At 35.5% G+C, this 121896-nt stretch overlaps 1 protein-coding gene across 1 annotated transcript; it reads left to right on the forward strand.

Moving 5' to 3' along the window:
- The first annotated feature begins 49824 nt into the window (after positions 1-49824).
- On the forward strand, positions 49825-121530 carry LOC148838042 (5-hydroxytryptamine receptor 4). Its single transcript, XM_088911592.1, has 6 exons — positions 49825-49853; positions 50350-50490; positions 59015-59215; positions 62068-62221; positions 70731-71293; positions 121434-121530. The coding sequence occupies exons 1-6, from the start codon at positions 49825-49827 to the stop codon at positions 121528-121530; spliced, it is 1185 nt and encodes a 394-aa protein (XP_088767718.1).
- The last annotated feature ends 366 nt before the right edge of the window (positions 121531-121896 follow it).

The following is a 121896-nucleotide window of genomic DNA, read 5'->3' on the forward strand; positions in this document are numbered from 1 at the left end:
TTTTTTTATTTTAAAAAAGTATCACAGTACAGTAAGCAAAATGGAAATGCGACCTTTCTGTGACCAAGTATTTTCCTGGCAAGGCAAAATGTAGTAACCCTCTAGGCAGGCATTTTAAATAATAAAAAAACAAGATTAAATTCAAAAATGAAATGAAGGGCTCACGCTTTTCACAATGCACTTCAATATAATTCTAAAATCATTAAGGATATCAATATTTGGAATCACAGCCTCCAATGGACTAATGTATAAAAGCAGAAATTATAAGACTCAGCAGAAATCTTTAATTTAGATAATCTTTTTCATTCATTGCAATACACACACTAAACTAGCACTCAGCTAGCACTCAATACACACACTAAACCTCAGCACTGACATGACATAGAACTAACAATAAAATAGGTTTTTAAAAAGGCTTCAAAGGTCTTATGTTCCCCAATTAGCAACATAGACCCCATCTTGGCTAAATAAGGACACTACTGTATGCCCTACAAATGCTGACTTTCCACCTATTAAGCTTAAATTATTTGCATTTCCTTTTTTTTAGAAATGTACCAGTGGTGTAATTTAAACAATATGTTTCTCACTTTATTAGTAATTAGAGCTTAATTCCACAACTCCACCACAGTAACGCGTGTTTTGCTTTTGCTTAAACCTCCAATGTGGAATTAACCCCTGCTCCTTCCTTTGCACCTTGTGCCCTGGTGCAGGGGCAAGCTCTAACCTCACGAGGGCATAATGATTGTTATTTTCCACGAATGCAAACTGTCCACTTCATGGCAAAATGAATTAAAATTCACATTTCACCCAGTCTGTAGATAGAATGATTGCTGTTCGTACCGATCCGTAATAAACTGCAATCACACAATGTCAGGAAACAGCATAGCTTTGTTTGTAAAATATTAAATTGCTGTTTTGATCATATTTTGTCAATAATCTACTGACAATCAAACAATCGAGTTGGATTTTTTAGCCACTGGGTAAAAATGCAGATAGAGCCCAATGGTAAGACTTCACTGTTTCTAAATTCAGTCATGGCAAAACAGTGACTGCTGCAACTTTGTAATGGAGGCAATAAAAGATGTGCTAATCCTAAGGCACTGTGGAGGTCACGGTGCACCAAAAAATGAATGTCTTTAACAGGTGGGAGTGCCTAAGGAGCCAGCCTGCCTATTCTCACCTTGCACATGCAGTACACAAGTTACAGAGTACAGAAGGTGTGAGTCTTAAAACATTGGCTGTTCCAGATTGGGTGGGTATATTAATAAAAAATAATTGTCGTTTCCAGAAATCACAAGATTTTCCTACTAAACTGAAGAAGTAAAATTGTATGCTTATGCACCTCATAGAGAGGTACACTGTATTGCTTTGTATAGCGGCCTACCGGAAGAACCAAGGGCAGAATCTGAAACACAGCCATGGATGAAAAACGTCAAAAGGAACTCTAGTCAAACATGATCATAACCGTCTTGCCAAGGCCAAAATGAAAAATGTGGAAATAATTGTTTTTTCCTAAATAATCAGGGGAGTGAGGAACCTTTCATATAGCCAACCAGAAGCAGGATGAAACTTTTCTGTATAAGACCATAGGAACATCTTCAATGGTAAATGGTGATACTGAATAAAAAGATTGTTAACAACAAAAATAAAAGGGCTACAAAGGTACAGTACTTGAGACTTGAGTCTAGGTCTGTTAAAAGTTGCTCTTGTTTCATTTGGGTGACCTCTTGCTGCTTCATGCCCAATAGGAGTTTTACTAATGACCAATACAAACTTTTGAAATATTTTTTTTTCAGATTTGACGAGGCTCTTCGATAAACTGTACAGTGCTATAACACCCCCACTCCAGCCCCACTCGATGCCACAGAGCTGGATAATACCTATCATGACAACAGACAGTGTGAACTGAGATCACTTGCATACATTATTTATCTGTTTAGGAAGTGCACAGCTGCACCTACCAGGCGATAAACAGAAAGGTCAGTGACACTGTGGCAAACTGCCTGATTTTGTGAAGACTAATTGATCCCATTAGATGGCACAGAGCTTATTTAGGCAGTGCTAATGGGTGTGCCTGTGTACAAGCAGAATTTGTGTGCGACATGCTGCTCTTTTCTATCTGCTTTAATTCACAAGTATGAGGATCTGGTTGCCACCACATTTAAAAGACAGAATCTGTCCATGTTAGTTTACCCTGGCTAAAATGAAAGGATGAATGTATGCATGAATGCAAGATTACCAAATGGTTTTATACTAAAGTTATGCTGATCTCAGAAGCACACTCAAAGAAAGCTCAGTAATAAATTCCTCACTCCTACTTTCATTTATGTAAAATCATTAATGGACTCACACACAGCATTAACAGTAGTTTCCTGGAAAGGCCAGATAAAGTGAGTGAAATACTGAAAAAATCATTTTCACTGAGATTACTGAAGAATTTGCTCAAAGGAAGAAAGGATCAAATGAAACAGGGATACCCTTTGATCATTCTTAATTTTGATAGGCTGTTGTGTAAATTTATTAGAACACTTCAGGGTTCTGGTATTTATTAAGCTTTGAACATGCACAGTTTTAAAAATTTGAAAACAGCAAACAAGCAAGACGAAAATAGCTCAGCGCTTCTTGTAAAAGTGTTTTGGAGTGATGGGGATCTTCTTGTGATATGGGAATTCTGCCCAGTTATATTTTCACAGATGGAATACTGTTCCATCTGAGAAAGATTAATTAAAATATTGTAGTTCTCCTTCAGGTCCCAGAGCTGCAAACCTTTGCCTTTTTGTGAAGAAGTCCAAACAGGGAATAATTCTCAGAACTGTGATTCAATCTCCTACAGTATATACAACTATGCAATTTTTTGTAATTACTATTTTACAGCATATTGCCATCAGTGTATGTTTAGTCCATCCTAGTTATCATAATAACTTCCATATGATAATGTATTGGATTTTCAGTTAAGGTAGTGTTCTAATAAATTTGTATATTAAAATAAACATACAGAGTGCTCTCTCCTTAAAATGATTTGCCTGACAAAATATTTGTGAAGCATAAGAAGAGCCCCAAATCAGAGAACCTAGTGCATCTTAGAGGATCTCTTGTAGCACTTTTGTTTTGAAGGGTTGTTGTATTGAAAGCTCCGTAGCACTGATTGACTTCACACAGACTAGTGTATTTATTCTGAAATCACATGAACCACTGTTATTACACACAGACAGAGGCTGTTCAACTAATTATGTGACTTGTCAAAGTAGTTTAGTGTGCCTGTACTCATTTACTGTAGGTTTGCCATAGCAAAGGAGATGAATACTTATGCAATCAGTATATTTTATGTTGACATCTTACTTCTTTCATTCATAAAAAAGTGTTTGATTTGAGTATTCTAGTTCTACTAAAACACTCCCTTTAAATAATGTGTACTAAATGTGTGTATACATAACTTGTAATTCAACAAAATTGTGTGTTATTGGAAAGGAGTGAATACTTTTGCAAGGCACTACAGTTCTTTTTTTCCGAAAAGAGCCCAAATCAACATAATTGATCTTTAGTCTGCAGAATAGCTGCGACATGAGGAGTACAGCATTCTATGTACTCAAGCACCTATTCTTACATATTATACTGTATACTGTATGTAAGTCCAGAACCAGCCCGCATTAATGGAAGTCCTTCATAAAGTGCCAAGGCAGGCAGCATTACATTGATGCTGCAGAACATGTTATTGGAAATGAATAATGAATTATATTCAAAAGAGGAATAACTGATAATAGCCTATTGGCATTGTATTTTTTTCATTGCTAATTTACTTGAACATCACCAGTAAAAGCTAATTTTCTTTGATTCAATCCTTGAATTAAAAACATAATAATGGAAAAAAAATGTTTTGGGGGGGGAGGTGTGCATTATATTTAAATGTTCAGAAGTGCTGTGTGTCCACAAAAAATTCCCTGATCTGTATTATGTAACTATACCTATAGTCCAACATAATCTATTTCTCCTAAAGCTTGATAAGACTTCATTGATTTCACTCTCTTAATACATTATTCCATTTATATAAAGTGTACAAATGGGATTTGCAACACCTAATCTAGTTAGTGTTACTAGTCCATAGGTCAGTAACCACTGTTGCTGATTTATGTGTATACAGGCACAAACAACATTATATAAGACATGGAAAATCAAGAAAAAATATAATTTATCTTTATATATAATATGCTTTTACAGTGACCAAGAAACTGCAGCAAAGCACTGTTTTAAAAATGGAGGATATGTGAGATTTTCATTTTTTTTCTGGCGTGTGGCAGTACATGCAGATGAACAAAGACTCATCATCTCTTTGTTGCTCTCTCTGTTAAGCACTTCCTGAATAATGAAGGAGAGAGAGGGGAACCAGGTGCTTGAAAATCTCTGAATGCAGAACACCAAAAAAGTCCCGCTGAGCCCTAGGAATCCGTCCTATTGTTCTGTTTAATGAGCATTTAGAAAGTATTGTGAGCAAAACCCTTGCTAAGTACCGACTAATACCAACATTTGTTAAAGGAAAGACAAACTGTTAGAAAAAAATAAGCTGGTACAATCAGAAACAGAATGCAGAAGCAGACTTGCTGGTAAGCATAGATTAATATATATTTGAATATTTTATTACAGATTAAATAAAAATTCAAAAGAGAAGTATTGCCCATTATCACTGTGACAAGGACCGTTTTGTCTTCTACTGCCTTGACATCTGAAACAATCCAATACATAATAAATCTTTAAATACCTTCAAAATCAAGCATATTGTTCCTTATACACTTACATCTCAGTTTCTTAGGAATGTAATTCCTATTTGATGGATGCTATGGATGACCTAATAACTTTCACAGCAGAATCATTCTGCTTCTCAGCTTTGTTTTTTGCCCATCTACTTTGGCAAGCGATAATGGCAAATTGGCCTAACTGATTTCTGAAAGACCGCAGCAGCCACACACTGCTCATTAAGCTGTTTGGTTGCTGCCAGTCTGTTGTTATTTCTCTCTGTCAGTGTGTCTGTGTGTCTCATGGAGAGCAAGTTGGAGTATGCGAAAAGACAAATTCCTTATACAAGAAATTGTATGTGGCCAAAAAAGTGACCTTAAATCTTAAACTCTTCAATCTTAAATGTGCCAAGCAACGAGCTTAAAGGAACAGCAAGGGAATGTGTAATTTTGCTCCTTTATAGATGCAGAGCATTGCATAGCTGCAGAAAAATTTGCAAAAGGCTAGTCAGACAGTGAGAGTTTCACTTCCATTTTAAAAACACAGCAGGGTAAAAGTCTTTTTTATTCTAAGCTGCAGAAATGTTTAGAGGATGGTAGGTTAACCATGCTCCAACAAATAGTCTTCATGTGCAACATGATACTGTTGTGCCTAGTGGCACCTGTAGCCTGAAAGCCTTGTGTGAAAGGAGCAGAGTTTCAGTGGTTTATTTATTTTGCATTGGTTGATATGATCTGGCTGGATGAACTGATCCAGAGCGTCAGCCAAGTAAATGCTGTTCTATCAGTACATGCCATGTTTACGTCACTGGCAGCTTGCCGGTGACCGGAGATGGGTTGATCACAAGGCACGGTTTATAAATAATGTGATACCATTTGATATGGATCGCATCACAGCTAAATGGCATCACATGTTGATTGCAGATTTCCTCCTGGTCAAATAAAGAGCTGTAAACAAAAGCCCAACTTTTTCCACTCGCAAAGGGTAACTCAAACTGACTTTACACACAACGTGTTCTTCAGTAACAACAGCTTCCTGTTTACTGGAAGCAGCTTTCAAAAATGGGTCAGTAGTTAGGTGGGAGCAGTGATACACACACCAAATTCTCAGTTTCATGTTGAGGCAAAAGAAATGTCAGTATGTTAGAGAGACAACTTTAGGAAAATAAACAAATGGGATGTAATTAGAACATATCACTGTATACAGTATGTTTGCCATTTTACGGTCCACTTGCAGAACAATTTTCAAAGCCTCAGGCTTCGATATAGACTTGTTCCACTTAACCTAGTGGCAGTTAAACTACAGCTATAATCTGTGTTTAAATTTTCGAATAAATATTTTTTTCCAATTTCACTCAAACTTAGAAACTTTCAAAATAGAACTTCTGTAGAAACATATGTTCCTGGCCAGGAAGCTTTAAAAATCGCCCTTGGTGTGCAACTCAAGTGCACACCAAGATCATCGTCATCATGAAACACATAGAGAGCAAAGGTAAGTTCAAAAACCCGTACGTGGTCGCACAAAAGAGGTTCTCAAAAAGGGGCGAGGTAGGAGCTTTCTAGGAGAGAAATCAATACTGAGGAGAGAGTAGCAAGTTTTGAGAGTTTAAATAGAGTTGAGTGCTGCGGCGGCGCTTGTTGTGAATAGTCCGCTGCTGGGACTGGTTAGCTCGTTTGTGGGTCGATCTTTGATGACTGGCGGTCATGACAAAATCACTCTATGAAATGTAGTTTTCCCTTATTTCATTTCTCTTGTAGTAAATAATTATGTGCTGTCCGATATTTTGTTGCTAAAATAAAAAAAGAGCAATTCTAATATACAAAAAAACTTATTTGAAAATATTTTAATGTCTCATACCAGTATGTTATGGGCATATAAACAACCACCCCTCTGAAAATAAAATAATATAAAAAAGTTTTAAAAATAACAATAATGGATATATAAATGATAATATATAACTACCTAGTACATAATATACTAAAGGGGAGTTGTCCTTGTATATTGTTTGTGTGACGATGTTCCAGTTTGTATGTTGGTTTATCAGAAAGAAAACAAAGCTGTGGAGTGCTTCAGCCTTTAAAACTATTCCATCTGGAATGCAGATTGAGCCCTAAGGTCCAAACATTGGCAGGGCTATGTCATTAGCAGACCATGACCTGGGCTTCTCCCAGTGGCACTGCACAATCTGCTGATGGCTGCCAGGTTTGGTTGGGCATGATTAAGCCAGTGTGTATTTGTCTCTCCTTGCAACTGCAAATCCTGTGACTTGACTGGTCCCAGTATTATCAGTGAAGATTGCATCATTCCTCCAGCTGATGTAAACTATTGAATTATAGTGTGAAAAAGAGCACTTGGGTCTAACAGGGCACAGTTCAGTGGAAAATAGGAAAGGGCCTTCATCCTTAATGTGCTGATAGAAGGGTCTGAAGTAGTAAAATAAGCTGGTTAACATTATCAATTCCAAAGTGAAGGGTACAGAGTATTTAAAATACTGAGTAATTCCACATGCACAACTACGGTATAAAAAACAGAGCACAGGCATGTTGCACAGGGATAGACTAAGACACAAAGAAATATTTTTGGCACTGGGAAAAAATTTCTAAGAATCTTGCACAAAATCTTTATTTTCTGCATAGAAACAAATAGGAGAATAAAGTATGTGCATCTATATTTAAAATGCCTTTTATTCAACCTGCAATACACCTATATAAGAGAAACAGTAATATTTATATAACAGGGTGTAAATCACAAACCCCATTTAATCCAACAGGGAGTGAAGATATCTACTTCATTATTCCATAAAGTATGGTTTTTAATATATTATGATTGTATATTAATTAGCAATTTCGAAGAAATCCTGAAAAAGCAACCAAAACTACTTTATCCAAACCAGGCTGCTACCAGACTGGTTAAAAGTCATTCCAAGCTCCTTTTTATTTATCCACTGTCTAAATACTTTTCCAGCTGCTATGGTGTCTTGTTCTCTGAAAGCATTTTTGTCAAATCTTAGAGCACAGCTGAAATCCTTGTAGAATTCTACATCAGACTTAAACCTTATTTCGTGTGACAGCAATATCCTCTAATGCCTTGAAAACCCAAAAGTTTAGATTTTGTATATAACCCCCAATAGGTTCAAGATGGAATATTGCACTATGCACTATGCAAATAGAAAAATACCAGACAGATTTAGTACATTAGAGAAACATACTTTATATATATTTTCCAAAAAAAACAATAAAACTAAGAAAGTAAAAAAATGTGTTTATATCAAAACTGCAGAACATCAGACCCGATTTATCCCTTTCCTCTTCAACAATAAATATTTATATTTTACAATCCATAGATTAGTTTCCTTTAAAACAGATAGGCCGCCCACCCCCCCAGCTACATGCTGACAAATCAAGGTCACATCTGTGAATTTAGTATACAATATATATATATATTGCGTACAAAGGATGTACAGTTCCTAGATATGGGTTTGTACATTAAAAAAGTAAAAATTAAATAAATTAAGAAACATTTTGATGTTACATTCCATGAATTTTGGGTGACAAAATTCTTCCGGATATGATTTGACTGAACCTCTGTTTTTTTAAAGGTCTAGCTTTAAATGTTGTCATGGATGGAAAAAAAACAACTTTTATTGCCACTCTTCAGAGATTCTTGATTCTTCTTCACAGCCATGCACAATCTAATCACTTCACCAAATTCTTGCCTTCTCCACAGCCAAGGAGAAATCAATGGGATAAATTTGGGCCCTGCCAGTGCAAAGTGGGCCAGTTTTTCCCAGGGTTGCTACAGAGCAGTGATAACTGCTACTTGCTGGGAGCATGAGATGAGATGTGTTATCAGTGAGAACCGCACAACTTCCTCATTTTTAACTCTTTCATTTTTGCTGTACACTCAGTGTGAAAGAAAAGTAAATAGTGGCAGTATGCATTTTGAAGAATGAGCAAACCTTGTCTAAATTTCACCCAGGCTGGAAGAAAATGTTACTGGGGTACTGTAAATGAATAACAAAATTAGTGATCATTAACAAAACACTGTCTCTTCTTAACAAGAATCTGAGAAACTCGGAATACCTTTGCCTGCTCTTGGCCTTTGTGGTATCATGATTTTCCTTTTTTCGATCTGTTTAGCATTGTGGCAGTGCCCTTGTCTGTAGGAAAAGGAGGAGGTGAGTTTATATCAAAATCTGTTTAACATTCTATTCCCAGAAATACATAAGATGATATGTCAAACAACAAACTAATGAGGGTTTTTTTTCTGCAGGAGAAATGAAGCATATATCAAAATACATCCAGTCATCCATCAATTTTTAATAGCCATATAGTACAATACCTTTTCTACACCCCCTTCATCACCGTACCAATCTAAAACAACTATGTTTTTGCACATTGTGTGGTATGGAAAAATTAACTTACTAGAACTCTAACTGAGCCACTTCCAGCAAAGCAGAACATAATATATCCATAGTTAAAAGAAAATGTAATAATTTATAATATAATATATAGTTCAGGTGGGTAGCTGCGTCAGGTGTGTAGGCTGCAAAGGAACAAGTAATAGGTTTATTCCATGCTGAAAAAAAAGAAGAAAGAAAACACAATGTTTCGGCCGAGGGGCCTTCTTCAGGTGTGGCCCCACGGCCGAAACGTTGTGTTTTCTTTCTTCTTTTTTTCAGCATGGAATAAACCTATTACTTGTTCCTTTGCAATATAATATATATATAATTTAATTTATAAAGAAGGCTGTTTACACAAAGTTCAGGGCTACCTATCTTTATATCAGCACTGTGATGCAGTTACCATTAGCACCCCTATAGATATTACAGCATAAACGTGAAAAAGGTCTATTGACAGATATCAAACAGTGAAATGAAATCTTTCAGATTCTGGTACTGTCAAACACATGAGCCTCAATCTATTTTCTATTGCATGTGATGTTATTTTAGTACAAACTATGATCACATGTGCAAAACAAATCGACAACACGGCAAACTCAGGAGACCTAAAACAAGCACACATGATGAAGACTAGAGGAACTTCATTAACACTGGCGGGCAGTAATTTATCTGTAACCCTTCAGAAGTTCCGTACACAGTGCTTTGTCACTTTGACATCTCTTTCTCCTGGATCTATTAATATTCATATGTGATTAATATTAAATATGCATATATTATCACCTCTCACTGCCTGATTAATTCTTCTAACTTTAATAGCTGAGACACAAACCTCTTAAAAAGAAAACACAGATACAATAATTGCTATTCCCATTTCTACCTGGATATATCCTTTTCACTATGAAGAGTTGAGGATTATATATGAAATATTTTACTACTTACTTTCTCCATTACTTATTCAATATCTGTATGTCCCTGAATAGTTTACTGTATTCTCTTTAAAGCATTTCCTTTAAAATAAATACACTTGAGAAAATGAGGTTCACCATGCCATTGCTATCCTAGAAGATTATGCTAACAGCAAAAGGCATGTGTTTTTCATAAAGTCAGTTTTGCAGTGGTATGTGGTAATGTAACACACTCCACACTTCTATTCTTTCCTCTTACACATTGTTACAGTAAAGAAAAAGAGGGAAAACACACACGGATAAAACCAGAAATTAGCCCCTGACTAAAAGCAGATGTTATTTTTATGTATAAAATATATTTTGTGCTGTGTTGTTTTTTTACCCCATCTTCTGCACTTAATGATTTTCATCAGTTTGTAATCAGAGCAATCAGTCACCTGACAATCAGAGGAACAAATCATTAATCACAATTATTAGAGAGCTCTAGTTGCAGAGTCAGTAGCACAGCAAAATTGTAACAATCCTACTGTGTTGGGGAAACACTGTAAAAATCCTTCAGTTGAACACTGATGCAGAAGAATGTGTTTTCAGAAAGAAAGGAAATGTAGTACTGATATTGAAGATACCTGAGAGGTGTATGTAAATATCCTTAATATTGCATAATTTTATTTTACTTTACTGTGTTCAATTAATTTTCTAATGGATGCTCACATGTGCACTAAAGGCAAGTGACAGTCGCTGTCATGATAAATAAACTCATGCACAATGAAATTGCAGCAGCCCAAGTTTTACATCAATAGCTCTTTGGGTAGAGACATACCTGTAATTGTATTTACATTTTAAAGAGTGAGCAGGCAGGTTTGTTGATTGAGTAGTATTGTTACTTAGGATAACAAAAGTCATGTGATTACAGAAAAAGCCAGGTGCTCCGTGTTTAGCATTGGAACTGAGTTAAAAAACAAAGCAAAAAAAAACTGAGAGATAGACCACAACTAATGAAGATTACTTAGTTGCTATCGTTTTGGATAAAGGAGGCCCGTGTGTAAGACATATTGCTCTGTGAGTGTGGTTAGGGATGTTCTGCATTAACAATTACCAGAGTTCTCAAAAGAAAACAAAAAAAAACACCACTATGAGAGACAGGCAAAGTCCAGGAAGGCAGAAGCTAATTATTTTCAGATTGCAGTGACCACAGCACAAGAAGTTCCAGGAAGAAACAACCTGCACCATCAGCAGAATGACTATAGCTGCCCAGTGCATGAAAATAATCTGTGTGCTTAGAAGCCATTCGGGGGTAGTTCTGACAACAGAGAGATGAAATCACTGTTTCCGTGGGTCTAATAACACCTGAGGTGGTAGCAGACAGGGTGCTGAAGTGTTGCAGTCACCAGTGAATGCTGTTTTGCCCTTGACCTGACATTAGACCATGTGTGGAGTCATCGTGGTGAGCACTCTGCTGACTGGTGCATTGTTCAAGCCAACCAGGTGGGTGGTGGAAGAGTGATGATGTGGGGAGCAACATTGGTACAGACTGAGGGCATCTTTACTATTGAGGCAAGGACAAAGTCCCTGAGTCCACTGTGGAGCAGTCCAGAGGTGTTCATTTTCCAGAAGAAGGCTACACAACATTATGATAATATCTTCAGGAAAACGATCTTAAGGTCTTGTTGTGCCCAGTTTTATTCCTGATCCCAATCCAGCGGAACATCTGTGTGACTCCAAGGCTCCAAAACTATTAACAGAAGATGAGTGTGACCAGACCACATTCTCCAGTTGAAAATTGTTCAAATTGTTCAGAAAATTGTTCAAATTGTGATTGTGTTTTAATACCTATATTTAAACAATTTGATTGAATGCATCAGACCCGAGTGTTGAGTTTTATTTGTGCATGAATACAGTTTTTCAAATACATTTTTTCCCTACTCCTAAGTCCAAAACACGTAAATAAAAGAAGTTAAGGATACAATGAATTTTTATAATGTTTATACAGATGATGGCCTCTTCAAATAATATGAACAATGAGATCTTGTGTACTGTACATAGACAAAGTGCTTTCCTAAGACATAAAATCTTGTGGAGACTGTAGAAGTGCCCTCTGGAGTTGAGAGATAAATATGCAAATCCTTCTTTTGACCTTTCCTTTCAGTAACCTGTTGGTCAGGTGACACCAGTGGTGAAAATTATGGTTAGAAATGTCTGTAATCTCTTTCAAAGTTATTACACACTGTCTCTAATTACTCTAACTCTGTCAATACACAGTTTATTAGCATTACTGCCTTGCTTCTCTGAAGCCCTGGGTTCAATACTGGATCTAGGGTGTTATTTGCTTTGAGTTTGTACTGTATGTTCTCCCAATCATTGCACGGGTTTCCTCTGGGTGCTCCAGTTCCCTGCCACAGTTCAAAGATATACTGGTAGATTAATTGGCTTCGGTGAAAACTGGCCCAGCTGTGAGTGTCTGCCCGTCGGTATCTGTGTATGCACTGTGATTGACTAGTGTTCCATGCAGGCTATAACACATCTTGTGCCTGTTGGTCGCCAGGATAGGAAACAACCCTGAATTAGATGAAGCTGTTAGAAAATGGAAGGATGAGTATTTAAACCACCACTCCCAGAGACAAAATGTCATGTCATGTCATTTGCCAAACAGCTTTATACCATACAGTGTTGCAGGAAACCAGAGCCTACCTGGCAAGCAACGAGTGCAAGGCAGGGTACACCCTGAACGGGGCACCAGTCCATCACAGGGCAAGTACAAGCCAATCATACATGAGGACAACTTGGAGGCCATAGTAAAGGCTGAGGGGGAAAATTTGGCCCGGACACCAGGATAACGCTCTACTTTTATTGAGAAATGCCGAGATCGTTAATGACCACTGAGACTCAGGACCACGGTTTAACATCTCATCCAAAAGATGGTACCCACTACAGTATAGTGTCCCGGCCACTATACTGAGGCATTAGGACCCACACAGACCACAGGGTGGGCACCCCCCACTGGTCCCACTAACACCACTTCCAGCAGCAACCACAGGTTTTTCCAGGAGGTCTCCCAATCAGGTACTGACTAGGCTCAGCCCTGCTTAATTTCAGTGGGTAGCCAGTTGAGAGCTGCAGGGTGATATAACTGCTGGCCGGAGACAAATTGTTTAACTAAAATCACAAGATGTTCAACAAGTTGTTTGACAGACAAATCAGTTTGCATAACAGTGTTATGGATGCCTGCATAGTGCCAAGGCAATTTGAAGCTGGCAATCCGAGATGATTGGCATGGAGGGTATCTCATAGAAAAAGGAATATTTGGGGTTTGGTAGAGTGCTACTGTACATTTAAGTAAAGTAAAACTGAAAAAAACCCAACCATGTTAAATGAGAAAAACAACGATTTAAATGCACACCACAGTGGGAACATATGATAGATCCCATTTCATTTCATATTCATAACACAAATTATGTTACTATAAAAGGGAAAATCTGCAAAATAAACCTAAAAGAATGTGAGATATTTTTCCTCATATAGTTTTGCTTATTGTTGGAGTGACAGTGCTGTTCCTTCTCTCTATGGAATACATTTCAAATGTTTATATTTCTTCTGTAACATCCTGTTTATTAATAACTAGTCAAAAACTTTTTGAATTTGTTAAAAGTGTTGGTTTTTTTATTTATTTTTTTAAACCTGTAGTTTTACTTGAAGAGAAAAGGCTCAACAATTCCTGTATTACATGAATCCTTTGTTTTACAGTTTATTATTATGCAGTTTCTTTTAGCTTATTCAGTGTCTGGACCTATGTTAATATTAAAATTTAAGCACACAGAAAAACATCATGAATTTAACAGGGTATTTTCAGAGGCATGAATATGGAAAACAAATTGTGAGTTATCCATTCATAAAGGCCTGTCTGATGAAACTGCCAATATCTATGACTCCATGGAGGTTCTAAGGAACAAAACAAAAAAGTACTGGGCAATGAGCAGTTGGCTTTTGTTGTGTAAAGTCATCTGGTAAACAATCTCATAGGGAATGCAGGCAAATATGAATGCAGATGACCTACAGGGAAACTGGCTGTCAATATTCTGTCTTTCCTCTGCTGCTCTGAGCTGACTCTTTTATGATAGATACTACTGACACTATAATTTCCCCAGCATGTTCTTGAGATCATAGTCTTCATATAACTTTCTGAAAATCATCTGTTGTGCCCAACTTTCCATTTCAGCAGACACTAAAATTCATAGTTTTCCCCTGTACAGCCAAATTTAACATGAAGGTGCTTTATCAGTTGTAATACCATGTTGCCATGACCCACTGAATTCTAGAACTATACTGTACATGTCAAAATTCTCACTGAAAACAGTTTTGGCTTGAATTAATTTGAGCTACAGTGAAAACACATCTCCCAGACAAAAATTAAGTAGGTCAGAATCTTTCATATCAAATCAAGAAAAGTGACTTGAAACGAAAACAAGAACTCTTTGAAAGATTACGCAGCCATGAATAAGTGAGGTGAACCAAACACCAGCATTGCGTCAGTGAAAGGCATGGCCTATAATGTGTAAGCAGTCTAATCCCAGTCAAGTGCAGTTTGGCCCTCACCCTGTCCTTCTGTTGGCACACTCTTCATTCTCCGCTCGCTGCTGCTTTGTTATAATGGAAATGCCTTTTCTCTTACTGTGTCCTCTCCAGTTGCCACAGAGACTTGTTATATTGCACATGGCAACAACTTATTGCATCCCAGCATTGACCGTCAAAATAGTAGTAAATGATAGTAAAGCATGCAGACATTTACGGCCTATGTAACTGTTTACGGTCAGGGACAGTAATCTGACCTATTTTGATCCCAGGAGAGGTGACTACTTGGAAAAGAAAACGGAAAGGAAATTGCCAATAACTGCTCAACATTTACTTATAAATCTATTCTCAATAAAACATTTTAAAACAGTTTTAAAAATATTCTGTTTCAAAACTAGGGAAAAGTATTTCAGACCTCTTCTAGAAACAGAATACTGTAGCAGGTTTTCCTGTGCTTTCCTGATTAAAGAGTGCTCAAGAAAACAGGTTGATCTATTGTATTGACTCTCCACATTTTCCTGCTCAGCTGAAATGAAAGTGTTCCTGAACATTTAGTTCCACACACCTACAACCAGTTAAAGGAAACAACTTGTGCCTCTAACCTCTATTGCTCCCACACACTTGTACGCACCTTGATCCTCAGCTAACTCATGGAAAAACGCCTCCAGCATAAAGTTCCACATACAGTATATGATGTCAGACAAAAGATCAAGCTTGGTCTTTCCAGCTTCTCTGTGCACACAATGCCTCAACCAGACCTTGAATGTATCTAATTATTAGCCAAAACCAGGCAGAGGTGTGGGGCAGAGGTCCACTATGTTCTGGAATCTGATTTGGTTTTCTTGAATAAGGTACTTCACTTGAATTGTTCCAGCAAATACTGCTGTATAAAAGGTTGCACATATATACAGTAAGCTGTTTTGACAGCAACATTTGAATAAATTAGTAATAAGTAGAAGATTAATTAGATAGGATCAGATGCTACAACCATGAAGATTTCAAGTTAATTTTTTAATGTTGAGATCTGTGAAATTATTAAATGATAAAGGTTCACAATAAAGAGAGCTACAGTAAGATGCAAAAACGGGTATCTCAAGTGGTCGAGAAGCCTGGGTAAGGACATTTTGAGCTAGAGCAAGTGATATAGTGGATGCATGTTGCTTAAAAAAATACACGTTTTTACAAACTTATCAGCTGAGCCTTCTCCATATCAGAAAGAAAAGCACGCCTCATTATGATTACAAGTAATCAATGCAGACTAAGTTAATCTTGCCGCCATTATTAACCGCCATTCTAATGCAGTCCTCTGAAGTCTAGTGCACAGACGTGGCTCACAAAACCTTGTTTGTTATTCCTGTCATCAGTCGAGTTTAAATGTCACACTACACAACAAGCTTTTCTGTCTATTGTCTATTTTTTCTATGAAGGATGGCAAAAACAGATGCACCATTCATTTTCTAAACAAGCATTTTGTGGTTACTTTTCTTCGCTCTCATCTTAAATTGCTAAAGTCATATGGATGTATTTGCAGTTTTTTAACTTCTTTGTTTGGGATGTGCTTTGGCAATTAATTAATTTTCTTAGAGCAGACAATTTCAATGGTAACACTACTTAATCAGCATTTGTCTGACACTTACCTGGCTCTGGCTTGAGCATATGTGTATTTTACACCTTTTTCTTAAGGCACACCTCCAGAAATTCTGTAGCAACGCTTGACAAGAACACATGCCTCTATTTCCTAGGATGGCCAATTGGACAACTTGGTCACAGACCATGACAATTAAAGCTATGCATGTGGACATTACACCACCTAGTGTTCAAACAATCAGAACAAAAAAAAAGTGTTACTGCATGTTACTGCATCAAAGCACGCATTATTACAGCAGTTACTTTTAATGAAGTAAAAAAAAAACTACCAGTTCTTTTTTCATGATGTTACAACAAGAGCAATAATTGTGCTTCAGCAGTAGTTTTCTTACATAAACTGGTATTGGTTATAACTATCTCTTTTTCCTTTGGAATAAAATTGTGCTTTTCTTTTCAAATGAGGCTGAACTTGTCTGTGCAATCTACCTTTCAAAAAATAAAAATATGCACATACAGTACACATGTATGAGTAAGGCTCTGAAATAGTTTGCTTAGTCAATTTCTGTTAAATAAAGTACTAAAGACCTTAAGTGTGAATCTTTGACAAATTTTACTTTAACATTACATTTTCAAATAAATTGATATCTTTAATATCTGATATTGGGATCAAACTGTGGATACAATTCAATTAGAAAAAGGCAATATAAAAAGGCAAAGAAACCACACCATATTGTGTAGTCATTTATTCTCTCATGTGTCTTAGAGATGTATAATATAACTGACATCATAAAGAAGATGAATACATTAAATCTAAAAATGGTATTAGCTTCAATTTAAGACCTGAACCAGGCTCCTGCTACGTTCTGCTGCAGAGATATAACAAAATGTTTAAGGGGAGGAAATTCCAGGCAGACATTGGCTAAAAGTCTTCACCACTAACAGGTTAAGTATACAGTATTATGAATAAAATATTTGAAAATATAGTTAAGATTCATGGGAACCCAAATAATTAAGTATTCCAAAGCTACTGCAGTAATAATACTGTAAATACAGGAAAGGAAAAAATCAATTTAATCTCCCTACCTTACAAAAAGCACTGCACTGACGTCACACGGTGCACTTTGTCAGGTCTCAAATTTGCCAACACAGCTTTTTAGCTAAAATAGTCGGTGCTTGTTAGGTACAATTTGCATCTAGTATCATAACACTATCAGTTCAGCAGAAAGTAGTACTTATCAGAAAACATATCTGACAGAAAAGCCTTGCAGAATTTCTGTATATAAATACTACTGAAATAAAATAACACAACTAGTCATGAAGCTAAAGTCCTGTACATTTACTGTATTTCTGTAGTGGAACTCAGAACACAGCATTTAAATGTCTTGTTTTCTTTTTATCTTACATTTCTAATTTGACAAGTTACTGGTCTGCTGATATGCTGCGCATTTATGGCAGGTTTGACTTTTTAAGGGATCTACAAATTTTAAGCTTTTAAAATTCACTATATGGATTGAATTAAACGAATCACAATTTTTTTGCAGCCTCATCAGACTTATGAGAGATACTGTATTTGGCTTTTTGTTCAGCATGTTTAGTGGAATGGAAACTGTTGAAAAATGTCTTATAACATTTGGAAAAAGATAAAGTCTGAGCAAAGAGGAAACTTAAGATGATGTAATATATCTGCATGATAAGCAAAACTGCAATAAAATATGTCAGCACTACAATAAACTACAGTGTAAGCATGTATTTAGAGACAATACAAAAAGAACAACAAAGTTTTGTTACTTGTTTTGAATATGTCATTTTAAGAAATTTGCTTTCCCTCCTGCCCTCACATTTTAACCCCATGTGGGTTTGATGTAATAAATAGAACAAAAACGTAGTAATTAGAATTTGAAAAGCATTAGGCAGGATTTGGCAGTCCCTTACAATTGGAATGACCTGCACAAGCAGAGCCAATTACAAGATTAAAAATCAAGTGGTGGAAAAAGTAGTAGAATCACAGCCATGCAACGGTGTGGAGCTGAAGTGTCAATGTTGCCTAGTGCTGCCATAAGGCATTACCGACACATGGGTGTAAAATATCTCCAAAATTCTGACAAAAAAAGAACTTAAACACATTTTAAATGACAGGAAAGGGGCTGCACCTCTATTTTGCAGCAGGCTTATAGAAGACAATCCTAGCCTCCCCACTGCACTCTTCTAATTCTTTGTCAGATGGTGTTGCATTTAAGGTCATTCGGAGTCTTTCAAATTGTATAGCCATGCTGTGCGTTTCTGTTGAATGTTTCTAAATTAACAACAGACTTGCAGAGTGACTGACAGTATACAGTATACTGACCCCTGTTGATAGAGTACTGTATATTCACATACCATAGTTTTAAAATATCAGTGTCAAGACTGCTCATTGCCACACATCCCTCTGCACGACCATCTCTAACAATCTCAGGTGAGATAGGAATGACCGTGCCACAGCAAAAGAAGAACGACAACGATTGTTTTTCCTTTAGCTTAAAAAAGTTTGGTCTGAGATCTGTTTGGTTTGATATTGTCATTGTAAAGAAAGAAGGCATTGAGTTTACAGCACAGCAAAAGTTCTGGAGGGAAGACAGCAGACAAGTTCAATGAACCTCAGCTGTCCTAAATCATAATAATTCCTGACATCATTTCCTCAAGGTAAACATTACCCTCTCTTCCAAACAATCCAATCTCTTCCAAACAATCGTGTTTTGCATCCCTCCTCCACCACATCTTCACCTGTGCAGTAACCACTTGGTCACTCCACACTCTGCAGGGGTGTCTCAGGCTCCTTGTGCTGTGGCCACCAGATTGGCCCTCAGCCAAGTGGGTTAAATCAAATGTACTATTACTAAAGCTCTCAATAAACATCTATGAATAAACATTTAATACAGCACACTTAATGCTTGGATGACTTTATTCCTGGTGAGTGAAATATAATTTAGAATCTAATTTGTGTTATCAGCTATTCACACACTGGTGAACTCATGAGAGGATACATTTTAAATGCTGTGACTGTATCACTGGAAACAGGCATATGTAGCACATTTAAAATACTATGAAAAAAATGCCCAAACTGCAGAAAAAAACCTTCCTGTCTAAGGAGTAAGGTCTAAGCATACATGCATTGTAACGCTTTATACTGAAATAAAACACTGATGAACTGTAACATGTACATTTTAACTGTCATTTTTGTTGTCAAAGCTAAAATGGTTCAAAAATGAGCTTTCACATCTTTCAGTCCAAGAACTAAATCTTTTCTTGAAGTGCACCACTGTTTTAACACATAACAAATACATACGTATTTGTGACACGTTTGATTATTTTTCTTACATCACATTGAGCAGACTATTACTGAATACTTCCAAAATATTTATTGCAAAAAACAACTTTGGTAAGTGATCTAAAGCTTTAATTACAAACGTTATTTCTGATATTTTTGTTCTTGTTATATGCTGTGACTAATATTAACCTCTGTTAATTGTTTTTCTTGACAACCTATTACATGTTACGTAATGTATTGTTTCACCAAGCACTGTGTGTTCAGCTGTTACAGTGTTTAATTTCTTTAACCACAGACAATACATTTTTTATTCCATCTTTTTCAGCCATGCTTTTTTAAAATTTGTATAAAAGTAATATCAGTAAACCTAAAACAATCCTCTCTTAAAATGTTCTGCAGGCAGGTCACCGATGCTGTGATGTGCCTGAGTGAAAGCGACTAATAGGCTTTTTTTTCTTTACTTGTGTGCTCATTCTGCAGGGTTCAGCAGTAACTAGTGATTTTCTGCCAGCAAATGTGAATTCTGCATTGATTTCTGTGATTGTGGAATTGCGAAAACCTGCAGGGTACGGATAATGCAATCTGCTGCACAATCCGTGCATGAAGGAGTTTGTCAGAGCATGGAATACCATTCTCCAATGTTAGACAGAGACTCTGATTTGTTTAACGAAACACAGATGCAACATGGTTGGTGCTAAAAGGGTAGGACATACCTGATACTGGAACTCTGAGCTCCCTGTGTAGGCACTTCTAAAAGAACTTTGAATTAAATTACTTGTAAACGTGCAGTATGTCAGAACATTACAATATTACTCAAAATCCAGGAAAATAGAATACATCAATGTCATGTGTGCTGGAGGATAGTATGTTCATTTCTTTTTGTTGAGTTCCATTCATTTCCAGTAGGCACTAGTGCACCACTTTAGGAATGGGATCTCATAAAGAAAATACTGGTAGGAGGTTCAGAGTTTTTTGGAGTTGTCTATACATAAACAGCTTAAATACAGTTACCAAAACAGATAAGTGTAAAGTTGTACAACATTGTTTAAAATCAAATCTCACATGCAATGCCTTTTTAAATCTGGGTATGAAACATTCAAGGAATCCAATTTCCAGGTAAAAACGAGTAAAATTCTTTTTGTATGGCAGACAAAGGACCTTTAATTGACATCTCCTTCAGTGTAATTTTTCAAATATTCAAATAAACCTTCTTATATTGATGAACCTACACCCTGGCATTGCATCTGATCACACACTACGGCTGAAATAGGTCTTCCTGCTTCCTTCCATTTTGCTTTCGAATGTGATGTGACTTTTGTGCTGAAGGAGCATTTTTCCTGGCCCCCACACCCCATTTCCGATGACACAGAACTGCACAGTCTGTCATCCAGCTCTGTAGTCAGCTCATCTAATTTTATATTTTAAAACAAATTATTTTTCTTCTGTGAAAGAAAAGCTGCCTCAAACAATTCTGCCTACCACTGTTTGTGCTGTCTGGCTGGGTTTTGCAGCTGTACCTAAAAACTAAAAAACTACTGAGTACAGTACATCACATTCTGAACAATATTGACAGCTTTTCAGCTCTCTATAAGAATCAATAGTGTTAGATGAGGATGAAGAAAAGCAATTATAACTCATCAGGGAGAGCAGCTGACGTGGGCTGCTACATACTGTTGTGTCTTTGTGTTTGCAAGGGCTCGGGGACAATTCCTTCCTATGCAAGCAAAACAGAATTGAGTCATTTCTGGAGGGGGTGTGGACTTCATTACACAATTAGGTTGATAATTTTCATTCTGATTCCATACTGTGGGTCAGTCTGAGAGATAATTGCATATTGCTCTACCAAAGTATTAAAGTGTTCTATCAGAGTATTGAACAGTGTTCTGTAAGAGTATTACTCAATATTCTATTGAATATAGCTTTAATCTACCTGATTTGCTACCCAGTTTAGTGGGTGAACTACCCACCATTTCCACAAAGTAAAGGAATACTAAATTAACTAGACAAGCAATTTATTTATAGTGTACCCACAGGGACAGCACACAAGAGTCTGTCAAATCTCACCTCAGAGTTAGCAGACAGAGCCATGCCAAAGTCAAAGAAAACCATCTTTCTTGATTCCGTTTGCTTGTAGATGCTGATATCTACATACTGTATGCATCTTCAGTCAGAAGTTCTTCTTTAAAGAATTAATGAATGGCATTAGAACAAGGCTGTAGTTTGATTTATTTAAATAAAAAAAACATATATTCAGGCTGTCAAAAGAAGAAAGTATGAGAGTACATGCTTTTCAGACCTTTCTGTACATCTGTTCTTGTTGGGCTAGAACTATTTGGATCTTTCGGCAGTGAAATTTTTAAAATGGTTTTCAAAGGTATTTTAAAAAAGGTAATCACTGTGAAGGATTTTAACATGAATACAATAAGTTCATTATTTTTTATGTAGATATACAGCTACCAGTGAGAAATGAAAGAGGTGGTCGTCTAAAAAGTTGTGTGTAAGTAATACATATGACATAAATACACTGTTCCTGTATGTGTGTTGAAATGCTGCAAAAAACATTATGCACCACAGAGATATTTGATATGGAAATCTGCCCATATAATTCTTTCTGGGTATACTCTTGAGCCCCGGTCATTTGAGAACTTACAAAGTAGCCCTATGTTTGAGAGAAATGCTGCTCACGCAAAACCAGTACATTACAAAGAGAAAATTAGTCCTCTCAGAGCGATAAGAGCACTCTTGTGTATAGTTCTTTTATTATGTTCATGACAGCACTTATTTCTGAGTGCCCGTTAATCATATTTGAAAACCAAGTTCCAGATTTTAAAAAACCGTGGCAGTCTCCTTGATGACGTGAACATGCCCAGGAAGGGGTGCAGGCGTGAGTGACATTTTATTATAGGTCACTGGCCTTTCCAAAAGACCGTTAGACTGAGTTCACAGAACCCGCAAGAAAAAAAAAAGATTAAAATGTCCCAGCATTAAAGAAAACGCACAAGAAAATAGTAGAACAGAAATCTTGCGGATGCATGGTACTGTAGAAACCCTGCCTTTTACTACTGTCACTTTAAACCTGATGTGTAAACTATTTTACTTCTTGGCACGCATTTCACCGTCCTTGTTTTTATATATATTTTCGATCTAGCTATTGTTCATCGAAGACAGCTGTGGGACTAACGTCATTTGCAGTACTACTAAACATAAATGCCTATTGCGAAAAAAAAAAGTTCTCAAAATGCATTATTGCGGCTTAACAGCCCCTTCGTCTGGGCAGTTTTTTATGCTTTCATTCTATTTGCTTGCTTGCATTTGTTTTCGGACATCTTACTCATCAATGATGCACTTGTGCTTCAGACGTAACTTTCCACCTTTCCATGCTGAAAACGTTCAGGCATGAACATTAACAACAACGGTTCACAACAAGTAACAGAGGCATCACAGAGACACCAAGTGAACGGCTTTCTTTACTGTAATCTGCAATAATATCGTTTTCTGTGTCAGACTGACATCTAGTGTCATACAGGCAGAAAAACAACACTTTTAAACAACATTAAACACTTTTTAGCTCCTTTAATTTATCAATTGGTAAAATAATATATTGAAATAGATTGATAAATCATTTTACTATTGATGTAATATAACCTTTATTTTTAAAAATGGAAACACAACACCAAGGGGCATTCCAGGCAGACTGGTGGCTCTGTGGCTGAGGATCTATGCTTATGGCTAGAAGGCTACTGGTTCAAATCCTGTGGCAAGCTGGGGTATATGAAAAGACAAGTTCCTAATGCAAGAAATTGTATGTGTCTAATAAAGTGATCTTATCTTATCTCTCTTGGATTCACCTGATCAACCTTAATAATGGTTTAATGAACAACCTTAAGGTTTTCTAAATAGTGAAAAAGTCCTGTGAAATTATTCTAATGTGTAATGTTGTTTTGCAGAATTTGTTTTATTGTGAAAAATTTATTATTATTTTGGTGCTGTTACAAATTGTGCCTATTGTGGAGACAGTATAGAGTACTGTTTAGGGCTCAGGAGTCTTAACTAAAAGGTTATAGGCTCAAGTCCTTACTACAGACACTGTTGGGCTACAGAAAAAAAATATCACTTGCTCAAATTTATCCAGCTGTACAAATGGGTGCCAGCTTTATTGAACTAGTGTGTCTCAATCCACTTAAAACAACAGAAAATGGCAGGCATTTTAATCTGATGGGCCTTGATGCTTGAGTATAAACTGTACCTTATTATACAGTAGATATACAGTATTCATAGAAGTCGTCAATTTAAGATTAATAATAACAGTACTGTATATGTCTTACTCACCATTTGTATTTTATTTTTTAGTTTACATTGTGACATTTACAGTGAAGGTAAAAGTTACCAATAATACGAAAGAAGCTGTAATTTGAAAAGGAAGCTATAACCTTCTTAAGTGAGAATTTTTATGCCCTCCACATTGTCAGTAAATAACACCTTTATAAACAACTCAGCAAATATATATATATATATCACTTTATAGACAAATCCAATCATTAAAACAGAAATGAAATCTGCAAACACAGATGGTCTACAACAGTATAATTCCTTCCATGCTGAAAGTCCTTGCTACACTACTTACTTGTAATTGGTGTGTTAGGAATTTTAATGGTATGTTTATTTTATTTGGATACATTCTCAGATTGATTCCATTTAAAATCATATATTTTTCAGATAAATGTAAATGTTAAGGTATTCAGCCATTGTGGTGTGACAAAATAAAAAAAAAAGTTAGAAATAAATTCCAATCAGGGAAAATGTAACTTTCTTTTTTACTATACAGGCATTTGGCATGGCTTAATGTTCAATTAATACTCTCATGAGATAAGATGAGAAGTGATCTGGCCAAAACTATTTCAATTAATGAGGACATTTACAGCAAACAGTATACTTTCTAATCATTGTCAGTTTACCAGAGATTGAAATATTATTTTAGCCTATAAATAACAATAAATATGTAAAGCAGTCAGGATATTAATCTCTACATGAACACAAGTCCCCTTTTTTCCATTATGGGCTTCTATGCTAAAATATAGGTGCTTTGTATGACAATCCTATTAGGAGTTAAAGAGAAAAAAATGCAAATTGGTTTTAAACCTATTGAACCTATGCTTTCGAACTGAAATTATACAAATAAAAATTACTTATCATGAGAAACAGTTATCAGATCAGATGTATGCAGCAGCATTTAAATTATAAGCTTTATTTTCTATAGTACAATTCTTTCATGATGCCTCATCTCAAGGTAACAAAACAACGAAAGGGAAAGGTATATACAAATACAGCAAATTCATGAAAAGAATGAAAAGCAAGAGTCTAACACCAAATATTAAGACAGGCTTTTATACCATCATTTTCAAGGCCTTCTTTTATTGAACTGCTTGAAATGAATTGTCTATGCTTAACAACTGTCTTAACAACTGTCTATCAAACTGTCTATCAAAAACAGCTTTTATAAAAGATGACAGCAAGAAGAAGGGTTACTTTCAAGTGAACACTTCAAATATGCATTTGTAAAGTTTCATTTCATTCATTGTTTATGATCTCCAAAACATTTTTTTCATGCCTTCACTTATTTGTTTTTATTTTGTATATTTTCATCGTTGGCAAATGACAAAATTGTGTGGAATTTGGCAATTCTGACAACTGTCAATTTTCTTTTTATATCATCTTGTTTTGCCATCAGAGAAAGACAGGAACAACTTTTTTAAAAATAACAAAAGATTACAATGCTTTTTATAAACTTACAAGTCCACTGTATGGATAAAAGAGAAAAACAGAAACAGCTTATATAAGAACTACAAAAGATTACGCTTTTTATATGAATAAATCAGAAGAACACTACTTTCTTTTGCTTCAAATCTTGATCAACCTGTATTTGTACAAACACAAACACAAAAGCTTATACAATGCAATGACTCAATACATGATCCAGTTACAGTTCTATTCATTTAATCTCCTACATAATATGACTTATTTAATTTTATTTTTGTTCTCTCTTCCATCTGTGGTTCAATTTAAATTTTTTAGGAGCCATAAATGGTTTCGTCAGTTCCTCATTCATAATGTTCTAAGACTTGTGTAACTACACACAGGTAAAGGGGCTCAGATTGAATTTAGCACACTGCATATACTGTACTTTCTTTGCTGCAGCCTGTTTATATAATTATGTTAAAGTGTTATAACACTAAAAGCCTACTACTCTGAATTCTGCTGACAGGCAATGTTTGAATCAATGCGTGGCAAGCTACTTTCCAGCTAGTCCAAAAGCAGGCACAAGAAATCTCAGTCACATGGGTCTGAACGTCTTTGCAAGAAATAAATCAGAAAAAAATGAAGATAGATTACTAAAAATGAAGATTTTAATAACTGTAATGATTTTGGAATGGCCAGATTTTTTAAATTTGCCATTTGGGAATGGGCAATTGCTAATTACATTGATGTGACACCCCCTGATTCTTGCTCTCACTACAAGGCACAGGTGTCCTGTCTCCACAGGAGAGTGTGATAAGAGATGAGTGTCGATAAGAGAACTTGCTGACTCTGCCCAGTAAGCATAACCAGGAAACCATGGTTGACTTAAGCTCAACCATCCCATATATCACCCAGCTCATTGTGCAATAACTGCTTGAGAAATTGAGCAGTCTCAATTTGCTGAAAACTGCTAATTTTTTGGTAGAGTCTTCTTCCTAACATAGAGCTGGAAAAATGCTACATTTTAGGGGAAGTATGGAACGAGATGGGCAGCAATGTGGTGAGATGGTTAGCAGCCTCAAAGTTCTTGGATCCTGAGTGTGATTCCAGCCTGGGGCACTTACTGTGTTCACGTTTGTTTTTGCCAGGTGCTCCAGTTTCCACCTACCTCCAGAAGATGTGCTGGCCATGGCTATTCTAAATTGGCCCTTTCTCCGTGGCTGTGCGACAGACTGGCAACTCATCCAGGAGGACAGCAGTAATGTGCTCTCAGTCCTGTCTTACTAAGTGATAAACTCTGGGGAGCAGCTTTCCATTAAAGGATGGATGAACATTAAGTAAAATGTAAATAGGAAAAAAATACATAAAACAAGAAAGGTTCTGACAGGCTATAAATTATTTGGTACTACTATTTTTTTTTTTTAATGACTAATGTTTATCTAGATCTGATGGCTCAATCCATTGATGGCCTAGTATCTTCTGGTTTTTGGTTCAACCTGAATAGTCAAGTGGAGCAATCAATTCTACTGTATAGTGTATGCAGTACATAGGATTTTTCTTAATTTCTTTTACAGTGGACTACTCTAAGTATTTAATTAAAGGTACTGTTATCTACAAACAGCTCAAAGCACCTATGTAACTGAGAGTTTGGGAGGAACAAAAATCGGAAGACACCTCCCGTTGGAGACCCCTGATCTAGATAGACTGACAAGGCTATGAATTTCTCAACTGTAAGGTGACACCAGTTATAATGGAATGGATTTTTATGCTTTTTGGATCAGTTCTCTGCATTTGCTGCACAAAACTACAGAACTACAGAAAGATATTACAGTTAAAATGGAAGGCAAACTGCGGTTGGGCCCAAACTTTAACCCATGAGAAAATGATTCACACCAAGCCTGCCTTTGTGCACCCCTTTGTGCAGAATGCAGAAAAATACTTACCCTGTGATCCTTCATGGCCTCTTGATATAGTAACAAATCCATTGAGTTTGCATCTATGATTCCAAAAAAACTACTGTATTTGCTTTATGAATTTCCTTTTAAATTAAATGTACAGTATGTATGTAATGTATACATGCAGTGAAATAAAGTTTGAATATGGATTTTAGGATATTAATCATCATTATCAGCAAAGTTTAACATTCTTAGCTGGACATTCCATTCTTTCCTACTACAAAACTGATAAGAAAAGGCTTCTGTAAGATAAACAGAAAACTATTGCACTGAGACATTTGGCATACATTTAACCTTTTTATCTAAATTGCATTCAGTAAGTAAGCATTTAACGCTTGTGGGGGGTTTTTATGTACAAGGGTGGTTCCAGAATTCATAAAAAGAAAACAAAGCCGTTCTTGGACCAGCAGCGAGAGACTGATGAGAATAACATCATACAATGTATCTTCAATGCGTTCAAACCAATATGTAAAAAGTCCAAACAGAGAGTACTTCTTCCATCCACCTGGACCAAACAATGTGGACTTAAAAAGTCATGACTTTTTATTATTTATCTCCAAACACAAAACGTCTGGGTAGATATCTGCTTTTCAATTAAAAAAAACATTTTCAGTTAACTTTGTTACAGAAATAAAAGATACAGACAGTATTTCGAAACATGATTTCCTTGTTTGAGGATATGTTGTTAATAAAAAATGTTAACAAAAAAAAATTCTTCCCAGGGCTGCCAGTAATCACAAAGATGTTTAATTTGGGTTTCCTCCAACATTTCAAAATAATGATATAAAGTTTATAAATCATTTCCCAAGTGCATTACTTACACAGTTATATGGGGTCATATGACAGCATGGTGAGTGTCTTTCACACTGATACAGCCAAGCAACAAATTTCAGGTAGCTTTGCTTCTTGTTGTTATATTATTATGGAGTGTCTCTCATGCATGATGCCAGGTGCACAATGAGAAAGAAGACAGAGGGATATCAAGCAGAACAAAGAAAAGGTTTTATACAGATAATGCCATACAGATGTAATAACATACTAGATATTAAAACTGACTGAGCATTGCAGGATTTATTTCTGGATAGTGTAGAGTACACTATAGCTCAATAAACAAGGGGTATTTCAGCCTCCATACACAAAAACCTTGGGCTCTTGAGGGATACTTCTCGACATGAGTATTCTTCTGTCTGTCTCCTGTGCATTGGGATCATGTTTAAGCACCTGGTTGGAAGAGAAGCCTACCACACTAATCTGATGCCTGAGGCTAACCAAAAAGAGCTTTTTAATTTAAATCCCATTTTGGAGGTAGGATATGACAAAAATAATGGATTTAGTTATTCTCCCATAACAAAGAAACATAAAATTATTTGTATCTTCCAGTAATAGGATTTGAGTGATTTTTTTTTAAATAATAATTCCTTTGGTAAAAAAGAACAATTCCTTTGATAAAACAAACTTTTCTAACTTTTCAGTTAGACCCTAACAAGAATGATGATTTAAGAAGATTTTCCCTATCTGTCTACTTGAAGAGAAGCATAACTACATTCATGAGGAACTGGGACATCCCCTCACATTATTTAAAAACATGACATATTTATGATGTATTTTTATAATCTAAAGTGTTTCCACATCACTATGAGAATCTGGATGACATCATCACTTTTAAACACTTTCAATGTACTTTGTTTTAAATTTGCTTTAAGAAATTATTAATTTTAACAATTTAACCATATGGCAAATACTGTATATATAGTATGATTTGTGTATGAATGATATGACATCCTTGTCTCAAGTGTCTCTTATGAAGTGTGCACACAAAATAATAAGCCGTAATTTGTATGTTTATGGTTTACTGTATACAGCACACAAGTATAAAATATACTAAGGTTGTTGTCTTTGTCACCCCAATCTGTGTAAACAGGTTAGCATTTGATGAGGTGGTATCTTGTACTCTTTGTTTCTTTACACTTTTGTAAGAAACCATGATTAGTTCTCATTCTAAATCTCTGGTAGGTTGATGAAAGACTTTATAAAAACTTAGTCTTATCACAGGTTGTGGTAAGACCCTGCGTGAATTAAATAGTTAGACAACGACAGCATGTCCAAAGTAGTAATGTCTTCTCACACACAGTATGGGTTGTGAAGTTCTAGAAAGAAGCAGTCATTTTTACTTTTACAATATTAATCATGGTATTTCAAGTGGACTTCAAATATGTTTGAACCCCACCACTACCCTACCCTTGTTAGAAACAAAGGGGCGATCTGCTTTATGTCTTTGTCTAAAAATAGTAACATAAACAGCACAGAACCCCTCTCAACATCTTATCCTGCTGCTGTCAGATAGAATCAGAGAATGATGAACTGTATTTGTACTGTTTCCTGCTGCACATGAGTAAACCTAGAAAGAGGAGTGATGGTGAAGATTCCCATGTCCAAGGATTTATTTACTCTCTTTATGGGAGATGGTATCATATCTCTTCTATCTTTCTTTGATCAACTTGCAATACTACTGTATACAGTATGTTGATCTGATGATGCTGAGCTTTATCTTGTAATGCATCAATTGTACAACAGCTGTAATTCTCCTTATTATTCCTATACACTTTATAATCAGCCAGCAACAGATGTTTTGATCTTTGATCTATTCTTTGCATAAAATTCTTTAGATTTGTGGGGGTTATTAATTCATGATTTTCTGATTTTCTGAACTGAAGACCTTGCAAGGAAGGACTATAACCAAAAAGGGATACCAGTTTATCATGGGGGAGTTTACAATTTAGAGACCGAATTAAAGTTATGCTAAATAAGTGTCAAAGACATATATGTTTTTTGTCGACAAGTGATAATATGGTTTTGGAATTGCAAATTCAGTTATTCTGGCTAAGATTTTTTTAGCTCATTTGCTCTTTTATATTCAGTCTTATGATGGATCCTAACCTTTAGTAATTATCTACTTTATGAACTAATTGGCTTTATTAGTCTTTCATGCACAAGTGAGTGAAACATTTGCAATTTTCTTCTTTATTGGAATGTGTGACAAGGAAAAGGAGATAATAGCTAAGATATGCATACCATTTAAATGTCAGCCCTGTTAAGGTTAAAGAACACAAGGTAGTTTCGTTTGTAATCATTAGTGCTCCTATTTAACATGCTGCTAAGATGATGCAGGCCTGAATGTCTTTGTATGTTTCACAGTCATAACCCCATTTAATTTATCTTTTAGGAAAATTGAATTGATAATGAAATATTTAACAAGACAGATGCTGACAACTTACATCCAAAGAAACAAAACTGCATTGTAACCGAAGTGAAAAGAGTAGAATGTTTTACTGCTTTACCCAAACGATATGTTTTATGATATGTAAAAGAACTTAAATATATATATACAGTATACAGTGTAAAGAATTATTTACAGTATTTTTAAAATAGTAAATGTACTCCACATTTCAGTAACTTGGTGAATTAAGGTGCAAATGATCAATGATTGAAATAGTGAGCTTTATTAGGGTAACTCATCTGCTGTAGGAGAGCAACAACCCAACTCAATAACAACAGGGGGTGTTGTAATAACCCCCTCCCCACCTACACCGCTTTATTCAGGAATGAATCCAATAATTGCTCCAAGGCCAAAGATGGGGTTGAGGGAGAGAAAGAAGTGTGGTATTTATATGTTTTGTAGGTAGGAGGAAATGGGTGAGATTAGGGTTTAACCTCCTCTTGAAATGTTATTTTAAAATGTCGAATGCATTAAGGAACATGTATTTTTTTCATTAACATGATCTGGAAGTGCTTACAAATATATTTGAAAAGGTTCTAATAGATGGCTTTGTAGGTCCAATGCAACACGATATGTTGTTGATGAGATGATATTGATCAATGCTGTCCATTTCCTTAACATACTATGAAATATGATACAAAGTAAAGTGGTTGCATGTTATCTGCCTTGTTCTGGGGGTAAACTCTGAACTCAGGGTAAACATTTGTTGAAATTCGTGCACTTTTGTTTGAAATGTGTGCACTTCTTGTGTAAATGATAAGTAATAATATTTGATCTCCCTAATTATACAGTAACACATTAGTAGTGCATATCAGCCTGTAGTGTTGATTAAAAAAAGACAGCCATAGTCAGCAAAGAAGACAGTCTACTCAGTAGATAAAAGCAGAACCCCTGTTTTATAAGAAGTAGTATTTGGTCTGTAAAAACACTGCCCTTTTCAGACAGAATACTCTCATTTCCTAATAAGGAAGGCTGCTCCTCCACAGAATATTTATCTCAATGCAAGTCAACCAATCAAAACCTGACTTGTCAATTGGCTCCCCTTCTTTTCCTGAGGTTGAGTGGATGAGGCAACTCATTACTTTCTTTAATGACCAATGTCCCATAAGATTGACTCAGGAGCAACCAAAAAGGATACAAACCTCATTCCCGTCTTGGAATGTAAGAATAATTACCTAACACTCATAAAACCAATGATCCAGACTTGCATATACTGTTTTGCTTTCTGCCATTAAGAAAATGTTTTGCTCTTAAGTGCTGAATCTTCAAATCCATTTTAGAATTTAGAAAAAAGAAATATGCATGCTTCTTTAACAGGTTAAATATAGCAACTGCGCTGCTGATAATTATACATTCTTATTTCTGCCTTGCACATCTGACAAAAGGCAGAACACTAGGGATAAGGATGACCACCCAAAGTGAACTGCAGTGCTGACAGTCATTAGAGAACATCCTTCATCATGATTTAACTCACAGTGAACTATATATAGATAGAAAGCAAATTATTTTAGATTAGTTCAGCACAACAAACCAAGAATGGAAATAAGACTTGTATGGCATAGCACAAAGGGGTCCGATTCTAGTCCTGGTGTGTCACATACAAGCATGTTGTGTAGGGCACCCTGACCTTAATCATCAACACAATGTTATGAAGTTATATGACAATTCTTAATCTATTTACAGTAGCAAGACATTTAATGAAATGTGTTACAGTTGGGTAAGTCTTGTCTAAAAAGGAAATAGTAGTGTAATTGCTCCACTTTGAGAACGGGTGACTTATAAAACCTGCCTGACTGTGGATTCCAGATCCATGATTCATTATCCATAGGAAGCAATAGCACTTCCATTCATTCCATTTTCAGTGATACAGTATCAAGGATCTCAAATTGTACTAATGAAACAACCCCAGGGAAGTTAAATATTTAATACTATTCTGCCTCTAGATTTCTCAATGTGCTGTAGATTTACAGAAAATAAACTAACAAGCATTAGACATCCATTTTGATTAGCGAAAATGAAAGTGAGGAAAATCCTGCCAGGTTTGCATTGCAGTCATGCTTCTGTTATCCCTGATGCTCTTTGGGTTTCCCTGAAGTCAGTGCCAGATCAAACTTTGAATTTTGGGTTATAAACCCTATATAGGTTCATTGGAATGTTGCTGTTATTTTCACATAATTGTCCCATGGATACAATGTGATCTACAAATGAACCTTTCAGATTTCATTTTCACGTAATTCTTTACTTAACCAATTAAATAAGTAAATACATCGAGATCATGTCCGCATTTTCAATAGTGGAGTGAGAGTGAGAAAGTATTGCATAATGTTATAACAGTCTCCAGGGAGCTAACCACTACTCTTCATGCTGCTACTGAGTGTATTAAATTGTTTTTTTTTCAAATCTTTAATTAGAAACTATCACTGTAGTTTACTACAGTAGGTACTGTACATTACTATGATTTACTGCTACAGAAACTACTACAGTAGGTGCTGTACATATACTGTGCCTTCCATATTCAAATCAGCACCCCTAAAGGAAGTGGAAATGTTTAGTTTCCCCAAAATTCTTAACTCCCCATGATACAGCCTTCTGTCCAAGTGTCTGCATCAAACTTTGGTCATGCGCAAAGCTGAGGTAGCTGATATGTTTGTGTCTGCTCTTTGTTGTGCTTGGTGGTCTTTTGTATGAATAATTTCTGCGTGCCAAGCTTGCTCATTTATTATGCCCAGACTCTGTGCTGTTGAGACCACTAAAATGTGAAACACAACAGCCTTTGCCTTAGAAAATGCAGTTGTTTTATCTAATAACAAACCATGACATATTAAGGAGTTTTGGTCATTCTGCACCACGCATCAAAGAACGTTAGACTTTAATTCCTGAGACAAAAGTGATTAAAAAAATGATACATTTTTCTTGGTAAAAATAAACTAGCGATGCCATTTCCTGTTTTCAAGTCAGAAGTTTTAAGCATATCGAAAAACAGTACCTTGTCTTCTTCGACTCAATATATATTTCCTCTGAGGTGACGTATGTTAATGTTGATTTCATCTGACGAACAGTTTCGGTTTTGATCACTGGATGGTAAAGTCTTACAGTGCCTCTCTAAAATGTGATTCTCTGATATCGTCCAAATAAAACTATTAATATTTCAGAGCATTATAACAGCATTTTTGCATTCTAAATTCAATTTTGATATTTGCTTTTAGACAATATTAAACACTGGCTGTCAATTTCAGTTTGCTGGTGCTCAAATAATCTGACGTTCTGTGCATGGATCCACGAACATAATAGAAAATAACAACTCTTTTCAAAGATCGTTGAAATAAACGTACGGTAAAATCCAGCTAATAATCTAAAATTCATTTTAAGTAAAAACATTGTTTTATGAAACCAAGAGCAAGAGATTTATCTATGACCATTATTTTCCATGATTTTCTTTTGACACTTTTTAAACTATTAACTGACTATCAAAAATATAATGACAGCCCATTTTAATTCTATTCACAGAGTATTCATGGAGTCCATTTACTCTAAGATGCTAGTTTTGTCAGAGTAGAAGAGAAGAGAATTAACGACTGCATCACTTAACCATATCTGTACAAACCTCAATGTACAGACAGGTAGAATACAATGCTTAATTAAAAATAATTAGTATTTCAATAGTAAGAGCCACTGTGAGGCGCTGAAAAGCTGCGAGTTGCTGGAGTTCATACCCCCGTCTGTACTTCACAGCCTGTTTTTCATAATCTATAAAGCAAGTCACTTGGGTCTGACTTGCCTTGCAACCTGTCCTCTGATACTCGTCTTTCATCTTCACCATTGGCATTTTCGCTTGTGCATCTGGACGTTTTTGGTTTTTGAGAATGTTCTGAAGGAATATGCGTCTCCTTAGCAACAGAACACGGCTTCTGAACCTAAGCACCAAGGCTCAGAACCCACAGGTAAGAAAGTTAATTTCACGTCCCGGTAAATTGGAACCCGTACGCTATAATGTTCATACTGTGTGACTGATCTTTGGCACAGCACTGAATCCAAATCCGATTCAAATTGAATTTATATTAGAAAGTTTGTACTTTTTTGGTTTCGAAAAATGTCCATATATCAATATGCTTTAATTTACCTTTCAATTACCCGATAAGTTATACTGTACCCATATAAACTTATTCTGGTCAAATATGTTTTAAACCTCAGTACTATCACCCCACATTTATTCAAAATACATTAAAAAAACATTTTTGATCACAAAAGACAGTTTAGTAATTTCCCTGGGATTGATTTTTAATTGCAACATTAATTGCGTTATTTTATCTAGTTACTTGTATTCCTCCGCTATACTAACTGTATTTGGACAAACTGCTGTAGCTGGATATAACAATGGATTTTATTTTTAACTTGGTTGATTATGAGAGGTGTTGGTGCTAAATTTGACTGCTAAATTTACCTTGGATAGTGTTGCGTTTTGCAATAGATAACTAATCTAGATTTACACTTCTGGAGATACAATGCGCTCGGGTACCGCACATACTCTGTTATCTACCTTTTCTTCCGTCTTGGATTTCTGGTAAAATCCATTACCGCTATAATTACACAGTTTGTTCTACAAGTGTTACATTTGTTGCACGACGACTTTATTAGAAAATACCATAACCTCAATCAAAGAAGTGTGAAACAAAAAGAAAATTATATTTCTCGCATATGATTACAAAAACGTTTTAAATATATCATATGTTTCAAATTGTTTAAGATTTTATTTTTTTCTTCATTTTAATGGCCAAAACGGATCAGTTTCATTCAGCCTGTGTCATTACCGAAACGATCTTTGAAAAAACAATTGTTATTTACTCATTGTATGCAAATATGTTATCCCCTTTATTTTTTTAGGTCATTTTCAATTTCAATATGTAATGTAATACAAACTTCTAACTGTATATATAGTAAAAGGCCTTTTTTAGAGAGATCAATACATTGATAGGATGTCAACTGCTCCAGAGGATCAAGCCCAGTGAAAACTACAGTATGCTGTGTATAACTGGTATATTTATAACAAAATAACCATAGCTATGATTCAATACATTTAAACAAATCAAGACAATACATGTTAATCATTCAGTGGTATTTACCAACACTTAACGTCATACGTGGTAAGCTATGGTATTATGAAATATAAATATATTTTACAATACAGTAACCGTGAAAAACTCCTGTTGTAATTGATACAGTACATGACTACCACAGTTTACTCAAGGTCTTTCCTCAAGTTTTCTCAAAGGGCTTTTTTTGCCCTTGACCAGTCTTCTGCTCTATTACAATGACAATGCTTTTCTCTTTAAACAATTAAATCACTATTCTACAGCCAAACAATTAAAAAAATAAAATACTTAAACTGTTTAAAAGAATCTTCCAGAGTGAATGTACGGAAAATTGATTTTAAAAAGAACGTTTTACAGGTCATTTCTCAGACCAAACTGCAATTTTCATTTCCTTAAGACTTGTTAGCCACTGCTTCCAAAACACACCCAAATGCGTAATACGTAATGTGTATTTCAGTGTTTACTTTCGTGTAATGTTATTAATCAGAGTTCTCTGGGTTTGTTTCAATTTCTTTCATTTGGAGTAGGTTCTGAAAAAGTTCCATCTGAATATTTTTTTTCCATCTGAAAAAAAGAGTACTTTCTGGAGACTGTGAAAAGGATGATGGGTCCTTTATTACAGTACAGTATGTGTCAGAGGTTTAAAAAAACAAAATGAGTTCATAGATGCAGTTTGCATTGGGGTGATAAAAGAAGAGAGGTGCGATGGAGCCAGCTAATGGCTTTTTATTTTGCAGCTCAGCCCAGCATAGGAGGCAGAATTTGACTTTGGTTTGATAAAATGATATAATTGGCCTTGCAGTGGCTATCATTGACTTGTTTGGATGTCTCTTAGCTACAGGATTGCTTTTGATTACTGTAGAATTCTTCTGATTTGCAAATGCTTTGAGATGTTTATCTGTAAGTGAGCAGTTACAGCAAGTAGATTAAGGTTCACATTTTATCTCTTATACATTCATGAGTCATATTCAGCCATGCGTCTTTGCTATGCGTTGTAATTAACTGTTATTGGCTGTTGAAAGGGCGTATTATCGGTATGGTTAACAGTAGTTAAATAAAAGATTGTACCGAACTGAATTACTATATGTGGAGCAAAATGTGCCACTTAATTATGTACTATTTATTAATTATTAAATCAGATTTGGCTTCCTCATATTAGCAGGCTCAGATCATTGAGCCTGGTTCTGTGTACTTACAGCAGGTCTTGCTATGTGTTTTACAGAGGCACACATATTGTAATAGTAAGGTGCAAAATACTAAAATGAACATCTTGTCTCCAACATGTCCTTTCTTTGCTGAAGGGAAACAGATTTAAGTATACTCCCTGGGAGGTTCTAAAGAAATATATCTATATCTGTCCAAAATAATATTTGGATTTTAAATGATCAGCATTACACTCATCAGGCTCCCAGATTTTATATAGTTTGTTAAAGAAAAAAAAGCGACAGGGATCTTCACACTGAAGCAGTTTCTACTTATCTGCTGTAAATAAATAAAAAGAACAAAAAATGCTCCTATTATTTTTTGCAGCAACAACTATTTTGATCATGTAATTGTGGTGGAATCTTGCAATAATAAGTACCTTGTCAATTAATTAAATAATTTTAAATTAAGTTATTTGTGTGATGCAGCAAAATAATAAACAATATTGTCATTCAGAACAAAAACGTAAAAATTGTGACAAATTATCTGTATCATCTTTCCGTGTATTACAAAAGTTTCAAGACTCTTAAAAGGAAAGGAAACAATTCACTTTCAATATTCTTAAAGTAAAGAGTATGAGACATTTTAGAGTAATAACTATTAAAAGGTTATATATTATGTACTAGCCATATCAGATAGGAACAATACTGTGTATTTGCAATATGCTGCAAATGTCTACAATATTCATACACAGGTTGGATAGTAAAACTGAAACTATAGAGTAATTGGAAGTTACTAAGCAGATAAGAATGGATTATAATTGTTTGAATAGCAAGACAGATAACTCTGATAGGGTTGCTTTGTAAACAACAAAAATAGTCACATAGACCAAGCCAACATTATTGTGTTTACATACACTTTTGAAAGGGTATAAAAGATTTACAATGTAATTCACGCTGAAGGCCTTGAACTAAGCAAGAGGCTCTCTATTATTATTTATTTATTTATTTGATTGAAAACAAATTAAAATTAAATCCAATCTTAAACAAATTATGTCAGCTAGGCACCGTAAAATCCTTAGATGGTTTTGAGATTTATTTAAATATAGTATGACTGGGTTTTGGCTTGTAATGTAATAACCCTACTAAGCTAAAGTACAATCCTACCTACTGTGTACCTTATAAATCTATATCTGTTATATTGCAGAGCTGTGTAAGGTTTTGAAACTGATGTAATGTTTTAAAGTAGTACAAAAAGGTATGCAATTACTGTGTTCATTGCTTAAAAATGTTTTGCATTGCATAGATGCATAATAACAGTTCTGTGAAATCCATGCAGTTTTATTTTTGTCTTTCAAGCAGATACTATCATCATAAATTCTTCTGTCAAATCAATCCATTCTGTTTTCCTCTCTCTTCCTCATTCTTTTCTCCAGGCCTTTATATTATACTACCCACTACCTGATCAACAGAACCTTGTTATCCACAGTTTCTTTACCTGTCACCATCCTCTCGTACCACTGAACACCTAATCTACACAGTTTTCTAGTCCACAGTTCTCATAACTGTCCACAGTCACCATCCTCTCATACCACTGAACACCTAATCTACACAGCCTTCTTGTCAACAGTTCTCATAACTGTCCACAGTCACTATCATCTCATACCACTGAACACCTAATCTACACAGCCTTCTTGTCAACAGTTCTCATAACTGTCCACAGTCAGCATCATCCCATACTACTGAACATCTAATCTACACAGCCTTCTTGTCCACAGTTCTCTTGACTGTCTACTGCTGTCATCCACAGAAGCAACAGAAGCCAGTGCTTCACTATGCAAATACACATCCAGAAGCACACGTATACATGGCCATTTCAAGATCACCAAAATGGTATCGTGCTTGTCCTCTGCTATTTACATTGGTAAAAAAGAGAGAACATTGCACATTTCAAGGAATATGTCAGAGTAACAAGAATGAATGATCTCTCTAAGTTGATAGCCCTGATTTTACTCTGACCTTCTATCCGCATCCATTCTCAGGGATTCCTGCGCGAGAAAGACATCATGATTCATGATTCTCTCCATGGACTTGGTTCACACATATCCGCAGCACTCAATGATCAACGAAAATGTTTTTCATGCCTTCATTCATTTACAAATTGTTCCATTCCACATTTCTCATGGGAATTTGTCTTCCAGAACTCCATCTTTTTATCTCCATTTTTACCTACCCCTTACCCATTCTCACCTTTTCTTTCTTTAGGTTTTCCCACCACTCCTCTTTCCCTGGTATTGTATCTTTGCACTCTCCCCCTCTTCCACCTCAAGAACCTTTCACGGCTGCAATGTACTGTGTTTTATTCTTTTTTAACTTTTCAGCCTGTAAGCAACCCACAGTTACACAGTACCTCATTTCCACATCTCTTTAGCTAACAGACATCAAACACTATTGCATTTAAACACTTCAAGAAACACATTACGTTTGTCTGAAGGAAAATACTGTATGTGTTCAGAAACTCTGTGAATCACAATTTCTTGCTGATTTGTTTAGCAAAAGAGCAATAATGAGCAATCCTTTCAAATACGTGTCATGTGCCAATATTAGCTAATATACAGACATGCCACTGCCTGTACTTTACAATGTCACTTTCAGTTTGTCTTACGATGACTGCATTTATTATGCAAACTAATGAACAGTTTTGGAACACAGATTCTGAATACTTTGTTTGGATATACAGCAAACTCCCACTTTAACTTCAGATTTAACAAAACATGCATACCTTGCTTCATGGAGACCTGAAGTATAACTTACAGTATTATATATTATGGTATGCTTGTAGGCCACATACTGTAGTTTCTACTTTGTAGGGCAGTCAAGAAAAGTAGAGGTACTATATAATAGTCTCCCCCAAAGAATGGTAATGGTGGCATTACCTTCACACTGTTACCCCACAAACAGAATTTTGCTGTGCCAAACAACCAATTCATTAATCCAGTTACTAGGGGTGACATCACCTTCTGTATTAGGCTCAATGCCAAATGAGCCCTGTCACACATACACATACAGTATAAATTGATCCATGTGACACTAAAGACGGTTAAACATGGATTTAATATTTTCAAATATAGGTCATTAGTTTAAGTGTTTCCAAACTGGATAATAATTGTTACACAACATTTGTGACATGACACAAATTAACCCTTGCTTTTCACATACTTGACTTTGACTGGAGAGCACTTGGTTTTTTAATTAATAAACATGAATGCAATGGAAGAACAAGTCTGATAAATCCTGAGATGTCTCATATTAAAAAAAAATGAATCAGAAGTTGTTTGCATTCTGACTTACTGTGCTTTTGTCTGCAGTGAAAACTATAAATTCTGAAACCAAAGAATGAAAATTTTTATTTTAATCTGGCCCACATTCACATTGGATGCAACTGTACAAAATTTAAACGTGAGGTATGTTCTGGTCAGGGTGGAATTGTGGTTAGTACTGATAACTCAGTGTTCTTGAGGTCTGGGTTCGATTCTAGATTGGGTCAGCTTCTATGAAATGTTTGCTTTTTCTCACCATTTTTACTCTGTTTTTCTCCTGTCTTCTAAATAAACTTGCACTTCCAGCATAACTCAGAGTTGATGTGACCCTCACCAGACCAAAGTTGATAATTAATGTATTGATGTTCTTGTTGGATTTCCCCCTTTTAGGGTTAGCAGGAAAGTACTGTAGCAGTGCAGAGAGAACCAAGTGATTTTCAGACAATCTAGGTTTGTGTCAAAAGAGGATTGTTGCATATTGTAGTGCTAATATTATCGGGAGTGTACATACTGTACTTTATTAATACTTAATGTAAAGGATTACAGAATTAAAAAATAAATATAATCTAATTTCCCTAATGCTTTAGGGAATGCACATCACAACTAAAATATTCCCCCAAATAGTTTAGCTGTTTTTTAAGCATTTTCATGTATAAAATAAAACAACATCACTAAGTGTACACTGACATCAAGGATGGAGTTTTAAAAAATCTCAGTTTAGTATGAAAACTGTTTACCCATTGACAATTGGGTCATTGAAAACAAAGATGGACTGATCTAGAGGAAAAAGAGATAGTGTATGGTTTAACATGCCAAGCATCATGCAACGAAAATTACCTCTTGGGTAATCTCTGAGATGCCAAAACAAAGGGACAAAGGACTTTCTGGATCCATACACCAGTGTAAAAAAGATTCCCTTATATCACTCAGTCACCTTGCTTTTTGTCTTACTGTACAAGAGTACTGTTGGCAACAAGAAAGAATGGCAAAACACTGTGTGAGGTAAGAATAATAAGGATGATTAATTAGAATAATTGAAACTAATAAAATAATTATTGAAACATGAAGAGGAAACATTAGCCTACAAAAGAATTGTGAATATTTAATAATATCTGAATCTTTCATAAGGGATTCAGCAATTGATTGGTATCAAAGTAGCAATGACGAAAATGTCTAGAGTTATAAAATATACAGTGCAAAACTAACACAGTACAGGTTAAATGTCTTAATTTATTAACTCTTTTTTGTGCTCTTTTTTTAGTTACATTTGAAGTGCTATTCAGCAGCAGTTGACTTGTTCAGATATTTTTTGTTCTTTGCAAGCTGTTGCTATAGTGAAGGCGTAATGCATCAAGAGCTTATTTTGATTGCTTTATAAGAACAGGAGGAGGAAGTCATAAAATAGACAAACATACAGATAGAAAGGCTTTTCTGTGCAATACATCCAAAAGTATCCCTATCCTGGTTATGGAAGGTTCTGTAGAAATGTAGGATATAGTATCAGTTCTAAAGTACTGAGCTCTTTCTTTTAAAACCTTTGAAGTTATGAAGGTGAACACTTAATCAGTTTTAAACCTTACCTTGGAATTACCATGCTATGAAAGCATGAACTACTTTCAGCCAAGCATCATTACCGCACCCAGGACTAATGGTGTAAAAGCAGTAAAAGTGTCAAAGAAATGCACTGCAGATGACCATTGCTTCTTTTCACCATTTAACCACCAGGTCATAAAAAGAGGTGCTTCCACTGCTGGATGATTTTTTTGTCTAAGTGGAAACATTGCTAGATCAGAGCAACCCATCTGTGCCAGCGGTGGAAATCAGGTATTGTCTATCAAACTGAGGCTGAGCAAAACAATAGTGTATCCCAGCCCAAAACCTAACTGCTGTAGTTTTTTTTAGTGAGACAGCTTCAAATTTTAAGTCCAGCTTGTGATGTTCTGTTATACTGTATGTTTATGCTGGATGTGCTTTCCCCTACATTGAAGAGTTTGATTTTCAGGGATTTCTCCTTTGTAGTCTAGAAAAAAAAATTGAACAGATTTTGTTAGGGTCTTCGAGCTCTATAAATATATTGAGAAAATGTAAATAAGTGCTGGCTTCCAGTTCTGTACAGATGATAGGAAAGTGTCTTTGCACATAGTAGGATGAGCACAGAGCAAGGCGTTGGAACTCATTGCAGCTGTCAACACAGTGGCTGCTTCCAAGATCCAGATTTATGGATCTAGCAACATCTGTCACACTCATACTCACTCCAGGAGAGCCGCAGCATTGCATTTGTTATAGACATTGTTGGAAGGGTTGCACATTTTGCAGATTAGAGTGAGAACTGATTTGCAAAGAATTTGTAACCTTTTACACTACTCCACTTGAATTAGGCAGGTCACAAAATATATTTATCTCAAACAAAAATAAGGAACAAAATAAACATTCAAAGAATTTTAATGTAAAGTACTGAGATGAAGTGCTATTAAATACCACAAAATAGAGGTCTGAGTTAGGTTGTGCTTCTAATTTGATGTTTTCTTGAACAGGTTTAATTGGCTTATTTGTCCAGATTTCATCTTAGGCATTCAGCAAGAACACTGAATACACAATACTTTAAAAAGTCCATCCATCCTATTTAATAAATTCAATAACACTCTATGCTGTATGTTGTGAGCTGCAACTTATTAAAAAGATGGATTTTTTTAGTTTTGTATTCCCCTTATTTATCTTGTTTAAAAGATACATTTAGTTTTCTCTTGAAGTGTGTTTCTCATGCACTGTCTTGTACATGTAGTGGAGTTTTATTGGACGCTCATGCAGTCCATTGATCTAACAATGGAACAGGTTACAATGGGGAGCCGCGTCAGTGTAAGATCTCTAAAGGAACGCATAAAGGTTAATAACTGAAAAGGAAGCAGTAAGGAGAAAATTAAAGTATCTCAGCTGTGGAGCCTTCTACTCCTCACCTGAAGAAAGTTTCACACCTACAACTCTTTTTCTTTTAAGTGTGGACCTTCTCTCTTCTTGTTTCTAAAAGTTGAATAGTTCACATCTTATTTTGACATCGAAATAATCGGTCATGGCTGAGCTGCAGAACTCCAACTGCGAAGTCGTGTCACAGTGCTCAGCTGGAATTTGTGTGGATGAATGTCATTGATTTGGCCTGACATTTTCCAACACCAGTGGTTCTGTCTTAATATAGACACAAAATAAACATGTAAACAGCACACTTGCAAAGTTATGTTACTATTTAACACAGAAGTACAATATCTGCAAGTTGGCATTTAGTTACCAACAACTACTGGCCAATTTGGTGAAAGCTAACTGCCACAAAAAATAAATCAACTTCCTGCATGTGTTTTTAAAGTAGGTTATGATCAACAAGACTGTTACCGCAGTTTGTGGTTTCCTTTCAAAAAGGTAGGAACATGGGGTACTGAGAAACAGTATTGACCAGGTATTGAAATGGCATCGCAACTAACACTATAAAGTTGATAAGTTTATGATAAGTAGAAATAATTACACTGTGTTATTTTGGCTTTTATATTTTCTGTGCAACTTTTCTTTGCCTCTCTCAGTATCAACCAGTGATATTGATATACAGTGATGTTCCTGCCTTCCGTGATGGTTTAGGGTGTGTGGATAAGGCCAAGAAGGAAAACTTTGAAAGTGTATCATGACTGCTCACGGTTTTGCTGAATATAATATTTCTGTGTTGCTGTTGTGTAATAGAAACATACAGATAAAGGGCCAATTTGTGATTTGAATATGAAAAGCCTGAGTTTCTGCATACAATGCAATAAAATGATTCATCCATAGATAGGCAAATTCAATCTCCGAAAATCTTGCTCCACCAGTTCTCAATACATTTTCATTTCATATGTGTTATGTCTCCAAAACCATATATCTCTTCTCTTTGTATGAACAAGTTGTTTTGCATTATTTATTTTGTTGATGGAGATGTACACTGCTGTGCAATAGTGATACAGAAGGTCTCTTCTTTGGTCTCAAGTGTTATCTCATAAAAAACTTGAATATTTTGTAATTTATTTAAAGTTGGTCAATAGTTTAGCCCTAAATAGATATAATTGTAGACTTTACTTACATGCTGTCTGTTATACAGTAGCTGGGATACCATCATGTTACATTTAATTTTGAAGAGCTACTGTCCAAATTTTCAAACTGTGTTCTGAAATAAACACACTTATGGATTTCAATAAATGCTTTGAAAAAGAAATAATCCACAAGGAGGCACCTGTTTCTTCTATTTTGTGTCTAAACTCTGCATTTTCCACTTCAAAATCATCCTTGACATTTATTTTGTTCAACACCTTAATCTACATTAACAAACAAATACTTTATAGCCCACACATTTACAGCATTTACATTCTTTGGGTATTAAATCATTATTATTCAATCTTTGGTCTAGTGGAACATTTATCAGAATGTGATGTGAATGTCAATATTATGGGAGACATACTTACAGTATTAATCACAGGCATTTTCTGTTTTTATCAACCTTATGAACATTCAGGCCTGAGCATGAAAATGTTTTCTACTCCACTGAGAGTGCAATGGCGTGTAATTTGTTTACAGTTTTCTTTAAGAGATGTTTTATGTGAGTTTATGGGTTTTTTTGTCAGAAAACATTGTTATTCAAACATGATTTAATGGAATTTATAACAAAAGTTCGTGAGGGAGGACAACAACCAAGTTCAATCAGACTCAGCTATCAGAAATTAGCAATCGCTCCTGACATCCATTCTTCTCCCAAAATGCTATCAATATGTACGAGATCAACACAATCAATATTCCCATTTGCTGCTCCGATGCACAGTTGATCTCAGCCAGAAACCGCAGATTTTCTCATTCTCTGCGTACGAGCTAGCCATTGATCAGACTCTTCGTCGCTTTTCAACATCTGTCAGCTTCAACCCGTCCTTTTGAAATGCCTAGCGTTCGACTATCCAGTTACTTCTGTTTTTTTATTTATTTAAATGGACAAACACACATTCGCCGCCACGTTTACAAATCTTGAATTCAAAACCTTTCCTCCCGTTATCAGCCGGACAGTAGCACAACGTCACCAAACTACGTTTAAACAGCTTTCGTTCAGGACGTACATCTAGGGATATTACTCATTTTCCTATCAAAGATATACTTAACGTATCCTGCGCTCCCAGTAAACTTCCACATCTCCCAATGACGTCATCTGATCGTGATCTGCCATTGCAGACCTGCTGAACCTCCCATTGCGTCCATAGACCCATGCTCTGGATTTGAAAAAAAAAGCTGCTTATTTCGTATTCGCCACCCGCACTACTAACGTTAGTCGCATTCATTCCCTATGCGTGGAGCACGCTTCCAGCCACGAGCAGTGAAGAGAAAAGTGCAACTAATACGCAATTTCCCCCTGCTTCCCACAAACCTGTTTAAAGCAAAGCAAAGCAAAAAGCGTAAAGCAAAAAAAAAAGCTTTGAACTTCGGACAGAATAATAAATAACCATGCCTCTTCAGCATGCTTCTGCTCAGCTCACAGCTGGACGGAACCTCTGAGCCACCATCACTCCAATTCCATGACCACCCATTCTGTAATCTCCCCGTGTTTCTTCATTCAGCGGTCTGTATTTGTTTTCCTTATCATCGCGTCTAACCTCACCCCCTCTGAATCTCCAGCCCCCTCTGTTCTTCCTTTATGTACGTTTAATCTCACTTTTCTCCTGCGCATTTAACTGCATCTTGTGTCCCTATCCCCGGCATTCAATTCAGCCCCGGGTTCATTCCTCCCATCTCCGATGCTACTGAGGCCATCTCCTTGGCCCCGGGTCTGTCTGGCATCCTACCTCCGCTACAGTCAGCAGTCGTCCTGTGTCTCGTGTCCCTGTCTCATTCGTGTTTCTGTGCCTGGAGTCCAACTTGGCCCTTATGTCTTGTGTCCTCGTCTCATTGCGTCTTGATCCCCGGTGTCCACTTCTGCTGCTACTAGAGCTTGATATTCGTTAAGGCAAGTCCTACTTCTCGTGTCCCTGACACTTTCGTGTCTCTATCCCCGGCGTCCAATTTGGCCCTGGGTTCATTCCTCTCATTCTGTGCTGCTACTGATGCCAACTTCTCAGCTCCAGTTCTGCTCTCTCTTCACTTTTCAAGCCACATCTGCCACAGATAAAATGATTAGCTGCCTGGAGGGAGGGCACCCCCAGAGGTTTACTTTCTCCCAATGGGAGTTTTTGTTTTCCTCTCCACTGTGCCCACATGGATTCATCGAGTGGTCAACAGCGCTTTCAGTCCTGTTCCAAAGTCTGTAAGAATCCAAGCAGTTAGTACCTTATACTAAAATCTGCCTCGGATACCAAGAGGTTACACGTTAACAGGTTTACACGCCTCAGCACTACACACTCACTCAGTTTGCCCAGGAGACTCTTATCAAATTCAATGGTTATAGAAGGCCAAGGCGTTGCCGTTTACCTCCCTTCCTGTGATTCTATTCACAGTACTAATAAAGCGAAGGAGTCTCCATTTCCGTTGCTGCTTTTGAGGGCACAATTGAAAACTTGGGCCCTTATCTGTTCATATAACATTGCCATTTTTAGTCAATTTAATAATACCGGTGATATCCTTTCCCGTTTACAAAGTTCTCGAAAATCCGAACTATTGTGGATGTTTCTTCCAACTCAAGGCTGCATCCTTCATTGTAAGTCTTCCTTCTTTACATACAATAACCCTAAACAAACACTCCCCCAGCTCCTATCCAACGTCTGCAATGACCCACAGTTCACACCACGAGTTCTTCTCACCTCCTCCATGCTTTCAGAATTCTGCATTGGTGGTTTGGGGTCCCGCTTAATTCTTCTGGGGATCCTGGCCTCCTTGTCCTATGGCCGGGAGGTTACCCTCAGCCAAGTGGATTAAGCCAAAATTTATCTCAATAATCCTTTCATGACGCTTCAATCTTGTGTGTTGTCATTCCTAGTGAAAAGAGATTTGAGGTTGAAATAAAACCCATTGCTTCCAACACTGGTTTATGTAGATGCAAATGCAGGTGAAGACCAAATAATAATCCGCTTTGTTTTCCACCTGATATCCCATAGTTTCTTATTTTTGGCTTTCCCTAACCTATTCTGTCCTAGCATGTTTCTGTAATGCATATGTTGAATTGCAAAGTCACCTCCAGCACAGTTGTTTTTGATTACAATGCCAACGACTTCCTTTATTGCAAGTTAGACACCCTTGAGGGAGGAAATGAGCTGCAAGTTTACCCACACACTTTATTCATCCATTCATCCATGTATTTTCAAGCTGCTTGTCTGAGAGAGGGTGGCTTTCAAGGAAAGAGGACAAAACATATTTTTGCTTTGCAACAGTTCCTCTTCCTTGCCTCAACTGGCTCCTCTCAATCCATCAGAGTAGCAATTTTTATCCGAGCCTTACCTGGCAAGCCAAACCACTTACTCTGTTATAGAGAGTAAGAACAACATTCCTAAGAAGAAATCTTTTTTCTTGGTGCTTGTATTCAAGATCTTGCCCATCCTGTAGCTACTTATAGTTCATGACTGTAGGTTTGGATGGGAACATAAATTTCCCTGTAAGCAATGATCTTCATCCCACACCACAGCTCTGCAGACGTTTTCCAGCTGACCTCACACTTCCACTTGAAATCACTTGTGAACACCACACCAAGGCACATGAAGGGTTAGATTAATTTCTTTGGGGGAAGAGAAGCATGACCTAAAATTTAGGGGGGGTGATTTATTTCCTTTTTTATCCAGCATACAGCACAACATAGTCTAATGTAAAACCTACAAGGCACTTGCGCAGGACTCGTGTTTGGTATTGTTAAGGGTTCAGAACTGCGAACTGCACTGCCTAGTGCAGCCATCATATCAAAACCAAAAGAAAAAACAAACCATTAAAATTAACTTGATGTTCAGTTGATTTAGTATTTAGTAAAAAAAACAAGCTCAGTAAAAACAGGCTACTCAGTTACCATTGCTATGAGGAAGGACCAACCTGCAGCTGGGTAAATACTAAGTACTTTCCTCTTATTTACTCTGTGGTAACTCAGAGCATTCCAAATTGAAATGTGTGCATTGCTCCCAGGCATCAGGTAAGATTTACCCAGCTTGGTGCTACTATTTATAGCTGAAAGGGTACAAAAAGACCACATTGCAGCAGTGGTCACTTAACCGTGTCTTATCAGCCTGTTTAGTCAAGTTTAGAAATAGAGGTTTTCATCAACACAAAGCCATGTCAAACAAGCAGTTCATGCAGTTCTATTAACCCAGTGACTGGAATGAAAAAATGAGACAGGCTCTGTTTGCTTAGGGACCTGAAAAGTGAAAGGTATTTCACTGTTGGCTATCATAGGTTTTAAGGAGCATCAAGACGCAGAAGTAAGGAAAGGTTCACGTGGAGTTGAAATCAGAGCTAAAATTGTCAACCACTAAATCTATTAAGATAATATATCTCAGTACACCAAAATGCAACAACATTTACACTAATTATGACATTTTTTAAATCTTTGTAAAAAGGAAAATGACGCCCTCATATGAGGTGATAGACAAACAAATTGAAAACAGTTGGACTCTAAAAGCTATGAATTATAAAAATAATATTGAATTTTGCTGGAAAACAAATATATAGCTGATATAGCTAATTTCTTACACGTACAGTATATAGCACTTTTCATGCCTGGATGATACACAACATGCTTTAGCAGTATGCTCTAGCAGCCCCACTACATGGCAACCTTACGAAGACCAGACTAACCCCATGTGAAATTTATCCAGGGGACTGGGGTTACATCCTTGAACACAAATAGCGCTTGTTAATGACCAGCTAGGATGGCATCTCCTACAGCATAGTGTCACTAGTGATCATATATTAGTTTGGAAATTCTCATTTTGTTAAAAGTCAACCAACACTGCTTAGAGCAGCAGCATGGTTTTCCATTGAGGGCTCCCATCCCAGTGGTTGTCATTGGCAAACACATTCAAACTAGGTAACATGCCATTGTCAATTGCTCTTGTTCCTCAGAATATTCCCATTGTTACTTGTTCCGCTAAAAAATGACATCTAAAACATTTCCAAATCCATTTGCTTTCACCTAACTCCTTTTGTTTCACTCCTTTGTTATCACGGTTAAGAAGTGTTTTTTAAAAGTTGTTTTACCACATGAAGTACTCAGTGCACCATTTTTATACTGACACAGCAACAGGGAATAAGTCACAACACACATCACTGCACACACAGAAATTAAAAAGCCAAATAAAAAGAACAGATGGCATTAGATTTTTTCTGCAACATTCTGATTTTCAGACCTTGACGGGGTTTAACTAAACAAAATGCTTTTTGTTTGTACGACAAAAAAGACACAAAAGAGACGCTGGATTGATACTGTAAATGTTCCTAAAACTCGCTTGGGGATGCTCCAAATCCTTTTTACAGTATACTGTACACAATACTTGCAGAGTCTATGGTCAGAGTCATCAAGACTGTAGGAGACAGAAGATAATGCTTTTTAAATATACTGTACTATTATTATTATTACTACATACATTGCTTGACTTCTGTCAATACATTTTTAAAAGCTATACTATACTGCATTGTATGCATGATGGCAATAATAACAACGATAGATTTCTTCCACTAGAATTAACAGTGAGGAACTACAATAAACTATAACAGGAAAAAGCTACTTTTTCCATATTTCCAAAAAAAAGCTATATCTGCCTTAATTAAATGAATATATTATTTTGCTTACAGGGAGACTGTGGTTTCTTCTGCAGAGGCGTCCCATCAACTGAAACCCATGCAGATGACCAGTGATGGCCACAGAGCTGAACCTAACAGACATGTAATGTGTTATACGGCTTTGTCTGACAGACGCGTTTGACTAGTCTTTTTAAACTCCAGCTTGGCCTGCACAATATTTGAATACCTAGTACAAAATAATTAAAAGAAACAACCAAAGTGAAAAAATCAAATACTGTAATAAGGCATGTGAACAAGAACTTTGGTAATGGCATCTGTAATAAGGTCTCTGTAATAAATTTGCATGGCACTTGTAAACCACAAGAACTTTCTTCTACATTTTATATTAGACTACTTTCACTACTGCCTTACAATGGTGTTACCAGTTTACTTCACTAGAGTATAATAATGTCATGATGTATTATACTAAATATTCATGAAGGTGGTAAACAGTGAATTCATTTTTAAAACCACTGAGATTACAGGGAATGTAAAAGAAACACTATAGTGAAAGTGTGATACAATATCAGGGCTTGCCTGAGAGGTACAGTAGTTTATCTTTCGGTGCTATTCTGGCTTTATTTTTGAATTCTCCCCAGTTCAAGAAATGGAGAGGTAAATGCAGAATTAAGCCCAGCAGAGAGGATTATTCTCACCATCTTCCTGGCTTTCATCATAATCATGACTGTCCTTGGTAACCTCCTTGTCATGGTGGCACTCTGCAAAGACAGACAGCTGAGGTAAGAGATTTACCAGAGCAGCCTGGGGAGCTGGGACTACAGCAGACTGTTTCCTGCTGTATACTAATGGATGAGTGGGAGTTTCTACCTGTACAGATTTAAGTTGCATTTTTCTCCTCTTTAGTTTTTAATTTTTTGGCCTTCTTCTTAGCATCCCAGTTTTTATTTCTTCCACACAGGGATGACTTTGTGTGCATATCTATGCTTATTCATTTTAATCTGTTCCTTTTGATACACAGTGTTACCATTGTGATTGAGTTTATCTCATCCATGTCTTGCTATATTTGTACCTAGACTAGAATCTTACCATTTTGACATTCTGTTATTATGTTTGTAAATTGTGTAAAATTCTGAGCACATATTTAGCACTGCATTGATTGTGCTCTGTGGAATCCCCATGTTTATATGGGTTTCCTCCAGGTTCTCCCAACAGTTCAAACACATACCTGTACTAGTAGGTTAAATGGTTTCTGGGAAATATACTGGCCCTGGTGTGAATGTGTGCATGTCTGTGTGTGCCGGGCGATGGACTGTACCCCATCTTGCGCCTGTTGCTTGCCGGGGTAGGCATCGGCAGCCCTAAGACCTGTACTGGATATAGCATCTATCTATTAGAAAAGGGAGGACATTGGCAGCATTATTTAGTCCTGCCACATTATAAATTACATTTGCATAGAAATTGGAATTTATCAAATGGAATATCTGCCACTTGATACAATCTGGAATTTTGCTGCTATGAAAACAAACTGGCAGTTACAGAATTTAGAATGTAGTACTGTGGAGTGATTTATACAGTGTGAAGAATCCCATTAGCATACAAATCATAGCGTACATTTGCTGAACCCAAAGGAACTGCAACAATCAGAGGAGGTTATTTTTGCAAACTGTGAGTTAAATAAATTTGTATATTGAGGTACAGATTTATCCATATACACATCATAAAGTGTGATTTAGCAAAGAAAAACTCATGTATGTTATTTCTTTCCGAACAAATGTCATATAAGTATTGTATTGTAAATATTCAGACCTATATTTCTAAATATATAATGCCTGAATTTATCCTCAAGCCAGAATTCCATATTTTGTACAGCTTTGTTTAGCTTTAAAAACTTTGAGAAGATGCTACGTATATATAATATATACTTATAAGCTTACTGTAGGCTCTAGTTCTTCAAAAAGATGGTTAGATTCTCTTCTCCATGCAGACATTCTTCAGCTTCACCATATTTTGTCCTGGTAAAATATCCAGTTGCTACTAGGTTTGAGCTTCAAGGTTTTTGGACATAAAACCACTGAAATCCACCTGTTCTGACATTAAAAGCAGGACAGGAGGATTCACAACATCTCAGAAGATAAACAGATCTACCTCCACGTTTATTACCAAAATCTTAAAAATAATATTTTAACCAAAACACTCACTGTGAATGAAACGGAACTAATGGTGTTATCCAAAATTTTGCAGCTTTATTTACCACTTTCCGAACACAAATGTGACTATTGATTTTTCAGAGGGAAAATTGATTGATTAATTTTAAGAAAGAAAATATAATAAGTAATGATGATCATTGCATAGCTTAAATCTTCACATCCAAACTTTTAGAGTTTATTTCAAATTGGTACAAAACACTGTGTACACATTTTGGGTGTGGTTTTTTGTGGACATCTAGCATATGCCCACTACAAGTATTTGTAGTGTATATGTTTTTTGTAATCATAACAGGTCTTAATAACAGCAGAAAAATATAGAGCTCGTATCTCAAGCTACTGCATGCAAGCATAGCTGTGGTCCAGTACACAAGGTCCACAATCAGAGAAGCTGCTGATTAATCATTTAGAGATGCTTGTTGTCTGTATGCCTTCCTTTTGGTCTCCTGTCTTTTTTAAAGCGCTACAGTAGTTGAGCTACAGTTGAGGTCCACAAACCAGGTTGGGTTTGTAATTATGAAGGACATGTAACAGTACCTGCAGACGTTTTCTCAGGATACATAAAAAAGAACAAATTATAGTTAGGAAGCTTATGTTAGAAATAGTTTCTATTGGTAGAAGTATAAATGGGTAGAAAAGCAGAAGTGATATACATAGTCCTTTAATGCCAAATGTTTGCTCCTGCTGGGTTGTTACCATGCAGCCCTTTGTATTTCAGTCCCTGTAAGTGTAAATGCACTTCTTCTTTTATCTGGCATCTGTAGGAACGTGCGTAAGTGATAGAAAGAAACTGTTTTATTGGCGTCTCTTATTACCCCTGTAAATGTGACCTCTGGAATAATGTTGTAGGATTAAACAGGGATGTTATATAAAGAAAGAGAAAGTGTGTATATGAAGATAAAACCCTCCTTTGGACCACATGTACAATTGGTATTATCTCATGCACACCCAGACCTAAATAACCCATTAAATAAGCCAATTTCATGCTCTTGTCAGAAGATAGGAGACTCAAATGGGTAAAAAATATCAGGTGCCCAGCAGGTGTCAAGATGAAGAGCAGAAACTCTCCCCTTAATGGGGTTTAAAACAAAAGTTGAGGAGGAGGTCAAATCCTAATCTTGCCCACTTATACCTGCCTACAGTATGTATAAATATCACACGTCGTACGTTTCATTTTTCCATCCCTTCTTCCACCTCATGTTTGCCTTTGATAGACTCCCGGGCTTTATTGCATCAGTGGTTCTAATAGACCAGGCTTTAAGACCCTATTGTATTTTTCATCCAGGTGAGTTACTGTATGTCAATACTTACCCCAATGCCTCCTCTCTGCCTTAATTAGGATTTGACTAAACTACTGAAGAAAAAATATTGACTAGTATGAGTATGGTCAGTCTCTCAGATTGACATCAATAGATTTTCCCAATAAATTATCAAACTAGTTGTTTCCGAAATATCACATTACAGAAAGAAGAGAATGCCCTAACATACATTGCTGATAAAAAAAAAATAAAGACAATATGTGGCTTAGTATAGTACTGTACTGTAGTGTGGATAGCACTGGTATTAATTGAAGTATGATGAAATACAGAAAAAGATCAGATTACAGTCAGAGTTCGACCTGTTTTTCATTTGAGAAGGTAGAAAACCTTGAAACACAAGTATTGAAAATTGGAATTTAGTCCTTAGTACATCTGACTCAGAAAGATCCAGTTATGTATAATCCAGTATCAGCCAATAGGTGTTTAAAATATATTGAGTAAATTTGTGTAGTCACAGGTTAAGTTAAAAGTGATATTTACAGTACTATGTTTCTTTTATCCTCGACCAGTAAAATGTGTACAGCAGTGTGCAGTTTTACAAGTCATATATTTCACAGATGTGATAAATCTGTGAAAATTAATTGCATAGTAAATGTTTTGTTTGCAACATTGTATCATAGCAGTAAGCACAGCTTCCCCACAGCCCTTGGCATTAGGCTAAAGAGATACTGTAGTTACAATGCTGGCTATTAATGTGCAGGTTTATTAATGTGCTGTAAATACATACTGTAGCTAGCCATAGCATTGTGGTCATGGAACATCCAGTCAAAGGCAGCTGAACAGCATTACTACAGCTACTGCACAATGTTAAAAGAAAACCAGATCTGTAAATAATTAGACTAAGAGTAATAATAATAATTCAATACTCTTTTCTTGGGCATGCTGTATTCAATAGTACCACTATATATTTTCTGCATTATGTCCTTGTATTACAATATTAATCACACTGATGATGCAGTTCATGTGGTTAAAAATGAAATAAAATGAGTGAGAGGGTTGTTACTTACTGTATAAAGGAGCTAGTGGTTTCAGTAAACATTTTTCTGTAAAAATTGAGTCATCTGTTTGGCAAGATCTTCTGCAAGTTTCAATTTCCATTTTTCTTTTTTTTTCAGCATGGCATTTGTACAATGTAATATCTAGTATTAGAGCTCAAAAGTACATCAAACCAATGTTTTTTTTTCTTCTGTTTTGGAGTGACACTTCTCCATGTGGAGCAGCATGTAAGCATGTGGTTTCCCATAAAAATAAAAACTAGGACTTTCAGAGTGCAACCCCTATTTAGTGATACAGAGTTGATATACAATATGAATGAGTGATCAATTGATGCATTCAACACAATGCATTCATTCTTACAAGTGTGTGCAGTAAGGAAGTAATTATTTAAATACATTTTCAGATAATTTGTGCACAGATGTTACAGATTAGAAAGTGAAGGTAATGTGTTACCTGTGGTTTGGTTTCATTTTCCACTGAAATGTGAAGTAGGCCAGCTACTGAGTACCAGGTACTTAAAACTACCTCATAGACCATGGCTACATTATGTACTGTATGTTGATGTGTATTTTCTGTTACCATATGGTTTGCATCATGATTACTGATACCACACCTTTGTTATCACAATAAAGGAAAGGTAACAACCTCATGTTTTTGCAAAGCTTCTCACTTAATTTGCTATATCTGGGATACAAGAGCTCCCACATGTTTGCAGTTTCCAATTTACAGTATTTGTAGCTATTTATTTTTCTTTTATTGTATATGTGCAACCCCTCACTCTATAAAAGTGTCAGCGCTGCTGGTGAGAGTAGATTTACACAAAACACTGCTCCAGACCTGTATCATCTTGATGTCACACCTGGATTTACATAGCCTGCTAAAAAGAGACCGGTCATTTGAAATTTAAGATAGATTTTGATAAGGGATATTTCTTGCTGTTAAATTCCCATTTTCTCCTGTTATGGTATTTAAGGCCATTCAGTAAGTAAAGCACTGTACATTAGCAAACATGTGTGAGAACTGTTTCAGTCTGCTCGCATTACATGATGGAGAACATTCTTTTTTAATAGATATGCTTCCACTTAATGGAACTTTTCCCATCAGATTAAACTGATAACGTCACATTCCCTCAGAGCACCTCTGAAATGCTATAAAAAGGTATGTACAGTATTACGGGGGTGCACGGTGCTGCAGTGGTTAGCACAGCTGACTTGCAGTGCTGAAGTCATGGTTTGAGTTTTGGACCTGAGGTGCTATCTGTGTGGAGTTTGTACGTTCTCTCTATATTTGCATGGGTTTTCAGTGGGTGCTCTGGCTTCCTCACATAGTCTAAAAACATACCGGTAGGTTAATTGGCTTCTGGAAAAAATTGGTCCTGGTGTGAGTTTGTGTGTCTGTGTATGCCCTGTGATTGAGTGGCATCCCATCCAGGGTGTATCCCACCTTGCGCTCGTTGCTTGCCAGAATAGGTTCTGGCTCCCCTGTGACCCTGAATTCGATAAAAGGGTTAGAAAGTGGATGTTTTTTCCTTGAAAAACAGATTCACATTTTTCTTATCACTTTCGTCATTAGATCATTTCATAATTTCATCTTCCTTAATGGATCATATTCTATCAAACCATTTGCAGAGGAAAAATATTTGACATTTACAAAGTTCCCCTTTCACATCTCAAGACCTGTCTCTCCCTGAGCTCATGTCTGGAAATGTATTGAAAACCCATTAAGGTAATGAAAATACCCTTTAATTATTTTAGATGTCCAGCCAATAATTATTCCAGATGTTCTGGTAATCACAGTTTTGGGATCCATGCTCATGATTATGAACATGTGAATATATCTTAAGGAGCATGGTACTGTATGGCTGATTGTGATTACCGGACACATCCATTTAGAGGGTAACAGAGCAGCCTGGCAGTGCTATTCTGTCACAGCTCTGGTACTTGTTTCCAGCCCAAGGCACCCACTCTGAGGACTTTACATGTTCTCCTTGTGTCCATCTGTGTGTGTGTGTGTGTGTGTGTGTGTGTGTGTGTGTGTGTGTGTGTGTGTGTGTTGTGTGTGTGTTTCCGGCTGTTCTCATTCTCTCCCTCCATCCAAAGACATACTGCACTGGATACCTCAGATTGTGTCTCCTGATTGTCCCTGTTTGTGTGTTCTGCAGTTGTCAGATCCAGCAGTATAGTCTTGTGTCATAACCTGTGCTTCTGGAGTAGGCTGTGGTTTTGCAGGGACCCTCACCAGATATAAAAGGCTTTCCTGGAAACATAGGAATAAATTGACATTCATGTACTGTTTCTTTGGGTTGTCAGTCACAAAGCGCCATCTTTATCATTATATAACATTATATAAGAGCATAGAAGAGAAACTCAAACTAGAAGAGTATGCTGTTCATAAAGTTATCAAAAGAAGAAGCAGTTAAGAAATATAGCTGTAGGAGGGAATCATTTTGTTCTGTCATTTTTGCATGATCTTATTTACATAAATGTGCTCAAGAAAAATTATTACTCCTTGTTTTCTTCTCTACAGTAAATGTATAAAATAGCTACAATAAGTGCTGACTTCTGAGGTGTGTGTTAAAATGTTTCACATATTAAAATAATTATATGAGGTGTCCAATCAGTTTCTAAAGACGATAATAGGTTACACATATGCTTTATTTCAAATTAAGCAATTTAATTAACATTAAGGACAAGAGTCTTCAACTTTCAATGACAGAAAGTTTCCTTAATTTAACAAATAAATTTCCTATTTGATAATTTGCATGTTACTAGCTTATTTTACAAATGTTCCTAATCTGCAATAAACTGTTGATTCAGGGTGAAACTAACTCAAGTAGTGGGCTCCAGGGCCTGTACTAGAGATTCCTGACTTAAATAATTATTCTTTCTTAAACATTTCACAGTTTTACAGCTGCTATCCCACTATAATCCTTTCCCATAATGGTCACAGAACTGCACAAGGTTAACCACTATCAATGAAACTGACTCCAAATTTAAACTGTTAGTAAGATTTCAAGGTTCCCAATTTATTAAGTAAACAAACTAAATATGCAAATCAAACAATCTTCCACAAGCTTCCTTCTGCTCATTTGGTATGTCTATGTACCAAATGTAGTTTGCTGTTCAGATTTAATAAATGACTGCCAAACATTGAAGCATAGTGTCCAAATGTTGTGCCAGTAATTTTAGAATCTGAAGCTCTGAATCATTTTCTTTTGCTTTACAGTTGCACTAGTTGGATGTTTTGTGATCCAAAATGTAATACAGTAAATAAAGATGTTTTTAATCAAAAAGGCTTGTAACTTGGAATGAAATATGCATTGAGAAAGGTACAGATCACTCAACATACGGGCTTCCAAGCAGCGAAAAAGGCAGATCTTTGAACTGCTAGAACTGATCATGAGATTTTTTTTCATGTATTTTTTAACTCATGTTAATAACCGTGAAAGAATCTGTTTTCGTTTTGCCTGTTTTTTAAAATATACTCGAGCATTGTTCTCAATTTTAAAGCTTCACCCCCCCCCCCCCCTTGCTTACACATTTAGAATTGATATTTCAGTACTTTTTTGACTCATCACATCATTGATTGTTATCTGACTTTTGCTTTCAACACACATTCAAAGGAAATTGTTTAATGTGAATCTTTGTTTAAAATACTTAATTTAAACTACTACCGAGTTTGTTGCTTTCTGGTATGTATAGAGGGGGCTGATGAACAAAAGAGCTCTTCATAGGAATGGATTTAAATTTAAACATTTGTTTAACATTGACTATGAGGGCAAAATACAAATTTTAAGAAGATAATGACCCAGATTGCCATGTGATAATATCTCCATGTGCCTATGACAGCAGCAGATCCACCTTGTAGCCTGATCTTGTCAAATCTCAGAACTTAAACAAGAGCCTATTCAGTGTTGGTTGGGAGTCAAAGGACATCCAGAATGCTGTTGCAAGTGGTATTGGTTGACCAGTAGGTGGTACTCTTCCCTCTGGACCAGAATGTCAAAAACACAATCCACAGTATGATCACTGGTACATTGTGTTTCAGTAAGTGCTATTTTTTGGATGAGATGTTAAACCAAGGTCTTGATTACCTCCATTCTTGACTTTTACTTACACTGCTCGCGAGAGTAGGGTTGTTAATCCTGGCTGAATCCATTCTGGTGTCTATTACTCTGTCCTTTTAAAAGCTAACCTTAAGGTAAACTGGTGAAAGACTTTGTCAATTCTCCAGATCATGCTGCGCAGTAGGGTCAGGGGCACATAATGGCTGTTGTGTATAAAACAGGTGGAACTGCACTTTATTGGGTGAAGAGTTGGTCTAATTCTTTACATAAAAAAGCTTTTTTTTTTTGCTGTCGGCTTAAATCAGCAACATGTGTAATTTATCGCTGTTAGTGGCTTATCCATAATTACACATGCCACCTTTCAGATTTTAATCTTGATCATGTGGCACCCCCTTAAACTTCTATTGAAGGTATTTGGTTTCTCCCTTTAACTTAGTTCTTCGTACAATAAATTAATTGAGCTTTGAATCTGAACCCACTGTTAACTAATAATATTTTAAATCCCTTCACACTTAGAGAAATCAAAGAAATTCTAAGAAAGTTCACAATTATTAATCTTCTTTTAGGATGATACAGTGGTGTAATATTTGTGGAGTAGGCTAAAAGTTATATAGAGAGATAGAAGATCAAATGCCATTTAGGCTCAGACCAAAAGAGGTAAAAAGCTGATGAATGACAGTGGCAGATTTGCTGTATTTCTTTTTTCCCTCTTTTTTAGAAAAAAGAAGACAAACTATTTCATTGTGTCACTGGCATTTGCTGATCTCCTGGTGGCAGTGGTTGTCATGCCCTTTGCTGCAATAGAATTATCCAAGGGCTACTGGGAGTATGGAGAAACCTTCTGCCTGGTCCGAACATCGCTGGATGTCATGCTGACCACTGCATCCATACTGCACTTGTGTTGCATTGCTCTAGACAGGTGAGAAAAGGAATGGTTGAGACCTGGCCTGGTAGAGTAAACCAAGCAATTTACTCCTGGTTTCTTGAGGTAGATCGGTGACCAACACACACCCATAGATAGGTTGTTTTTAAAGTTTTCTTGTTTTTGTCAAGAGATATTTTATGGCAGTTTCAAAGAACGGAAAAGAAGTGCCACTGTAGATAACGGACAAGAATCCACACCCACACATGCATGCCACATACCAGTTTCATATTAGGGTGGCATACTAGGTCAGTTTCATAACCCCCTAAAATGCAACTCAAAACCTTATATGCCTCCTCGTTTTTGACTCATCATGAAAACATATTAAAGGCCCCATTATCAGAGTGAAATAAACCAACACAGTTATATTTGCAGACATGATAAGTGTCATTTATTGTGTAAACTCCATTGGAGTCTTTATCATAGCTGTTCACAAGGAAAAGTCACCATTCGGTAAACCTCTGAAAGACGTCTTTCTTTTTTTAGAAAGAGTACATTTCTGTAATCAATCTTTAAGAAAGTGAATTAGTGAGTGAATAGAATTGTGAAAAGCACTGTATCTGAAATGCCGATATTTTCAAAGCTAAATGTAAAGATACATTTTAGCAAAATACAAAACAATCTGACAGTGTAATCTTTTGCAGTGCTTTCAGGTATTTATTATTTTGGAGTTTTAATATTCTCCTGTGTTTCAGTACTTTGAAAAGGAGACTTGTCCATGATCTCAGTTTAGGATGCATGACTGTTCTATTAATATTTCATTGATGCAGCATCTCTAAATTTAATTTTGTGTAAATCAGATTGTTAATTCTAACACTTATGAGCTTTAGTCTGCTTTAAAGGGGTAACAAATGACTGGACTCCAGGAAAACTAAATACTATATATTACTATATACAGTATATTAGAATATTAATACTAAATATTATGTTAATAATATCAAGATCCACATAAAGTAATCAAAGAAAATCTTTCCAACACACAGTTACTATGTGATGTTTTTATTGATAGGAGTTGTTTGCACAATCCAGTTCCTTATGATATGCCTATTAATATTTTCTTTTATTAAGCACTACCTGAAAACATTGCATTTGTCTGAACTTGCAAACAGGACCTTGTATTTCAAATCTACGTAATCTATTTCAAACTTACTGTATAATGCTAAAAATTAGTAGATTACTTATCTCTTTCAGTAGAGTGAGGTAGGAATTCCACTGCAAAGTCAACCACGACATGACATGGGAGTCAATGTTTATACAGTACATTCGCCATATTCTGCTTCCTACACTAAACTGGCCTGTATGGATGAGGGGCAGGAAAGAAGCATTTACTAAAAAAGACTAATCTTAAATCTCACATGAGATATATTGCAGATGTGTCCCAGAAGGCTTTATGGTCAGTCGAGACAAAAATTGGGCTTTTTGCTATAAATTAAAACTGCTAGATCTTGTACAAGACCAACACTGCACATCCTCCAAGCACAGTGGTAGCAACATGGTGGTGGGGATGCTGCTCATCAACAGGGACTGGGAAGCTGGTCAGGAAGAAAGAGAGAATGAAAGATCCAAAGAACAACCAAATTCTAAAAGAAAACATGAAACTAAAACTGGGTCCAAAATTCCCACTTCAGTAGGACAATGACCTGAAACACAAGTCCACAACCACACTGAAGTGGTCTATCAAGACAAGAGTGAATATTGTTGAGTTGCCCAGTCACAATAGCCCAAGCGAACAGAAAATATATGACGCGATTTGATGCTTTCTGTCCGTCAACTATCTACCATGAACTTGTCAGAACTGGAGCAGTTTTGGCAGGAAGAATGACTTGTTAGTGCTCTTTTATTTAGCTTTTCTATGTGACTTCTGTGCTCTATACTTTGTACTGCAGTGACATGAGTCCCATAGTCAGCCTACTTGGTGAGAATTTGATTGCAAAGTGTTTGTCTCTTTGCTGATGTTAAGCCTTAGAGTGGGGATATCCAACAGTTTTCTGAAGGTCTCTGTGCCTTTATGATTTTGTTTTCTACCTGAGCTTTTGTTTGCTGCATGAGAAAATGAAGTAACTGAATCCCTTGCAAGTAGTCATCAAAATGTTTCCTGAAGTTTTTTACATTCAGATTCATCATCTACAAAACACCATATTTAAATCATATATATAATTCTAAATGAGTAAATCATGAGACCAATTAAGACAAATAATTGAGGGGTTAAGGTACAACAATAAAACAGAAGCATTTACATTTTAACCTAGTTCTGAAGTTTGAGATGCCTGCTTTACAGGAACAAGTCTGTGGGACCTTCCACAGACTTTTCTCATAATGTTCCACTGAGGAAATTAATTTTTGTTCTATGCAGACATTTAAAAATGGTCTCCTACCATAATTGAGTCATTATCTGGTGAGGCTAGCTATAAAAACACACGATCACAGGGCATAGGTGCTTATTGATGCAATGTTGCAAAGCCTTGCAATGAAGCATACAGGCCATACTTTACCAGGGGTGTTAAGTATCACTCAGGGACATTTGATATGATACTTCATATATGACCAAGGTGGAAATTGTTTCACAGTGATTGTTAATGCCATAAAATGAATATTGGATATATGCGTTAGGTCAGTCGCATTTAAATTGATACATTTTGACTTTTCATCAATGATTATGAAGATGGCTGCAGATTTAGTATTCAATTGCTACACCAGCATCTGGAATTCAGTTAGGGCTGGTTGTTCTTTAGAAGACAGCCTTTTGATTGTGAATAAACATTGTACTCAAATAATTAAAAAAACCTGAATATACTGTATGTACCAGGAAATGTTCTAAAACTGGCATTCAATTTTTTCTTGTCTTTTAGATACTATGCTATTTGCTGTCAGCCTTTGGTGTACAGGAATAAGATGACCCCTCTGCGAGTAGCTCTTATGCTGGGAGGCTGCTGGGTTATTTCTTTCTTTATCTCCTTCCTCCCAATCATGCAGAGCTGGAATGCTATTGGAATTGAGAAAATTGTAAGTAAAAAGAGACTCTGTGCAACAGTGCAACACATCATTCAGTCTGCAAGCATATGATTACTCAACTGTGCCCATCAGTCTGAAGGTATTACTCCTTAGCAAAAAAACATGCATTGCCTAGCAGCCTAATTTTGAAATATGAGTATCAGTACAATAATAAGAATAAAAATGTATTTATGAAGCTGTTGACATTAATTCCATCTTGTTACATTGGTACTTAAGTGAATCTAAAACATCATGCAATCTTTTTTGAAGAAACCCAGAGCCTGCGCCTCAATCACATGGCTAGGAAGACAGACACCCAATAATACTTTGTGTAAATAAGTAATACCTCCTTCCTAAGTGTGAACAAGTCAACTGAGTTGCCCCTATATTGACCCCTTAATTTTATATATTTACGGGTATATTTTAGTATTTTGCATACTGTCACATCTCCTACCAACCCCAATAATAAATAATGTTCAGTAAACTTAATACATTGTGCTGCGCTGTGTGTGTAAAGGACATGAGGCCTCATTTTAAGAAAAGATCACATATAAAGACAGTGTTTCTCACATAGCAGACAGTAGGCAATGTAGAACTGTAAGGTGAAGAATGGCTCATTTAATGGCCATTCTCAAAGACTTCCCATGCCAACAGAAGTGTGATACTGAGATTTTGGGAGCATGAAGAGAGTGAAGATAATAATTTGCAGTTTAGAGGTAATCCACAGTCTGAGGCTTCTTATTGCAAAGCCTGCAAGCTGCCTCTGCAGATGTGTGTCATGACCTCATTGTAGGCACAGTGAGCACTCAGTGGTCAACCACGCAACTGTGGACTCTAATCTAAGTGTCATTGTAAAGCATCTTTAAAACCAGGAAACACATTTTTTTAAAACTGCAAATGGCAGATGATTACTGAACAGCTTTCTGAACCTGACCTTTAAAATGAGCTACAGCACAACTGAATTGCTCACCTTGGGACCAAAGGCCACCCTCATTACGAATATCTGTTAGTCCATTTGTTTCAATGTGGAAAGATTTTCTTTAAGAAGATCATGATTCTGGAAAATAGGAGAATAGGAGAATGGACATGTCATGTGTTCTGTGATTTAATTAAACTTCTTAATGGATGCTAAATCATTATGAGTGATTATTAAAATTATTTACAATACTATAATACATTTGATGTCAAAATGTAAACTACAATGTCTGAGAGGTAATCCTAAATTTAATCCTGATCTCTATATGGAGAGACCTGTATTTCTTCAAGTGGACACAAACCACTTGACCAAACATAAAACACAAAACACAAAATTTTGCTACCCACCACCTTGTCTTCTTTTTATATAATTTTTGTAACATCCTGTTGCTCGATGAAACAAATAGCAGATATGAGATGCAAGATGAACCCACGCTCTGGGTGAGACAGCTGAAGGAACCAGGGAGATTTCTGTACTGAGCTGGGAAACTGTGCAGCAGGATGCAGTCAGGGGAGGGCTGAGCACCGCTGCTCACACACAGGGACCGAGCTGAGCAAGCAGCACGCACACTGGGAGATGAGCTGCGGGCTGTCTGCTGACAGGAGAGCTGAGTAAGATGGTGGCAGCGTGGTGGCATAAAAGGCAGGGAACGCAGTGAAGGTTTCAAAGCCTGTAGATGACATGCAAACACAGTCCAAAAAACAAATGAGAAACCAAGAGGCGTATGTATCAAAGGGCAAATCCAGAAGACAAAGTCATGAAAGCAAGCAGGGTCTAAAGCCAAGTAAACACAGAGATTAAACAAGCCAAAGGGGGATCAGGGAATGAAAGAGAGAACAGCAGAGGTCAGGAATCCAAACAAGGACACTAGGGAAACAAGAACAAGGGCTAGAGGGGCTCCGAGACGAAACTGTAGAGCAAAGCTCTGAGCAGTGTCAGTGCAATTCTTAAATATTTTGCACCATCTAATGCAGGTATGGATATAAGTTGCTGGCAGGTGATTGAGATTTCCTTTTGGCATGCGCTTCTACTGTAACCAGCACTGAGTGACAGGTGGGAGGCAGGTGTTGAGTTCAAACTTTTTATAAATTTACAAAACCTAAAACTTAGCGAAGACCACTACCTCATTTGCTTTGCAGATACTGTACATGTACAATGTCATTTTCTGAAGAAGACAAATTTTTGGTTGTAGTGCAAAATAAATCTGGAAGCAGGACAGCTGGAAAGAAAAGAAGCATGGTCATTTTTAGATCTGAATTCCTTCATTTATCTCACCAGTGCCAAATGATATCCAAATCACACAAATGAAAATTCTTTCCTTCCAAGAAGCCTCTCTCAAATTTTAATCATAAGATGTTATCTTCGTATTATATTGGATTTTCTTTATTTTCTTTCTTCAGTGAGATGCAGTTTTTTTGTATGAGCAATGTTGTCTTAACCCAATGGCTTTATGGTGTTCTTCTCATGTTTCTATAACATGAGGGAAAATTAAACATAAATCAGGAGGGAGGGATTAATATATATATATAATATTAAATCCAAGTCCTTCTTTATAAACAAAGACTGTTGGACATCCTCTTTTTTGAGCATGTATTGTGTCAGCTGAAGTATCAGATTTCTAGGTCAATCTTATTAAATTCATGCAAGTAGTGCCAAGCCTTTTGCTTGGAGTTTTTTCAAATAAAGAGAAAAGCAAATAACATTTCATTGTTTAGAATATGTACAGAGTTCAAGTTAAAATGTTTGCCAAATAATTAAAGTTAAACAAAGAATGTTTAAGTGGGAATGTCAAGAAATAATTGTTTATTTGGAGTGGTCATTAAATTGTGTTTTATTAGATCCTAAAAATATACTGCAGGATGTTAACTAAGGATGCCTCAGTATCTTACTGATTGATAACAATCTCTCTACAGTATAATGGATGTTCTATATCAAACAGAATGAGAGAAGCCAATGTCTCTTTGAAACAACATATTCAGCAATTGTGCAGCATTTTCTGGGATTTTTTTTCTTGGTAATATGCTTGATCGTTATATTTTTCCCAATGTTAAAAAGAAATGGTGCCCAATAGATAGATAGATAATACTTTATTAAACCCGTAGGGAAATTGATGTGTTACAGCACTCTAGTCCAAGACAAGCAAAAACAGACATCAGAATAGTTATAAAACAAAAGACAACAAAATAAATAAATACATAGGTGTGTGCAAAATGTGATGATCAAAGTCACTGTAAAAACAATAAAATATGTGCAAAATGTGCATAGGTTTATACAGACTGATTGTCCAAAAAGTACAATGGAGCAAACATGCTGTCCATAGGCAAGCAAATGAAGGGCTAACAGTCCTAGCCTAGGGCAGCGTTATACACCCTGACAGCCGCCGGGAGGAAAGACCTGCGGAAACGTTCCCTTGAACACCGTAGCTGGAGCAGTTGTTGCTAAAAGTGCTCCGCTGCCCAGTAACAGTCCCATGAAGCGGATGAGAGGTGTTGTTCATGATGGCTGTGAGCTTGGTCAGCATTCTCCTCTCAGCCACCACCTCCATGGGGTCAAGGCTCATCCCCAACACAGAGCCAGCCTTCTTGATAAGTTTATTGAGCCTATTTGCATCTTTTGTCATGATGCTGCTGCCCCAGCACACAACAGCGTAGAAGATTGCCGCCGCCACCACTGATTCATAAAAAATGTGTAGCAGCGTTCCATACACACCAAAGGACCTGAGTCTCCTAAGAAAATAGAGTTGGCTCTGACCTTTCTTGTACAGGGTGTCAGTGTTACCAGACCACTCCAGCTTATCATCCAGGTGTACCCCTAAGTACTTGTAGGAATGTACACCCTCTATGTCCTCACCCTGGATGGAAACAGGGATCAGCGGAGACTTATTCCTTCGAAAGTCGAAGATCATTTCTTTGGTCTTGCTGGTGTTAAGCTGGAGATGGTTAAGATGACACCACTCCACAAAGTTGGTAATCAAGCTCCTATATTCCTCCTCCCTCCCCTCTCTAATACACCCCACAATTGCAGAGTCATCCGAAAACTTCTGCAGATGACATGTCTCAGAGTTGTACCTGAAGTCAGAGGTGTAAAAGGTGAACAGGAATGGAGCAAGGACAGTCCCCTGTGGAGCCCCAGTACTGCTAACAACCTGTTTGGACACACGGCTCTGTAGCCGTACATACTGTGGCCTGCAGGTCAGATAGTCTATAATCCAGGACACCAGGGGAGTGTCCACCTGCGCCGCCTTTAGCTTATCTCTCAGTAAAGGTGGATGGATGGTGTTAAAGGCACTGGAGAAGTCAAAGAACATAACTCTCACAATGCTCCCATTGTGATAAATAAAGGTCTTCAAGCAGAACAAATTAAACTTTTGTAATTTGAGACCACCCTAATTGATGGGAATAGTGCGATTTGGAAAATCCAGAAACCTGATTGCTTTCAGGCAATTAGGAAAAAAAGTAATTAAGAATTCAATCACTTGGGAGAAATTTATACTGTATATAACCTGATGACTTGGGTTGTCATGGCATGATAGCACAGAACATACTGGGAAATATTTAAGAAATTGATGTTCAGTGTATCACAAATAACTAATTAGCTATGATCTTAAATCTGATTCTTCTGAAGATTTCTCCTTAAGCCTTTTGTTTAAACGATCAAACAGATAGCTGCCTGGAAAATCCTGCACATATCAAAAAACATTACCCATCACAGGTCTTTGGTTCTGATGGAATAGAATCTCTCCTGCATCTGTTGCTAAGAGAGTGAAAGATATTCTGTTCAGGCATGCATTTCTAAATAAATTCGTTTTAATTTTGATTTTAAATTTTTTGGGCTCCACGGTTAATGTCTGTATAGAAATGAAAGAAAAACATTGTTTTATTAGAACTGCTGTAACAAGTTTTGAAATCTTAAGGTTCAGCTTTTGTTTCAAGAATCACTTTTTCACCATTGACTCTTTAATTTGGTTCTTGGAATGAGACAGAAAGCCTGCTGGTGAGTAATGGAAAGATGAATTTGCAGTACATTCAAAACAGTAAAGACCTTTATTTATTGCAAATTGTAATTTTATTTTCTGTCTTTCTGTCCTTCTGTCTCCCACAATATGTTAAACATTGATTTGTCAATGAATTTGAAAAGCCAGCAAATGTAACATTCTTTTAACTAATGTCAGATTCCCTACTCTTATGTGGCCTGTTTCCTAGAACTGCGATGAGTGCACATCCAGTATAATTGTTGCTCTTGAGTTTTTTTTAATATTAATTATACAATGTTGTAAAGATTAGTACATACAATACTGTATTGGTTTTTAAAATATAACATTGGATAACGTTAACAGTACTTCCTGGCAGTTGATAAAGTCATGAGTGAGTAAAGTCATAAGTGAAAACTACTGAGGTCTGTGCCTAAAACTATAAATGCACAGTCCTTTGGTTTGCAGAGCAGTGGTATGTTAACAGAAAGGTGCACATTTGTGTTGATTTTATAACTGTGAGTGAAAGTTACAGGGATCCCCAAAATCCTGATGTTTCATTTCTGATGACAATGCTGTTGGCATAGTTACACGGGTAATTACAATATTAAAAGCCTTAACCCAACCACAAACCTTCTTTCAAACCCTAAACAGTTGCTAAGAAAAATTTAAGGGCACTGGAAACATTTGCAAGTGGGTATTAGAAATTTGTTACTCAGTGTTCATATTAATATTACGCAATGTTCTACACTCATGCTCAAAACCTGAGATGTGACAAGACAGTAAAGTATATACTGTCACACTATAAATAGATTTACACTATGTTACACTCATTAGACGCTATTCCTTTCTGTTATCTCAAATAAGTTGTTTTGGTTATGCCTTTTTTACTGAAATGCAGTCAGTTTATTCAGTAATTCATTTAATCTTGGTTCTTTGTGTTTTTAGACGTGTATATTTTCTTTTTTTATTAAGCACTATAATAAGGAATAGACATGGCTGGCAAGCACAAAACCCTGTAAAAACAGTAATTTTATACACAATATGTATACTAACATGTATACTGTATACAATTTGAATGTTTTATTGTATATTTTTTACAGTTTGTATTTTGTTTAAACTCAATACATTTTTGCTGTCTGGATATGGTCATTTGAATAGTACAGGCCTGTGAACAATATGTAGTTTCTTAGATGTGTATTTGCTTTGTTAATACCTATTTGTTAATACCAAACAAATCTCTTTCAGTATCTGTCAATGCACCTTAACTTCCTGTAACTGTGTTAACTGGTATACATACATTTGTGATTGTACAGTTTGGTAATAGGTATAGTGCAATTTCATCTTAAATACCTCAATTAAGCTGCATTCAAATTTGATTATATTTAGACATTATTTTTAATAAACAATCATTAAGGTTGCTTCATATTATCAAAAGACAATATCAGTACCAGGTGAAATTTCAATTACAACAAAATGAGCCAACAAATATAAAGGGGTAGCATATTTAATACTTATGTACTCTATTTGGCAGTAAATTGCCTTGCAGAGGAAATGCTTGCTTTAAGGTTAGAGCTGTAACAGCCCCCCTCACTTATGAGGAATAAACAAGGGAGGCAGCTATGAAGGTGCATTTGGGGTGGAAGGAAGGATGTAGAAAAGATTTGCACAGCAAACAAGAGTTGTGGACAGTAGGCGAGTGTTATATGTAGGAGAGTGGAAGTGTGAGATTAAATTTTGACCTCTTTCTTGAGTCTACCTGCTTGTCATGTTAATGGAATCCTACAATATAATGACATACAATGAAAAGCACAGTTCGTCAATGTTAAAGAAAAAGCTGTAGCTATTCTAAATCTACATATTTTGGTTTGTTTTCATACAGTTGGCAAACATACAGTACCATTTCTGTGGTAATGAGTAGCCTATGAACACAGCACGCTTAAAATAGCCACTTAAATTTGAACTGTGTTTTTTATAATACCTAAAACACATTAATCTTTTCGCCATGCATATTTTAAATAATCACCATTTGCTTGACAGACACTTCAAAATACTAAAGTTTTTTCCCCTTGAGTTTTAAGCAGTATATGTCCAATGCTGAAAAGCTGTTTGGGCAAGAAAGTACAGGCATTCAGAATAGCTGTGTTCTTTTTAATCCTATTTAGACACTTTTACTTTTAGGTTTCGTTCTCAATTGCTTCATTAAAATAAAGTAATTTAATAACTTCTGTAAACAACTTGTGTATGTATTTTATATATTTGTCTGGGTTTAATGTCAAAATAATTGTACTGTATTTCAGAATATTTCAAGTGATATATTTTCTAGTGATATGAAGTACAGAGAGCCATGGTAGTTTTCCAAAGAAATATTTTAATTTATTTTCTATGACTTCCTTTTAGACAAAATGGAAACTGCACTTAGCTGAATTTTAAAAGAATAATATTTGGTAAATTATTAAAGAAGACAGAACATTTTTTTAACTAGATGATGCAAATTAAGTAAATGACCTTCTGAGAAACAAAAACTTAAATGTAATAAAAAGTTAATAATTGGACATTATATATATTAGTTCAGCATGAAAGTTTGTGACTTTTATTTTATTAGTCAAAATAAGTACTGTAGTACTATGTATTATAACAATAGTACTGGTGAAGGGAATACGAGTACTTTTTGCAAGAATGTTATTTGTCATTTAACTTTATATTTAATATGAATATGACATCCCTTCCATATTCCAAAATAAAGTGTGCACAAATCAAGTGTGTAGGCAGAAAGTCTATTGGATTAATTATGATAATACTGTATGTTGCACTCTGACCAATCAAAATACTTCCTAAAGATCTAAAGTACAATTGTGAAGATTATCACAGTGCTCCTGAAGCTTTAGGTCTGCTTATCAAACTCTTAAATCCTTCGAAAAGAAGTGTTGATCACATTGGAAAATACTCCAGCTGCACTAAACTGCTTGATTCCTGTAACAACAATTCTCACAGAAAACATGGAAACACCCTCCAGTTTTTTTAGGTCAAACTCCTTCCAGATACAAGGAGGTATTCTGCAGAACCACTTTAGGAATCCTCCATTTCTGCTGTAAAAAGATCCCTGCAAGATACATTCCTTGGCAATCTTTGTGATTTGTGATTTTTTGTGGGCCTAAATGAATGTCAGGTATCAAATAAAAAAAAGATTATTATTTACTTATTTAGTACAAATTTAGTATACTTCTTTAAGTAACATAATTTTAATATATTCAACCAAAAGGGGAGTGAACAAATTTGAAATACAGTACAATCAATGTGTAATATTAGCTTGTCAAAAACGTTTTTCAATTCAGTTTTGTATCCTGAGAAAAAAAACAAATAAGATCTTTGGATTTTAGGCATGTACTGTAGTACTTGCTTTTTGGTGAATTATATACAATATGTAGCAGAACAATTCAGTACCACTACCATACTGTATATGGGCATTTTCTTTAAAAAAATTGTTGTGAGGTTTGGGTTAAAGAAAAGATTAGAGATTAGAATATGTTAAAGTGCTTAAATGACACATTTCTCTGCATTCCTTTGGTTTCCAGATAGAAGAAAGGAAGTTCAGCAACTCCACAAATGAGACCTACTGTGTCTTCTTGGTGAATAGGCCTTATGCTATCATCTGCTCTGCTGTGGCCTTCTACATTCCCTTGGTCCTGATGGTGCTGGCCTACCAGCGGATATACATCACCGCCATGGAACACGTGCGCCAGATCGGGACCCTGCAGAGAGCCGGCTCCGCGCCTGAAGCGTACGATGGCTCCGACCACCAGGGCTCCAGCAGGATGAAGATCGAGACCAAAGCGGCAAAGACTCTGGCAGTCATCATGGGCTGCTTCTGCCTGTGCTGGGCCCCTTTCTTCATCACCAACATCATCGACCCCTTCATTGACTACAGCGTGCCTTGGGAGCTGTGGACTGCCTGGCTGTGGCTGGGCTATGTGAACTCAGGCCTGAACCCTTTCCTGTACGCCTTCCTCAACCGAGCTTTCCGACGTGCCTTTCTCATGATACTATGCTGCGGCAACGAGCGCTACGTGCGTCCAGGAAGTTTTGGCCCCTCACGGCATTACACCACATCGGTCAATGGGACGTCCATCGCACTGAGGTATTTCTTTAAATGTTTTTAAACAATTTAGAACAGTTGCTGAAAGTAATGGGGCCAGTATCCTTGTCTCTGTAAAGGCCTTTGGCATTTTGGTTTTGAAAGACAAATCTCATATTTACAGAGGAGTCAGCATAACATTAAAAAAATTAGGAAAATTGGTCATTCTAAGATAAGATTAAATATAAAAAATAGTGCTGTACGTACGGCAGTAAATAGAATACTGTTTTATTAAGATAATTAATATTAAATAATTTGATTACTTATATTAATACAATAATATTAGTATTTTTCCATATTTGTTTAGAAAAGGATCATATTGTTTCTGAACACATTTGAAGGTCATTTCTGATTAAACTAAGATTTTTATAGCAACTAATAATTTATCTTAGATTTGAAACTTGTGCATTAGTCTGTTGCTAATGTGTGTATTTTCTTCACTATTCAATTATTTTAGAGTATTTTGTTGCAGGGAAAACTAATGATTTACATTTGTGCTGAAGCTGATTGTTAAGAGCTGAAGGTTTGAGATTTTATTGTTTTGAGTTTTGCCCTAGGAAACCTTATTGCTGTTCTCTCTTTGTGTATTGAAATTTTCATTTCCATTTTTTTGCTTCAGTTTCCTGAGTAACTTTTACTTTAGATAATGCTTTGGAATAAGGTCTAGAGCCCTTATGAAACTGATAGATTTTAACAGTAGTCCTAAAATTAATTATAGGAGAAAATTGTTCTGTCTAGTTTGAGAGCTGAGTTCCCATGACCAAGACACCAGTTAGCTACAATTTCACAGCTGTGGATTGGGTCCAGATTACACTGAACATTGGACTGGATTCCTTATGGATATAGTGTACTTGCACGTGTTACTGTGAAACTTTAACCTTTACTGTGAAACTTTAGTTTTTTTTCATTAAGATCAATTAAATTATATGTGAAAAAGTCCATACAATGTTAAAGAGTATTCGTTTTAAGATACAGTAGGCAACTATAGTTGCAATATGGGTCTGCTCCAAGATGCCAAGTTGTAAACCTATAAGGAAACACTCCTTATACAGATGATCAGATAAAAGTTCCAGCAAAGTTCCTGGTTGTTGCAGGCCACCAATTCTACACAAAACACATCTAACACCAAACTCAGCTGGAGCTCTAACTACACTGAAAACAGTACCCTGTCTGGTTTCTTCTGGACACACTACCTTGTTTGTTTGACATAAATGTAAGAAAGAGATATATTAGTCTTAAAGAGAAGACACTTTAAAGACTTAGAGGAAGTACTGACTGACCATCTGTCTAAATGATTGATCGATTGCTCAATTGCTCACTGATATGTTGACAAGTGAAGGAATACAATTAACCACTATGTGCATTTTTAAATATTCCAAACAAATAACAAACATTTAGTTACTTATTTACAACAGGTGAACTTTTTAAAATTGTCATTTCAGGCCTGGAGTCCCTTCCCACACAGGAAATCTATTAATAATTACTATGTTTATTTCCATATGTAGGGATTTTGAACTGCTGTTTTTTATCAATCAAATTTACTGTCATCATGAAACACATACAATTTGAAGGTAGATCAATAGAAATTATAGAAAGACTAATACATCAAGAGTCTATTTGTAATAATTATTAATTTTAAAGTATGGTAAATTGTCTTTATTTTGCTTTTAAAGAAGGAAGAAATCTTGAGAATTTAAGGCCATGTAATAACACCAAAGTACTGTATATGCTGATATCATTAGTAGGCACTGTAGCACTTAACAGTTCAAGACAGAAACGTGATGCACTTTAATATTTAGTTATTTCAGCCACTCAACTCAACATTTATCAATGAATTCATAGCTGTCTATCTGTCATTGCAATGATATTTCCCTTTGGCTGTTATTAGTGAAGATAGATAAGAACAGTAAACATTTAATTTTTAACACCTAATTGGAGCCGTCACTCACACAGGAGAGTTAGAACATCTGGTGTTATTTTTCCTCAGTTCTTCACAATTTGTTTTCAAGATTTGGCATTTGGCACTAAAGAAATTATTGCCAGAATTACAGCATGAAAACAGAAGACAATTTCCCCTTTTAAAATTAACTGAAACAAATGAACAAGTAAGGTTTTCCTTTTGTAAGTAAATACAATTAGAATCTTTATCAGCATGTCATGTCTAAAAATATGACTGCCAAGTACTGTCTGAGCTGTAAAGGACCTGTTTCCATGTGAAAATGAGCATTTGTCTCTTTTGTTAATTTATCCTGCCCTCCTGTATTCAATTCTCAGAACTGACTCTTGCAAGATTTTAAAGCAGATCTGCAAGGTAGTATCTACTTTACATTAAAATAACCATTGATGTATTTATTTAACATTTTGAATACAAATATCATTGCAATAACTCATAATGTCATCTCTTCAAACTGTTTGACATTATTTATGAACAGCAAAACTGGTTGTGACAGTAGGGTCATCACACTGTGTAGGAAATAAAATAGTTCAGAAACCTCACTGCCTTCTTAGGAAAATTGTTCCCACTGGTGGAATTTTATGAGACTCATGTTCTTTGACATTGTTCTTTAGGGGACCTATAAACTATGTTCCGTAAAGAAATGAATCTTCTGTTCTCCTAACTGAACATATCTTTCCCTTCACTGTGAATTTTCAGCCTTTCCATCTGTTTAATTAGCAAGTATCTGTGCTGTTGCTAGAGCTGTGAAAAAAATCCGACTCTGAGTGCTACACCCCCAGCTCTCCTGCTGCCTGTCATGATTATAATATTATTATCATTCCAAACACTACTAAATGGCTTTTTAACATACTTAATTATCTGTTAATTATTCCATTTAGGCTTTGCTGTCTCCTCATTGTCACCCACGTGTTTTCTAGTCCTAAGTGTACAGTATTTGACTGTAGTTACAAGACCAAAAAAGCAGATTCATCATCTGCCTTTGCAACACTTTTTGAATACTGATGTCCATTCTTGTGGCATTTTTCATGGATGGAAAAAATGGAATCCCTTTAACCCTATTTATTTGGTCCTTTATTTTGCTGTATTTCAAAACTAAAGAGTGCAATCACTGATGACAGACTTTTATGGCATGCCTGGATAAAACAGGGTAAACACATTTGTACATTGGAATTTTATAAGTGTGTTGTATCTGCTGTGCTTCCATGTAATTATTATTATTATGTCCAGTATGTTAATTATGTATTATATACATTATTGAAGATCTGTTTGGAAAACCTTGGGCTTTTGGATCATGTATATTATATTCATGGAACTGAATAGGAGGTTGATGGATATGCCTAGATTTTATCCTACACTTGTCAATAACTTGTGCATGAAATTGAAATTAAACAGGAAAGATCTCTTACTTGTTGGATTAGTTGCTGCAGCATTATAATGACCTAATAATTTAGGTCTACTCCATGTCTCTACTGTAAGAGCTCTAATGTGCAACTAGAATGGGATTCCCATGCATCAAGGCTTTGTGTCAGTGTCGGTACTGCACGATTCTACTACCTTTCCCATGGAACCATACTGTAGATCACTATAGGTTAGGATCCAGAAGGACCAGGAGAGGGAATGTGGGATAGAGAAATTAAAAAATGTAAGTGAGTAAGCACATTCATTTCTATTATTCTATTAGAGACTTGAATATGATCTTCTCCATCTGCTCAGCAGGGGTCTATAATCACTTGTGCCGTGGAGTTGTGTCTGATTTGTATTATTAATAGCTTTTTGGTGAAGGAGAATTAAAAAACAGTAAACTCGCGACATATTAATAAATATACCATATATTAGTACATGGTTTCTAAAATGTTTCCAGTAAGTTTCAAATCCTCATCTATTTACAGTACATAGTTAATTTCAAACACTGAGTATTGGCGTTACACATCTAGGAAATGCGTCATGTTATTTTTTCCAAATGTTTCTGATTAAAGTGAGATAGACCTCCTCTCTTAATATTGAAAACACTCAAGTATAGACAAACTTGGTTACATTTTAATTTAATACAAACTACCCAAGGTTTCCTTATATACATAATTTGCTTGGATTATCACAGACTTAATTCACAACCATAATTATTACTCGGTGATCCTAGGGTGCCCAGTTGCTTATACTGTCCCCCGCAAATAATGTACCAGTAATTGATTTAGTCCAATTATGTTTGCACTACCAGCTGGAAAGGCAAAGAGATTTTTTTTCTCTACAGCCCCAGCTCTTCTGTGTTTAATTAATAATTACCCTTTATATCTTTGCTATCTTCTGGTATGGAACTAAGTAGAGATTGAAATGTCTTTAGCTTCAGAAACTTAAAATCAATTCCAAATGCAGAAAAGGTACATTGGAGTTCTGTTCCTGACAATAAATTGCAGAACCTGGAATTTGTTTTACTACTTCATTTTGGCCTTGATTGCCACCAGCCCATACCACTACCGTTTTCTCGTTTCTTAATCACACAACAACCTCCTCATTCATTTTTGTTGGATACTAGAAAAAAAGACAAAAAAAGCTGTGAAAGAAAAGGCCGTATGCCAAGTTCTTACTGTCTCTGAGCTTGTGGCTGCATTCCAATTAATTGCTATCACTACAATCTTTTTTTAAGCATGCATGGCTGTCTCCAAGCTGCTACAGTTTCCAAGGATGGATTCTCATGTATGATGAGTGGCTCTAAAGAACAAGTAATTTATATGGAGAGGTTGTTCCAAACTTTATGTTTGAGTAATAATAAGGCTGGATATTAAGACACTCACTTCTTTCATTTTGTAAAAGAACAGTAGCCATGACTTTATTATCTGTTATAATATTTTTGTTTAACCATTCTCATTGGTGACATCTGTCCCTGAAATGCATCTAATTGTATCCAAGCATTTGTTTTCAATAAGAGTTGACACACAAATTCAGTCAATGCAAAGGCTGTCTGCAAAGACCTGTATTCTGCACCTGTATTAATATCCTCACCCACAACAGAATTCTACATAACCCCACTTACTGTACGTGGTGTTATGCTGGCTGAATATGTCATTGATAGTGCAAGAATACTGCTCTCGTGTTCAACATCATACAGTATATGAATCTTCTGAACAACATTATACAGCATATGGCAGTGACTGTAATTACATTTTATGGCACAGTATGATTATGCTTAATTATTTTATTGCTGTCTCTAAAACCTTTGGACCAGTTGTTCCCTGGAAAGTGTTTGCATTGGGCAGGACTCTATATTAAGTCTATATTCTATATTAAGAAACTGTCCTGAAATTAAAAGTAAAATGTTCAAGGCATCAGAACAAAAGGGAAATCATTTATCAGCCTGTACAGGACCAGTAAATGCTTAACCCTTTGACTTGTTTTCCTAACTCTTTTTTTTTTTAATTTGTGGGCTTTGTGAAATATTGTTATCTGCTAGAAAATGTTTTTGTTAGTGCATTTCCTACTGTAGCTGTTACTGTACCTATTTAATGTTTTCAGCATGTTATATAATTTCTATTGCATTTGAATTGATTTTGATGTGCAATGCTTTGTGAAAGATGCTTTCCTTATAAGTTGCTACATTTGAAATAAAATTTGATATTAAAATGCTTATCAAAATATAGTGCCCTGCCAGTAAAAATATGGGCATCACTAACATAATTATGATGTAACAAAACACCAAGCTTAAAATTGAGCAAATTATACAAACACATCAGTATCTTAGTATCTGGTGTGGTCTTGTTGGGTATGAAATGTGTAGGGGCATGAAGAAGGCTGATATTCAAGCCATGGGCATGGAGTTACTGCAGGGGGGAAATGGACACCTACACTACTTTATTACTGGTGGCGTCACAGTACTCATTTTAGTATTCAGCATACCTTAGCCAATTGTGCCCAGTTGCCTGGGGGATTTTGGCATGGTCAGCTATTGACAGAGCCCATACCTGAGCCTGGGATGACTGAACTCTAGGGCCTCAGTATGTGAGGATTCTTTATGAGAATCTTGGATCACCAAGCTACTTACAATTAAATTTCTATCATGCTATGGGCTATTACTGTCCTTTCAAGTAAAATGGAGTGCTCTTTTGGCCAGGCAGATTCTGTGCAGTGAAAGTCAGTGCTGATTTAACTTGTCATGCGCTTGAAGATAACTTTGTTACAACATTAATTAATATACTGTAAGAGTGATAAAGAAACAGCTTCTCTTTAATTGGTGTGTGTCTATAGTAGCAGAAAGTTATACACAGGTCAGTGCTCTTTAAGAAAGATTCCTTAATATTTCTCCCTTTAAAAGATTTAAAATGCCACTTAGAATGGGGAAATCCTATTAAGGGAGAAATCCTCATTAAATGTTAATTGTAAGAAGAGACCACCTTTTGGTTTCCAATACCAATCAATAATTGGAAATTGTTTTTTTTTAATTATTTGGATTATACTGTATATATTTCTAGGGCCATTGGTTAGATAATTCCTTTACTGTTTTTTTCACATGGTAATATAGGCTGTTAGTTTAGCCAATACGCATACACTATAAACATAAGCCAAAAACATAAGCTATGGACTACAATATGTATTAATGCTGTACCAAAATACATTCATACAACAGTGCTGTAATGTGCTCAAATACACACAGTTACCCATCAGGTTGACCTTCAGAAAAAACAGCACAATTTCATGTGCTCAAATAAACAAGTAGAATTTAAATTGTGATCTTTTTCATACTTTGTAGTATTTAAATTGCAGTCTTGATTAGCAATTGCAATGCACTTTTTATTTTATATATAGCGCCTTTCACAACAAGTGCCCCAAGGCACTTAAAAGGCATTGAATTGTTCTATACTCCAATTGTCAAAAGAGGCCTTTCCCATTGCCAATAAATGTTGTTGAAAAATGGGTAGGTCTTCTTACTAATGACACATTCTTATGTGTTCCAACCAGTATAGTAATTAATATCTGATGGTATAAAAACATTTATAGAGACCCCTTTTACATCAGAGTCATGAGCCACTATAATGGCCTTTGTGGTCTTCTGTAGTCATAGAAAAGTCATAAGAAGTGGAATGCACTTTTAGCATGTGTATACTTTCTCATGCACTTGTTCTAACTTCTGATCATGTCTCCAGCATACATAGATACCATCATCTCGTATCACTTGCCACCTGGAGAATGCAGAGGAAAAAAAGCACTTTTTTCCTTCTGTATGATCATCCGGTCCATGTTGCTCGGCAACGGCTAATTGTGTTGTGCAGATGATCACAAAGACGTTCGTGCTCTGACAAAAGCTTGAAAAGGCGTGTATGCGAATGCTGTTCATCAAGTCTAATTTTTTTTTCTCTTGCCCATTGTGAAAGCAAAAAATTAATCTAAGAACGCCTTAATGAATCAAAAAGAGTGAATACAACATGGGGAATGGGATTGTATTTTGTGAGCAACGTAATATGAATTACCTACACTTGTTTTCCGTTCCATATTCTTGCCTCAAGGTAGAGGTGCACTCATAATCCCGTCTTAGTGATGCACAGCCAGCCCAAACCTTGGTTATCAGAGTACAACAGCTGCGACAGTACAGCAGGGGAGTTATGGCCGAGCGACAGTTATGGTCACGGCTGTAAGAAAGCACAGTAAAAACATGGCTGCAGGTAATTCTCCTGTGGCAGGGAAGGTCATACTTGATGATACATCCCGTAAAGAGCACAAGGCCAAAGTTATTCAGGCAGTTGTTAGTGTGCGCAAAACTGACAAGATGGATGAACGGGTTAGAAAGTAAGTACAGTATACAACATACTGTATAACCATATAACTTATTACATATGCAAGTAAAGTAATGTTAACAGTTTGAAAACAAGACCTTCATGCAAGTTAATGTGGAAATCGAATCATGATCTATCCAAGGAAGCAATAAAGGTTTAGGTTCGAGTATTGTACTGTAAGACTAAAAATCACATTTCATAACATGAAAGAGAGCATCGACTTAAATAGGATAAATAAATAATAAAAGGAAAATGAGTTTAATAATAGTCTTAATGCTGTTTTTTTTAATTCCCTTACTTAAAGGACACGTGTGTCTATCTCCATGTTATGTGTATGTTATAATGAATACACAAAAATAAAGCACTTTATTAGCACCTATTCTTGATGTTACCAAACCTTTAATTCCAGTCTGAATGACAATAGGCAAACTGTTAATGTAGTAAGTAACTTTATGCCTGTTCCTGACTACCTTATTAACAGACGACACCCTTATAGGCGCTACCAGAAGTGCTCCAATGTCTAGATTAATGATTAAGAGACAAAATCTAATACAGTACCTACTCAAACTTATTGTTTGCTTGTGGTTTTCACTTTCTGGCAGTCTAGACCATATTTCTGCAGTGGATTTTCAATGATCACTTGCGTTTGTGTTCTCTCTTAAACAGGGAACATTCCTGGGAGTAATGCACTCTTCTCAGGACAGTAATTTAGCAGTAAGAATAGATTCATCTGCAAGACATTAGCACCGGCAGTACTGTACTTAAAACTGTCTCTTTTTTAGTGAAGCAATTAAATGATGAAATGATGTTGGTATCTATTTTTCTTATCTTAGAATGCATTTATTACATAATAAAAGTAAGCAAGGCTGAGAAAATATTAAGTGAAACAAGGTGATGGTACATTACAGGTTCAAGAGTACAGTCAAAAGGTTTCACAGAAAGAAAGCCTGTATAAAAGCATTGTTTGTTTCTGATATTGTTCCAAGTATTTTATGTCAGATCTAAACTAATAGGCTTCTCCTTTCTCTGAAGATAATTTTTTACAATGTACAGCAGTAAGTAGGAAGGCTATTGTGCCTTTTAAGTTACATCACAATTTCTCATATTCCCTTGTAAAAAAAATGAAAGTATTATTATTAATTGGTTGTGGTTAATTAGTTACAGTATATTCCCTTTATTGCTGATGTTTAGGTTTATTTAATCATAACCTTCTGCAGGTTTTTCATTTTCATAAAGGTCCCGCATCCATAAATATTTAACAGAAAACTCTTAATTGATATTAAAATATTACGCTTGAGAATGGGCCATGTTTTTATAATTTTGCGAGGAACCTCTCTTGTAATCCCTAAGAGAGATTAAACAATTATGTTAAATTAAGAAATCACAGGTTTTATCTTTTTCACTCTTAAAAATTAAAGAGGGAGAGAATGAACGCTGTCTCCATATTTTGTTCTGGGTTCAGAGACTTAGAGACTTAGTTTTGCATTACTGATTAAATTATGCTTTGCTCAGGAAATTTCCATTTCCTTTTACCATGAACTGGATAATCAAATGAAAAGGAAACGGACCACAATTTATTTGTTGATCTGCTGCTGTTATTTTCCTATGTTTACATCTTCCCACCATACAAAATATACAAACGGAAACCACAGGTGATTAAATGACTAGTAAACCTGTAGCCTATTAGAAAGGTTCTAGTTGAATTTTAAATAAACCTTTAATGAAAAGATTTTGTCTGTTACTGTGATACTTAACACAAGACTGTAGCCACAGAAACTGATCATTCTGAGTTTTTTTAAAGTGGAAATGCGTTTGGTTACATGATCCAGTTATACTGAAAATATCAGGCTGGGGCAGCATGCAGGTTGATATGGAAATTAAATGAAGACTGATCTAGATATTTATTAGGATTAAAAAGCAAAAATAAAATCCTTTTTTAAGGTACTGTAAGTGCTTTAATCTTCATTCCAGGAATTATTCCTGTAATGTCAATTATAGAGACATTGTGCCCTCAAAATGCATAGGAACACCAAAGTCAAAACTGTTTTTGTTGATAAACTGGGCTATAATACAGTGAACAATATCGTAAAATAAATAGTTTTAATCCATGCACAATGTTTCAGTTGCACTTTTTAAAAAATATTTTACATGAAAATAAAAAGTAATTTAACATCTCTTTTAGTTAAATTACAGTCTTAATGTATCTTAAAATGTCTTAACGTCAAGTTAAATAATAAATCTATGTAAGTTAGTGGAGGGAGTCAAATCAGACTGGAAGATACCTTGTTAAGCAGCCCTGCTAAAAGAGCAAGTATAACTCTTATTAATGTGAGCAAGGAGCCTGCATCAGACATCTTGTGAATTTAGAACTGGCATCCTGACATCATGCTCAACTGTTCCTAACAGAAAAAAGAAAACAAAGGAAAACTGCTACAACAGTTTCTTATTGATTGTTTTGCAGAAATCATTATAGAAGAATATGTTATGATATTAACCCATTATTAGAAATAAAAAAATGTTGACTACAGTTCTGACCCGAAAAAAAATATTTTTCTGTTTGTCAGGTCTCATAAGTTTCTTTCTCTTCTCTTTTCAATCGTTTCTTCTTCTTTAATAACCTAATAGACAGGTGATAGCATTCTGGAATATTAACAACATATACATTGTGGTATTACATGTCCTGGAATGACCAGAACAGTATCATTAACAGATTAACAGAAGTCTATCCTTCTCACATGTGCAGTACAATTGTCATGCAAGTTTGTTATTAGACATTTGTGCTGTGTAGTACCATTTGGTGTTTGTGTTTTTTTATTCCTTGAGCATTTTGTTCTGGGTTTGAGGTAACACTTTTTTTTTAGTCTTTGGGTAGACACTGGAGAACAAGAATCTAAATTAAGTGCTTCCAGACTAAAGCTGGATTATCAATACAAAATAAGTGAATGAGTTAATAATTATAAAATATAAATAATGGTCTTTTTTGACAGGAGTAATTCAGATTCACAAAGAAAATGCTGTTACTAAGCAACAGACATAACAATAACAAGTGCGTTTAGGCACAGAAGACTTCTTGTGCATCTTGTGATGGTATAGGTGTAAATAATGGCTATTTTGATTCCAAGGTCAAAATGAAAAAACATCTACTTTGGTAGTGTCTGCATATTTTGTTTCACACACTGCTATTTTGAAATTGGTGTATGCTGTGCTTTTAAAAGGAATGATTAATACAGAGAATTTGAGTTTTTAATGTCCAATGTTTAAATTATGATGACAAGGTGACTGCACAAACACACATACAAAATCAAGGCTAACATAGCTATTATATACACTGAATTTAATAATTAATTTAGTAGAAGGTATTTTTATTCTAATTTTGGGATAAGGATTAATATGAGATAAATCATAAATCTTTCCAGACTCCTGTCTGCGGTCTGCGGATTAATTTATCTCACCTTTTTTACCCTGGTATATTCTACTATAATTTAAGGACATTTCATATTTTGTGATTCTCATATATTACAGAAAATATTTCATACAGCAGGGAACTTTGGAGTAGTCATGACACCAAGAATGGAGTCTCAGATACCTGAAGCAAATGGAAAGCTCACTCATCAATAAATACAGCTTACAATATATCCTGAGAAGAAGCTTAGTGATTCCTAATTCACATGGTTCACAATCGTCTTAAAAATAATCACAGCAAATCAAATTAAACTATACACGAGTAGCTAATATGAAGTGCTGTAGTATTGTAGCTAGTCCATCACATTTATGAGGGAAATTTAATTGATGAGTCATTGTCAGGTGTTCCTCTTCTTTAACATCATTTATTTCTATTTACTCATAATAACTAGAAGGCCACCTTTTGTTTTAGGAAACACAGACTCAGGATTAGCTGTTATTTTTAAGCCAAATGGCTAAAATATCAAGAGAACATTAACACAAAATTGTAAACAAAGAAAAATGTTGAGTGAAAAGAATCTAAAATTTTGCATAGCTATGAAGTGATCATTTGTGACTACAATATGTACTACAGTACATGTGAAGATGGACATTGTCTATAGAAAATTATCTTTTTTTTCTGTTTTTTACCTATACTGACAATGACATAAATACATATCATTTTATTGAAAGAGGGAGACCCAAAAGAATGACATGATAAAGCAAGAAAGGCAGATTAGCAATAGACAAACAAAATCTGAACAGGTTCTCTAGAGAAAGATTCAATAAAACAATGAATTTTTTAGAAGCATTAACTTTTCATGCAATTTGGATTATAATAACACATCTTAGAGTGAAATAGTGGTTTATCTTTTTTTATCTATATCTTTATACCTGCATGCCTAGAATAGCAAACTGTATTGTTTAATTTTAATACAATTTGTCACTTCACCCACACAGATGTATTCAGGTTTGTTACAGGTGTAACAAAGGTTATTCAATTAATCAATATACAGTAATTGAAGGAGGTGAATATACAATCAACATAATTTGGTGTTAATTTTCTGAAGCTTTTACTGGCTTGTAACTTCTTTCACCATTAAAAGTGTTCAGTGTGAGCTTTCAAGTTTTGATTAAAGTATTCACTTTAACAACAATTGCATATTTGTAACTCAGCAAAATTGGAAGTTATTGAAATAAGGTGGTGAATAAGTTTGCAATGTATTGTCTACAAATGAGGTGAAGACTGCTTTAACTTCCACATTAAGAAAAAAACTGGATTTGACAAAACTGATGTTTTTAGAATTAGAAACGATCCCATGGAAACTATAACTGTTTTTTCTTAGAAAAATGTTATGGGATTCAAAGCATAGAGGAGATTTTCCATGCATCGTTCTGCTATCCAGAGTCATGTAAATAATCTGTTGTGATGTATATACAAAGGAAGGGTGTGACTAGTTTTATGTATCAGTGGTAAGATGCCCTGTTTTTTTATGTTTAAACATGAGCAGCCTTGACATGTATTATGTCAGCCTGCAACAGATAAACAAAGCATTTTCTCTAAAATCAAACTGAAAGCGTTTGTATAAGCATGGCAGGAAATTGGGGGCAAACTATACACATCTCCTTGGGTAAATGGTAACAGATAAGTAGGATTTTCGCTAATTTAGTCCTGATGCAGTCATGCAAAAGACAAATATGTACAGTATTACACTTGCACAGAACCTCTGGTGAGAAATTGAGTCAAAATATTTTATTTCCTGAAGTTCGTGGAGGCTTTGAAAACACATGGTCAATACATGGCTGTATTAACATTAGCTAGACACTCAAGATTACTTTTACTTTGATTTGTGGGTTTCCCCCCTTTAAGTCAGTAAAAATAATTTGGAAACTGTTTAATTTGTTATCACTTTTATCACATGACTAATGGCTAATAAATACATTTATTGCTATAGTTAAGTTTAACAATAAAGATCAAAAATGAATATTACCAGAAAAAAATGGCTGCCTGGCATACTCGGATCACTAGAGTAAAACAAGTGAGATGAGCCAGGTGGAATCCCCTATTTTGTAAAGTTTCTTAGGTGACACATGTAAGTCTCATGTGTCAGGCTAATTTCACATCCACACACCCAGATCTTTTAATCTCACACATATCAACCAAACCAAATTGCAGTACACATATATACGCTATATACAGTCTATGCTTTACTGTATATACAGTATAACAGGGCGCAGCATAATAAGCTTATTACAAAATATTTGTCACCCCTGTGAGAGGTCAATGGAACGGACAAAATACAGATTCTTGTCTGGACCACATTTCCCAGAGTGCTGTGGCAGATAAATTGCTGCCCTCGGTCACCTGTTATTGGAAGAGTTAGTCAGGTGGCAGTTTAAAAAAGCAGGAAGCTCAGGCTTCTGCTCAGTGCAGAGTTATGCCGTGATGGAGAACCTAGTCTTTTGGCCGCTGTCTAAGGAAAAGTGCTGTGTGGCCCAGGAGAACCTCAAAACCCCAAACTGTTGTATTGTTGGCCAGGTGAACCTAAGGTTGGGCAGGGTGGAGATGACTGAGGTAGTGTTACATAACAATAACTCCTAAAATGGCTCCTGCTGTCACATCATTCAAAAACCCAATTGAAAAAAATGATGAAAGGCTTAGAAGCAAAATTATTATTTTTAAATAATTGTCATTAGTAATTTTTGTAGTATTAGTAATGATGTTGAGTTACCCATTGATTGCAAGCTCTAGTAGACTCTAGCCAGCCTAAGGTAGAGAACATTTCAAGGTCGTGACCTAATTTTAAGTTGATTTACATTAACAAACATGTAGATCTAAAAACATGTTAATGATGTGCACATGTATTTAATTTTATCCTTCATTAGTATGACTTGTACAATAGCCTACAGCCCTCTAAAAGCAGGAATTAATCAAACAGCTATACAATTAGGGTTTTACTTATAAGAGATGGCATGTCTTTTATGACAAAATGTGTTGTAAAGATACAGATCTTCTACTGCATGAGATAGAGTTACCAGAGTTACTTGGTAGAAGGATTTGCTTATCAAACTGCTAGAACATGTTGTAAGGACCAGGCCCACTCTCCATTATTATTAAAATTTAGACAATGTTTAAAACATTTCTAATAAACTAAATATTTAACTCTGTCCCACTGTGGATGAAAAGCCTTTTCTCACAGTTAACATTGTAAATGCTCTCACACACATTCACACCCATGTGCATGCACTCCCACAGAACAGCCGATATACCCTTGTTTATACCTAGGCTATGTCAAATAAAATGTGTGCTTATTTCTGTTGAAGTTGATTCAGGCATATGTTGTATTTGGAAAACGTTCAAGCAGGCATATTTGTACAAGTATTGATCTTTTATAAGGCCAAGCTATTTGAAGCAGAACACAACCAGATCTGGAAAAATGGTAAGCACACTCGTATTGTCAAAGCTTCACTCAGGGAATCTCCTAAATTACTTTGCAGTATTTAACACTATACATGGGCTCCTGTTAGACACAGTAGACTGAGCAGTATTTATGGCTTTTCTAAGGTACTCCTGACACAGTCATGGCTGCTGAATTGAGATGGTATTATCAACCCTGTAATCTCATTAAAATTGTGCATGATTAATAACTTGAAAATCAAAAAACAAATTTGCATTAGTTGTGTGTGATGGAACATGTGTGTAAGAATATGCCAAGAGACCAGGTTCCAATAGGGATGAATCCACTAGTCGTTACAGCCAGCACACAAAGTGGTATATTTCTGGGTAACGCATGTACATTTTGCTAAATGCATGACTCAAATTATTTTAAAATGTTCAGGGTATTCTCTCTTAAACAAATGCAGCAATGCAGAAATATATAATTATATTTTTTTACTTTTTTTAGAAAGCGCCGTCTTTTGCATGTTGTCTGGATTAAAATGTTGTCAGGATTAAAAAGATGAAAACTGGTTTTAAGTTGTATTCAAATTGTCTGAAATAGGCTGTAACAGATACCCCCAGTTGAAGATTTCACAGTTCTGACACCGATTCCTGAATTTCTTGTAAGGCCTGAGCTCTGTATACAGTATGCAAGTGTGTTGTTTAGTCTTATTTTCCACACTTTGTAATAAATGCTGTTGTATTTGTCACTTACTGTATATAGAAGCAACTACAGTAAGTAGGATGAGGTGATAGTGAAATAGTAGCTCAGGTGTTCATACATCTGTAGAGTGTTGACACAATGTATTTTCAATTGGTTAATTCAATACAATATCTTTACCAATCTCCAGTATGCTTACAAGTCCTTTAAGCTCCGAAGTAACATGGACAAACATATATAGAGAGAGATTAACCATTCATTTTGTTTGCACTTAATAAATTCATAGGAAAAGAGAGAAACAAGGCACCAAGAAATTCCCTTATACGGTATATCCTGTATGTTCAACAATCAAAAAGCTACAGTTTGAAATGTTAAATAATGTAGAAAAAGTAATTATCAACCCTACCCCTAAACACTAACTTTATGGTTTTAGTATTATGGTACTGAATAAAATTCATTTTTGAAATATTGAAACTTTGGAGTAATAAACATTTGTAACACAATGTTTTTGACTTTGAGTTTACACAGTGATTGCAGTCTGGTGACCTGGCACTGCTAAAATATGGGGGCTTTGTGACAGTTAACTGTATGTTGCAATTATATATAAAATACAAAGATATACTGTTGTGCCTTGCCAAGGGTGACCACAGCCAGTTCCTTTTTTCAGATGCCTAATGCTTATGTGTGGGACATTAGTTGAAATTTAAAAATAAAAGTATTTTTGATAACATAAGTAGCTTGCAGTTGTCAGCCTGATGTGTGTAACTGAGTTGGGAGTATACTGTAACCCATGGGTTTTACAGCTAAAACAGGTAATGAGGTAGAAAATACATGTAGCTAGCCATAGGCAGTCATCAGTGAATTTTCATCTGTTTTTATTGACCTCCACATGAGCAGCTAACAAGAAAAAGCCTTATCTTTGAAAAATATATCGTGGCAAGTAGATCTAAAGTCAAACTGAAAAGATGTGTAACATACAGATTCCATTCTTTTCAATGGGTTGCCAGGTAACAGTGTGGTATAATACTTTAAATGTAATATTGCTTTTAGGGGGGGGGTGAGGTTGCTGGGTGAGAAACAAGGAGTTCAGAGAAAAATAACTGTCTTGTGAAACAATAGAAACTATTCATACATTTATAATCATTTTCTCCTGCTAATGTGCTTAACAATGTAAATGTGACCTTCAATAAGAAAAATCAACAGTCATAGAGAACTAAAAAAGCTTTAAAGACAACCTTATAGTGAAAATCTAGCAAAGCTAGATTTATATTATATTTTATAGTCATTAATATAAAACTAAGGCTGAATTCATTTCTGTCCCCTTTACCTGTCATTAAATATTAGATGAAGAAACTGCTACAAAGGTGAAATAAAATACCCCTCGATGCAATATTAGGTATATTTTAAATACAGCAATATTAGCTGTATTTGCATTCTCCATTGTATTTGAATCTGGGGATCGACTTAACTAGTATAAGTTTTTTATTTTTTCTCCTGCTGAGCTCCTTAGTTGCATTAGTTGTATATTTTGGGTCATTGTCAAACTGCCTGGCAAAGCACCATGTAATAAGTATGAGAGCATTTTTGTCCACATATGCATACAAAGAAAATGATTCTTTAAACTACAGAATTAATTCTGTATCACTAATAAGGACAAGTGAGTCACTTTTAGGGGCGATCATGTATGCCCAGATCTGTCCATGGCATTGTCTCCACCGTGCTTCGCAGATGAGGTGTTCGTTTGGCACATTTGCATTTCCTTTTTTCTCCACACTTTATCCTTTCTGTCACTTTTGGTAAAGCTTTATCTGGCTGTCCTCTCTCCATAAAACTTTGAGCCAGTATACTGTAGTTTTTAGCATCTTCGTATCTCCAAGCAAATTCTGTTTTAAGTTTTCGGTTTTTCGGTTCCTAGTGCTGATGAGAAGTCTTCCAGTGATGGCTTTTGAATCTGATATCTCAAGTCTCTGCAAAATATGGATTTTGATACTTTCACCACTGTGCTCTGGAGGATGTACAGTAGGTGATTTCACTGATGGTTGTTTTAAGGTTTTCCTTGACAGCTCTAGTAATTTTGCCATCAATTACAAATGTTTTTCTTGGCAGATTGTTAATTATGCTTGTGGTTTCTGTCTTCTTCAGTACATATTCCAAACTGTTGATTTTGGTCCGCTCACTTTCTGTGCTATGGTTCGGATTGAGTTTTTCTTCTTTTAAGCCTCAAAGATTCCCTTCAACAGAAAATTCCTTGCTTTTCATTTTGAAATGTGACTACATGCTGCAGACGCTGAAGTGAGGGGAATGTTCACATCCCTTCATCGAGGACATACTGTACTGTATTTACCCAACATCAAACACATGATGTGTTTTGCTCCTTCAAAATAAAGTGATTCAACGATATACTTTTGTTTAATTCACAGAAAGCAGAATTAAATTGACTCCAAGAATTGAATGCTTTGTGAATGTTTGGAATATTGGTGAGATAGGTTTGGCTTAATCTGCTTGGTTAGTGGGTAGGCTCCTCGCCACAAGGCAAGGCCTGAATGCCATTCATAGACAGGAATAATTATAATTAATAATAATAATTGCTTACACTTATATAGCGCTTTTCTGGACACTCCACTCAAAGCACTTTACAGGTAATGGGGACTCTCCCCCACCACCACCAATGTGCAGCATCAATCTGGATGATGCGACGGCAGCCATGGTGCACCAGAACGCTCACCACACATCAGCTATCAGTGGGGAGGAGAGCAGAGTAATGAAGCCAGTTCATAGATGGGGATTATTAGGAGGCCATGATTGGTAAGGGCCAATGGGAAATTTGGCCAGGATGCCAGGTTTACACCCCTACTCTTTTCGAGAAAATATTAAAGAATAAACCAAGAGCTAGCTGCAAGGTGGAGATGGAGTGGAAGAGGGGTACTTATGTTTTATGAGAAATGATTATTGTTCATAGTAAAAATCCCAGTTTAGACTTCTTTGCCACAATATTTTTGGAGGGCACTATAGTTATGACCTACTTGCCAGCTGTGAACCCCATTGACCATTTGCAGGATGAGCTGTGATATCATGCAGCATCTATGACTCAAAGACCAGCGTACAGACACAAACTTGTCCAGACTTTACAAGAAGAATGGGGCCAAATCCCACAAGAAAGCATCTACACCCCGTTGCAAAGAGACATAGGAGAACCTACAGTATACACAGCTTGTATTCTCCCAAAGGTGGCCTCACAAGTTATTAGCAATTTACTTTCAGAGTTGACCTCCTGTTAATCACCCCTGTTAACGACAAAAGTTAATCAACATAATGAATTTACCTGTCTGCTGAATAAATTATCAGTACACCTGAGATACTGTACATACTGATACTGATACACACTGATACAGAAATATTTTGTGAATATTTGTGAAGTAGGTAGAGTTATAATTGTTCAGTATAATTGTTCACCTACAGTTCCGTTTCATTTTATGCTTAATACGGTAAGTTACAGAACTGCAAACATGATTGCTCAAAGTGTCTTGAAAAGCACTTTCCCATGACATCCACTGTGCTTTATTCCATGCTAAGGTTTAAATGAAAAGGTTGATTTCTTTGCATTAAAAATGTTGTTTTCTGATGACACAAGGTTAGTCTTTTAAAAGGCAGTTACATCATATCTGATTAGGTATACTTGTCTCATGTTTGCACAGCCTAGCACTTTTTGTCAATGAATAATTCAGCTGTCTTCTATATCCTCCATTAACTTGTCATTCTATCAGTGTTTTCCTCCATGCTAGATGACATGTTGTACAGTATTCCTCTCAAACCCAGACTTCGGAGAGAAGGATCTCCTAAATCCAACACTGTCATAATTTCTATGATGCAGCTTAGGAAGCATATGTATAAGTGCCTTTTATACTCTAAGGGACTGATTTTCCAAAGCTCACCAGAGCCTTACTAATGTGTAAAGACATCAAAATTTAAAAAAGGTATGGTTAAATATAGATAATCTTAAATAAAAGGTGTGATTCAAAACAGATTAGAAAAGTTTACTATGAGTGCTGCTGAATGTATTTTAGACTGCTCACTTAAGCTACAGTACATAAGAACTCAAATAAAAAATGTATTGGATCACAGATCACATGCACGTCAAATCAGGTGCACAGGCCATAAACAGACAAAAACAATTTAATCCAAAATCATCCATAGCCAAAAGAAAACTTTTATTTCTAACTTATATTCTGTCATTTTACACATCAAATTAGATCAGTTTTTTCTTCTTTCTTACTTCCTCACCAGTGTGGAGTAGTAGTCAGGGTTCTGTACTCATAACCTGAAGGAAAATAGAACTTTCATTGTTTCAATTACATGCCCGACTCTATTAATTCAAGTTAACTTTGGATTAAAAAGTCTGATACATAAATTAATCATTTGTAGATACCAGTTGTCTATCAATGTTGCTCACCTCTGTAGTCTCTACACTTGCATGGAAAACAAAGGTTTTATAGCCCTTTTCTTGGCACTGCACTCAAAGCACTTTACAGGTAATTGGGACTCCCCTCCACCACCAATGGATGATGTAACGGTAGCCGTAGTGTGCCAGTAACACTCACCACTCATCAGCTATCAGTGGGGAGGCAAACAGAGAATGAAGCCAGTTCATAGCTGGGGATTGTTATTAAAAGGCCAGGATGCTGGGGTAACACCCCTACTCTTTTCGAGAAACGCCCTTGGATTTTTAATGACCACAGAGAGTCAGGACCTCAGTTTTACGTCTCATCCGAAGGATGGCGCCTTTTTAGATCATAGTGTACCCATCACTATACTGGGACATTAGGACCCACACAGACTGCAGGCCCCACTACTGGTCCACTAAGACCACGTAGTTTATCCCAGGAGATCTCCCATCCAGATACTGACCAGACTCACACCTGTTGAGCTTCAGTACTGTAAGTTGTCAGTTTGAGCTCCAAGGCGATATGACTGCTGGCATTAGATACTGTAGTTGGTGCCCTTAAAGTCGACGGGTCTTCGGTTAAATGGAAATCTGAAGATACCTTGTCTAATCAAACTCATTTAACACCACTAGTGTGAGGCCAATCTGCATTGTCCTTTTGGGGATCCTGGTGTAGACTGTACAGTATGTTTACATTTAAATGCATCACACCTCAAATGTATTACTCCTACTGGGTGAGTTGACAGTGTTTATAAATAGCACCATTATGCAGCAACAGTAAGGTCAGTAAACACCCCTAAATGGAAATCAAATAGCAGCTCTGTACTATTTGTTGCATGCTTGTCCAGTTAGGGTATCACAGTATACTGTATGTGGAATAAATGGCCACAAGAGTTTGTTTTTGTCTTCTTGGATTCTCTTCTAATTTTTTTCATTTCAATTAGCAACGTTGCTTTGCTGATGTTAAGCCATGAGGAACTTGTTCTTGTAAGGGTATTTTTTCATGAAAGGTGACATTTCATAGACATCTCTCTTTGTTATCCTCCTACAGTACACTGAGTGCAGTATGCTACAATGAATTCTGAATATTACACTGGTCAGAATTAGTAGTTACTAGCTGAATATAATAAGCTATCTTCCGCGCAGAACTTGCTGCTTTATGGTATCTCTGAGAGGTACAGAAAACTGTGTATGATCTATGAAAGTGGCCAGTAAAATCAATACTGTATGTGTTATTCATTTGACACTTTAGCAAGTGATAGTTGAATTGGTGTGATAGGATTATTCTTCCTGTCCTTCCTTCCTGAGGAAGATGGCTTCCATTTCTTAAAAGTAAATCACTGCTATAAAATTAGAGTGAATATTTTTTCATCTAGTTTAGGGACAATTTGCCCAGCCAGTATATTTGAAGTCCAACTATATTTTGAATTACTCTATGTGTGATAAGGATGGAGTCCAAGTACTCATTTGGTTCATGTCTTAATTGTCTTAAAAATTGTTGGTTCGTATTCTTATTTGGTAGAAGTTTTTAGAATGCAGAATTCGTCAATATTTTCTTAGGTTTGTCAGGGCTTAGTTGATAGATTACATTTGGAGCTCATTACTTGTATCTCTAATGACAAAAATTAAGCAGGGAACTAATTACCCAATCAAAGAAATTACAGTTCTCCTTACAACAATGAAAAATCTGGATGTTTTGTCATTTCTCATGCTCTGTTGGCCAAGAGCTTTACATGTCCTCTCTCTTTCAAACCCCTGAACTGCCAATTGGAGATATGTCCAAACGCACTTAGCAAACAGAATTTAATCAAATCTGACTATGAGTGCTGGACACCAGGAGAGAATGTTAAGACCTTTCATGCATAGACTCATGAGCACTTTTCTAGACATTTCTAGAAGAAAAGATGAGCATCTGACTTGCAAACTGACCAACTAGTATCTTTATGGCACTTTTTTATGGTCAGAGAACAGTCATTTTAAATGTAGAGCACTTAAAATTATAGAAATTTGTCAATGAGAATAGTGTTTAAGAGGATAATAATAATTAGTCATTATTTCAAGAGTCCACTGAATGTTTTGAAAGCCAGGTTTTTATTCAATTAAATTTTTTATGAATGTATAATATATTTGTTCATTCCTAAAATTAATCCATACTCATATACTGTATGTGTAATTCTAAAGTGATTTATTTTCTTATGATCAGAAGGACTGCAATTTAAATCCCCTTTTTCTCCACACCATTTCCCCAAAGCATGTAATTGGAAATGTTTACAATGTATTTATTGGGTAATAATTCATTGTGTTTACAACTCCTTCATTTCCAATTGCCCAGAAGAACACCCATGATTTAGGAGATGCTGAATTAATACCACAGCTACTGTATATCACACTCAAGGAAGCAGTGCTGGGGTTGATGGAAAAGTGCATGGATTTAGCTAGTTGGGAACACTATTAGAAATGTTAACTGTTGGGGAAAAAATAAAGACAGAGCCTGCAGGATTAATTACTGTTGTGGCCTTTCTGCTGCTCAGATCTCCCACTTACATCATGTGGAGATCATGCAGCTTGAGTTATGTGAAAATTAACAAAAGCTTGCATGACGCCCCCATGGCAGTAGTTCTCTGATTGACATTCTTTGCACATTATAATCCATAATAAAAAATATATTTTTTATTATAAAGTTTTGCTGTGTAAGTGTTGTACAAAATTTTAAAAAGTACATATCCTAGTTCTGCAATGTTGGAAATATGTGACCCTTTTCTGAAAGGGAAATACAAAACAAATGTTCAATAATGTCATTTGCTTCTAAATTCTTCTTACAGGGGTCTATTCAGCGGCTCATCAATTCCTGTTTCAGTCTAGTTTCATGTGACAGACTCCCTTCACTGGTGTGTTGTCGATTAAAATGCACTGAAAAGCCCCCAGAAAATGCCTGTGACTTGTGTGTCATGGATTTGAGTTAGAGAACAGAATTACAGTATATTTAACAAGGACAGTATATTAAGTTGACCTTCAATGGTTCTGCAAAAGCACCTCTTTGGTCTGTGATACAGAGAGGCAGGAGGACAAAGGACACAGATATCTTCTTGGAACAGATGGTGGGCTGAACCCAATCGACACCTTGTGTTCAAAAGAAAAAACGTAAAGGTGTGTGAGTAATTTTTGAGAAAATTATTTTTGTCTGCCACAGAGCCCTTTCCCGCCGAACGAATGAGCTGTAAATGTCAGACAATTACTAAAGCAATTGGAGAGGAGTTGGAGGTATGATTAATGTATAGTAGGTGTATTGCTGAGGCAGGTTAGAGAATATATTGGAATGTGGGGATATGGCATATGATTGAATCTGTTTTTTCTCGACGTGCTGTTGGGTTGCATTTCAACAAAATACACACTATTGTGTGGGATGGCAGTGTTCTGAATATTGTTTCCATTGAATTCTATGCATAACAATTATGATTAAAAATCATAAATTAAAAAAATAAAACATAGGGATTACCTGATTAAACCTGCTGGAAGCTATCTGTGTGGGTGTGTGAGGCTGTGTGTCTATACAGCACATGTATTTTTTATTCTTGCTATTTAACTGTAAATGTTGCAGCCAGATTAATTGTAATTGAAACTGAGTTGTGGGTTGAAGAATGTATGGATTCAGTATAGAACTGAATTTTTTCTATTTGCAGGAATACCACATCATAAAATTTCAAAATCCTGGCTGTTAAGTGAATACAGCGACTTGGTATTGGTTACATTTGGGCTTTCAAAAATTCCTCCTTTTTATTTGGTGAAGCTTTTTCTTACTTCTTTACCTGATCTGTGCTGTGGTAGAGCTGCCACACCTTACCTCAGTAGGTGCTGCACTTCAGTGGTAGAAAAAATATGTCCCCTCCTATACATGAAATGCTTTGGAAGGGATTACAGTAAGTGTGCTATATGAATGTATTTTTCTTATTAGTATCTTCATTCTTGTTGTCAGACCTATCTATTTCCATATATATTATCCTGTTTTGGTTTGTTAAGATGTTAACATCTTAAAAAAATTGAAAGACTAATTAACAGGACCTTCAGTGTCATGGTACTTTCAGAAGCTTCTGTGTTGAATCCAAACCTACAGTACCCCACACTTCATTCTGAAATTTGGGGGAGTTAATTTGTCAAGGCTTTATTTTTAATTGTGTAAATCTTTTGGTTGACTGTGTTTGGTTTACCGCAAGCCTCATTTCCAATCCTCTTAAGTTGTGTTTTAGATCCATTTAGTTACCATTTCACCATGGGGGATGTACTGTATACCAGGAATGAGTAGTATTGTGGGGGTAAAGTTTTGAAATGTTTTCCTTTCAGAACTTCTCTAGAAACCACAAGAAAGTTCTGTTAATCATAGCCCAGGATTGGTTTTCGCTTTGGTCTTTACCCCATTTTTAGACAATTACTTCTTTTTCGCATCTGTCTGTCCTTTCATCTCGATAAACAAGGTGATTGCCTTTTCTTGTCTGTGTTTAATGATGCCGCTGTTGAATAGCTTAAGATTCCTGTTAAATTCATAATGAGGCATATTACTCATTTTTCTCATATATAACATTTTGACTCAACTATAGGGTTTGAAAGAAGACAAGTTCCTGCTTCCTGACAGCCTGTCTCATTATCATTAATTTTTGCAGAGTCTGCAAAGAACTTACGTAATGTTTTCCAATGACAAGCACTCACACCTTCAGAATATAGACAATCACTTTCATTTGAAGTTTAAATATTCTAACAAAGTATAAACCACCCCCTTCTAATTTAATCAAGGAGACTAAAACATTCTATGAGAGGGGTAGGCCAAGACACTATGACCAATAAAGGGCATTGTTTCTTTGACCAAAGGACTCAAAATCTAACTGTAAGGAAGACTAAAAAAGAAAAATGGGATGTCATTCTGAATTTTGGTATTTAAGTTTTGTATTTTAGCATTGTCCATAGTTGCTAGTTCAATTCCAGACTCCTCATTCAGGGAGGATAAATTCATGGTGCTTTATTTCATAAAAAATGAAAACATTTAATAAAAATGCATTTTGAAGGATAAAGAAGCAAACTCTTTGCTACCTACAGTATAAATCCTTGCAATCCTATTTCAGAAGTAACTTGCATTCTGTTTTTACAAGGAGAGTAAGTCACACCATACTTTACATAAGATTGCTTTACTGGCAGTTTCTATTGTGGTTCTATTGTAGTCTACACATGTGTATTTACATTACAGAGAATGTGCCAGATTTGTCACAAAGCAGCCTGATCTACACAAGCTTTTTGAAACAGGAAGTAAATGGGAAAGAGTTCCACATCAATGCAATTATTATTTTGAGATTCATAATCTTAGATTAACGTTGCACATTTAGAAATGTTACAGAAAATAATACTGTAAGGCAGGAGTATCCTGGTGGTGGATATCCCCACTTCAGTATGTTTTATAGGTTATCATTAGATCTACAGTTTCTAAAATTGGGAAGTTTTACTGTTATCAGTTAAGGAGGTGATCTGTTAAATTAAGCAGTGTAAAGAAATAATAATTCTCTGCATAGCTTTGCAGAAAACGAGAACATATTTTAAACTGTAAGGAAATGTTTTGTATTTATTTTATAGAGACTGTAAATATATATTTAGCTTGGAATACTTACAGATGTATACTATATAGAGTATTTACTGTATAAGGATGAATGATAAGGATTATGATAAGCACAATGGTAATTTTCCCTTAGAATCATTCACAGTCTTCCTGAAGCACTTCAGAACATTTTTGCTCATTTATAATAACAGTGTATATATATATAGTTTACAAAACAAAACCTGAGGCATTTGCAGTATATTTCATAGTAAGTGTTAAAAAGAGGAGGGATTATGCATGATGTGATGAAGGGGTCGGGCACTACGAATGAGCAAATTCATGTTGCTAATATACAGTAGGATAAGGTGAATGCTTTGAGAGTGAGTATGACTGAGAAACAAAACTCTGGGCTTGGACAGACAATCAGCCAAAGCCAGGTTGCTAGGAACATCTGATAAAGCATTTTGTTATTTAATAGACATACTGTAGAACATGACAGCTTCCGAAATGGTACCATTTGTGGTGTGGTAGCATACGCTGTAAAGATTTTGTTTTTTCACTGGTAACATTTTCATTGTTTGTGAAAAGGTCATTAAAACAGACGAAGAGTACAGAATTTGCAGACAGAACAAGGCTAAACTATACATTGTCAATGTCACTTAAAATAAAAGAGGACATTGCAGCTCAAGGATGCTCAGAGCTTTTAACAGTATGTGTGGTGTGTATATAATCTGGAGACAGAATTTAACATTAAAAGCATATTTCATTTTATTACCAAGTAATTAGACTGAGTGTCTTGCCATGCATGTTTTAATTAAATAGTGTGCAATAATATGAAGTAGTTAAATAAAATGAGTTGTTATCAAAATTAAATACATAAAACTATGTATGTTACATATCATTTAAATGAGAAAATAAACACAAAGAGCAAAGCAAAAGGGTATTTACATGTTTACAGAATTCTTTGGAACTACAAATATTTTTGTGCAGTCATGTAACATATAGAATTCAACATTTGTGTACGTCAAAAATACATTTATTAATCCCTCAGGAGCACTGTTTCAGCTTGTGAATTGAAGTAGATTTATGATGTATAAAATGCCCTTCTACAGTATGTGCAAACCTATTCTATAACAAACTTATATGGAATGCTTCCAAAAAGATTAATTGTTCTTCTGCAGCAGGATTTTCAATTTTAGAATTACTTGTTTCTCATTACCACCCTTTCCTGTGATCACGAAATGAACAAAGAACATCAGCTCTCTTCCCTGTCACCTGCCCTCAAGTGTAATTATCTTGTTTTATAGTTTTTGACCTACCACAATAAGAAGCCTTTTACTAAGTCCATCAAAGGAAGAAAATGATTGAAGGGACCCAGTCTTACCTATCAGAATCTGTCAGATCTCCTTTCTTTACTTCTGTCCTCAAATTGAGGTACCTTGAAGTGACCTTTCACCAAATATCTGTTTGATGCTCTGACAGAGATGAATATAGTTACTTTGCCCATTTCATTAGTGTTGACCTTGGTCTTTTCTTGTTTTTATTTGTTTTGGTGGCTTTGAACTATATAGTGCTAATTCAACCTGTAATCTTTAGTATTTATGGTACAGATACATCTGATGAGTATAGGTTTAGTCCCTACCTCAAGGCACAGAAGTGCTGTTTGCTTGAGACACCTGAAGCACTCCATTTCACCTGTTTTGTGTATGTATGGGGATGAATTTAGGGTTATTATTCTCCCCCACCTTTTATTGTATTAGTGTAATTACTCATTCACAGGGAATAATACCACCCAAGAATAAGTTGAATATGTGGATGTTTATTAAGTATTTACTGTATGTATAGTGAGATTTGGCTTAACACTCTTGGCTGAGGGTCATAGAACTCATAGAACATAGAAGGAGGCTGGGACTCCCATGCAGTGAGGAGTAACCAAGGGTCGGCTGCACAGGTGGCGATGGGGTGGAGGAGGGATGCATCAAATATAATGTACAGTAGCTTTCAAAAAAGATGTTAATAATGATTATAATTTAAAATAAATGGACCAGCTGGAGCAAAGAGTGGCTTGGTTGTCATAATTGAAATTCAGTTAAGAGCCCCATTTATTGTAATTGGAAATAACCACTGCCACTGAATTTTATGGAGTATTTTACAACATACGCTGCCTGCCTTTGCAGTGATATATGAGATTTCAAGGGACTGTGGTTCATAGTCACAGACCACAGAACCAAAGAAACAGCAACAAATACGGGAAGGACAGCCGGACATATCATAGAACTGCTTTGTTGAGAAAGTGCATTCATTCTACAATACATCACAGGCAACACACCCAACCTCTCCATTGATGCAATGTCGTTGGACAGCAAGAAGGTGTGTTTGTGTCAACAATTTATTCACAGAAATATACAAGAAAATGTATTGCTGCTTAGCAGAAAAAAGCTACTCCTTATGTAACCTATATAATCTGCAGTTCAAGCAGCTTTGGTAAACAAAGTAATAAATGGCACAGCTTTAGATGTTATTATGTCTACTAATGCAAACAAAGGGAAGACACTGAGCAGTTTCTAACAGCACAGTTTAGATCATATAGTTAAATAGCAAGTGGACAGAGAGTTATGCCTAAGTTAAATGCCTAAGTTATCTTCATTTAAACAAAAACTAGTACAATATTTGATTTGTTGGTAGCACATTTTCTTCATTCCCTCATTACTCCAATGAAGACATACAGTATATGACAAATCTGTGTCCATTCCTTGAGAGAGGAACACATGCAAAAAAGGTTATCAAAGGTGAAGTGAACTGCATATTAATGTTAGATTTTTGAAGGTGTAGCCATATTGGCAGAGGAACTGACATGCCTGTCATGACCTTTTTGAAGAAGCAATTTGATTAAACATGAGATCTAGAACCGGCAGGCATATAATTTTAACACACTAAAAACACAATCTCTTGCCGTTTCATAGTAGATTTCATTATAGAATGTCCTTGTGTCTTTTAGTTCAATTAATTTAGATGTTACCATCTTTTTGCTTTGTTAAAATGTGTATAAAATATTTAAGTATTTTTAACCTATCTTCAGAAAACTTGACATTTCTGTCTTTCTCAAAGCTGTCTAGTCCCAAATATCTGTTTCCTTGTTGGGATTGAAATGAAAGTGTTTCGGTGGAAAATGGAATTTATAACTTCACTACAGGATACAGTATAGTAATGTACTGTATTCTTTTTTTTGGATGCTGAACAAAAATGTCTTTGAAATTATTTTTTTTAAAAGCAATAAGAATGTTTAGAAGTAAATATTAATCCTTTTATCCAATAAACTGACTTCAATAAAATAAGACCTATGGAATCAATTACTGAAATCCTTTCAGGGATCACGTTAAATAACCATTTACAAAGTTACAAAAACACAGTTACTAGGTTCATGTTAAAGACCAAGTTAAAGTCAGCCTTACATCATTCTTTTGTTAACCTCCTATATTTTTCCACTTACACTTACTGTCTGTAGTTGCCAGGAAAAGGATATTTATAGTGTCTTCGCATCCCATTTAGTTCCATTCATTTCATTCTCCATGATCTGATGTCTTTGGAAACCCTCAAGAAATGTAAACTGTATCTACTAAAAACCACCACTAAAATGCATTAAACAAAATGCTTTCAGATGTCTGTCTCATTCTAGAGTTCCCTCTGTAATATTTTATTAGAGTGATAACATGGGTCCTGACTTTTCTCCAGTCCTTGAGTTTCTGACAGACAGCAACTGATATGTTTTTTTTCTTTTCTTCAGAAACAAATTTCCAAAGTCAGTTAAGCAATTAGTATGACTGGAACGTTCTTAAACCCTTTTTCAAAGCTAGTGAAATCACCTTCACGAAAAATGTTTTTAAAAAATCAGTGTTTCCTGAAATGCAAATTGAATCATTAGTACTTTAATTTTTCTTGTTTTCATATTTTTTTATTATGTTAACTACACTTATTATGTTAACATCGTAAGAAGAAACAATAATAGCAAATCACACCGTATGTGTACAGTATGGCCAGGCAAAGATGCCTGTCAGCTTGCAGTGCTGAGAACCTCTCACAGGACCACTGTCTGTGGGCTCACACAGTGAAAAGACAGAGCATTTTTGGGGGGGATGTTTCACCTATTCTTATACAAGATTTTGAATGGCAATCAAAGATAATAAAAAAATGAGAATTTGATTGGTATGTAAATAAATGAATTGCTAATACCATTTACAATTACAAATGTAGCAGACATAAACATTTGAGTCAAGTATTTGATATGACTAGATTTATGTTCTATCAGTCACAAGGTAGCCTTTTTTTATTCTGAAAATACTGTAGTGTGTCAATGTTTCACTGTTAACAGCCTGATTACAGGACAATTGTGTTTACAAACAACCCCACTAAAGTTAGCCTAAGGGATAAAAAGGAAATAAAAACTGCCATGCATATCTCCAGCAATTTACTATATGTACCCCCTAGAAATTATTTTTATTAATGATTTCTTAAGGTTATTTTGTTTAACTGCTTTAAAATGTGAGCACTAACCAGCTAACCTACAGTAGTATATCTTATTCCAGACAGGGCATTCTGTTTGAAGGGATTAATACAGTATGTATACCCCCACAAGTCACAAAAGGGTAACAAAATCTCTTTGCTGATGTTGCCAATATGAAAACCCTGGCTTAGTGTTCTGAATCATGTTTACCTTTGGCTTTAGGGATCTAGTGAAACTACAAACTTTTAATGTATTAACTCTCAAGGGATATATGAATTCCATTGCTTATCACGCATTTTGGATTGAAAGAAAGCTGCTCCTAGGCCTTTTTGCTTAAAGTGCAAGAAACTAACTTGCACTACTTTTTTTCTAGTGCAAATACTTAACTTCTTTTTTTTTTCCAAAGTACAAATGAAAGTATCCAGCAAAAACTAGTGATATTAATAGAATAATTTATAAGACCACCTGTCCTTTATGCATCTTAGAAAAAAAATGCAGGCCAGATTATATTTTATTAACACTTAAAAGATTATAAATACATATTATATTAACTCTTACTACACTAATTACTAATACGTGCAGAGTAGACATTAGTATGCTACCAAGACAAGTGAGCATTCACAAAACACAACCTGTTTGAAATGTCTTTAATACATTAAAATACAAGACAAGATGTTAAAGTGATCATACACTTAAAATGGGTAGACATTAAAAACTATACTTATAACTCAATAATCAATATATAATCAATAGTGAATGCCATATATTATGTATTCACTATCTATTAAGAGTTAATAGAGGATTACTAAAGGGTATACTAACATTAATGAAAATTATTAAAGGTATTATAGTGAATACGTCTAATTAACTAAACAGCAGTTTAATACCACAAACGTTGTATTAACGTATTAAACGTTGTCTTGGCAATCAACAAAGCAATTACATTGGCAATATTTTTGTTTTGCTGAACTTGAATATTCACCATTACAGTTGCCATTAAAAATGTAACTATATAAACTGAACTAAAATATAAATACAAAAAAATACTCATGTATGAAAAGGAATTGACATTTTATTTGAATTAGGAATTTACAAAAGTGGAGATATACTGTACATGAATGATTGGATTTTATAGAATTGTAAAAATTATAATCAAAAAGATAAACTATGGACTATGGACCAATAAAGTTTATGAAAGATTGTTAAAAAATTATTAGCAAACCCTGCCACAGAACTCCATTTTCCTGCAATTACTTCAGGAATTTTAGATTAGTTCTGCTTCAAATTAACATTCTCGTGTTTCTGACTTTAGTAACTAAATGAGCATTAACAAGAAAAAAAAAAGAAAATTTAAGATCTCCACATTTTGTTCCAAAATAAAGGTTAGGTAAAATTCCAACATCAGTTTTCGTTTTAATTTGTCTTTGGTTTACATAGCGTCTCACGCTATATTTGCTGTTAAACTTTTAAAAACGCTTTTTGGAAATTAGAAACAAATTTTGCCATTTGAAAAGAAACTTTGAAAGGAATTCTGTTCATATACAGATGCCCTAAAGGTCTCTTTTTTCATAATTGTAATTTAATTAAAAAGTAATAATGATTTAAATAAGAATTGATACGACCCTGGTCTGTGATATTCAACAATATTTAGTGAAAACTAATTTGTGCCTACCTCCCATCATTACTTTATTTTTCACTTGACAATGTTCTGTTTCACTTTATGTTTATGATTCTAAAACTTAGTCATGAAGCATTAACTTTAAATTAGAAAAAAATAATCAATTTTCTATTTTCTACAGTGCTTTAGCACAAATTGTTAAAAGTGTATTCTTATACATTTAGATATGTGCAATATGATTAAAATATATTTTAAATGTATTGTACAATACATTTTAATATTTAATTTATTTGTAACACACAGTATGTATATATATACTGTATAAACAGGCATGCTTTCCAATTGTTTTTGATATTCATGATTTATTATCAAATTTACATTTGAAATATACTCCCCTTGTAAATATCATTGAGAATTTAAAATTAAACAATGTGGTAATGTTCATAGATTTCTGAACAATATATTGCAACATAAAAGCATAAAACATGATCCCCAAAGAATAATCTAGTTTACATAATAATTCCACGTGCTCACACAAAGACAAAATCCCACACTACAGAGACACTTTTAATCTCCTAGCTGAACAAAGCGTATGGAAAAACAGGAAGGTGGCCTCAAGGCCTCAAGCATCAATATTCAAAACATACCTTTAAGTAAAGGACATTATTCTATTTCATCACCACAGTGCCATTTACAATGTCTTATAATCAGTAGAGAACTTGTTATGTATTTATAAACTCCTGTGGCTCATCTATATCATTGCTTAGTGGTAATTGAAAAACTAATATTATAATTTATATATTTGCATGCCAGTATGTTGGATTCTTACTTTCCAAAGTATTATCAACACTTTTAGCTTAAGTATATTAATTTACTTTAACGTGCAACCTATTAAAATGGCAAAGAAAATGCATTCATATAAAGGATCACAGGTACTTTACAACCAAAATGCCTTATGTCAAATGTCAAATTCAAAATTTTATACTTGAAGATAATTATTGTTTGGTGAGAAATAGCATTTATCAACATGATGTTTTTAGTTTTACAAAATATCAGCTATCTTGTTGGTATTTGTTTTATAAATACAGTCAGATGTATTTGGATTAGGTGAATGTGCATATGAGATAAACATAGAACACATAAACATGTGAAAATAGAAAAAGAACAACATGGCTCCCTTAGATGATTTTACTGTTTTGTGAAAAAATACAGAGTTCACAAAGAAAGTACAATTTGCCAGTAAACTAATCATAAACATAAAAAGGGCTAGAGAATATTGACGGATATATTAGAATCATATGCAACAGTGAAAACTTTCAGTTGCTTGTGCAGTGATTTTTTTTTCACATATTGGGATGAAAAAAACTACATTAGCAATTATGATTCTCTATCCAGGAAAGTTCTGAAAGCTTTTTAAATATTGATAGGTTAATAAAAAATAGTTGCATGGATCTTATGTTAAAAACTCAGTTCAATATTCTGACTTGTCTTGAATTGATTATTCTTGCATTCACTGAACACTGAAAGGTCAGTGCTATATGTTATTCTTCCCCAGTATACATGTCCTGTGGATTTGTGGCTCCATAGAGAGTCTTGCCATTCGATTGCTAAACCAAACAGTGTTTTAGAAACAGTGATCAAAACAGGGGGAAAATGGCATAGAGCAGAGACATTTTTCATTTCCTTATTAAAGCCCTCAAAACCTCTCAAGTGGTTACAAAGCAGAGTCTATCCAATAAAGGCTGAACTCTGTGTTATGAAATGTTTCATAGGGAGATAGGAGCTTGAGGGGTAAAATAAAGTAAGTTTTAGTACTTGGACCTGAACTACTATAATCACTAAGAAGGGATGTACAGTTGCTCAAATAAAGCAGTAAGTTTAGGTTTGTTTAATAGGATCACATGCAGCTCTGCTGTACAGTACTGTATATTTACTGCTTGTGGGCACTGTGGGATTCACATTGTTTAAAATAGCAGATGGCTCTGACAGTGCATGTTTCACAGGAAAGGGACATGCTCCTTATTCTCTGATAAAATTGTTAAGAATAAATTTAAACATAATGAAAAATAAATTCAGTTTTAAAGTAACTAAGGACTTTATTTTGCTTCATCAGTTGGTCAGTAAAGATTTTTGTATGATATTGACATGCTGAGCTAAAATGCAAATTTGATCATTCATACTGTTTTGTAAGGAGAGATTTTCTCTATAGGGTTATACCTTAAGACATTTTAGACATTTTCCTGATCAATTTCTTGCAGTTTTCTGCCCCTGTCCTTGAACACCTTGGAGTCATCAACCAGGCCAGGCCATCTCAGGCCATCTTTGAATCTCTTCACTTGCTCATGCTCACTGGACAAGGCTATACACTTATCCTCATGAATATCTTTCTCACTGTCATGAAAGTTCATAGCCTTCTCCCCCTTCTGTGGAGAAGGGTATTTGAATGTGTGGGTATTTGAATCACAGCTGTCACTTGAAAACACATCTCTGTACATGGTGCCATTCTGACAGAGAAGCCAGTGTCCTCCAAAGGCACTGATGACCTTTGGTTCTACATTTCTTAACTCCTGTTCAGTAGTGCTGTACATACACTGACAAGATATATGCATTTGTTGACTAAAAACACAGATTTTTAATGCTCCTCATATTTTTTTCAGGGTTGATGATAATTGGTTGCTGTATTGTTTCTAAGCAAGTAAATGTTTCTACAAAACTACACAAAAGGCTTAGTTTTCTCAAGTAACATTTTAAGATAGCAAAGATGAGTAATTCACAAGGAAAAGAGAATGGAAGAAAATGTGAAAAAACACATCTCCTGCTTAGGCATTGTAATAAAGTGACTACCTTACCAGTTAATGTTCACATAACCTAGAGATTGAAAGCACTGACTTCTTTCATTTGCTGTAGAATATGCAACATGCATGGTACAAAGAGAAAAAGAGTGGAACAGATAATTGTTTTAATGCAAGCTATTATGTGAGCAATGTCATCCAAGTTCAGCGTTTAGAAAAGGTGGCACCCCTATAGGAATGGAAATCTCAGGAGGCTATTATTGAGGTAAATTATAGGCCGGCTAATTTTGTGTCTATGTGCTATTCAGTTTTTTTGGCTTGTTTTTCTTTTATACACTATTTTAGTTTTTCTACTTTTATGTAATACCACATAAACAACTGAACAGGACAACTGTAAGGTATACAAAATGACATAAGGAAAAAGAATTATTTTAAAAGTCATTTCAAAATCTAAAATGCAAGGAAAACACGCAATTCTTTTTTTTTTCAAAACTATATTCCTTGAATTCAGATTGTGCTGTGCAATCTAAATTGCCTCTAATCTATTTTCAGATTTTTATTATGTTTTTTTTTCAGATGTGCTGAAATGCACTTGTAGGTCTGAAGTTTTACTTTATGTTTCTCTTCTGTACTGACACACTGGTAAACCCAGCCTCATAAAAGAAATTTGTCTTGCCTTTCTGTTTTCTACAATGCGGACAGGAAAATACATTTAAAACCTTCTATACTGAAGTAGATATCGCTCTCTGTGCTGAGTTATTAAAATGATGTGTGGTAGGCTGGAAGCAGCTGATTGCAACGAGGGTCATACAGAGACAATCAGTTTTAAAGGTCCTTAAAAAAGCTTCCTGCTGTCTCCAACAAGATATTTCTTTGGCACAGTGACCTCATTCTTGGTCATGAAGAGTCTCAAACTCCTCAATGACTAAAAACATGGAAACAGCCTAAATTAGACTAAGTCTAGCACCTAATCAGAGTAAAATTTTGAGTGAACTGAGGACTAGGACCAGGAGTGTGGATCATGGCTTTAGCAGTTAGTAAATAATGTGTGCATTTGTGAGTGTACATGTACTGTATGAATGTACAGGATAGTCTCCTGCTTCTCCGATTAGATTGTGAAAGTTACAGTAGATTTGTGTTATATTGTATGTACTGTATATACCATTATATGCCAGTTGTTTATCATTTTATCTGTAATTTTATGCACAAACGTCTAGACCTGTCTTTCATATATGTTTTTATTTATCTAGTTCAAGCAGAAATTATATTAGACTTTTTTACACAAGAGGCATGAAAAGTGAGAGGCGGGCAAGAAAGAAAATTTGTATAACTTGTGTTTTAGATTTTTCCAAGGAGCCTAGGGACCTTTAAGTACATCCCTCAGTAGCATGGTCTCTCTGTCAGGTTGCTGAGGTATTTGTTTGGAATCTCTGGTCCAAAGTGCCACCTATTGGTCTCTATTGATGGAAGCAATATCCATTCAATATATACATTGCTTCCAAAGTGCTGGTCATCATTGCGTCCAGAAGAAGTTTGATATGGCCTCGCCCATACTAAATTTCCAAGGTGTGATCAGACTCAAAGTGTGTTTAAAGCAACTATTAGCCATTTGAAAACTATACTTTTGTCAAAACTGTTTGTCATCACTTTCTCTGTTTTTGCTGTGTCTAAGCAGATGGGAAAAAAATCCTAAAAACCACGTCACCACTTAACCAACCAGGTTAAGGATTTGCTTAAGCATTGAAAGATGTGTTAAAGTGCCTGCTTAGATGACACAAAGAATGCAAATGTCAAATGCATGGATTCCACTAGTTTCAATTATAGTTCAGGTTCTCTATTGTCTTTTTCCATTTGAATCTGTAGCTTTGTTATATTTCATTATCTCACCAGTGAGCAGTGCTTGACAGAAGGCACAATAATAGTGGATCTTTGTTGAGCAGTTGGCCCAGATGAGGTCAGAGTTACCTGAGGAATTCCCAGCCTCACTGTTAGCTAGACAGCAAACTCACTTAGGACTTCACCTCAAAGGAGGGGAGTCATTGCAGGAGTTTGTGTACACGTTGCTCAGTTTTCACAAATTTAATGATTGCTGTTGGCAACATTTTTCTTGTGGCCTGGAGTACAGCTGATCCTACTGACAGATCTACAGTTTCAATGTCATTGTCTTTGTGTACATTAGGGAATAAAATTATAAAAGATATACAAATAAAAAAGAAAAACAATTTTGCCCCAGAACTGGAGCAAGTTAAAACAACAGTCTGAGATTAATACATTTGTCTCGTATGGCCTCAGACGGTTTCATTTTTCCAGATCATATGGCTTTCTGTCAGAAGCTTAAATACTCCATTTTTGAGTAGGATTAGACAAAAAGCAATTTCCTTCCATTCTTTACAAAAGAGTGTTGCCTCTTACAATAACCAGAAAATGGAAAATATTATTTTTTAGCAATTAAGATAAGACATACTGTAAGATGTCTTGAACTGAAGATAAAGTTATCAGGTCAAACTATCTCACCACTCAAATCAGTTATTCTGGTGACATTCCTTATGTGTGTTGTAACATTGCACATACTCTCCTGCAATATGCTAATACTATTTAATACAGAACTTTGTTTTTCTGCTGTTCTAGGCATGTTGCTAAATTCTTCCTTAGTAAACATCTGATTGAAATACATGATATTTTTGTATATCAGCCTTTTCCCTTCCATTGTCTAGAAATTTCCAATTACTGTACTAGATATATTTTATCTCACCTTTAATGGTTCTTTGCTAATGTCGCACTGAAATAACCTTCTATTATTAAATTTAGCCTCCAATGTAATATTCCTTTAAATTAATTAAAATGTACTTTCTTAATTTAATATTACTATAAATTACTTTTGTACCCATTCTAATATCCCTTTTCACCTATGCTTGCAAGTCATTGTACTACTTTTTTAACTGGACACTGTTGTTTTTTAATCATTCTTTAAAGTGTTTTCTTTTCCCCTACACTTTTTTCCAACTGATTTCTCACCTCCAGGGATATGATAGTGCTGTAAGGTTGATTAAGGGATGGAACGAGGCATGCAAGAAAAGATGCACGGGTGTTGCTCTGAAGGCAAGATATTTATATGCAGTACAAAGAAAGTGGGCAGGATTAAGGTTTGACATACTGTACAGTACTCCTCAGCTATCCATAGAATGATATTAATGGAAATTGATTTCCATTGATGGAAATTGTTAGAAATTAGTGATGGTCCCAGTTCTTGAATCATTGTGAAATTACAGACCACCCATGAACAGACACACAGGTTTAAGAAGCAGTTTTAAGCATCAGGGAGTTTCTCTTCACCCTTATTAAAGACCCACTCTAAAAATGGTTTCATTACTTTTCACAGAGCTGTCTCAGGGGTTATATAGTGTCAGCACACCTTTGGTACATTACATTTATTAATCAGTGCCAAATGTGTCCTTGGGTCCTCTTCCCCTTCCTCATGCTCAGAAGACAAAACATCTTCTTAACTTTGTGCATAAGAACATAAGAAGAACATAAGAATTAAGTTATTTTACTCAATTAGCCCATTTGGTAATCCTTGTGGTACTCTATTCTTTATGTGGTAGCTATTTATTGAGGATTATCAGTTAACCAATCATATATTAAGGTGATAATGATATTTTTCACACAGACTAAGACGTTATCTATTGCAATGGGAGGAGCACATACATAAAGTAACAGCATGTGCTGATGGTTTAACTTTATTGTCTGTGATATGGGATGAAACACTAGTTATAGTTTACTTTCTCCCAGGGGGCCTACTGGCATGGTCAGTTTATATTATTAATAAACAAAACACACAAGTTCATTATAAATTTTCATTTTAAAAAACCGTAATTGTGTAATGTATGCATTATGGATGTTATTTGTTCTTCAACCTTGGGGCAACCTTGTTGTGAAAGGCGATATATAAAAATAAATTGAATTGAATTGAATTGAACCTTAAAGGAAAACATTTAAGAGAGTAATAATTATCTGCCTTACTTTTAAAGAAAATAATTAGAGCAAAAGAGTCTGCACACATCTATTTATTCTAAGTTATTCTGAGTTATTTTACACTGAACTTTGGATAAAAGTTGTATTTTCCTCTTTTAATATAGGGGTAACTTTATAACAGAAGGTAAAAGTCATTTAGAATGTGCAACGCATTCTCCACTCGGTGCAATTAGTTTTCTAGTTGAGATCCTTGGATAATTTTACTACTATCAAACGGTCTAGATGGGCCATAGGTGTCACGATCGCTACTCCCCCTCTTAAGGGCGCTCCAGCCCTTCCTCGTTTTCCCCCATTGCTTACACCTGTTCCTTATTCCAGCCTCTTTTTAGTTCCACCTTTAAAGCCAGACGCAGGCGTTTGCCCGAGGCTTCTCATTGAATCCTGATTCGTGAGAGCCCGGGTTCCTGCCGCGTTTGGCTCCCTTATGGTTTTAGTTTCCTGTTCCTGATTCCCTGCCCCGCCGGTCCCGACCCGGTTCTTGTTTTTAATTACTTCGGATGGATCCCCTGGCCTTGGACTCAACCTCCCGTTTTGGATTCCCCCTTTGGATATACCCCTGGATTGTTCGCCTTGGATTCACTCCCCCTGGACACCTGCACTCCTCAGACACGCCCCCCGTCTCCAGACCCTTCTCTTGCATGACAATTTTTCCCTATTGTATTCTCACAATTCCGGATCGTGTCGTCCGCATAGGACCCAGAAAGAACTGTTTGTGTCAATAGGCTCTCCTCTCATTTCTAAACCTTCTTATGTTCATATGCTGGTCTTATGAGCTGAGTTTGTCTTTCTGATATCCCAAGGGGCCTGTTAAGATTTTTGTCATTTTAACAATCAGTGGCAGTTGATTTACTCCCTATGACGATAGTGACCTCTTTGACCGAGTTAGTACTTTCCATGAGCACCTAGCCAAGATCAGCAAATACACCTGAAACAAACCTGTATAGAGAAAAATGCCAGCCTTCCAGCACAAACTGCAGTAGGTACTAAACCCACATGTAGAAACTTGAAAGCATGTCTGCGTATTCCTAAAGCTAGAAGTTGAAGATTTGGAAGTATCTGGAAGGACTGTGGTCATTAATATGCAAAATAAATATGGATTTCTAGATCTACATAAAGAGTTAGTAATTCAGAGGGAAATTTTCATACCATATGAATGAATCTTGAAGAATCATATGAGTAGTTTTTAAGCAATGGTTAATTAAATTGAATGTTATACATGGTTGTACAATACATATGTTCAACCCACATTCTTATTCTCCAGTGACTGTATGATAGTGTTCCAAGGCCAGAGTTGGAAGTATTTGGTCCCCAGACAAAAACATGTTTGGTTGACTTGTCTTGTGTGAAACAAGCATATGTCTGCTCCAGACAGAACATCACTGTTGTCTGTTGAGTCTGTAAAGAGATATTAGTTACAATTACAAAACTGTTTTTAATTATCCCAATTAATAGGAATTTTCTCAACCCCATGAAGCTAGTGTTTTCTCAAGCTTTTTCTCAATTTTTGATTAAATATGTTTTTTTGTTTATTAGGAATTATTCAATCTTTTAATTCTTAAGTTACTCAAACATAAAAAGCTCTCCTGTTCTTTTGAGGTCAAAATTGTCCCTTTATCCAGGAATCTATGCAATTTGATCAAAATTAGTTTTACATTTTCCTGGATTGTATAATTAGGCCTTTGTCAAGCCCTTTTAGGTCTTAGATAAAATTGTTTACCAATTATCAAGCAAATACAGGCTCTAAAATGACAAGAAAATAGAACTGTGAACTTTCTTTAAATGGTTATTTTAGAATTTGATGGATTTCCATTTTCTTGTTCTATCATATTTCTTTTTCTATATCATGTACAGTATCTTATTCTTAACTGTGATACTGGATAGATTTTTTTTTAAGTTAGTGTATAACTCTCCTATCTCTGCCACTACTTTATAACATTGGATTTCAACTGACTTGCAATATACTGACATGGTGTTTGAGCTGTCAAAGTCTTTGGCATTAGGCATTACCTTGAAACACAGAGTATGGTGAAATTAATCTGACTCTGTGCTCTGCTTTAAATCTGTGTGAGTGCCAAAATTGGACTTTTCCAAAAAATGGAGATTATTGTTTATGTGAGCCATGACAGTGGAGTATTTCAGCCTGAAAAATAAAATATCACAGATGTAATTGCATGCTAAGGCACTGGCCTTCTGAATACATGACCAACAAAAACTTGCCTGAACATTTTCGTAAAAAAAAAATTCTCTTTAGCAATAACTAGAAAAAGTAAAAACTGAATGGAGCAATATCTCAAGGATCGTTTTGGAGTGTGTCTGTTGCAAATAGATTGTATTTTCAAATATGCTCTTACTCTCAAAAACACACGTGTAATGCAAAATATGTTGAAGTTGAGGTACCCTGATAACAACAGAAATGTATATTCTGACAGTCACTAACATACACCCAACACAAAAAGGTGATCACTGTTTATTTTAGCTGAACTGCACTCATTTGTAACTCCTGTCATTGTGTGAACAGAATCTGCACAAGCTGGAAGTTGAATGTTGGTGTGATAGGAGATGTAATATACTTCATGGTAGAATTCTGGATAAAATAACAACATGTAAAAAGTCAGGAAGGAAATAAAGCGGTAAAAATGCGCTTCAAAGTTATAGGATTCAGAGATTCATATACTGCTTTTCCTTCATCTGTCATCAGAAATTGGAATAAGATCCTACTAAAATTAATAAAATACTTCTGTTTGTTCTTTTGACAATGGACAAATCATTGATGTCCTACCTGAATATTTTTTATAGCTTTTATACCTAAAATATAAGCTCTGTTAAATTTTCAAAAATTAATAATGACCCATTTTTGTTGAGGTATGAAAAAAGGTGCATATCCCTTTAAAAACAATATAAATGTATTTACGCAACACATGGAAATGCAGATATGTGATTTAAATCTTTAAATATATTTGTAAGCCTTGCTCTGTTTTTTTTTAATGCACACTACATATTATATAACTAAGTCTGTAGTAGACAGAGGAGAATATTTGATTTGTCTTTATTATTCCACACAAAAAGCCTTTAATAAAGGGCTTGTTCTTTTTTTTTATTCCTGTACCATTAGACCTATGCACTGGAAATGCACTACACTTTGGAGTAATAAAATACTTATGACGTACCTTTGAACTTAGTTCAAAAACCACTGTTATGACTCTCCAATAAAACAATTCAAGCCCACACCAAGCATGATAGTACTGTTAACTTTGACATACTGTACTGTACTCTAAGGCTAGCTTCTAAGTCTGTGTACTAGTACAAATTAAACTTCCTAAACCTGCTAACTTTCTGTTCAACTGAGAATACACAGATGTTTAAAACAAACTCAAGAAGAATGTTAGAATATGAGACGAAGTACTTCTTTATCTTTCCAATTTCATTAGAAGGAAACTCTAAAAGCTCTTTTTCCACTGTATTAACAAAACACAATAATCAGTAATCAGGGTCCATCATGTCTGCATTCAGGTGTTGGTTCTGTGTTATAGTGCTGAGATTTAGTAAAATGTTTCTGATGCTATATGTCAACTCCCTTACCTCTTTAGGTAACATGCAAAAGATACAGTGATATATCCTAAGAAATAATTTCTGTATCAGTTCTGGATACCTAATTTTACTTAAGAAATGATGGCTATGGAAAATACAAAGAAAATGGAATCATGGTGTTTTCTTAAAATACAATATTTATAGGTTTTATTAATTATTCCAGTTCTGTACTTTTGGGGTAGAAATACTGTACATACTGTACAGTACATTGCAGAGAATACATACCTTCCAAAAAAGTGTTCAATTAGTGTAAAAGTAATGATGAGATATTTATGACACAAATAAAAACTGGGTTTGCAGCCTCATTTGATCTCATATCAGGAAGATACAGTACGTGTTCTATGCAACATTACTGTATGTATCAGCACCTTCCTTTTCCACTTCAGTGCTAAACTGGAACTTTGATTTATGAAAACATGCTGAATCAATGTTTTCTTTATGGCCTACTTTGCAACAGAAAGGAATGACCACGAACATTTTAGTATTTTAGTGCGAGAGGCTTCAGCTAACAGAACGTAATGATTAATCCTGGCACAGCCTCAGATTATGAGAACCACGCAGCAATTTAATCACAGCTTTGGCTGCAAGTTGTACAGCCTGCTGGGACTCCTGAATGGACCCATTTTTGCTCAGGGCCAGCTACAGCACACCGCAGATAAGATCTCTTTTCAGGGAGCATCTGCCTACTGTACCATCATGACATGAAGAAAACATGCCGGTCTACTGTATAATGTGCCATCTACTGCTGTCTACTGGAAAAATGACTGTTCTTTTTTCCTATGTTTTGCCCTTCCATTATTTGAGTATATTGTAATGTTGCACAATTGGAGAAATTGAAATAAATAGACAATTGTGGAGTATAAGTGTTTAAACAAACTACAAAAGAGGTATTTTCAATTTGATCTAGATAATATACTATATAGTCATATAATTGGTTTTACATATATTTGAATAAACAAATGTATTAGCGAGACTGTCATGGAACCTGGAAGTCTTTTTTGATCAGAAAAACCATGAGAGCACTTCAAGGGTGATTCTAAATATTTGATACATTAGCTGCATGTTCATAATTCAAAAGAAAGAGGAAACTGCTGCTTAAAATCTTATTTAAAATGTTTTCATTATCTAAAAATATTTAAAATAATATACATCAAAATATGACTTAAATAAATCTTTCAGGAACACATACATTTTTATACACTAAGGCAATCAAAATAGTAGGTAAACAGGGACAATCTTACTGAATTTCAACAATGCAGAATTATCGTTTGAATCTATTAATTCATATGAAAAATAATTAAACTTCTTGAGTGCAAACACCAGAGCCATGTTTTCATATCACAATTGCCTGCATATTAGAAGACATGACTGCTCATACTCTGGACATTGTACCACACAGATCTAATAGTACTGTACATCACACAGTCTATTTCCCATTCACTCTTATCTCCAACTCCTAGTTGGTACTGGCTGCAATCAGTATTATCAAAGTTATACTGTAGGAAGCCATGTTAATAAAAAAAACATTAATCAATGGGTTTTGTTGTGAGTGTTTTATAATATATTCTTTCTTTGTCATGGCATAGTAAAATGAATCAGATGTAGTCTAACATTTTACCACCAGTTTTAACTTCAATCTGTCATAACTCTATAATAGTTATATAATAATAATAATAATGTCATGGCATTTGCCAAACCGCTTAATACCAATAATAATAATAATAATTACACACCATTCATAGTACACATACCTTCCCTCTCTTCTGATCTGTTGACTCGTAGCGTTGTTTCTTTTGACACTTAGAATGATGAGCTAAAAATCAACCCCAAAGTGAGTTAAGTTAGTTGCACTTAGATGAATACTGTGAACTCCATTTTATGGGATTCATTGGTGTGCTTCTCCATCTACTGGATGTGTTCTGCTATTGATGTTTTCTGTGCAGCCCATATCAGCAAGGAGTCAGCTTAAGAAGGATTAATAATCGTGGCATCTGACCAAAGGACTATTCGAATAATCATTGCACTTTCTAAACCCTTTAGAGGAAAGCTTTTAATGGAGAACTCCAAGTGCAGCATCTTAAAGGCAGATGAAAACATTTACAGTATTGTGTTTTTAAAAGTGGACAGTGGACTATCAGGTTGTGAGACCCAGTCACAGTTTTCAGTTTAAAACTTACTGTGACAACTGTAAATGTTAAATTCTATTTAATGAAATTGTCTATAAAGAATTTAGCCACTCATGTGTTCCACTCTTGGGGTGAAAACAAGTTTGGATTTTTTTTTAATTATTTTGTTTCCTCAGGAACTACCACCCACATTTATGTGATAGAGAAAGTTGTCTAGTGGTGTCAGACATTATTTTATGAGCTATGTTCTTGACAGCTCTGCTAGGTCACAAATGTAACTTAATTTAGGGCTTGTAAAGTAAATATGCAAATTAAAAATGTCAGGACCCATACATTCATGAGAACAATTGACTACATGATATTATACAGTACATGATATCATACATGATATTTTAAAGTGATAACAGAGAAGAATTACCAAGTGAAATCCAGGATTCTGTCTGTGACATTTTAGTAAATTGTTGGATATTTTTGTGCATAATAATAGTAATAAACTACTACAATTAAAGAAATCTATCTTGACTAAATCTTTAACTGAATCTTTAAAGATAAAAAACAAAGTGAGACAATGGCATAAATAATTTTTGCAATATGGAAATAACAGTATTGAAGTGTATATCTTTGTATTTTCATACTTTCAATAGGATACAGAATTCCCTAATCACATCTGAAGAATTTTGCTACAGCATGACTAAGAAAAAAACATTATAAAACACTAAATAGAACATCCATTTATGAATGATTTTCTTATGAACATGGTAACGATCAGCTTCCTTTGATAATAATTGCAACTAGCACCAATCAGGTGTAGGAGATAAAAGTGCATCGGAAATAAACAAGGTGATGTACTGTTAAAGCTGTTAATTTTCCAGCACCCTATGCTCTGCATATGTCTGAGATTTTTATGAAATTAAATCCAGGATCTGTAAATAGTTTTATATAAAAATAACAAAACAAAACTAGCAAGTGTGCATCACTATACAGCAGCAAGTCAGTGAATAGTGACAGAAAAAATAGTACATGATTAATTTAAGCAACCTCTGTAGTATATAATTAATAAAATGTATAGTTTTCTTTCAGATTAGGTTGGGTTAGATGCCATAATGCTAATTCATTGGACTCAACTGTTTTTAAGATTTAACTCCTTGAGACTGAAAGTACCATGTTGCAACGATGTATCTATATTGATATAATTAGGACTCTCAGCTTCAGATAACTATTAGTTGGAAGGATATTTTAAAAGAAAGCCTGGAAAGAGAACAGTCATTTTATTTCTCTTTATAAGTGGCTTTAAGATAATAGCTGGGAGATGAAAATGGAATTTTTTCTTTCATTTCCTTAATTATCTTTAAGGATTAACTTTCTGAAGTCTAAATTCTCTTGAAAAATGCAGTACAGTACTTCTTTGCAATCACCGTTCTCAGTAGTTATGTTCACTGGAGAGCAATTTGATTGAGATCTTTTATGAAACAAACTTGTTAAGTGGCTTCAGCACAGAACATCCTCTGTGCCTTATCATGCATTAAAAAGCAAACCTTTCCACAGGCCACTCTGTAATAATACCATGATCATAATCGTAATCATAAACTGAAATTGTGCAATTAGAAAAATGAAAAGTAATTTCTCATTTTGTATTAACACTATTAAGAATTATGGCTTGGGATAATTTATTGTTGCTGTTGCAAAGTTTGCTTAAGCAAATTAAGCCCAAACAGCATGGTAGTTGCATCACGAAATGTTTGCAGCTGTCATTGAAGAAATGTGGAAATAATTACAAAAGTGCTCAAGTTACACACAGTGCTGAAGCCTGAGTTTCAGAAAGCCCCAGCTTTCTGAGGACATGCAGACAGAATTAAAGCACTACATAATTTAGTAAAACAAGTTATCTCATTGAAATACACTTTTGGTTTCCTGCAGAATTCTTTTGCATTAAAGAAAAAATATCTACTTCTCTAGCAACCTTAAATGATGCCATCATGTGCACATTTACAGTACCTGTACATATACTGTAACATATGTACAGCTGAGAAAAGAAGATATGCTTTAGTGATTTTTGAATCAATAACTTAACAAGATGAGCATCCTAACCCTGTCTTTTATCCCTCTACGATACTATTACAGTTATTTTGGAAAAGGATAGTCATGTAGTTTTATATATGCAAAATGTAAGAGAAAGAAGGAGTAATATTATCAGTGCTGTTTGTTTGCTTTAGATCAGAAATAATTGAGATGACAGTTCATATTTTTGAAGTTGCCAGATTGCTACATGGGAGATAGATGCGTATTTTCTTTATGTTCCAGTTAAAACTTTTACTGGATTTACTATACAAAAGAAGAATGCCAGGTCACTGAATCACTGGCAGCTTTTATAACTGTCCCTCTCTGACCTGACCTTGTTTTAGCTGGTCTAAGCATACTGTATAATGCTTGACATGAGCTGAAAAGCCTGCATTTAAAAAGTGATGATATTGATATCATTAGTTCTGTTTTTCTTGTGTTTGACTTGAGAGTTGAATGGCGATGGAGTTGAGAAGGATGTGGCTGATGGATTGTAATCATAAAACAACAATGAACCTGCTGATTTATCTGTCTCTGATATCATTTCCAAACAGGTAGCTCAAGATATCACCATGGTTTCTAGCTTATCACATATAAACATTACTACTACTGCACTTGTGGATGTTTAACAGAAATGGTTCTCTAAAATGTTCAAATGCACTATGCAGCCTAGTAGTTAAATAAGCACTGAGAATGAAGCTTTATATGAACTATAAATTGGGCAGCCCTTATTCTGTGTAGCCAAAGACCTTCAGATCATATGGTTCTCTTCATCATAAAAAACTGTAATCAGGTTGTACTAATGCAAAACAAACCACTGTTTCAATATAGCAATCCAGGGATCGAGCCATCCCTTTAGCTTGTATCCTCAACCAATCTTTTAGAACATACCCAAAAACCATGTTTCCATGTGTCACATGGATCATGATGGATAGTCTTGTATGGAGAATAAGTCATTGCCTTGGTTGATGAGGTCATTGACCATGGTTTTTGGTGCTGGCCAACAGTACCCATGGGAGGAATTGTTTTATTCATCTGTACACTTTCCTTGTTACGTCAGACAGCTGTCAGGTAGCACTTCTGAATAAAGTCCTCATTCGACTCTACATTGAATGTGTTGGTCTTTGGCCATGTGTCACCACATATACAGTGGGAGAGAGTGTAGTAAAGGGCTCTCACGGACATAATGCTTAAAAGCAAGAGGAGGCCTATCTAGTTCATTTTGATTTTAAAAACTAATTGATCTGGAGATCCCATTAGTAGAATTATTAATTAATTAAGAACTAGTAGCTCTCAATTAAGAACCACAAATTGATACCAAATGGGTTAGTGGGGGCCAAATGCCCTCCTCTTAATTGAAACTTTTCTTATGTTCTTATTTGTGTGAGGAGTTACCATTTGTCTCTTATCTATTAATGGATGGAAGCAATTCAAAAGAAGAGCTTTCACCCTGGCACAAAAGCATTTAAAAGTGTTTGATGAAGTAAAACATTCAAAGTGAAGTGGCAAACAGATACAGTGATTATCATATCCTTAAGCAACAACAAAATCTGTACAATACTTATTAATGTTGACACATTTTCATATCCATGATAATCATTTATGTATTGTACCATTACATGTTATAACAAATGTTGTGCATTGGGAAATAACTTTTAAAGTAACCTTATAAGTGTTTGGTTTCATAGGAAGCATCTGGAAATTTTAACTTTAAGGGTGTATGTTACTGAATGGAATTCAGACAAAAAGACAAAAAACAGTGAAATGTATTTTGTGTTTGGTGAACAGAAATGTTACCTTTTGCAGATTTTCTCCTCATGTGCTTGCATATCATTCTCACTTAAGCTAACTGCACACACATACATCAACCTTTTTTTCAATGGAAATATTTAAGGGTTTAGAAGTTTAAAACATCTATCTTAAACGTTTTAATGGCTTTGAGAAGATTAAGAGATTACCTTAATGGCTTTTAGCAAACAGCCCTGAAACTAAGAGAAGCAGCTGCTACAACAGGGGTCTGCCAAAATCTATTGTTATATTTGTTAATAGATATCAATCAAAACCAATGTATAGGGTAATCATAATTATTCTTAGAAAACATCTCTAATGAGAGAAAATAAAAATGTGTTAAAAGATAAACAGATGAATGCTGAGTTATAATATACATACTAAAAAGAAATTTACCTTTGAAATATTTCAACATTAATTGATCTTGAATTTGGGTCAAAACTTTGAAATTAAAGATAATATTCTAAAAAGCTGGTCTAAGTTCTATTCCATTGGGCACATACAGTATAGTCAGTGTCAACAGGACCTGCAATTAAGAAAACTTCAAAAACCTTTTGTGTTTCAGGTAACCACTGCAAGCTCTACAAATACTTGCTTTATCTTCACTACCTGTTGAAGCTTTAGCTAAGTGTATTCATGTTTTTTAAGAACAAATATTTTTAACAGAACGAATCTTTTTTATTGTAGTTCTTATAGTTCAAATCATTTATAGTACCCTTTAGAGCTTGATCAAACAACATTAAACAAATTACATACAGAAACTAAAGTTAAGAGTGTTGCAGAAAATATCAAAGGTCACAACAGAATCAGTTTTCTTGTGAATTTAGGATTCTTAGTGATAATCATGTGATAAGCCTCATTTGTTACTAGATGTCTTCAGAATTCGGAGGCAGTGTCTGAAATAATAATGGGTGATTATTATTATTATGGGTGAGCTATAACTAAAATTCTAAACAAATCTTTTGGGTTCTGGAGTTGAGATTTAAAGACGTTAAATTTAAAAAAAAGGTGCAATTTTGAACATACTGCAATCACAGAAGCACTTCAGATTGACATATTTTGGCCAACGTCTGTAAAGTATCTTTAAGTGGCCTTTTAATTCTAATCTGGTTCCTGTGAAAAAATTCCCAAACTATGTCAGTGATAATACAACTTATTATGTCTAGTAACAGAGGGAATGAGGGGGGCCAGACACCAGAATCAAGATAATTGCACCAAAAACAGACCAGAGTCTAATTTTAAGAAGATAAAAATAACTATAAAATACACAATTAAAAGTGTCAAATGACCAACAGATAAGATCACTTTATTAGCCATATACAATTTCTTGTAATAGGAATTTGTCTTTTCAAATACCCCAACTTGCTCTCCATGAGACACACAGAGAGGGTCAGAGCGCAAGGTCAGCCATTTATACAGCACCTCTGGAGCAGTTGGGGTTAAGGGCCGTGCTCAGGGGCCCAATGGAGTAGGATTCCTCTGCCGGCCGCGGAATACAAACTGGCAACCTTCCAGCCACAGGCGCAGATCCTTAGCCACAGAACCACCGCACCGCCCACTTGCTATCTTCGTGTCACACATAGAGTTGCTCACATCAATTCTCACAATGTTGCTGATAGCAAAAATCACTTAATGCCTACACCGTCATAAGCTCAAAAGCAGGAAAAGGCAAGGAATTGCTGAAGACCTAATGTTGATAGACATAAATCAAATCATTCTTCAGACCTCTAGCTGTTGCTTTTCCTGACACCTTCTGCTTCAACTCCTCATTCTCACAGCCTGAAACCCTCAGAGATGCTCATCGACAGATCTGTGCTGTGACATGTAAGGTCATCTAATTCTTTTCGAGGTTGCATTTGACACTAGACTTAGTGCTCATCCTCTTTATGTGGCAACTTTGATCAATGCGGAGACTTTTATGAGACACGTGCACCTTTATCATTCCAAAGTCACTGAAACTGACTCCGGATGTGTGTAGTTACTATTTTGTCTTCATTATATTGGTATTCCCTTCTCAGGGAATAGGTCAAAACTGGTAACAGTTTCTTGTTGTCCAGGGTCTGAGAAGTTACAATAAATTCCACTCAGAAATAAGACCAGAATTCTCTAAAGGGATACTTTATCAGTTTCCATTATAATCCTCATTTGCTTAAATTGTTTTGATTAGGTTGTAGAAGGAATCAGGAATGATGCTTCATGTATGGCACGGTGTTACTCGTTGCTATGCCTCAATAATGCTCACACAATTTTAGGATATACAAAGTAGCTGAAAGGACAATATCAGTATTGCCAGTTTTATTCGTGGAGTTCTGGTAGCTTTTCTTTTTAATTGGTTTGCCTCTTCCTATTTTTTATTTTGCTAATCAGGAGCACGTGTTTTGAAGCACCTTCTCCTACTCTTCAAGAACTGATGAATAAAAATAAGATTGGAAGAGTCCATTTTCAACGCACGTTGTTCCAGTAGGAAGTAAGATTTCATTGGTGTTCTGTGCCGTGCAGGTCTAGGTTTTATTTTTCATTCGTCTGTGTTTTCTTTTCTTGGTGTTTGTGATGAAGTACCTTTACATTTCTGTGGTGTAGTGTATATGTGTGAGTTGTGAATCAGAGGCATTTAATGAGTAAAAAATGGAGGCGAACGAATAAAAAAAACAATTCAGTGAACTGTACCATGATGTCTAATTTACACTGCCCAAATAAGAAGGCAGTTTTAGAGTCCATTAGGGTAGATTGATACTTTGCTGATAAAGAGACAAGTGTTCTTTCAGCACTTAGGCCTCTGTTTACTTATGTATAGTCTCTGTGTTCATGATTTTTTATGTGTGCCTTGAAC

The sequence above is a fragment of the Atractosteus spatula genome, chromosome 3, assembly GCF_055471065.1.
Source record: "Atractosteus spatula isolate fAtrSpa1 chromosome 3, fAtrSpa1.hap1, whole genome shotgun sequence".
Classification (NCBI taxonomy): Eukaryota; Metazoa; Chordata; class Actinopteri; order Semionotiformes; family Lepisosteidae; genus Atractosteus; species Atractosteus spatula.

Excerpts from the sequence above, each read along its gene's own strand:
- LOC148838042 (XM_088911592.1), top strand. The coding sequence starts at position 49,825 with ATGGCCACAGAGCTGAACCTAACAGACAT. Across the intron at positions 49,854-50,349 it reads GAGCTGAACCTAACAGACAT|TTCAAGAAATGGAGAGGTAA; the intron begins GTAATGTGTTAT and ends AATTCTCCCCAG. Across the intron at positions 71,294-121,433 it reads GGGACGTCCATCGCACTGAG|GAGCACGTGTTTTGAAGCAC; the intron begins GTATTTCTTTAA and ends TTTGCTAATCAG.